The sequence below is a fragment of the Gobio gobio genome (genome assembly GCF_949357685.1).
Source record: "Gobio gobio genome assembly, chromosome: 24".
In the NCBI taxonomy this organism is placed as follows: domain Eukaryota; kingdom Metazoa; phylum Chordata; class Actinopteri; order Cypriniformes; family Gobionidae; genus Gobio; species Gobio gobio.
In genome coordinates, this window is record NC_137120.1 from 18992102 (window position 1) to 19136280 (window position 144179).

At 39.6% G+C, this 144179-nt stretch overlaps 3 protein-coding genes across 3 annotated transcripts; all 3 read right to left on the minus strand.

Annotated features, from left to right (window-relative positions):
• Positions 1 to 20357: 20357 nt before the first annotated feature.
• Positions 20358 to 111419, minus strand: kcnh1b (potassium voltage-gated channel, subfamily H (eag-related), member 1b; the record flags this gene model as incomplete). The annotated part of the gene is made up of 11 exons (XM_079808335.1): positions 20358 to 21200; positions 47657 to 47853; positions 66216 to 66468; positions 66786 to 66985; positions 83682 to 84111; positions 97721 to 98113; positions 99976 to 100094; positions 100330 to 100458; positions 100539 to 100645; positions 100820 to 100943; positions 111347 to 111419. The coding sequence occupies 11 exons, from the start codon at positions 111417 to 111419 to the stop codon at positions 20358 to 20360; spliced, it is 2868 nt and encodes a 955-aa protein (XP_079664461.1).
• Positions 111420 to 121385: 9966 nt separating this feature from the next.
• On the minus strand, positions 121386 to 126836 carry fetub (fetuin B). The gene is made up of 7 exons (XM_079807939.1): positions 126455 to 126836; positions 126121 to 126234; positions 125947 to 126034; positions 125702 to 125868; positions 125458 to 125571; positions 123680 to 123766; positions 121386 to 122368 (listed from the first exon to the last, which is right to left on the minus strand). The coding sequence occupies exons 1-7, from the start codon at positions 126650 to 126652 to the stop codon at positions 121697 to 121699; spliced, it is 1440 nt and encodes a 479-aa protein (XP_079664065.1). The 5' UTR covers positions 126653 to 126836; the 3' UTR covers positions 121386 to 121696.
• A 6694-nt stretch (positions 126837 to 133530) lies between these two features.
• On the minus strand, positions 133531 to 142770 carry ahsg1 (alpha-2-HS-glycoprotein 1). Its single transcript, XM_079808163.1, has 8 exons — positions 142749 to 142770; positions 139913 to 140161; positions 139675 to 139782; positions 139466 to 139550; positions 139081 to 139247; positions 137169 to 137282; positions 135620 to 135709; positions 133531 to 135532 (listed from the first exon to the last, which is right to left on the minus strand). The coding sequence occupies exons 2-8, from the start codon at positions 140114 to 140116 to the stop codon at positions 134954 to 134956; spliced, it is 1347 nt and encodes a 448-aa protein (XP_079664289.1). The 5' UTR covers positions 140117 to 140161; positions 142749 to 142770; the 3' UTR covers positions 133531 to 134953.
• Between the last annotated feature and the right edge of the window lie 1409 nt (positions 142771 to 144179).

Consider the following 144179-nt stretch of genomic DNA (forward strand, 5'->3'; position numbering starts at 1 on the left):
ACCAATCATATATATATATGGGGATGATTAGGAGGCCATGATGGACAGGGGCCAATGGGCAAATTTGGCCAGGATGCCGGGGTTACACCCCTACTCTTTATCGAAGGACATCCTGGGATTTTTAATGACCACAGAGAGTCAGGACCTCGGTTTAACGTCTCATCCGAAGGACGGTGCTTGTTACAGTATAGTGTCCCAATCACTATACTGGGGTGCACAGACCACAGGGTGAGCACCCCCTGCTGGCCTCACTAACACCTCTACCAGCAGCAACCTAGTTTTCCCAGTTGGTCTCCCATCCGGGTACTAACCAGGCTCAGCCCTGCTTAGCTTCAGTGGGAAACCAGTCTTGGGCTACAGGGTGATATACAAGCAAGCAATAGGCATAACCGCACCCTGGAGAGGATTGTGAAACAAAACCCATTCAAAAATGTGGGGGAGATTCACAAAGAGTGGACTGCAGCTGGAGTCAGTGCTTCAAGAACCACTATGCACAGACGTATGAAATACATGGGTTTCAGCTCTCGCATTCCTTGTGTCAAGCCACTCTTGAACAACAGACAGCATCAGAAGCGTCTCGCCTGGGCTAAAGACAAAAAGGACTGGACTGCTGCTGAGTGGTCCAAAGTTGTGTTCTCTGATGAAAGTAAATTTTGCATTTCCTTTGGAAATCAGGGTCCCAGAGTCTGGAGGAAGAGAGGAGAGGCACACAATCCACGTTGCTTGAGGTCCAGTGTAAAGTTTCCACAGTCAGTGATGGTTTGGGGTGCCATGTCATCTGCTGGTGTTGGTCCACTGTGTTTTCTGAGGTCCAAGGTCAACGCAGCCATATACCAGGAAGTTTTAGAGCACTTCATTCTTCCTGCTGTTGACCAACTTTATGGAGATGCAGATTTCATTTTCCAACAGGACTTGGCACCTGAACACAGTGCCAAAGCAACCAGTACCTGGTTTAAGGACCATGGTATCCCTGTTCTTAATTGGCCAGCAAACTTGCCTGACCTTAACCCCATAGAAAATCTATGGGGTATTGTGAAAAGGAAGATGCGAAATGCCAGACCCAACAATGCAGAAGAGCTCAAGGCCACTATCAGAGCAACCTGGGCTCTCATAACATCTGAGCAGTGCCACAGACTGATCAACTCCATGCACGCCGCATTGCTGCAGTAATTCAGGCAAAAGGAGCCCCAACTAAGTATTAAGTGCTGTACATGCTCATACTTTTCATGTTCATACTTTTCAGTTGGCTTAAGTAATATTCTAATTTTCTGAGATACTGAATTTGGGATTTTCCTTAGTTGTCAGATATAATCATCAAAATTAAAAGAAATAAACATTTGAAATATATCAGTCTGTGTGTAATGAATGAATAAAATATACACGTTTCACTTTTTGAATGGAATTAGTGAAATAAATCAACTTTTTGATGATATTCTAATTATATGACCAGCACCTGTATATATATACAATCACCTAAAGGATTATTAGGAACACCTGTTCAATTTCTCATTTATGCAATTATCTAATCAACCAATCACATGGCAGTTGCTTCAATGCATTTAGGGGTGTGGTCCTGGTCAAGACAATCTCCTGGGGCCTCATTTATAAATGTTGCGTACGCACAAAAGAAGGCGTACGCCGCTCTCTACGCAATAATTGGTATTTATAAAAAGCAAACTTGACGGGAAAATGTGCGGTCCATCACGCAAGCTCTGACCCAGGCGTACGCACAAAAACAGGTGAAATGAGAAATGGCGACACCGTCGGCAGATGGAAGAAACACCTGAAAGTGTGTGAAACTAGACCGTTGAGTAAAAGAAATGGCTATACTGCCTCTCATAAATAACATGAAGACTTCACAAGTAAGCAAGTTAACAATTAACAGCCTACACAGCCTAACAGCCTACAGCCTAACAGCCTAGCAGCCTACACTTACAATTAACAGCCTACACAAACACCCGTTTGATCGATCTGCAGTGTAAAACAAATGAAAATTACAACAGAAATGCAAATTAACACATATTTGCAAAAAGAAAAGTGAAATATGTTCTGCAATAATATTGCCATGTTATGCAATTCATCCTCATAAATAATATGGTAAACAGAACAAAATAATGTAGCCTACAAAACTGATATTCTCGTCAATATGTCCGTCTGGCGGAGCAGATATAGATGCAATTAGATAGACAGATAGATAATTAGGGAGATAGATAGATAGATAGATAGATAGATAGATAGATAGATAGATAGATAGATAGATAGATAGATAGATAGATAGATAGATAGATAGATAGATAGATAGATAGATAGATAGATAGATAGATAGATAGATAGATAGATAGATAGATAGATAGATAGATAGATAGATAGATAGATAGATTTATTAATTGTCCGCTGGGGAAAGTTGTTTTCATAGTAAAAATGTATTCATCAGCTACGGAATCATATTCTCATGCATATGCCTTTAGTTTGTTTTATTTTTGATAAAATAACGTATGACGTATGTCTCAACCATTCAGAAAACTGCAAGAAATTACATTTGCACTGAACTATTTCCCATTTCCACGTAGATAATAGGGATTGATAGGGATTCCCCAATAATTGCCGCCAGTCTCTCATCAAGAGGGGTCAGCTCCGGTGTCCCCTCTCCCCCACCCATGGCAGACACACTCTGGCGATGGAGCACTAGAGGCTTTTTTGTCTCGACTTTGATGTCCGACCATTTCTTTTTTATTTTGGCCACGGTCCGAGGTTGTGAGGCTACAGCATTTAGGCGTCTGCAACCTTTTGCCACTCAAGTGCCTTTTTGGCATTAGTAATGCCCACACTGTGCCCTCCAAACAAAATTGTTCTCCTCTTTTCCACCTCGCCAACGATAACTTCGACTTGAGTGAAGTTACGTTTTTTTTATTTCCTCTCTGTGTTTGCCATGATTTCGCAAATTATGAATATTAACTTGTGGGCGTTTCACAGACTATTTATGGGCAACTATGGGCGTGACATGAAGCCGCAAAAGCTGCGCTACATTTAGAATTGATTGTGATTTATTAACCCTTTAAGACCTAAGGGTATTTTTACAATTAATTTTCCGCCTGGTGTTATTTACTAAAAAAGCTTGTAAAACATCAACCCTGTTGTGCACAGACAATTGACACACCTCTTTTTTTTCAAGACAAGTTGCACTGTCATTATATTTGTGTTGCATTGATGTCACCTGAATGTAAAATAAGTTATGGGACCATAAAGACAAATGAAAACATAAAACGGAAATTTAATCACTCAAATATTTATTGAAAACACACACAAATAAATAAAAGCTAAGCATATTTCCTCTGGAAAACAGTTTGTTCAAGTCTTTGGAGTCCTGGAACTCAGGAATAAACATGATAACTTATACAGAACCAAAACTATTTACATTTTTCCAAAAAAAGTCCAGGCGCTTTTGGCCTCTTTGGATTTTGGATATTTACTGGTGCCAAGCCTCAAAACAGTTCCTATCAGGAACTTCTCCTCAAACTTTCTCCTCAAACTTTTTCCTCAAACTTTCTCCACAAAACTGCAGCGCGTCTCTCTCTCTCTCTCCTCAACACTAGCCGTGCGCCTCTCTCTCTCTTCACAATAACAAAGCTGTGGTTCATGCGTAATGACGCACACCAACGTGGATGACGGATCAGCCTGTCATTGGTCAAACCTTCATCCAAAATGGCAGCTAGCATCGCGCTAGCGGCAAAAATGACGGAAAATGTATAAATTATGGACATCAAGTGGATATATCTTGGATGTAAGCGTTTTGATTTATTGCTGAACAACTCCAAAAAGATGCACATGTTCCAGGCTGGATAGAAAACATTCTGTAAAGGCTACAAAGACACCAAAGACACCCCCGTGATGGCTAGCTCGTTAGCTTTCTGCTGGAAAAAACGGTAAGAAAATCGATAAAAGTTTCATGAAATAATATAGATATTTATCGGAGGTGCCGTGTGACGTCGTGGGCGATGCCGTCGGGCTCTGAGGGTTAAGGGAAAACTGCATAAGATGTGCGTGCGCACGGTTTTATAAATCCGAATATTTCTGTGCGTACGCATGTCCTATGTTTCATCCGTACGCCACTTCTGACGCAAATCCTAAGCAAAGTTTTATAAATGAGGCCCCTGAACTCCAAACTGAATGTCAGAATGGGAAAGAAAGGTGATTTAAGCAATTTTGAGCATGGCATGGTTGTTGGTGCTAGACGGGCCGGTCTGAGTATTTCACAATCTGCTCAGTTACTGGGATTTTCACGCACAATAATTTCTAGGGTTTACAAAGAATGGTGTGAAAAGGGAAAAACATCCAGTATGCGGCTGTCCTGTGGGCGAAAATGCCTTGTTGATAGAGGTCAGAGGAGAATGGGCCGACTGATTCAAGCTGATAGAAGAGCAACTTTGACTGAAATAACCACTCGTTACAACCGAGTTAGGCAGCAAAGCATTTGTGAAGCCACAACACGCACAACCTTGAGGCGGATGGGCTACAACAGCTGAAGACCCCACCGGGTACCACTCATCTCCACTACAAATAGGAAAAAGTGGCTACAATTTGCACAAGCTTACCAAATTTGGACAGTTGAAGACTGGAAAAAAATGTTGCCTGGTCTGATGAGTCTCGATTTCTGTTGAGACATTCAGATAGTAGAGTCAGAATTTGGCGTAAACAGAATGAGAACATGGATCCACCATGCCTTGTTACCGCTGTGCAGGCTGGTGGTGGTGGTGTAATGGTATGGGGGATGTTTTCTTGGCACACTTTAGGCCCCTTAGTGCCAATTGGGCATCGTTTAAATGCCACGGCCTACCTGAGCATTGTTTCTGGCCATGTCCATCCCTTTATGACCACCATGTACCCATCCTCTGATGGCTACTTCCAGCAGGATAATGCACCATGCCACAAAGCTCGAATCATTTCAAATTGGTATCTTGAACATGACAATGAGTTCACTGTACTAAAATGGCCCCCACAGTCACCAGATCTCAACCCAATAGAGCATCTTTGGGATGTGGTGGAATGAGAGCTTCGTGCCCTGGATCTGCATCCCACAAATCTCCATCAACTGCAAGACGCTATCCTATCAATATGGGCCAACATTTCTAAAGAATGCTTTCAGCACCTTGTTGAATCAATGCCACGTAGAATTAAGGCAGTTCTGAAGGCGAAAGGGGGTCAAACACAGTATTAGGATGGTGTTCCTAATAATCCTTTAGGTGAGTGTATATATATATATATATATATTGGGATATATATTGACACTTTTTCCCAATCGCCTCGCAAAACTGTCCAATCAACTTGAATTCATTTGGCAAGTAGCTGTGTACTAAGTGAGGTTATGTATGGGCTTTCTGGTCATTAACACAAAGTAAACCCCTTAAGGGTAGTTATTTTGTTATAATAACCAGCTCATTGTATATTACCACTCACAAAATTTCCACAGAGAAGAAGTGAATATGAAAGTCTCATTTGGCTGCAGGAATTGATTCATATTTTGGTTTGACATTAAGAGTGGTAACTGGCCTCTTCCTCTTTTTGAATCTTGTGTCATGATTATGGTTAAAGTCTTGCAAAATGTAGTGATTACTAACTTTCCAACGTTACCACATGTCATTGCCCCTCATGTTAGCTTGTACAGTATGTTCTGTTACTAATAATTATAATTTTAAAATAACTTTACATAATATATTGTAAGACTGGAGAAACTGTAAGAACTGTAGGAGACGGCGACTCTCTGAGAAAACAAAGGAAATTAACATCTAAACACACTCTTGTGCATTTAGCTTCCCCATCCAAGACGACATCACACTGAGTTAATTATCCAAGAATTGCCTTAATTTACATGTCTTTCCCTTCACTGCCTCTTAACCCATCTCTCCTATATAATTCACCCAAAATCTATATGGGTTAATGTGAACAAGTACTATACAGTGTTATACATGTTTGGTATCATTTGAAATGTCTCAGTGCGACTGGTACAAAGGTCTCATTCTCACAGAAGTAAAGCAAAAGGTAACAAAGGTTTTAAGAGTTTAAAGATATTTTGCTTATTGTGGTGGGTGTATCCCCTGTCAATTGGTCTTTACCTCCTGTCATCAATACAGGTCTATAGGACTTGATTAATGCTAATTCCCATTGTGAACTCATGTTTACATTTGAAAGAGTTTTCTGTCTTGGTCTGGTATTTAAGGAGATGTTGCAGAAGGGTCAGGGCGTGAACCTTTATAAAGGTCAGCCCGTAACGCAGTGTTATGTAATTTTCAGAAGTCAGGTATCCGTCTTTTACGCTTTACTTCAGAGCATTTGATGTTATGTATGGAATATCTTTGAATTGATTATGTAATTGGCATGACACATTTACCTGACTAAGAATAAATTGTTACACTGATTTATTCTGACTTACTCTGGAATTCTTAAATCTAGTAGATTACGTTAAATCCAGAACACCGCAAAACTATGCTCAGGTTAGTAGCGGGCTAGAGCACAGTTTTGGTGAAGCATAAGGGCACACTAGACTTATGTTTTAGACTTCCGACTAACACATTGTCATTAGATACGTGTACTTAGACTGTAGAGGCTAGTGGACCGAATGGGTCTTCCGTTTAGAACAACAAAAAGTTGTTAGACCAATCTAAATAGGGGGACCCTCAACTCCTGATTATTGTAATATTTTTCTAATTACGAGTATGTGGGAAACCACGTATGATTATGTAAAGTTACCATTAGAGGAAATTAAGTTGTTTACTCTGTTCTATGGTAATGGGCATGGCCTCTGATTAGATATAGTCTTGCATTAATTAAGTGGGTTCAGATCTAAGGGGACTGAAGAAAAAATAGTCTAAAATGATCAACATGGAGCACGGGCGTCTAGGATATCAGTTAATCACCTCTGTCTAGTGACCAAGACTGACTAATTTGTGATAAAGAGATCGGAATCCAGTCGGTGCAAGACTCAAAGTGTTATCGGAATCTGGATGAACGGGTATAATTTCAATAAAGAGTTAAAGAGATTAATCAAATGTGTAGTTAAACTATTATACAAATGACCAAATAACCAATTGGCATTCTAACCTAAATTCGAGGTTTCAGTTAACTTTACTTAATGTTTAATGTTTAATAACTTAATTGTAAAAATCTAGTAATATGTAATATTCACATACTATACATTGTTTACTCAGAAAAACCAAGTTAAGATTAATTGATTGATTTGAGTGCCATTTTGCCAAGAAAAATAGAGTTCCCTTTCAAGGGAACTCGCGCTGCGTCGAAACGCTGTGAGAACGTTCTGCATGATTGGGTCATGAAGCACGTGTGAAATCAGTCCAATGGCAAGACGGAACGTCATCCACGGGTGACGTCATAGACCCTGAAACTATAAAGCACCCACGAAGGCAAAGCAAGTGAAGAGCTTATAGAGGTGCTCACAAGACCGGTGGCCAGGGTACAGATTGACTAGCCAGTGGAAAGGCAGGAAGCGCATCAGAAAAGTAAACTAGATGAGCACTTTCTGCCCTCTCGTGCAGCGCAGCCTCTACGTCGGAGCCTGCCATTTTTCCAGACCTCCACAATGAGGTGTCGAGGTCCTGGAGAAAACTGGCTTCATAACGTGTTTTTATCCCTCAAACTTCTACCTACAGTAACATTGTAGGGCTAAAAGCACATGGTTATGGGGAGATGCCGAGGGAGACGCTTGCGAGCCATCTCTCTCCTTCATCGGCATCTTCCCTAAAGGCTCCGACATTACCCACCAAACCACTAAAAACAACTTCAGCTTTGGTGGGTAAAGCATACTCGGCGGCAGGTCAGGCTGCGGCGTGTCTGCACACTATGGCTTTAGTGCAGGCAAACCAGGGCATACCTGCTAAGGGATCTGGGCACTGCTGATCAGGTGGGGACTGACGTCATCTCTGAAGTGCGTCAGTCAGCTGATTAAGCTCTCCGGGCCACCAAGGAGACGGCTTGTTGTGTGGGTCGCTCTATGGCAGCCTTGGTGGCTACGGAGAGGCATTTATGGCTAAACCCCAACTAAATCAAAGAGAAGGACAAAAGTTTTCTGCTTGACGCCCCAGTTTCTCCTGTTGGCCTCTTTGGTGATGCAGTTTAAACTGTCACTGAGAGGTCCAGGTCCCAGGGGCTGCTGCACAACAGCAGCCCAAGCCGAGTGCTGGCTCCTCGCACAGGGTGCAGCAGAAGCAGAGCGTCACTTCCCATGCTCCCCCACAGAAAGAGTGGGAGGCGGGACGGCACTCGCAGGCTAAGTCTTCGAGGGGAAGGGCTGATCTGAGGACAGTCATCATCTCCAAGAAGGCTTCGTCAAAGACCGTGAGGGTAATCCCCTCCGAAGGGAAACGGTGTAACACTGCTCTGGCTGTTCAGAGTGTACCAGAGGCCAGCCTCGAGACGATAGAAAAGGGGTACGCGATTCGGTTCAGCAAACGCTCACCCCCATTCAAAGGGGTCCTAACCACAGTGGTAGGCACGAGCAGGCTCTGGTCATGTCAATGGAAGTAGAGACTTTGCTGCGAAAGGAGGCTATAGAGAGGGTTTCTCCTCCCAGCAGGGAGTGAGGGCTTTACAGCCGATACTTCATTGTGCCAAAGAAGGATGGAGGGTTGCACCCAATATTAGATCTGCGCCTTTTGAATCGCTCTGTAGGGAAGCTCATGTTCAAGATGCTTACACTCAGACAGATTGTGTCACAGATCAAGTCCGAGGACTGGTTTGTGACCATAGATCTCAAAGATGCATATTTTTAACGTATCCATCCTTACACATCACAGGAGGTTCCTGAGGTTTGTTTTCGGGGGAGAAGCTTATCAATATCCATTCAGTCTAGCTCTGTCACCCTGCGCATTCACAAAGTGTGTGGTTGCTGCTCTGGCACCGCTGCGTCTTCAGGGCATCCGCATTCTCAATTACATTGACGATTGGTTGATATTAGCTCAGTCAGAGCAGATGGCGGTTTAACATCGAGATGTTGTTCTCGCTCATATGAAGAATTTGGGGTTAAGACTAAACGCAAAGAAAAGTGTGCTTTCTCCAGTTTAGAGGACCACTTATATGGGCGTGATCTGGTGGTGATGCAGGCTCATCTATCGCCTGCACGCATTGCATCGATACTCTCTGCAGTCAAAGAACCGAAGCTAAACCGGTCACTCACTGTCAAGCAGTTCCAGAAACTGCTAGGTGATACCTTTTGGCCTGCTGAACATGAGACCGTTACAGTGGTGGCTCAGAACCAAGGGGTTTTCCTCGAGAGGGAATCCATTTTGCATGATCAAATTTACGCGGCGATGCCTTCGTGCTCTGGTCATGTGGAAAGATCCTCGGTTTCTGTCTCAAGGGCCAGTGTTGGGAGCTCAGAGTCGTCGCGTTACCCTAATGACGGATGCTTCCCTCACGGGCTGGGGAGCGGTCATGAGTGGCCGCTCGTCCCAAGATCTGTGGCAGGACCATCTCCTTTCATGGCATATAAATCGCTTGGAAATGATGGCGGTGTTTCAGGCTCTGAAACACTTCCTGCCAGACCTCAGGGGTCAGCATGTGATAGTCCGTTCACACGTCGGTGGTCATATATATAAATCATGAGGGGGGTCTGCGGTCGCGCCCCTTGTACAAGTTGGCACACCAGATCCTCCTATGGGCCCAAGGGAAACTACTGTCTGTCAGGGCAGTGTATATCCCGGGGGTCCTGAATCAGGAAGCAGACATACTGTCGAGGCAGGGGCCGAGGCCCGGGGAATGGAGACTCCACCCTGAGGTGGTGGAGCTCCTGTGGGAGAAGTTTGGAAAAGCAGAAGTAGATCTGTTTGCTTCAGCAGAGAATTCACACTGCCCTCAGTGGTTTTCTCTGACCCATCCAGCTCTTTGGCTGTTGGGGTGCATTCTACTAGGGGTATGGCTGCTTCTAAAGCTTTATTGTCGGGGGTTTCCCACCAAAATGTCTGTGATGCGGCGGGTTGGTCCTTGCCGCATACCTTTGTCAGGTTCTACGACTTTGACGTTGGTTCCACTCCTGGGGCTCAGGTGGTTCGTAGTAGTGTGCGCTGAGGTTTCACATATACGGTCACTTGTTCCTATGGCGGCGTGGGTATTTCACGGCGTTTCGATGCAGCGCGAGTTCACTTGAAAGAGAACGTCTCAGTTAAGTATTTAACCTTAGCTCCCTGAAGAGGGAACGAGACGCTGCGTCGCCTTGCCATACTCCCTATGTGCCCGGGATCGGCTTACTTCTGTTTTCTGTTTGCCTTCGCGGGTGCTTTATAGTTTCCGGGTCTATGACGTCACCCGCAGATGACGTTCCGTCTTGCCATTGGACTGATTTCACACGTGCTTCATGACGCAATCACGCAGAGCGTTCTCACAGCGTTTCGATGCAGCGTCTCGTTCCCTCTTCAGGGAACTAAGGTTACATACGTAACCAAGGCGTTTTTGAGGCAGGGCAATTCTCAATAGACTTTCCCCTCATTTCCTCCACTTCTGCAGTTATCATTCTCTAGTTGCATTCACTCATTTTCCAAAGTCATCTTGAATGTTGAATTGTACAACTGAAAATTTTGAGAGAACATCACATAAGCTGACTTCATAAATTGATTTTGATTTTCCTAAAATGTTTTTGTTTGAACTCACCATTATGGTGATCAGTGTTCCCTTTGGTTGGGCTCTTGGAACTTCAGTTATATTATTGTAATTCTCTGCCTATTGATGTTATTTAGTTTCAAAGGAAGGGCAGTAATAAATAGGTTGCTTTTGACCTTTTGACCTAAATTTGACCTAGCTTCTGACTGAATAATTAACTATAGTAAATAATTTAGTCAGAAATTAGGTCATCTTTTAAAAGCAACCTTTGTAATACTTCCCTTCATGTCATATAAAAATCGTTTACAATTGCTAACACTTACGTCATAAACATCTTGTGAAACTTTTAATTGGGTTGATATAGTACCTCTATATTTATATTTGACAATATCTTGCTTGACTGTGTTTAAGTCACACACAGACTTGAACATTCAGGATGCAAAACACAACAATGGTAACAACAATGGTAGCTTTACTAAGTCGAGAGTAAATCGAAAGTAAATTATCAAATACTCTAAGTTCTTTTTTAGTTACTAGAACTCTTGTGTAAGTGAGCTATACTAACTAAGCATTTGTCAGTACATCATACTATTCCTATTTCACTTTACTTGTTTTTTTTAAGGCAATTGGTTTGCATACTTTTTTTTAAGTCTAAGTAATTCGATTTGACATTGTGGAAACGGTTTTCCCTGCTGGTTGTGGCCTCTTTCAGCAGGATAGTGTGCCCTGTCACAAAGCAAAAATGGTTCAGGAATGGTTTGAGGAGCGCAACAATGAGTTTGAGGTGTTGACTTGGCCTCTTGGCAACTTACAGGACTTAAAGGATCTGCTTCTAACATCTTGGTGCCAGATACCACAGCACACCTTCCGGGTTCTAGTGGAGTCCATGCCGTGAGGACTGTTTTGGCAGCAAAAGGGGGACCAACTCAATATTACGTCATAATGTTATGCCTGATCGGTATACATGTCTTATATAGATTGGTATATTAAAAAAAATCATGTTTTTACCAGCATAGTGTCAAGATCTGACACAAATCTGGTGAAGATCCCAAGAACGTTGTAAGAAGAGCTATCAAATACGACCCTGACAAAATTTGTATCCTTGTACTCTGCGTGAACAAGACAGACAAAAGCAAAAATTTGTACTCTGCGTGAACAAGAAAGACAAAAGCAAAAACCATAAACATCTCAGTTCATAATTTGTCACAATACATAAAAAAGAAGGTGCATTGGAAAAATATATTATTTTACATCAAAATGTCAGATTATGGTAAATATGCTATCACTGTGCTCAGCATTCTAATAAATATAAAGAGACCACATTTCGACTATGGCTAAGAAAAAACAGACCCACTTTATAATTAGGCGGCCTTAACTACTATGCACAAACATTTTAATTAATAATTTGATACAATGGACTTATTGTGTGCACACACTGTTTTTACACTGAACTTACATTTTAAAAATAACCTGCATGTAATTACATCTGTAATTAATTTCTGTAGTTAAATTTATAATTACACTGTTGACACCTAACCCTACCCTTAAACTTACCCATAGCACCACACCTGTCCCTAACTTTACCCATATCCCACCTCAATATTAGCAAAAATGTTTTGCAATACAATATAAACACAATAAGTACATTGTACTTATGTTTGATGTAAGCACATAGTAGTTAAGGCCACCTAATATTAAGTGGGACAGAAAAAAAACAATTTATATATCGCTTTATAAAATACAGCAGCTTTACAGTGATAACAAAAAAATTATGGATTTCGGCTGTTGTTCAGCTGAAGTCAGTTCAGTGTTGAACTGAAGCAAACTCATCGGATGAGCCTGTCTTCCTGTATAATATTACAGTAATTGCTCATAAATATAATCTACTTACGTGGTTTTCATTTTTCAATATGCTAATAAGGCAAACACTGAACAAACTGTAAGGAAAAATATTAAATTGTGAATATTGACGACAGTAGTTAGTGAAATCCCTTGCTGTCTGGCTGGTATAATCTGTTGTTGGTAGACGTACATTCGTTGATTTATAGTCTTTTGAAATCCTTTCTAAACAACTGGAATATATGACTAGGCAGTAGTAAATGGTCTTTGTAGTCCATTTTCCAAACTGGAGAGATGCATGCAGAGGCTGTCAGGCTGTGAGTTTGCAGTCGTCACTCAGCAACACGAGGGAGATGCGAGGCTAAGCCTGGAATACAGAACCTAGTGACCTTGGGATGGGTTTCCCGAGGTAGAAACATGATGGAAAAACAAACAAGGAAACAAGTCTCTAATGCTGATGTCATTTATTGCGGTGTTCAAAGCTGAATTTTCAGGAACAGTGTCACGTTCCTTCATAATTCATTGTAATATGCTGATTTGCTGCTCAACATTTCTGATTATTATAAATGATGAAAATTAATATTTTTTGTTTTCAACACTGATAATCAGAAATGTTTCTTGAGCACCAAATCAGCATATTACAATGATTTCTGAAGGCTTATGTGACTGAAGACTGGAGTAATGATGCTGAAAATGTAGCTTTTATCACAGGTTTTTTAAAGTAATTGTTACTGTTTGGTGGTTGAGAAAGGCACACAATGAAGGAAATGGGGAGAATACAATGTCTTTGATTAACTTTCACATTTACACAAACAATAACCGACAAAGGACTGAACAGAACAGGGAGAATAAATACACATGGTAAATGAGGGAACTAAACAGGCACGGCTAGATGGAGATTAACTGATGAGAACGAATGCAGACATGACAGCAAATTAACTAAATAGAACATACACAACATAACGCACCCCTTGGAAAGGCGTGTCCTCACGCCGAATAAATGTCCAACTGAGGAGGGAGGGGGCTTTGGAGGAGGGCCTAAAGCTTGTGATGGACAAGGAGGAGTCGGAAAGAAACACCATGGTGGTGCAGACGGTGCTGAGCTGCTGACTCGCGGGATTGAGGCTGCAACGAGGACTCAAATGACCGGGGCAACGCTGGAGCGAGTGAGGACGACGGGGAGGTCGTAGGAAGGGAGGAGCCCGATGACACCGCAGGGTGTAGGTGCAGCCGTAATCCCAGAAGTCCGTGGTGGAAGCTGGGCATCGACCGCCGGAGGCAGACCTGGAGTGATGAGGGAGCCCAGTGGAGTTTCCTGGAAGATGGGGTGCGGAGGCGATGAGGGAGTCAAGTCAAGTCAACTTTATTTATATAGCGCTTTTTACAATGCAGATTGTTTCAAAGCACCTTCACAGTGTTAAGGCCTGTACACACCGGGACGAATATCACGCACGCTTATCGCCAGCGTTTTTCGTGACGTTTTTCGGCGCGTCTTGAGTGTTCACACCCAAGCAATTTTCACTGGCGATGCGCAGAGTGAACGTGCAAATAGAGTAGATAGCGCTCCCGGTACACAAGGTGGTGCTGCGGCACTTTATGCTTCTGACACTCGCTTGTCATACAGAAGAAGCAGAGAGACAGTATTTACGTGCTTGCCAAAATCCATAAGACATATTATGTTTATGGCCAAAACCATTCACACACTTTTTGCTAACTGGCAAGCAGCATTAGCTGTTCATCTTCTTCTTAGTCTACTTACTACTTCTTTGTCGTATCAATGCATGCTCGGCAAGACTGTTTTGTCCTTGAGAGCCACCAAGTCGTGTTTTACTGTCACTTCAGCAGCTCCAGGCACTAGAACAAAAGTGCCGATCTCATTGGTCAAACAGTTTTTAACGCGCCGCGTCAAAATATAAAAACAAACCTGAGTTTTAAAACATTTTAAATGACGCTTTTACGCCAGCCGTTTTGCGCGTTGGTGTGCACACTCACATTGGCGCCCTTTGTTTAGTCACGAGGCGTTAAAAATCGGCGATAAACGCGCGCAAAAATGTGTGAACAGGCCTTTAAACAGGAAAATAATGCAACAGAATTTGATTCGGCTGTACAGACGCTCATTTCAATTATCGTACAGTGACAATGTGGGCAGATCAGTTATTTAGTTGATGTATTTAATTTAGTTTAGTAATTCAATTTATTTGGATATTTAGTTGAAAATGTAGTTTCCCCAAATGACACTACAACTGAGCAAGCCAAGCCAAAGGCGACAGTGGCAAGGAACCAAAACTCCATCAGGTGGCATAATGGAGAAAAATAAAGCGGTGAGCGGTGAGAAGAGGCGATAGTATTGGGCAGACAGACTGAGGGGGAGACATGGGTCTGGAAAGCCGAGGCGGGGAGGATGAGCCACACAGAGTGAACGGCAGGGGCAGAGCCGAGGAGCTTGACTACACCAGTGGTGCCAATGGATCCAGGGGATTGGTCGTGACCAGCGATAGAGACGAGATCAGGAAGTCAGACAGGGATACAGGCAGAAGATTATTTCCGGACAGAACCTGCAAGGAAGATGAAGACTCAGGAATAGGGACTTGGAATTGGAATCGATCAAACCTCTAGGTCTGCTCCTGGCTCTGAGATGGACTGCTCAGCAAGCGTTGTCTCGGAGGCTTTGTTGGTATCCATTTCTGGTTCCGGGATGAACTCGGTGATTGCTTCGGGCTTGCTGGCTGTGAGTGTCGGAGCATCCAACAAAAATACCCCAACATATTTTCCGAAAAAGGACTGAACGGAACAGGGAGAATAAATACACATGGTAAATGAGGGAACTAAACAGGCACGGCTGGACGGAGATTAACTAACGAGAACTAATGCAGGCATGACAGCAAATGAACTAAACAGAACATACACGTGACAGGAATAAATTACATTTTACAATAGAAAATAACTATTTTGAACTGCAATATTTCACAATATTACTTTTTACTGTATTTTGATCAAGTAAATGCAGCTTTGGTGAGCAGAAGTTAGAAATTAGAAATTGATACTAGCTTGTTTAAAATTCTGACATCAAATGACCCTTTATGTAATGAACATTAATTGTGTTTTAGTTTTCCTATCAAGTAATTCAATTAAATGACCTGTTACTCAGTTTTAGTCGTATAGTAAGTGTGACACAGGTGATTAGCATAAGACATGAACTCTCACTTTAATCAAAGTCTCTGAGGATCAGACTGTCTCTCTGACCCTAATAAGATTAAGAGACCCATCAGAGAAAGTAGATGTCTTTAATTGCAAATGTCTGAAGGAGTCAGAGCAATCCTACAGGCTAAGATGAGCCACTGCTGCTTGTGCTGTGCTTGATGAGGATACATGTTACAGAAAATACACACTGCCATTAAAAAGTTAATGTTTGTTTCAAAATATATTAAAATATAAAACAGTTATTTAAAACAATACAATATTTTACAGTATTACTGTATTTTTTGTTCAAATAACAGCAGCATTGGAGAGTTCTTTTAAAAACATTAATCTTACTAACCCCAAACTTTTGAGCAGTTTAACTTTTTAAAGGTATTTTTATTTGACATTTATTCAAGATTGGCATGTTCTGTAATTTTTTCTGGAATATATACTGTATATATTCAAATAACAATATGAATGACCATATGTAACGCACAGTATAAAATGCTTTAATATAAACATTTGACACATTTTAATAAACAGTTTCTTTTCTTGTCCTTTTTTAAGATTCATTTATATCGATCAAAATAGGCAGGACATAATAAAAAAATAAAAATAAGTACAATTCCTGTAATTTATATTTCCTTTAAGATAATACAAATCAGATCTAACATCTGTGTCATGACCTGATAAAAGTGATTTCACATGAAATACTTAAAAAAAAGACATTAAAAATTAAAATTAAGACAATTAAAAAATAAGTGAAAACTCAGCAACAAATAAATTATGTTAACATTGTTCATTTTAAGTTTTAAAATATGCTACATTCATGTTATTCTCTCTCAGTATTTATCTGTATTTGCTGTAAGTCTTCTCTAGGGATGCTAAAGGGCTTATATCAGAGCAAAGGAAAAATTAACTCACTCAACTTTCTATTATATAAATGTATATATATATATATATATATATATATATATATATATATATATATATATATATATATATATATATATATATATATATATATATATATATATATATATATTATAGTCAAGTAAGTGGAAACACAATTTACTAAAAATGTAAATAAAAAGTTGAATAAGCAGCAATGAATGGACTGTACATACAACTTTTGCTGCAATACACATCTGAATAAAACTTAAGTAGGGGTTAATAATATGTTGCACAATTGTAATTTTCAATTCCAAAGTGGCTGTTCCACACATCCCATTTACTTCCATTGTGCTTTAATAATCAAGTATTTCCATTAATTTAGCTTTAATTTAGCTGAGATTTTAAAATGTAATCTTGCAAACAAAAAGAATAACATTTGTTTAAAGCTAAAGTAAATGTCAAACAACTATTATCACAAACTTTTGCAGTGACATTTTTCTGATTATCTGTAGACTTAAATCAGACCAAAAAAAAAAAAAAGAAAAGAAAGTACAATCAGTAAGTCCCTTCAAGTCTTTCAGTTTCACAGTGATTCATTCTGCATACAGGATATACAACGAATCAAACATTAAAGTTGTGCAGTGCAAATTTGGCAAAACGTTCAAGAGTTTAACACTTCAACGTTTTGGACAAGCTATGATATACCACTGTCCTACACTTTCTTGGAAATTAGATTTACAAAACAAAAAGGACTTAACACTTTTTAAAGGGGAATATTTTTTTTTTTGGTAAGAATGCTATAAAAAGCACATACAAAACGAACACTACTGTACCTTGTTTCATGCTTCATTTCTTTTGATATAACGCCAGACCATGGCATATTCCTCATTTATAAACTTAAACAGTTAGGCTATGTATTGCTTGTCCAACATCTAATTTGTTAGCTTCATGCATCTCTTAAAATGATACATAATACACTTTTTGATATTGTTACCAAGTTTAGCATAAAAAAATACCTTAACTATGTCTTTTAACTTTATGTCAAAGTTTATCTAAAATAAAAAGGCAGAATTATAAAGCAGTTAAAAATCAAAAACAAACAATGCAATGCACTTGTCATCCTCCAAGAATTCACAAACAGTGGAATTTTGGTTATTTTGCATTGCTATATTGCATGTTGTCACATTATTAAGAGCACAGCATTTTATCACATAAACAGGCTACATAGTAAAAAAACAAAACAAAAAAAAAAAACAGTAGAAAATTTTATATTCAGCATATAATAACCAGGTTTATGATTTTTTAAATGTGGCTTCAACAGTATGTGCAAGGTGGTACAACTTTAATTGTTTCAAAAGCAAAGGACCTATCCATAAAACAAGAGCTAAAAATCATTCATATTGTCACATTTAATTGAATGCAATAATTCTACTTGGAAATTCCGTTTTACACAGAAATTCATTCTGCTCTTGTTCATGAATGGGGCCCATTGTTTAAATCATTTTAATCAAATTTGTCTTTTGCTTGATTGACTGATAAATTATCTGACATTGAAATCTGACGTATGATTTGACAGATGAAGTTGTGCATTTCACAGATACAAATACTGTATATGTCGATTTGGATGACCATACATAAAAGTTGATTTTATATTCCATTATATGTAAGTTCCATATATTCATCCATATATGAATGTGTTTATTATTAAAGTTGAAGTGTGTAAATCTTGTTCCAACAAACAGAACTGCAAAAATAATGAGCCATAGTGGTGTTGCAATATATGAGAGCTGCCCACTAGGTTATTATGGCTCAAACAAAAGTAGGATGTATTTTAACTTTTTATTTTATTTTAAATACACTCTTCATCTTTAAAGGATTAGTTCACTTCAAAATAAAAATTTCCTGATAATTTACTCACCCCCATTTTTGAGGAAAACTTTCCAGGATTTTTCTCTCCACCATTGACTTCCATTGCAAAATGTTGAAGGTCCAAATCAATGCAGTTTCAAAGCGCTTTCGAAAGGCTTCAGAGGCTCTGCGCGATCCCAGACGAGGAATAGGGTCTTATCTAGCGATGTGCCAAAAACGTGCTGAAAACGTCACACTAGACGTAGGCGGAAGCACCCCCCCCCCACCCCCCGTGTTTACAAAGCGCTCGTGTGAAGACTAATACAAATGCCCTGTGGCAAAAAAAGGTAAAATATCGATGTCGGATGATTTTAAAGTTGAAGATGGAGTGTTTTTTGGTAAAGGCCGTTTGAATTAGTCCTCGCACATTCGATTTGATTTGGTTGAAATGGAAGTCAATGGTGGAAAGAAAAATCCTGGAATGTTTGAAAGAAACTGAAGAAAGAAAGACATGTGTATCTTGGATGAGATGTGGGTGAATAAAATATCAGGACATTTTCATTTTGAAGTAAACTAATCCTTTAAAGGTGAAGTATGTATTTCTGCAACACCAGTGTCATCAAGCGGAATTATAAAAATAAAGCATTTCTTCAAACAAATTTGCAAACGCCCCTTTCGCATGTCACGCCTCCTCCAACTCAGACATCACAAACATAGCTCTTACAGGTGCTCTCAAACTCTCAGCCTGCTACAGTAGCCACACCCAAACTCTAAGGCTGCTACTGTAGCCACACCCAAACTCTCAGGCTGCTACAGTAGCCACGCCTCAAACTCTCAGCCTGCTACAGTAGCCACACCCAAACTCTCAGCCTGCTACAGTAGCCACACCCAAACTCTAAGGCTGCTACAGTAGCCACACCCAAACTCTCAGCCTGCTACAGTAGCCACACCCAAACTCTCAGCCTGCTACAGTAGCCACACCCAAACTCTCAGGCTGCTACAGTAGCCACACCCAAACTCTCAGGCTGCTACAGTAGCCACACCCAAACTCTCAGCCTGCTACTGTAGCCACACCCAAACTCTAAGGCTGCTACTGTAGCCACACCCAAACTCTCAGGCTGCTACAGTAGCCACACCCAAACTCTCAGGCTGCTACAGTAGCCACGCCCCAAACTCTCAGCCTGCTACAGTAGCCACACCCAAACTCTCAGGCTGCTACAGTAGCCACGCCCCAAACTCTCAGCCTGCTACAGTAGCCACACCCAAACTCTCAGCCTGCTACAGTAGCCACACCCCAAACTCTCAGCCTGCTACAGTAGCCACACCCCAACTCTCAGGCTGCTACAGTAGCCACACCCAAACTCTCAGCCTGCTACAGTAGCCACGCCCCAAACTCTCAGCCTGCTACAGTAGCCACACCCCAACTCTCAGGCTGCTACAGTAGCCTCACCCAAACTCTCATGCTGCTACAGTAGCCACGCCCCAAACTCTCAGCCTGCTACAGTAGCCACACCCAAACTCTCAGGCTGCTACAGTAGCCTCACCCAAACTCTCATGCTGCTACAGTAGCCACTCCCCAAACTCTCAGCCTGCTACAGTAGCCACACCCCAACTCTCAGCCTGCTACAGTAGCCACGCCCTTATATCTCAGCCTGCCACAATAGCATACATCCAACTCTCCATCTGCTACAGTAGCCACGCCCCAAACTCACACTATCGGTTGAGCTGAAAGTGATTGACAGATCTGAGCGGATGGTCTCAATGCTTTGATGGTGACTGGGAGGCTCAATGTTTACACTTTTCGGGAAAACAATGAATGGCATACTAATAGTAGTCAATGAACAATAAACTGGGTTAAGAGAAAGTATTTTAACATAACAAATCTTACATATTTCACCTTTAAAGTAAAATACAAGTTGAGGTTAGTTTGGTTTTGACTAGAACAGAATCAAAATGTCTTCCATTCAGCCCATCGCATTAGACATTAAACACAGTTAGGAGAACATATCCTTTTCTGAATCTGGAGAGTGTGGCCTTGATATGTCAAACAAGTTAGAAGATCCTGAGGTCTTTCTGTCTTTGAGAAGTCGGAGCATCTCTGCGAGCTGTGCTTCCAGTGCGCTCATTCTGCTGCTTAGAGAATGGATATCCCCTCGCAGCTCCTGCTTCAGTTCCGTAAAGCAGGCCTGAAGACTTTGTTCCGGAATGGGGTGAAACACTCGTTTCCCCTCAGGCTGCATGGGGCTCCGATCCTGAGGGGTTCGAGCGCTACTGTCACCCATATTGTCGAGTCGCAGGTCACTCTTGGTGATGCCGCTGTCGCATGAGTCCGTCTTCTTGAGGGACAGTTCATTTTGTGACTTAGTCCTGTCTGGTAGCATCTCCATGGACTCGGCTTTGGACACAGGACACCAGGAGAGATCAGACTTGGCTGTTGCATCTTTAAACTTTCCCCAGCCTTTGCTTTTGGGTGGTTCTGCTGACTTATTTCTTGTGTAATTTCCATTAGGGGCCACAGGAGTGTTAAGTTTTGCTCGACATGATGATGATGATGAGGTGGGTGAAGATGTAACCGGAGTGGCTGGACTTTCAGTGAGCGTGATGACACTAGTTGGTGCCGTGATCTCGTGCACCATGATCTCCTCTCTGCCTTTCTCAACATCCTGTTCTCCTTGACTTGCTCGCTCCGCCGCCAGACGGGCCTCTCTCTGCTGGCGGAATCGCTGGAAGAGACGCCGCACCGGGTGATCTGGAGGTAGATTCAGAGGGGCTTCGTTCTTCCTTCGTAGCATCTCCTCTTCCTCCCGTTTTACGTCACTTATTTTACGGAAGACGATCTATATAATTCAAAAGAGAGTACATGTATACATAAGAATAAACATAGTTTATTATACAATTTATATGATTGCTTTATGTGAAGAATAGACCATAATTTAAGTCGTAACTCATAGAAAAGTCACATTGGATTATGGCATTCAAACTGACTCTTAACTAAGATGATGATGTCAAACATCATCTGATGACGATCAACATGAATGTGTTGATTGCAACATGAAGGGAAATAAAGGACAATTCACAAGTTCACACTTACCTGTACATATAACTAAATAGAGAAAAGGTAATGCATATTTGGTGTGCTGTCTGAAGGGAGGGCTCCAAGCTCAGAATTTGGCCCGAACCCAGAGAACTCCCCCCATCCCAGGTTGGGATAGGAATAGTTAGAAGTGAGGAGATGGGGTGGTGGAGGGATGCTGGAGAGTTTATTAACTGAATGTGCTCCTCCTGTGTCGATTAGTTTAATTTGAATGTGTACCTCCCGAACTTTGTTAATAAAACATAATTAAAAATTTGTAATGCATCATTGACCCAGAAATTTTCACAGCCCCTGGTCACTGTGTGCTTTCATTGTATCTATCTAGACTCTTGACCCTTGAGCATCTCGAACGATGAGGAGCGAGTCACATGGTTCATTTTGAAGTGTTTTCTAGAAGGGTTAGTCACTACTATTTTTAGCTTCATGATGCATCAAAATCAGGCATTACATGTCTAAAGTACCTAAATATGTACAACAAACAGCACAATAAAATGTTGCCAGATTCAAATCAATCTGATAAACTAGATGCAGCTTAATAAAATTTTTCCAACCTGGATTGAAAAAAATAAATAAAAATCAGTCACTGGTAAAACATCTACTATAGTTTAAAGGGGCTATATGCAACTTTCCCCCCAAAATAAACGTAACAATAGCCTTTTTATTTTACCATTTATGACTCAAACATCTCCTGATGAGCATACTGACACCTTGTCCGCTCACAGTGGGTGCACCTATAAGCCTGTATCCTATTTTTCCTATTTTCTGGCGGGTAGGTTTTTCCCGCGCTGTCTGCGGATGTGACGTCACCACCGTTGCGAGAGCGAGCAGAAAATAAGAGCAGTTCTGTTTTTTGGCCACAGGTGTCAGTCGCAAGTTTAAATTTCAGAAAAACGCATATAGCCCCTTTAATGAAAAATATGTGATTTTGTCATGTTTGTTTAGGTTTTGTTCATGTTGTCATGTGTTTGTCCATGTGCCATCTTCCCATTGTTTTGTTATCTTGTCGTCAGTTCTGTTTTTTCAATGGTTCATGTTTATCAGTTCCACCTAGTCATTGGTTGTTGTTGTAATGTGTTTCCCCTTGTCCTTGTTTTTAAGCCCTCATGTTTGCCATGCTTCATTGTGTATTGTTTGTGCATGTCAGGTCTATTGTCAAGTTCTCATGTCCATGTAATGGTAGTTTTGTTATTCTGTTTATCAATAAAACTGCACTTATGGGTTCATCACAGCTCGCCTTCAGTGGCAGTCTGTTGCAGATTTTTATGTTGCTTGCAACGTGGCTACGCGGTGATGTTTGAAATGGCGTGTTGACCTTATCACGATATGGTTGAATCTCACACAACTCAAGGTCACATAACATTTCACCCCAAAAACCAATAGAAAAAAGGCATCTTGACCTCCTTGGGTAAGATTGTGTTTGTTTAACAGGAATGTTGTTCCGAGACCAACAAAAGATGCTGATCCAAAGACATGTCTTACTTGGCAAAACCTCTTTCTTCAAACATGGAGGGTATCACATCTCAGTCTACATCCAAGACAAATTTATCTGGGTCTACAGTGTGCCTTCATCTTCTAAATGTGATCGTAATTTTCCAAGTTAACATGAAAATGGGAGAGGACTATAATATCCTGCCGGTATTCCATGCTGTGTTCATCCAAAATGGTGGAAAACAGCTTTCCATTCCCTGGGAGAATGATCTCTTGTGTTTTTACTTAATTATGAATGAACCTGGGGGCTGAATGAAAGCAAGATCCCTGTATTGCTTCTTTATAGTTCTTTATTTCATTGTATATATACTTTGAGTATTGCTACCTTGTTATAACTTAAATGTGATGTGATAAGATTCATGAGATGTCCTTGTATGACAGTAGTTCACAATTAATAGTATTTTTCAATGATTTTCTAATCTGATTATTGTTTGATTAGTCCTGCATGTAGTTGATTTTTACAATTAGGGCAGAAGACTATTAAGGTATTAAGCTTTGTTTGTCTTGTTTAGAAGAGATTAATCACTAAAAGTGTTGGACACTAAATGGTACTACATTTAAATGTAAAACAGATGAAAATGAAGCACAGGACGTTTAGAACTGGCAAAGTTTTTTTTTTTTTTTTTTTTTTTAAACCTAATTACAAGTAATTTGTTATGCATGTGGAAGCCATCCTAATGTGTTAATGATGTTGGTTCATTAATTCATTCCTGTCCATAGACTGACTCAGCAAGACTTTGTTTGCTTACCCGGTCACATGGATCTGCTTCCTGATGAAGCCATTTAGACGCATTGTAAAGTGCAAAAATAAATGGATTTTCTATCAGGTCAGACGGATGACTGTTAGATGTGCGGTGGGAGCAGCGCTGGACTGGGGGCGGACAGTATTCAGGGGTGTCATTTTTTTTTTCTGTCAAAGCTAAAGATAATGAGTTTTGGAGGTTAGAGAGGTTCATAGTTTATTGCCCAAGTCTCAAAACTGTCTGAAAACAACAATGGAAATGCTTTTTAGCCAGCTATGGATAATTAATCTAGTTTGAAATAACATGAAAAACATAACATACTTTCATTGCTGCACGTCCAAGACAAATATGTGTCACTATACAGATGGCAAAAGTGCCCTTTAGCATCTATATTAACCCATTGTTTCACTGAGAAACCTTTAAAGGTCCCATGGCATGAAATTTTCATTTTATGAGGTTTTTCAACATTAATATGAGTTCCCCTAGCCTGTATATTGTTCCCAAGTGGATAGAAATGTTGATCGGTGTAAAACCGAGTTCTGGCTGTCTTTCTCTGCCCTTGTGAAAATGACAGGCCAGACTAGCCAATCCTGAAGTCTCCTGGTTTGACGACCAAGCAGGAACGGTTACCTCCCTTTCCTCCGCCCAGAGAATCTGGCACGCCCATGCAAACGCTCGAGAGATCATGGGTTGTGAACGAGTGAACGCTGGCAGTTACTCAGTGTTTGGATGTACAAATGAAAACAGAAGTCTTTTTCAGTTCCTTCTGATCTGTGATCAGTGATTTCTGATGTGTAGCTAATTATTTATTATTCGTGCACACGCAGCGGCTTCTCTCTCTCCCGACAGAACGGTGTTTTCGTGTTTTCTATCTTGTGAGTCAGTGTTTGTGTACGTCCTCGTCGCGTCTATCTGTTCTAAAATGTGCATACAGTCGTTTCTGCTCAACATCAGCAGAGTAACATCTTTAGAGATAAACCTCACACACGCCGAAGCTCGGGCTGCACTGACCGGTCGGCCTTCAACAACACCGACCCCCAGTACTGCACCTGGCCCACAGCGGAGGCGCCTTACGCGGCGCGAGATTAAGCAGAAGGGGGGTAAGCGTGAGCATATCCGGGCTAGGCAGCCTAGCTCCACAATAAACTGGATTGCATTCGATTACTGCTGTTGTGTCTTTGTTTGCGCTGTGTACTCAATGCGCGTCACTGACGCTTTTCATATGATAGGAACATATCAAAAATAAGGCTATTATCAACACTTACTCGTAACTCGTTCATCTCGACAGCTGTAATGGTACTTTGCATGTGTTACAAAGTTGGTAATAATGATGAAGACGGACTCGGTGTGACTGGGACTCGTGTTTATTCAGAACTCTCAGATACAAACACAATAAACTTGCGCTGACTGACAGCGCTCTCATAACTCAGTAGTTACTATAAATAACTTTGTTTGCAATCGCTGAGCTCAGTCTCTGGTACATTAGTGATGTCCGGTTCGCGAACAATCTTTCTTTTGAACCGGTTCTTTTTAGTGAACCGAATCAGTTCACCAAATCAGACTGAATCGTTCTAAACGGTTCGCGTCTCCAGTCAGCGCTGATCCATAATTTACTAAAGTTACTAACTTTCTGACATGAGTGACAGTCCCTCCGACTAGAAATAGACTAATAACCTGAAGTATATGCTGTAACTACGACAGTTCACTGAACTGAGACTGACAGAACTTATGAGAAGTGAACTCCGGTCCATCCGTTTCTCTGGCAGCAGCTCGTGCCTGCTCGTGCGTCGTAGACCTCGTTAAACCACGCCCCCTCCGCTCAATTCAAATGCAAAGATGTCAGCCAATCACAACAGTGGGCGTTTTTACTGAAGTCTCACAGCAGACACGCCTCTTGAAACAGGGCATTCAGCCACAGGACAAACATCAGTATTGAAAAAATGCCTTTTATTTCTAAATTATGACATTTTATGATGTAAAAATCATACTAACAATATAAGTACACCTCAGGAAACATTATAAAATAATAGAAAAATGCCATGCCATGGGACCTTTAACATCAACCAATACCTGGCACGAAGCAAAGAAATATGTTTATGATCATAAAGCTATTTTCTTTCCCTGGCTAAAAATGTGTCCATGCTTGTGTTTATTTGTAGGGAAAAAATAAATAGTGTGTGCATTATATTCAAATTCACCTTTTTGTGTTCTGTGAAAGAAACTATGGAAGCTTGTTTCCGCATAAAAAATAAAAAGAATAATTGTGACTTTTTATCTCACAATTCTGACTTTTTTCCTCACAATTTTATATCAAGTTTATATCTCGCAATTCTGACATAATATCTCGCAATTCTGACATTATAACTCACAATTCTGACTTTACGTCTCGTAATTCTAACTTTATTACTCACAATTCTGACTTTATTACTCACAATTCTGACTTTATAACTGACAATTCTGCCTTTATATCTCGTAATTCTGACTTTATATCTTGCAAATTCTGACTTTATAACTCAAAATTCTGACTTTTTAACACAATTCTGACTTTATCTCGTAATTCTGACTATTACTCACAATTCTGACTTTATAACTGACAATTCTGACTTTATATCTTGTAATTCTGAATTTATTACTCACAGTTCTGACTTTATATCACACAATTCTGACTTTGTATCTCGCAATTCTGACTTAGTATCTCGTAATTCTGACTTTACATCACACAATTCTGACTTTATAACTCACAATTCTGACTTTATATCACAATTCTGACTTTATATCTTGTAATTCTGACTTATATCTCACAATTCTGACTTTATAACTCACAATTCTGACTTTATATCTTGCAATTCTGACTTAATATCTCGTAATTCTGACTTTATAACTCGCAATTATCTTTATATCACACAATTCTGTCTTTATATCACACAATTCTGACTTTATATCACACAATTCTGACTTTATAACTCACAATTCTGTCTTTATATCACACAATTCTGACTTTATATCTCGCTATTCTGACATCATATCACAATTCTGACTTTATATCTTGCAATTCTGACTATAACTCACAATTCTAACTTTATATCATGCAATTCTGACTTTATATCGTAATTCTGACTTTATAACTCACAATTCTGACTTTAAATCACACAATTCTGACTTTATATCTTGTAATTCTGACTTATATCTCACAATTCTGACTTTATAACTCACAATTCTGACTTTAAATCACACAATTCTGACTTTATATCTTGTAATTCTGACTTATATCTCACAATTCTGACTTTATAACTCACAATTCTGACTTTATATCTTGTAATTCTGACTTATATCACACAATTCTGACTTTATATCTTGTAATTCTGACTATAACTCGCAATTCTGTCTTTATATCACACAATTCTGACTTTATATCACGAAATTCTGACTTTATATCACACAATTCTGACTTTATAACTCACAATTCTGACTTTATTACTCACAATTCTGACTTTTATCACACAATTCTGACTTTATAACTTGTAATTCTGACTTATATCTCACATTTCTGACTTTATAACTGACAATTCTGACTTTATATCACACAATGCTGACTTTATATCATGCAATTCTGACTTTATTTCATATAATTCTGACGTTATATCTCGCAATTCTGACTTTATATCACAATTCTGACTTTATATCTTGCAATTCTGACTTTATATCTCACAATTCTGACTTTATATCACATTTCTGATTTTATAACTCACAATTCTGACTTTATATCACACAATTCTGACTTTATATCATGCAATTCTGACTTTATTTCATGTAATTTTGACGTTATATCTCGCAATTCTGACTTTATATCATGCAATTCTGACTTTATATCGTAATTCTGACTTTATGGGCCCTATCTTGCACCCAGCGCAATTGACTTTGTACACCGACGCATGTGTCATTCCTATTTTGCACCCGCGCAAAGCGCGCTTTTCCCTCCACAGAAGCACGTCGCTAAACTAGTGAATGAACTTGCGCTCCCTGGGCGGTTCAGCGCAAAAAAGGAGGCGTGTTCCGGCGCAAACAATCCCTGGTGCTATTTTGCTGTTCCATTAAACAATTGCGCCACTGACCAGAAAAAACCTAGTCTAAAGACCTGTTTGCCCAATAGTGGCAAGACATATATGTACATAAGGACATCTGACAAATTGTTTGTCCGTCAAGAACCAGGAAAAAAAATCGACTGAAAAACTGAAAAAACTGAAAGACTGAAAAAAAAAAAAGACTGTGAAATCACCTTTACCATAATGTACAACATTACAACTTCACTTCTCTGTCTTTCACTGCTCTTACAAGAACATCAGTCTCCTCGGCTGTGAACCGCTCCTGGCGTGCGCCTGGTAAATATGCCATAATAATAGCAATCCGTAATGGAACTTGCGCACCTGCTTTTAATGGGAATGTTGGATGACGCTCGGATTGGTTTATTCACGTTACGCCCAAACCACACCTATGAATAATGAAGCTACTTCAGACCAACCCATTTTAGATTTGCGCCGGGCGCAAGAGCCATTTATCCCGCCGGGAAAATAGCAACAGCGCCGAGACCCGCCCACAAAGTTACTTGCGCTTCGCGCTTTGACACTTGCGTTTCAGATCGTTAAAATAGGGCCCATTAACTCACAATTCTGACTTAAAATCACACAATTCTGACTTTATATCTTGTAATTCTGACTTATATCTCACAATTCTGACTTTATAACTCACAATTCTGACTTTATATCTTGTAATTCTACAATTTACAATCTTACAATTTTGGTATTAACTAACCAAATTCTAACGTTGAGCCAATGTCTCAAGCCAACATCATATTGACGTCAGATTCTAACATCATTAGATGTTGATCCTTTGTTGGTTTTAGGTTGTGGTATTAACTAACCAAAATCTAACGTTGAGCCAACGTCTCAAGCCAACATCATATTGATGTCAGATTCTAACATCATTAGACGTTGATATTTTATTAGTTTTAGGTTGTGAAACTCTAACATGAAACAGGAAACTCTAACATCATTAGACGCTGATATTTTGTTGCTTTAACACATTTGTCTCATATCAGTGTTGGTAGACCTCCCGAAACTACTAGTGTCGAGGAGCAGGCGTGTTACGGATACGTGGTGTTGTCAGAGGCGGCACGCAGTAGGCGGATGTTTGTATTGGTGCATTTCTACAGAGAGCTGAAACGACAAGAGTGCACATTTGGTAGCTAAATATAAAACAACATTTATTCATCACACAACTATTTACAACACAACCAAGGAGGCTTTGCTTGAGTTGTTTCTCCGGATTTTGTTGTTTTAAAAAAAAATGTTTAATAATTTTGTCTGTTTAGTATTGTCACTTTTTCCGTTCTACATGGAGCTCACGCATGGGCGTCAGTTTGGTTTGAAAAGTCCTGGGGACAGAGACGCATTCAGAAGTGCATTTTCAGAAGTGCTGGGTACATTTTTTTTTCTCTTTCGCGCAGGTCATGTTTTGAAAGACTATGTCCTGCAGCTTACTAATGTAAATAAATAAAAATGTCAGATGAGAGACATATTGCGGGTCTTATAGCCTATCTTACTCATGCTGACGAAAGCGCCCCGCGAATTCTTTAATATTTTTCATTTTTGCAATTTTTTTTACCACTTCATTATCAGAGTCCCACTGGAGCCCGTGTTTTTTTTATCCTCCCTATTACACATTAGTTACAGCCATTAAAATAGTTCAGTTTTGTTTTTAATGTCAAAGTAGATATATTTCGTTTTGTTTCTTTATTAAGTTAATTTAGAAAAATGTTTAAAGCATTTAATGTTTGTTAAACTAAAGTTTTTGCTTTTTAAAGTGACGACCAAGCGGCCAGCAGCCGACAGTGAGTTAACCCAACACTTTAGCCTCTGAAATCAACACTTGACTTGTCTTGCTTATTAAATCCATAAAAAACACTTAAAGCATCGTTTAAACGTTTAGCCTATTATCACCACCATCACAGTAAAAAGGCATTTTTGACAAGATGAGGCAGGCAGATCGCAACGGCGCGCGCAAACAAAACGGGCTACACAATCTAAACAAATAATTAAAAATACAAAACATGCTGGTTGTCTTACCTTAGGCTACACCTCTCCGCGAAATGAATATATATCCGATCTTCAATTCCCGTGCTATATGCACATTTAACGGAGTTCATGTCAACGAAATCAACCGATATGAGTATTTTATTCATCAGCTCTTTTCAACATCAAAGACCGCATTATGAGAACGAGCGACCTAAACACTGGTAAGAGCATTTAGTCTCATTAATTTTAATGAAGATGATTGTGCTTTTGAGCATCTAAAACTTAGCTTATTTTCAGTTTCACTTGTGGCAGTTTGCGTGTTGGCTTGCTTTACTCATTTGCGGCGATGCGTGTTGCATAGCGCCGTCCTATAGCCTAAAAAAGCCCGAAGCCCGGCCCGCGTCTGAGGTAGGCTATGACTGGAAAATTGGCCCGAAGCCCGGCCCTAGGGCGTAAAAAAGTCGGGGCCCGTCGGGCTCGGGCAGAAATAGGGCTCTACTTTGAGTAAGGCTGAAAGCGTCTTTCTTTTTAATACATTTCTTGAATGTCTCAATTACAGTAGGCCTAGCCTATAGATAATTATGATATTTGTGGCTGCACCGGGGTCCGTCATTACGCTAAATCATGAGCGGTCCATGGCACCTGCTACCCATGGCTGTTAAGAACTGTATAGGCTACATCAATCCATTACAACAATTTCGTGTTATGGGCACTGCCACTGATACAGGCAGCGGAAGAGCCTATTTTACGGAGCTTGCTTCTGCTTTTCAAACGTTTTTACAACAAAAGATGTCGTTAAAACGACATAAGATCTCGTTATTATGAGAAAAGATGTAGTTAAAACGACATAAGATATCGTTATTACGACACAATTGAGTGGAAAAAATAATATGTGTGTGTCAGCAATGCTTCACCGCAAAATTGAACTCGAGGTTTAAAAAAAAAAAAAAAAAAAGTGGTGGGTACAAAAGGACTCATGACGAAATCTGGTGGGTACGCGTCCCCCCGTCCCCCCCGAAATCGACGCCTATGAGCTCACGCATCCGTTGTTTTTTAATTTTTTATATAAGGACTAATTTTTTATATAAGGATTTTTTTCTACTTGCCCCGCCAATATTTTCACTGGCCCCACTACAAAAAAAATAATAAATAAAATAAAATAAGCCCAGTATTGTTTTTGTTGTTTTTGAGCCATGTAACCTTAATAAATAAGGTTATGACTCCAAAAACTACTAGCCTAACTAATGTATATTTTAAATTTTGTAATCAGTAATCAGTAATATTACAATCAGTAATAAAATAAGAACAAATAATCAAATTACGAGCAACAGCACAAATCAATACAGCAGAACACACATACAAATGATGTAGGCTAATATAGGTCTAATTTAGATTTTCAGGTACACAAATAGTAATCAAATGTAAAATATTACTGCATAGTCTGCATTAAATTATATATCACTGCATATAAATATAGATTAACCCTTATTTAAAGTTATTCCGTCAAGAGTCGTGAGTGGGTTTTTTTTCTGTTTTTTGTTATCTCTACGATATTTTCCACTTTCCATGTTATACAGCAGGGGGGCGCTATTACACATCTCCTGAACGAGTACAGCATCTCTTGATTAAAACAGGTGAAGAAGAAGAAGCAGCAACGACAACGATTACAGACTAGTTATATCACTGAATTCATAGAGTGAAATATCCTAAACCATTGCTTTTGGTTCCATCTAATAATTGCTCAGTCAGTTGTTTCTTCTCTTTTTTGTGTAAATATTCACAACAGACCTAAGAAAATGTTTAAAGATTTTTAGGTTTTAGATTTTGGATTTGCATGTTATCACTTGTGTTGCCAGAAGATAAAAACCTGGCAATCTGGATGAGCCCATAACCTTCCATCTAGCACCAGAGTAGAACCAGTGTGACATTTTAATTAGATATGACGAACCTGACAAAAACTATGACAAACGGTTCATAATGTGTTACGTATTATTAATTATTTGGACATTTAAATCCTTTTCTTTTTAAATCCACTGATGAATGAGATAATGGCCAGTTTCAATATGAATGTAATGCAACGTCTGTCCAACGATGGAGGTTGATATCAATCTGGTGTTGAGCTTTCGAACCCAATGTCAGATTGACGTCAACATCCAACGTTGGACGGACGTTGCATTTTGGTTGAAAATGAAAATCGAGTTAACTTCAGAACCCAACGTCAGATTGACGTCAGAACCCAACGTCAGATTGACGTCAACATCCAACATTGGACGGACGTTGCAATTTGGTTGACATCAATCTGATGTTGCGTTCTGACGTCAACTTGATTTTCATTTTCAACCAAAATGCAACGTCTGTCCGACGTTGGGATCCAACGTCAATCTGATGTCATATTGACGTCCGGTGCCTGCTGGGATAGAGTGAAAGGAGTTTAAAATGTCCAATGTCTGTTATTAGCATAGAGGTGACAGAAAACAACTGCATGTCTCAAAGATGAATTACTCCAACAATTCATAAAAATAAAAAAATCACTGTTCAGCTCTGAATTGACATCTACGGTTATTGATTTTTATACATGATAAAACAGTTAATTTCTAAATAACATGATTCATTGTTAAATGACAAACAATACTCTTTGTTGTAATAAAAGGTATTTGGATACTGTGCATAACATGCAAATATTCTGTTCACGATGCAATACACATAATCAATGAGCCAGAAGTATAAGTTATTACCTATCATCCACATGTAGCATCATTAGGTCATGTGACAATAATATAGCACACTACAAGTAATTTATTATGAAATAATGCCTGTTTCACTTAGCAAACTGTGTATACTGCCCAGAAATAAGCTAATATTCCTTTCTGAACAAAGATTCAAAATGATCACAAAATGATTGTGAGTTTCATGATTCATTAAAAATAGCTCAGAATCCTTTGTTCCTGAATCGGACTACACTGATTATGCTGAATATATTTTTTAGGCAGCAATTAAAGACAATGCTATAGAAATATGAAATATGAACAACAATCGTTCATTGCCATGTTACAGCGGAATAATGGTAAAGGAAATACTGCTGCAGACAGTCTCTTTGACCTTTATGTGATGAAGGTGAAGTAAATTGTCAGAAATATACTCATCAAGTGTCATTTATCATAAAATGACATGCTATAGAGTTTCCAAACCTTCCTAACAGCACGATCAATTCACAAGGTGAATATGCTTCTGTAATATAATATTTCACAAGCAGCCCGAACTGTTTTAACAACCTCATTCAGCACTTTTTGTGGGCAAACAAGAGACTAGATGCTTTCCCCAGGGTTGGATGTGACCTAAATCAACGTAATGAGGAGCAATGCATCACCTAAAAATTAAGACCCTGTTGTCCAGCTGTGCGGTATGATTTATATATACAGAAAATCACACTTGTAGCGCAGGCCCCGCTACAGATCACAAGATGACACAAGAGAGGCAGACAGGAAAAAAAATAGGACGATGTAAATAAAGAACGAGTCTGTGGGAAATAGAACTGAAATGCCAATGTAGACCGTGAAAAGACTGGCTGCTTAAAAAATGCAGAAATAAAGGGAAGGATAAAGGAGAAATGGGAAATCAGTACAACTGCAAGGAAGGGGAAATGCAAGAGAGATTTGTCTGATTTAAAAGCACACAGAAAGATTGTAGTGTGATAAGCAGCTACTGTGATCAATACCAGCATCCAGCACACAGATATCTGCTGTGCACCGCCTCCATCCAGAGGACGTTGAAGGATACAGATCTGTCCATTCCAGAACACAATCAATACCACTGACCGGTGACGGAGAGCTTCAAGCGTCCCAACATGTAACTGTCAGGATGCTCTGGTTTTAAAGGTTATAGTTCATCCTAATGGGAAATTCTGTCATTACATACTGACAACTGGAGATTTTTTTAAGACCATTCACACTGCCCCCCTCCCTATACAACTACAGTTTAGAGACTGTTTTCTAAGATGATCTGGCCCTACCAGATAGATCAAACAGACATATAGATAGACATTAGATAGATAGACATTAGATAGATAGATAGATAGATAGATAGATAGATAGATAGATAGATAGATAGATAGATAGATAGATAGATAGATAGATAGATAGATAGATAGATAGATAGATAGATAGATAGATAGATAGATAGATAGATAGATAGATAGATAGATAGATAGATAGATAGATAGATAGATAGATACCACATGTAATAACCTAGAATACTGTCTAACACTTGACGGCATTCTTCCATCTTAAAAATATATCTTAATTACGGCACATGCTTTCAATGCAAAATGCTGAACAGTTAGTTCATGCGTTCATGACCTCAAGGCTAGACTATTGTAATGCTCTACTAGGTGGTTGCCCTGCTCGCTTAATAAACAAAATCCAGCTGGTCCAAAATGCAGCAGCAAGAGTTTTTACTAGAAACAGGAAGTACGACCATATTAGCACGGTTCTGTCAACACTGCACTGCCTCCCTATTAAACATATTATACATTTTAAAATCTTGTTTATTACTTACAAAGCACTCAATGGTTTAGCTCCCCAGTACTTGAATGAGCTCTTAACCCATTATAGTCCTTCACGTCGATGGCCAGTTGATAATACCTAGAATATCAAAATCAACCTCAGATGGCAGATCCTTTTCCTATTTAGCACCTTAACTTTGGAACAGTCTTCCTAGCATTGTTCGGGAAGCAGACACACTCTGTCAGTTTAAATCTAGACTAAAAACACATCTCTTTAACCTGGCATACACATAGAATTATCAATTTCTATTATTCAAATCAGTTAAATGATTGTTAGGCTGCATTAACTAGGTCTGCCGGAACCGGGAACACTTCCCATAATAAAGAATGATATCTATGCTAATATTAGTCTCTCGTTTATCCCGCGGTTAACTGCAGTCTGCCGGATCCAGGCCGTATTCAGATCAGATGGTGGACCTGCGCCTAGACATTGTCACAACATCCAGTGGCACTGATTCTCAACAAACCCGCCTCCAGCATGATGACTCCAATCTAAAACCATGTAATTGTATAAATATTCTGAATGTTCCGATCTAATCTGACTTCTGACTTGAAATCATAATTATAGACTGTTTGTTCGTTGGCCAGAGGAGAACTGGCCCCCGACTGTGCCTGGTTTCTCCCAAGGTTTTTTTCTCCTTCCTGCCACCTGATGGAGTTTTGGTTCCTTGCCACCGTTGCCTCTGTTGCCTTTGGATTTTGCTTGTAAAATCCAACAGTGATTCTAACTAACACTTTTTAGTTAACTTTACTTAATATCTTAACTTAATTGTAAAAAAAAATAGAGTAATCTGTACTATTCACATACTATGCTTTATTTACTCAGAAAACCCACGTTAAGATTAATTGATTGGTTTGAGTGCCATTTTGTCAAGCAAAAAACAAAAAAAAACCTACAGATTATGGTGATCAGTGTTCCCTTTGGTTGGGCACTTGGAACATTCGTATTATTGTAATTATCTTCCTATTGATGCAGCGATGCAACAAGAAATAAGTTATTTGGTTTCAAAGGAAGATCAGTAATACATAGGTTGCCTTTAAAAAGTCGACCTAGCTTCTGACTGAATAATTAACTATAGTTAAAGATTTAGTCAGAAATTAAGACACCTTTTAAAAGCAACCTATGTAAATCCCTTCATGTCATATAATGATCGCTTACAATTGTATTGCTAATGCTTACGTCATAAACACCTTGTGAAACTGTTAATTGGGTTGATATAACCCACCTATATTTGTAACAATATCTTTCAGTTGATCATGCTTGAGTCACACACAGACTTCAACATTCAGCATGCAAAACACAACAATGGTAACAACAATGGTAGCTATACTAAGTCGAGATTAAATCTAAAGTAAATTATCAAGTACTCTCTACAGTTCTTTTTTAGTTACTAGAACTCTTGTGTAAGGGTGCTTTCACACCTGCCTCATTTAGTTCGGTTGAATCGTACTAGAGTTTGTTTTCCCCTTTGGTGCGGCTAGTTTGGTCAGGTGTGAAAGCAGCAATCGCACTCAGGTGCGCACCAAAATCAGACCAAACAAGCGTACCAAGACCTCCTTGAAGAGGTGGTCTCGGTACGCTTTCAAACGAACTCTGGAGCGGTTCGTTTGTGGTGAGAACGTGATCCGACCTCGAACAGACCCAACTGCAAAAAGTACTGATCATTTTTGGACTAAACCAGCTGACGTGCCTTATGTGATGAGGAAGTGTTTGTTGATAGTTTGCACTTTAGCATGGCAGCTTGCGGACAAACTTGAAGTAGTGAGGAGGTGCGGAGCCTCATAGAAATTTGGTCTGATGACCATATTAGGTCCCAACTTTTGAAAACTCAAAAGAACAGCGCGATCTTCGCTTGAAGTGACGAGTGATGCGCGCTCTCCATTTGCAGTGTATTAGAACGTTGTTTTCAAGCCGCGTTTCATTATAGATATGTATTGTTTGCATATTGTGGTGTATACAAACAATGTAATAGATTATGGCAGGGACAAAACCAGCCTGCGCAGTCGCAGTTTAGGAAATACACCATGGCCAATGAGTGATGTGGATGTTGTCATGTGACTGTATTTTGGTTTGTTTCAACTGGTTCTGGACCAAAGCAATCAGTGTGGTGTGAAAAGGAACCAAAAAAGCTGAAAAATGCTACAATGTATAATTATTTGCCCTTGATTCGGACCAAATTAACCGAACTAGAGATGTGAAAGCACTCTTAGTGAACCATACTAACTAAGCCTTTGTTAGCACAACATAATATTCCTATTTCACTTTACTTGTTTTTTTTAAGGCAATCAGTTTGCATGTTTATTTTAAGTCTAACAAATTAGATTTAACATTGTAGTTGGGGACATTAAATATTCAACTATATTACTGATCTGCCTGCATTGACACCATTGTATGAGAACTGAACTGAGCTGGACGATGACATCACTGTTTTCTCCAGAGCGGCTGTACAGCCAAAACAAATTTTGTTGCATTATTTTCCTGTTATCACTGTAAAACTGCTTTGAAACAATCTGTATTGTAAAAAGCGCTATGTAAATAAAGGTGACTTGACAAGCCTTAAATCATGCATCAATTAGTGCATTCTTCACAGAGAGAGAAGCAGGGAGGTACCGTAGGAGAGGGGATTGATGATGAAGATACTTCTGTATCAGGTTTCTATTTTCTGTTCTTCTAAGGTCAGTTTGACTTTGTGTCCCTCTAATTCAGCTCTTGGCTCTACATGGCCATTTTCTGACCGTTACAAAATGAAACAGCCGACTTTGATCATGGTTATCTAATCTTTGCCTCTGTCTCTCTATTCATCCTGCACTCACAGAGAGCAGGGCCACACTTAAGTTTTAAGGATTAGTAGAGTAAGCTGGATCTGATTAGGCTGTACCTGGATAATACAGAAGATACACAGAACAGCTTACACAACAATCTCACCTGAATAAAGAAGGCCATTACTCTGATGATAGCCATGCGATCACTGAGACATGCACACACAGGCAGAGATTGCTTATGTTTATTGAGGGGGCAATAGTGACGGTTCTGGTATAGACTGTGTAATTTTTGTTTAATATAATGCACGGACGCTGGGTTCAAATCCTGATCTAATATAGTTTTTATGATGAACCCATTGCGAATGGATGCTAAATTGTGAATGAACTTGACTGTCAGTGACCGCCCTTCATGCCTATGGAAAACAGCAGAATTGAAGCCCCCTAATGAAAAAAAAGTTTATTCAAGTGTGCTATTAGTATACTTCTTTTAAACTAAAAAATAAGAAAGTACACTTTCAGTCTACTTTTATTTACTATACCTGTTTATACTATATTATATGTACTTCCCGCTATCCATGTTTTCACTGTTATACAGTGGGGACGCTATTACGCATCTTCTAGTACAGAATCTCCGGATCAAAACAGGTGAAGAAGAAGCAGAAACAAGTGATAATGTAATGTAACGCGATCATCAAACATTAAAAAGCATATGAATCAAAACTGCCAAATGTTACAGAATGAAATGTTGAACCCATGAAGAAGAACGACTGTGAAGCTTTGAGGGTGTTAATGGACTTGATCTTCTCCATCTGTGCTTTGATCATCGTTCTGAGTCCGATCCGGACAAAGTCTTTAGCCACGTTTACATGCACACTTTTTTGTCATTCCGATTAAAATCATTCCGATTGAAAGATTCAGTGGACTGTTTACATGAGACGTTATCTAAACCGATCTGGTGTTTACATGTGCTGACTTTCAGTCGGAATCATTTTGTGACATGCGCACACAGTTTGTCTGCCGCCTCAGATTCGTAACGTTAGTATCGTGGATCAATAGTTCTGTGTTGGTAATTTTTATATTTATTTATTTTTCTGTGGGCGGACATGCAGTAGTTTAACCTAATTTATGTCCTATACAATGGCTATTTCAACAACTGTGAATGATGAATGCGGAATCAAAATGAATTCAATTAATCTTTTTTGAAAAACACAAAATTAAAAATAAAATGCACTCAAATTATTAATAAAAACATAGGATGTATGGTGAAACATGAATAAAAGCTTTCAAGACATGCTCAGCATCATTAGTAGTACTACATAGATATTTCAGATGATTAAGGAAAGATACCATAATCACAAAGGTATAAATTTTAACAAAAGTAATTTAAGTAGACTGTGGGTATTGATACTTAACCAATTTGAAGAAGTTGTTGAACTTTTTTATTTTTAGCTAACTAACCAGAAACAGAGAAATGTCGACACCTCCTCTCCAGCAGCTTGAATGTTCCCCGTTGAAATGGCAACTCTCAAAGGCCACCAGGACTTATACAGTTTTATAAAAGCTATTTATTATTTGTTGTAAAGTGTAAGAATCACCTCAGAAAAATGTATTCTTCTGTCAGGGGCAGTTGAAGCCTAGGACAAACGCTGTCAAGATGAGATGGTGTAGCCAGGCTATGTCTGTGTCATTATTCCAACATCACGTTCATAACATGTTACGAAATAAAAAGTTTAATACCTCAGAAAAATGTACTTTCCTCTCTTGTCAACATTAGCCTGGTGTGAGCGCAGCGCGCGCTCTTCAGCTGTGGAGGCGTGTGCGCTGTATATCACGTCACAAAAAGACGTGCACTCAAAGTAATCGGATCAGATCGTTTCAATGGTGGAATTTTCCGTTTGATCGGTTCATGAAAAGTTCTATCCCACCCCTCTCAAACCGTTTACAATTTCATTCGGTGTGGCCATTTTTATTCCGATTGAGGTGTTTATATGGAGCATTTTCATTCGGATTGGACTTTTTTTTTTTTTTTTTTGACAAAAACACGATTTCCTCAAGCTTTTTGAATAAAAGCTTGTTGTTGTTTTTTTAATGAAACTTACCCACATTCAAGTGTTGCTAAAAATGGATGCATGAAGCCACTATAGAATAAAATGTTTTTAAAATGGAAAGTTAAAATACAGTTAAAGGTATATTTCAAGTTAATACCTAGATAGGAACATTTAAAGTGTAAAAATAACATAAATAGTAAACAATAAGTATGATGTTATGTTCACTTAATGAGAGCTTACAAGTATACTTGCGATATAAAACTACTAGTTTACTGAGTAAACATCAAAATGTTCTTTCATAAACTAAAAAAATGTACTACAAGTATTAAAATAGTAAAGTACTGGTATACTTATAAGTTCACTTGTATTAGAGATGAAGTACAAATTAAAAAATGTAGTTGTGCACTTAAAGTTTACGGTAACACTTTACAATAAGGTTCATTAGTTAACATTAGTTAACTGCATTAGTTATCATGAACTAATAATGAACTGCACTTATTTATTTATCTTTGTTAATGTTAATTTCAACATTTACTAATACTTTATTAAAATCTTGTTAACATTAGTTAATGCACTGTGAACTAACATGAACAAACCATGAACAGCTGTATTTTTATTAACTAACGTTAACAAAGATGAACAAATACAGTAACAAATGCGCTGCTCATGGTTAGTTCATGTTAGTTAATATACTAGTTAATGGCACTGATAAGGAAAAAAGCGAGTCGATTGCGAGGGGGTTAACTAATGTTAAATAATGAAAACTTATTGTAAAGTGTTACCAAGTTTACTTATAGTACACTTAAATGTATACTTTTATATTTTAAAACGTGGGCCAATTTAGTCCAAGCAGTATTGAAATAGTACACTTAGAAGTTTACTACTAGTACATTGATATTTGTATACTTACTATACTATACTATACTTATTAGTATACTTACTACATAATATAACTACAGAAAAGTCAAGTTTTAATAGGAAAAATATAGAAACTCTTTGGTCATTTTTTTTTCAGCGAGATGCTAATGGTCTTATCAGATTCAATGATCTATGGTAAGCTATGCTAAAAGTGCTACCGCCAGACCCGGATTCGAATGGATTCGAAAATGGTAAAACTCATCTGTTTAACTCTAGAGGGAGTTGGAAAATGAGCCTATTTTCAAAAAATAAAAGAAAAAATTATTTTAATGTGACAAATTAATTTAATCAGTTGTGGACACCGCAAGGTTAAACTGCGCCTTATCTGTGTTTGGAAGGACATTTTGTGAATCAGAAGCTGTAGTCCTTCAGAGAAATGCGCAGCACCTGCGACAGAGTTTGGCCAATCAGCATTTTACATCATGAAGTGTCATTTTTAAGTTCGGGAGTTTATCATTGTGCAACATTGTTTGACACTGAACTTTCTGCTCGCTGAAGAGACTACTCCTCTGCGGCGGGTCATATCTGTGTATTGCGTGTTCCAGTCACATAGCTGCCGGGAAGCCGGTATAACACACTCTCACACATTTATTTTTTGCCATTTTGGGAGAAGTAAAATTTACATAAGTGGCTTCAACAACCAGACACATACACAATGCTTCCAGTTTTGTTTGTGACGCAAAAAAATGCTCTCTCTTTTGGAGGGCATTTACACCGTCTTCTCATAATCTGATCAAAGAAAATGCATGAAGTGACCGGGTATGCATGAACGGAGTTTGCACATGCATCACAGTCATTGTGATGCATGTGGAATGTTCAATTTTTGTCCCCTGAAAGCAAAGGGCAAACGCTCAAGTGGACATAACTTGTGTGTGCGTGATGTGGTCATGCTTAATGGTTTATGCTTTCATTGAATTGCAGTTTAATTCTCACACTTTAGTAATTCTAGTAATAGTGCCTAACTTAAAGGGATCTCCTGGTGTTAAGACTTGTATGGCTTAATATAACATAAATTATGTCTATTTACTGAAATATGTAGTAGAAAACCCATGAAAGATCTACGTTATTTAAAAAATCCATTATATATTTGGACAATGGACAGCGCCATTTTGTTTGCGATCTAGGTCGATGAAGTAATGGTTGCACTTGGCAATCAACTGGTGCTACCCGTAGCTATTTTTTACCACAACACAACACGAAAAATGTTTCAGAGTTAAACAAAACCAATCAATTGCTTTGTAATTGCATTTAAAACACACACAACATATTTTGGTCATGGTCGACTAGATCTTTGCTGCTGCAGAGCAAGTCTGGACTTGCTACTGCTATTAGATACACAGACACACATAAATAGGGTCCCGACAGGTGGAGCTGGGGAGGTGGAGGGGTTCAGATAACCAGCCTACAGCAAACACTATAACTGACTATTTGAATGTTGAGCAAGCAATCTCAATCAGCATGTGCCATGTGGTAATGATGTGAATGTTAGCCATCTGCATGTAAAGGACCTCTAGAGTTTCATAACTGATCTATATATAGCCATAATTACCCTGCCAACAAAGAAAGAACGTCGGTAACACTTTATAATAACTGCACGCTGAATCATTAGTTAAGCATTAGTCAATTCGTCATTTATAAAGCATTAATAGACATTAGAAAGCAGTTAATAATTACAGCTGTAAATGCTTTAAGAGTAAATGTATACATCTTATTATTTAGACATATAGAAATAGTTACCTACTGTCTTCATGATTCATATTCATGTATTCATGATTAATTCAGGTAGTTATAAAACATTTAGTAGTTGTCAGTTAACTATTTTTGTGAGCTCAACTAAAGTGTGGACTATGTATGCCTCGTAAAGCTTTTACAAAGGAGATTTAAAGGCTCAGTTCTCTTCTAAACAGAAAAGAGGAAACAAACACAACACAGAGTGATACACAGAGATGCAAAAAATGAAACTGTACACTTGATATAACATGAAAAATAAACCTCTTCACCTTAATTGTGTTGCTTATTTTTTATTTATATTCAATTGCTTTCTTATTTTGTTCATTTTGATATTTAGTTCCTTTTTTAGTTATGATATTGCAGAGGTTATGTTATATCAAGTGTACAGTTGTACAGTTTAAATTTTTGCATCTTGAAATAACTCACAAAAATCGTTAACTGACAACTACTAAATGTTTTATAACTACTTGAATTAATCATGAATTACAGTGGGAATACATGTTAATAAAACATTTATTATCACACTGAGTAACTATTACTATATGTCTAAATAATAAGATGTACAAATGTACATTTAAATAGTTTATTAATAATTTACTTACACCTTCTAAATTATCTTATGAACCACTGACAACTCTTAAATAACTAGTTTGTAAATAATGTAATACTTAATTTAGAAATTATAAATTTGTCATTAATAAAGTATGAAAATACAATTATTAAACACATTATAGATATGCTTATAAATCAAGAATAAAGCATTTATAGCTGTATTTATAAACTGCTTACTGATGTCTATTAAGGTAGGGAGAATGCTTTATAAATGATAAATTAACTATTTACTAATGCTTAATGAATGATTCATGGTGTGAGTAATTGTAAAGTGTTACCAGAAAGTCATACAGGTTTGGAATGGCATGAGGATGAGTAAATGATAACAGAATTTGGTAACACTTTCTATGAAGCCAATGTAGCCCTATAATGAATTATAGCCCATTATACTTATACTTAACTATTCTATAAATATATTTATAAAGACTCATTAAGACCTATACTGCATTATAAGAACAGTTAAAGTTACATTTATATTATTTTTATAATTACTTATTAGTCATGCATTTGCTTTTTCAATGTGCATGCTCATAATCCATTATACGTTGATTTATAAATGATAGTTCCAGAGTTGTTTGCTGTACGAATTGACTCTTCGCAAAAACCCGCCCCCCTTCGTTACTGTTGCTATGTCCGACAAGCCATGCCGCTCTCACACCACACATCATGTTCTCATGCAGTGAAAAATACATTGTGGAGCAAAGAGGAAACTGATAATCTGCAGAGAGACAAGACAGAGCAGGTTATTTTAGGTATGAAACTGAGCGTCAGCTTTCTAATTTTGTAATTTTTTAAGAAATTCAAACAATAAAAACAATTTGTGACTCTTTAAAGGGTAACTAAACCCCTGCTCAGAGCTTAACTCCACCCACTGGCAATTTTTGAAAAATGCTAGAAAAGTGGCCAGAGCCCAACGGAGACAGAGGGGATGAACCGAGGGAGGAACTGAGCGGAGGGCGTGCACCTGAGACCCGCAGTGATGGATTGATTGACAGCTGTCTGACTCGCGAGTCGCAAAGATGGAGAATGACTGGAGTGACGACAGCTTTGCAACAGAGCGGTCATTTCTCCTACCTTCACCTGAAGTGGAGGAGGGTGAATTGTCTGTAGACACAGACCCAGAGCCTTATCAATACGAGCCGCTGGCTCAAACTGCGTTAACTCCCGATGCCGACAATGCTAGTGAAACAGCAGCGCAAGAGAACTGACCTAATCTATGAACAAATCCTTACACTGAATGCCACTAAAAATAGATCAGATATCTGATATACAGATGATTTTCATTCAAAGGAACTGAATAAATAAGCAGTGCAGGACCAATAAGTTCAGACCTAAAAGCCTATTATAAACAGATTTTCTCAAATAAGTTAGACTATATACGCCAGCACGTTACGGTATTGTTGTTCGTTACCGCGTCCGCGGCAACCACTTGCGTGTCAAAAAGTGCGGGTTTGAAAGTGCGTCTCAAAATTATCTGTACACATGACGGGCGGCAATAATATCGCAAGAAAAGCCTGACGTGTACTGACAACTGCATTATTTAGCCGTATTTTCTTCAATAAAATGTTAAAGCAAGTGTCAAGTCAGTTTCATTCATAATGTTTCTACTTCATGTAACATGACAGTTCATACTGGAGTTCTCATCATGTGATTGGGGGAAACATTTCTGAGGGCGTGGTGAGCTTGTGCCAGGGGCGCGGATAGTGATCCGTTGGAAGTGCCATCCTACGTCACGATGTACCACAACGTCCAATAGGAAAATTCAACTGCAGTAGCCACCGTTCAACCGTAAGAGGGCAGCACTTTGGCGGTTTTACACCATATTTTATAGAATTAAAACACTTTATACTCAAGTGTCAAAACATTTACTGGAATCAATGAACAGCATTAATAAAGCCCCAGTATTACAGATCATTAACTAAAAAAAGTTGGTTTAGGGTTTAGTTACCCTTTAATGTGTCATGACCAAGCGGCAACCTCCCGCATTTTCTCTTGAAGCCAATAAGGAAGTGACTTAAACTGCAATTCATCGACTGGCCACTAGGCCACAGGCCCCAGAAGGGAGCAGAATCTCTATGTTAAAATGACCAACTTTACAGCAGAAAAAAACAGCCTGGTACAAATTGTGGTTTTGGTCTATACGGCTAATTTTGCCCTTAATGACAACTGTGAGGGGGGTGAATTTTTTTATAACTCATTTGTTTACATTATATAAAGCCTTAAAGTCCTGCATAATTAAGGGCGTGGCCACTTTGAGTGACAGGTGTATAGTAATTTATCTGCTGTCTGTTAGTCATCGCGTCACCTCAGCTCTACCCACGTTCCGCCTCTTTGCCCATTTTCTATTATCCGGGAGTGACGCGCGGCCAGCTCGTCCCTACTTTGCGCTTCAAAACTGCTCTTCAGAATCCTATGGGTGACGTCACGGACACTACATCCATATTTTTTTTACAGTCTATGGTCGTGACAGATCGCTGCATCCCCTCAGTTCGCAGTACATGACCCGATCCTTTCTTCTTTTTACTAGCTAGCACAAAATAAACATGAATGAACATCAGAAGGTATCTTGTTTCAACTGCGGAAAGACGTCAATACACATCATTTTTTAAGTTCAAGTCCACCAACATTAATCTACTACCCTGTCTAGTTTGTTTGTCGGACAAAAATGGCAGATTCGGCAATATGATTGGTCAGATCGCCTATCAATCGAATTCCGTGCGAAGGGACAGTTAGTTATCAATTATGTCTTTAATGTCTAATGTTTGCATTAGAGGTCATGATTGGTAATTTTTATTTGCTAAAATCTGTATCTCCTCAGCCATATGCATGGTATTTCTTATAGCATTTTGAAATTATACTTTAAAAATGTTGTTGCAATGGTTTGCTAATATGTAACATTAAAAAATATACTTTTTTTCAACTGTTTGTATTAATGATTTATGTGTTTTTTTCCTCATTATTTTATTACAGGAATAATTGTTCATTAGTTACATTTACAAATAAACAACTTAAAATGTATAATGAGCACATCTTCATGATTTCTTAACATTTCCTTTATTGCATGTTTTCATTTTACTTAATGCCATCAATGATGCATTTATAGAGGTATATTCTGTATTATAACTCACAATAAGTATTTATAAGAACACAACATGGCTATTAATAATATATTCACTTATTTGACATAAATAAATCTAAATTATTAAAAAGTTAATAAAGTTAATTGTAAATGTAACTATACTATAATAACAGTATAGCAATGCAGGTTGCATCTTTATAAATACATTCATGAAACCATGACTAATTAATACGTATAAATAAATAAATACTTATAAATCACTTATAAAAATGAGTTGAATAGATTGAGCATGCGCATTAAAAGAGCAAATGCAATAAGTTATAAGTAATTATAAAAATAGTATAAATATAACTAACTGTTCTTATAATGCAGTATAGGTCTTAATGAGTCTTTAAAATATATTTATAGAACAGTGATACTTTCTTATGAATAAAATGGAGCTATAATTCATTATAAACATGGACTTCATAACCAGAATTTTAATTTCTGTGTGAACTATCCCTTTAAAAATAACACATTTGAAAATATGAATGAGAAAACACTGTCAGAGAGCGGTGCATTCAGCATTCAGAGGCGCTGACTGTCCCTACAGCCACACGAGTGATGGAGTGCTATAGGGATTGTGCCTGTGAGTGGCTATAGATCTTCCAGCTCAGTTGGCTTCATAATCATTTCACTGTAAAAAGTGCTTACACAGAAAAACGAGACATGAATTTAAACGAAGCCGTGTGCAGTCCCGCTCCAGCCCCGCCTCCACATGGACGCAATATAGCTGACAAACTCTGAGACAAAAGCAGCGTTCACCCCCACCAGCTATGATTTTAATAAAAAGCTGTCAGAGCAGAGTAATTGAAGGACTCCTCAACACCAAAAGGAAGAGGAAAGAAAGAGGAAAACAATCACTAAATGAATGAAACATAGCAAAGCTGCAGGAGTTTGATCGTTCAAATGAGATACATTAAAATAAAGAGGTCAGATAATTTTATCATCATTATCACTAAATTAGTAAATTATCGTCTACTGTAGCCTAATGGGATAGTAAAGTGTCCACTATGAATACTACACTCTAAAAAATCTTGGGTTATTTTTTCTACCCAAATCCTGGGTTGAGCCTTTTGGGTGATTTTTTGGGGGTTATTTTTTCAGTATTTGGGTAGTTTCTGTGTAACCTAGCAACTGGGTCAGACATAACAACCCAGTGTTTGGATAGATTTGTGTTACCCAGATCCTGGTTCAAATGTAAAAACCCAGTGTTTGAGTAGTTTTTGTGTAACCCAGTATCCATATTTAAAACTTTATAAAGTAAAATATCTAGCTTGGAAAAAAGCGTAACTGGTGTGCAATGTCGTCAGACGTAGCGTATGCATTTTTAACTACGAGAGGCACTACACTTTTTCCGTAAGTTGAATAAGGAAGGTGATCTGGTGGAAGCTAGATAATTTAATTTATATAGTTTTAAATATGGATTATTTTTCTTACACAAATGCATCGCTTCACTTCAGAAGGCCTTTATTAACCCCCCGGAGCCATGTGGAACAGTTACAAGATGGATAGATGCACTTTTGGACTTCATAAACGAAACAACAATTCACTGCCGTTATAAAGCTTGGAAGAGCCAGGACTTTTTTTATACAACTCCGATTTTATTTGTCTGAAAGAAGAATGTCATATACACCTAGGATGACTTGAGGGTGAGTAAATCATGGGCTAATTTTCATTTTTGGGTGAACTAACCCTTTAAAGTTCTGAATAATGAAGGGCGTGGTCACTTGAGTGACAGGTGGATTGGCCCTGCTGGTTTCAGCAACCAGGCACCTCAGCTCCACCCATGTCCCGCCTTGTTTCCCATTTTCGGTTACCCGGGAATTATCCGATGGCCGGCTCTGCCGTCTTTGGACTTTAAAAATGCTCTTCAGAAACCTACGGGTGACGTCACGGACACTACGTCCATTGTTTTATACAGTCTATGGTCTTTTTACTTCATTTTAAACAGGCACAGAGGAGAATTAACTCTGTTGTGTGCCAGTGAGTTTGATGCCAGTTAATGAACCATTCAGTGTGTTAAATAAAGCTGACATCCAAAATGAGGAAACAGTGCTTTAAAAAGAGAATTCTCTTCAAACTCAATTGGAACTTTGGGGTTTAAGCTTTTTTATTTTTAATGTAAAGTGGTCATGGCACTCACCCTTTTCCTCAGGTTGTAGGTTAGCACCAGATTCCGTGAGAAGTGGCCAGCGAAGGCTGTGTAGAATTCCAGAACCTTCTGTAAGGCATCACGCTTGATGATGTGAAGATCGCAGTAGGTCAGTGCACGAACGTTTGCACAAGCCTGAGCTAAATTCACCTCTTTCCAGAACACATCCCCGAACACATCTCCCTTTCCTGAGAGAAAAAAAGAGAGAGTGGGACATTGAAGAATGAATTCCATTAGGCTTTCTAATACTTTCAGGGGAATGTCCCGGATTCGTGTATATAGGTGCAAATTTTCATGGATCACAGGAAACTCAATATGCACTTCAGGATATAGCTGGTCATGTTGAGAATGTCATTTCAGGGGAATATCAAATACATTCATGCATATAAATAAGACTGACAGTTCCTGTAATGTGACCCAGAGAGGGCAAATGTTTAACACTGGCACAAATGGCTTTGACAGTAAGAAAAACAGTAAAGGTATGGTCACATTTACCATTGTTCTGTGAATTTTCGCAGGCAAAAACCATGCAGATTTTGCAATGGGTTATCATGTGAATATGCACTATTGAACAACAGAAAGCTGCTTGGTTTGTGAATTGTGCTTTATACATCCCGTGAAATTTCACCTGAAATGTCGCTAGCGTGACTGCAGATTAACATTGTGTTTAAAAATTATTGTTGGTTTAACTTTTAAAAAAGTAAGTTACCTGGTTGCCTTAAAATATTAAGTTCATTGAAAATAAATTGACATTAGTTTGGTTTAGTCAAGAGAAACTCAAAATGCATGCCACCTGTGCTGGCAAAATGAGTCGCAATGAGCTAATTTTCACAAATGAGTTATTGTTATTTTCACATTTTCTATTCTCTTCAAAATGATGTATGATTTGTTTGAATCAGACAAAAAAAATGACATGACTGAGCTACACCTGTTTGAAGTCGATAGAGTCAGCAAAGTTAATTTTGAGAAAAAAATTGAAGGTTCCAAAACAAAATCACCTTAAAAAAACTCCTTAAAGAAACTCGTTCATGCTTTTATTACCAGTAGGGTGGACTATTGTAATGGTCTCCTCACCGGCCTTCCCAAAAAGACCATTAGACAGCTGCAGCTCATACAGAACGCTGCTGCCAGGATCCTGACCAGAACCAGAAAATATGACCATATCACACCAGTCCTCAGATCTTTACACTGGCTTCCAGTTACATTTAGGATCGATTTTAAAGTGCTATTATTTGTATATAAATCACTCAATGACCTAGGACCTCAATACATTGCAGATATGCTGATTAAATACAAACCCAACAGATCACTCAGATCATCAGGATCAAGTCAATTAGAAATACCAAGGGTTCACTCAAAGCAAGGAGAGTCTGCTTTTAGCTATTATGCCAGCCGTAGCTGGAACCAGCTTCCTGAACAGATCAGATGTGCTCCAACAGTAGCCACTTTCAAATCCAGACTCAAAACACATCTGTTTAGCTGTGCATTTACTGAATATGCACTGTGCCACTGTACGTGCTTTGTCCGAACTGCTTGCATTTTAATTTATATGCTTAAATTTAACCCTGTTATTATTTTTATTTTTAATTATACTCTTTATTTTTAGCTTTCAATATTTTCTTTATTTTTTATTTCTTTTAATTCCTATTATAACTGTAATATTTTTATTTCTTTTCTGTGTAAAGCACTTTGAATTGCCACTGTGTATGAAATGTGCTATACAAATAAACTTGCCTTGCCTTGCCTTAAAATCCCTGGTAATGTCAACAAATTTGACACACACCAAGTCAACACCAAATATCTATAGGAAAATGTATATATTCAACTTTTTTTCTTATGATACCACAATTGTTTGATTAATATTAATGAAACACACAGCCTATATATTAACAGACATGGGGACTTGTGACTTGGTGACTAAAGGATTAGTTCACTTCAAAATGAAAATGTCCTGATATTTTACTCACCCCAATCTCATCCAAGATGTTCATGTCATTCTTTTTTCAGTCGAAAAAAAGTTATTTGAGGAAAACATTCCAGGAATTTTCCTCCACACCATTGACTTCCATGGCAACCAAATCAATGCAGTTTAAAAGGGCTTCAAAGGACTTCAGAGGCTCTGCGCGATCCCAGACGAGGAATAGGGTCTTATCTAGCCAAACAATTGGTCATTTAAAATAATACAAAAAACTCTAGTGTGACCTTTTCGACGTGATTATGCAATCCTTGGAACGTTGCAGAGCAGCGCAAGATGAGCAGTTTAGGTAAAAAAGTATATTCATTTTTAATATTTTTGTGAAAATTACAGATCGTTTTGTTAGATAAGACCCTATTCCTCGTGGGATCAAGCAGAGCCTTTGAAACTGCATTGATTTGGACCTTCAACATTTTGGTTGCCATGGAAGTCAATGGTGTGGAGAAAAATCCCAGAATGTTTTCCTCAAAAAACGTAATTTCTTTCCGATTGAAGAAAGAAAGACATGAAAATCTTGGATGAGATGGGGGTGAGTAAAATATAAGGACATTTTTATTTTTAAGTGAACTAATCCTTTAAGACCCACTGCTCCGCTCTAATGTAATATAATGTCACACATCAGATGTTTTTCCCCAACAGTTAACCAAACGTTCACATAAGACATTACAGATAATGTTTGCGTGAATACTCACCAAGACAGACATTTTGAAATACTGTAATTCTATGTATGTGTGTATATCTGGATCGTGCACCGTGAGAGGCGTCTTTGTGCGCGCTTCAGATCTGTCAGTCAGCGCGAGTGAGATCGTTTTCATGGACAATAGAAAGATACTCCTCTCCGAAATTGTACAAATAAAGATACTTTTAGATGTTTAATTGCTATTTGGAGCATTGGGATCGCTAGACGAGGGCTTAATGAACAAATTTTTGTGAAAACCTCAAAATCGAATTTTTTTATGCTTTGCCTGTAGCTTGAAATTATCCGTGTGCATTCCGGGTCACATATTATGTTATCTGAACCACATTAATTACCTAAGTGGATTTTGCAAAATTATTTTTTTTTGATAAAAAAATCTTGAAAAATTTTTTTTTTACAGTGTACCCTTGTAGCGCCCACCAGTGCCACACTTTGTCAGGTATAATTTATTATTTATTAAGACTTTATTTATTTTGTGAAACATAAAATTGTGAGAAATGTCTTTTTAGTAGTCAATGGGCTACAATGCTTTCTTCAAAATATATTTTCCTGTGTTACGCAGTTTTGGAACAACAATAGACTGCTCGATATCTGTTGCTCAAATTTCTTTTTTTTTCTTTTTTTAAAATATCCTATTCCAAGAAACCGATACATTTTTGAATAGGCTTCCACTGTCATTTCATATAATTCACATTCTTTAACTCTTTAAAAAATATTCACACTGCTAGAAGCAGATCTCATCCCCACAGACGACTGCTTTGTTTCTAAGCCTGCAATGACAGATTTACACCTCCAGTAAAATGACACACTCTGCTAGAGACCTGCTGTCCCGCACGGGCTGCAGTGCAAATATTTATCTCAGCATTATACTTGACCCCCACTGGACAGATGTTTTTCTGCTGTGCAGGTTCATATGTCGCTTTAAGCTTATTAGTGGCATTTGATAAGGCAAGCGATGATATTACTATATTTCTCAAGCTTGACCTTAATTAATCTTCCTAACGCATTTAAAAACTGACACCACACCTTTTGGATTCCTGGGTCAGTTTCGATCCAGTGGAATGTGAGCTTTTAAAAACAGCCATAACTTAAACCATACTGTATCTGATCAATAACTAGAGTTAAGGCACTAAAATGTCAGACACACTTTATATTAAGTGTCTATAACTACTATGTACTTACCTAAAAAAAATAATTGTTAGTTCAATGTATTATTGTGTTGATGTATTGCAAAACACTTGTGCTGCAATTGAGGTGTGATTCGGGTAAGGTTAGGGACAGGTTTGGTGATCTGTATTATTTATTGTACTGACACTGTTGCATGAGAACTGTACTGAGCTGGACAATGACATTTTTTATAACTGCTTTATAGATGAAATGAACAAATTTAATAATTGTTGATCTTTTCAATGGAACTGAATCAACACTGAACTGACTTCAGATGAACAACAACCAAAATGCATAATTTTCTTGTTATCACAGTAAATCTGCTTTGAAACAATCTGTATTGTATAAAGAGCTATAAGACGGTGGTTATTTGCACCAAGTGAAAATATATTTTCTTAGTGATAGATGCTATTTACACTGAGTTTAAATAGCAATATATTCTATTTACACTAAGTGTAAGTAGCAGCAAATAGTGGCAGATACTATTTGTACCTCAGTTTTGTTGTACACTAAACAGTATGCAATAATAACATGTATAGTGTAAATTATTATATTTGTTAAAATTATTAAATGAATGCAGCCTTATTGGGACAATAAAGCCCTATCTCAACCTACCCCTAACTGATAAACACACCTTAGACACTTTATTTCCCCTTTAAAATTTTTATTTTTATTTATTTATTTTTTTAATTAATGCCTTTCCGATGTGATGGAAAAAGGGATTAGAGCGAGTTTGGCAAAAGGCGGATTTGAACCTCAGGTCAATTTGCGTCAAAACTTTCTGCCGCACACTTTACCTCTACACTATTGTTGTAAACCAGTGTCTTCCGTCCTTTTGTCTGGCCCAACCAGACGTCAGGAGGGCGCAGTTAGTGCAAATAGCATTTGCCAACAAGGTGGGCTATTTGCACTTAGTGTATAGAGACACTCCGTATAAAATAAAAGGGATTTGACTTGGGTAGGTTTAAGGGTTGATTAAGGGGTGAGGAAAGGGTCAAGAGTGTAATTATAGATGGAATTACAGAAATTAATTACAGCTGTAATTATATACAGTGATTTAAAAAAAATGTATATATATATATATATATATATATATATATATATATATATATATATATATATATATATATATATATATATATATATATATATATATATAGAAGTACCATGTAAAAAAATTTTTTTACATGTAGTACACAATAAGAACACAATAAATGTAGGATGTTACCATGTAATTACCATGTTATTACTAAATTATCCTTTTTATTAATTAAATAAACTATTTGGTCTTTGAACCTTTGCTGTATACCCTTTTGGGCTGTAGTTTATTTGGTACGTCATCTTTTTTTGCCTTTTTTCTTTTTCTATTTAACAAATCTAACCAATATATATACAAATCTGCATGATATCATGTGGAAAGCTTCAGTTAATAATTTTGTCAAAATTGACCTGGAACACAATAGGTGTCACAATGTACAATGTCTTCTTTTTTATGTGCCTGTTGTGGGTCAAAACTGACCCAAACGCAATAGGAGGGTTAAATATACTCCTAACCTTAAGTACTAACCTTCTTGCATGGATTGAATGATTCCTCAGTTCATATCTTGTTGAGAAGAGGTGTGTTATGATATTCACTCTCTGCTTGATAACAAATGGACAAATCATTTATATATTTTGTCTGTAATAGTAGTGATGGTAATTACAAAAAACAAACTCATTACTGATTTCACCGATCCTTTCAGACTACACTTATACAGACTAGACATGATTTTAATTGAAACTCATGAAGCAGAATCCAAAAGAGACATTCACCTGAGAACTTTTAGAGATAGTGAGACCAATTCGTCCATCTGACAGAGCAGCCCTGGCACAAGTAATGCTACTGTAGCATTGGTCTACTGGTCATGGGTTTGATTCCCAGGGAAAGCAAGAACTGACAAAATGTAAAATGTGTACCTTGAATGTTGCAATGTAACTCGCTTTGGATAAAAGCGTCTTCCAAATGCATAAATGTAATAAATGTACTGTATAAAGTAATACACTAATAAAGAGTTTAGAAAGAAGGGAAAATAATTGTTATATTCAAAGATTAAGTTTAAAAGTGCATATATTACAACTTAAAATGTGGTAATCAAGAAAAAATGCACACATTACACTTGTTTTCTATTTGTGGAGTTGAAAATGTTCATCTCATCTAAAAAGGACTTCACAGATATCCAGATTTTGAGATATGATTAAAAACAATGAAAGTGAAAGTGAAGTGAAGTGAAGCCTGCCAAGTATGGTGACCCATACTTGGAATTGTGTGGGCAGCCATATTGCTGCGGCGCCCGGGGAGCAGTTGGGGGTTCGGTGTCTTCCTCAAGGGTCTCACCTCAGTCATGGTATTGAGGGTGGAGGAGAGCGCTGGTTATTAACTGCCTAATGGCCATCTGGAATTGGATCTTATTCAGGTGTATACTGGAAGTGATTGATTTTCATGACGTTTGGTTCCGTAAACGCTTCTTAAACTTCTGTCGACATGGACAGAACACTGTGTTATAAAAAACTGTGACAGCAGAATTATTCACCTTATAATGTCATAGTCGTGTAAACACGCTCTTTTATCAGGATTTCATCTGAATCTGTTTAAGCAAAACTCATCACATGTATGATCTTTGCCCATTACTCTGATTTCGTTCTGCATGTTAACACCTTTAACAGCATTCTGACAGCCTTGTGCACATGTAATGGAAAAACATGCCATTGAAAATCTCATGAAAAACCCTTCTTGCAATGTCTAGTTTTTAGAATGAGCGTTTTCATTCTAATTGGTATGCATGTAAACACACTCATTGACTGAATCAACTCAGTGAATGCAAGTCTTTACTTTCCTAATGTCCAGCTCGAAATGTACAGACTACAATCGTATTATGTTGTATAATAGCTTGTGATATCTTTGTAAATGATGACTGGTGATTCATATCAAGACACGCATTCACAGAGCTTTGTTATAATACATTTTACTTTAACACATTTAAATATACACTGATCAGGCATTACATGATTGATTCATTGATTCACGTGGGGAGCGAAGGCTGGCCCGTGTGGTCCGATCAAACAGACGAGCTACTGTAGGTCAAATTGCTCAAGAAGTTAATGCTGGTTCTGATAGAAAGGTGATAGAAATTTGAAGAATTCATCTTTCAAGATTCTGGCAGTAAGTTTTGGGAGTTCATTTTTTGTCCATCTCCTATCCCGAAGTCCGTTTTGCAGAGATTTTGCTGAAAATTATCTTCCAAAACGTATTGCCAGATTCTGGAAGATGAATTCCTCAAACAGTGGTACGAGAGGATTTGGTGCTGGTCCTTCAAGAGTCACTCTCAACCTATCTGTCTATAAAGCCTATAAAAAACAAAAAAAGTATTCTATTTTCACAACACTTCTTCATGTGTTTTACAACAGTTCACTTTGTGATTCTTATTAAGTGGGGGTCATTTTTTAGGATTCTTTACCTAACTTAAGTCTCTAAGATCCTGACACCTTGCCCATCTGGAAACTCCAGGTAGGTTGCAGTTCTGAAAAATGGTGGCGCTGGATTCTAAAGGGTTCCTGATGGTTTCACACTTAATTTTTCACCTTAATTCTTAATTATTTTGCCTTTTGTCTTTTATTTGTCACCTGGTTTTGTCTGACCCGATGAGCATTTCACTGTCCAATGATCCTGCCTTAAAGGGATAGTTCACCCAAAAATGAAAATTTGATGTTTATCTGCTTACCCCCAAGGCATCCAAGATGTAGGTGTCTTCGTTTCTTCAGTAGAACACAAATTATGATTTTTAACTCCAACCGTTGCTGTGTGCCAGTTGTATAATGCATGTCAATGGGGTCTAATTATATTAGAGTAAAAAAAAACATGGACAGACAACTTCAAATTAAACTCTGCGGCTCGTGACGACACATTGATGTCTTAAGACACGAAACGATCGGTTTCTGAGAGAAACCGAATGGTATTTATGCAATTATATCACCTCATATCAGACGAATGTCTTCAGCTCTCCAGACTGCCATCACTTCCCGTGAGTGAGGTCAAAATTCCGGCCGGGTCATAGATATATACATAGATAACTCATTAGTGCCTGCGTGGATCGCTCGAATGAGGAATCTACGCATACATATATATGACCCGGCCGAAATTTTGACCTCACTCACGGGAAGTGATGGCAGTCTGGAGAGCTGAAGACATTCGTCTGATATGAGGTGAATTAATTGCATAAATACCGTTCGGTTTCTCTCAGAAACCGATCGTTTCGTGTCTTAAGACATCAATGTGTCATCACGAGCCGCGGGGTTTAATTTGAAACTGTTTTGTCTGTCCATGTTTTTTTGACTCTAATATAATTAGACCCCATTGACAAGCATTATATGAGTGACACACAGCAAAGGTTGGAGTTAAAAATCTTAATTTGTGTTCTACTGAAGAAACGAAGACACCTACATCTTGGATGCCTTAGGGATAAGCAGAAAAACATCAAATTTTCGATTTTGGGTGAACTATCCCTTCAACTGCAAATTTTAGTATTGCATTAGTATTGTATGCTTCTAATGGGTATTTAATAATTTTTTGTTAAATCTCTTTTTTGGCTCATTTTATCTTGTAAAAGAAAACGTGCCTAATAAATCTGCACACCTGAATATGGGTGTTTATAAGTTGTTTTTCATTTCCAGCCTTCATGAATAATTACATATCACTTATAAATGATTAAATGAATAGTAGTATTAAGATATAATATTAAAGGGGTGGTAAAACACATTCTTTTGAAGGCTTGACTGTGTTTGTGGGGTGCACTGTAACATGTGTTCATGCTTCGTTTAAAAAAAAATTGCCTTATTTTTCATATATTTGACCTTTATTCTACACTGCTCTGTCCCTCCTTGTAAAACGGTCTGATGCTTTCCGGGTTGTATGAAGCCAGTCCCTCAAAAATACGCAGTGGGTTCAGATTGGTTAGCTGGCCCAGTGTGTTGTGATTCGCTAACCGCCTAGTGCACGTTTGTCGGAAACGTCACGCCCCTTACCGGAGGCTGTGCTTTGGACAGAAACAACGGCGTCAATAAAACCATATGAGCCCGAATCAGACCCAGAACATTTGAGTGAAGATGATCGAGCAGAACCTGTTCATTCCTCAAGAGTAAAGACTGCGGATCTATAATGATCGCTACTGAATGGCACTTTAACTTTTGTATTTTTAGAACGATTATAGCCAAATATCTGACGCAAGAACTAACCCAAAACGAACACTAAGCACTGGCTTTAACTAGTAAGTTAGCCAAATCAAACACAGAACCATGTTTAGCAAGCCTGTAGATAAACAATACATAAAAGCTCTAATCAAAGAATCATTTACACTAATGCCAGGTTCGCTGTTGAGATTTTAACGTTAGTGTTTGTAACGTTAGGTGTTCGTCGGATAACGTTAAGTATGAATAAGCATTTAACAGACTGGTTTGCAGAACAGCGTTGTCATCTGTTTACTTCCTTGCTACAACCTATTACAGGAAAACACATCGATGAAAAATAAATCAGACTTACAGGTTGTGGCCTGTAAACAGCTTCTGTTTGTAAATCCAGCTTTCAAGACAAGCCGTTGTGCATATCCTGTATTGAACTCGCGAAGTTTGTGGAAGTTTGTGTTGTCCTCCGTGAAATGTGCAGCGCGCTTCGTGCATCCACGCACCGGCAGTGTTTTTTTCACGCAGCTGACGTTGTGCAAATCTGGCATTGAAATCGCGAAGACGGTGGATGTTTTCCTCTGTTAGATGTGCTGCAGGGAGCCCTGCTCGCGCCTGATTCCCCGCTGACTCAAACACACGTGCATATAACATGCTGTATCGTCCCCTTGGAATTATAAGGTTCTATCTGACGTTTTTGTCAAAATTGAGTTATTCACATATTCTTATTCTGTGACAACTTATTTACATTATGTGATGTTTTTTTTTAAAGTTGTGTACATTTTGGGACTTTTTATTGAAAAACAAAAAGGTTCTATCTACAAAGTCGAACTCTGACTTGGCTCTATAAGGTTCTATCTGCGTGAGCCAATCAGCACTTCGAATGCACAGAAGAGGACCAATCAGGATCAACTTTATAGGTTGTGTCGCCGGCTTTTTCCTTGACAGGAAAGATCGCAGACACACAATATCTGAGGATTATGGCACACAATGCAAAGTTTTTAAGAAACCTCAAGATCGACAATTTTATTGACGATCTTGTCAAGGACAGCAGCCCGAATTCCAGGCATCACATATAGTCAGTGAATCATTTTTCAATGATTATTAAACTTTATGAATTAATTTGCTGAAGCATGTCTGTTTTCTTGCAGTTTTTAAAGTCTTAAAATGTCTTAATTTTTACAATATTAAGCCTTAAAGGTCAAATAGTAAAAAGTTTAATTGATGGGGTCTTAATTACAACAATAAACGTTAGCATGTTATTTCAGCCATACTGATGTCTAGAGAGAAAGACATTTTACCTGGCCCACTTTAGGTGGAATAAAATCCTGCTCAGATGTATTACAGTAGCTGCTTTCTGTCTAAACAAAAGAAAGATGAACAATTTCTGCAATAATGTGTTTAATTACCCACCAAATTGGTACCAAAAATGTACATCTGCACTGGACAAAATATTTAGACCTGCCTAGCTTAATTTGAAATGTCCTAAATACATGGAAGTGCTAAAAATATGAAATAAATGTCATAAGAAAGGATAAAATTTTACATTCCAACACATGTTGAGACATTGTTACAACATTATTTTTTATATTTAATGTTCAAATAATGGTTTGGCAGATAGAACCTTATAATTCTAAGCGAAAAGTGTTTTTTTAGAATTAGAAGGTTCTATCTGCATTTGACCCATTCCAAAAATCCCCATTTACAATTTTGAGAGGATTTTGATATTGTATATTTAGAATACATTTAGGGTCCCTGTTATTTTCATGTTTGAAAGAAACTTGTTCCCCATATACATTTTCCTATATGTAATGCAAAAACTTTGAAGCTCAATATCTTAAAACTGCTCAGAACGCAGATAGAACCTTATAATTCCAAGGGGACGGTATGTTAAACGCTCTGCAACGCACCCCCGTCCCAAGGAAGGCTGAACAGAGCAAGTACCCCAGACCTGCAATCCGGATGAAAATAACAGCGTTTCCTTGGCATCGCGGCAACAACACTCCAGCCTTACTATACCACAACAGCGCTGCGATACAAAATGGCCTCACCCCCCCTTATTTAATATTCTCGGAGGAGGGGTTTATGTAAATATTGAGCCTGGTGATGTCACCAACCCTGGAGGAATGTCTGTAGTCGCCTGCTGGCCGTTTGCTGTAGTTCTTAGAAACTGATTTCTTTAAAAGCAAATATCTCCCTTTGCTTTAAACTTTGAACGTTGTAACTTTGCAGATGTTGTTTATGCTCAAGCAGCAACATTACACGTTAGCTAAAGTTAGAATAGTGTAATCATGGTTTACCACCCCTTTAAGAATAGTATTAAGATGAATGTGGTTTGGAATTAGTAAAATATGCCTGTGGCAAGCAGCGAGGCAGAGGGAACATGAGAACGGGGCGAGCGCCAGCTCCGGTCTCGTGTCTCATGGAGGAGATTGGACACATAAAAGGAGGCGCAACGACAGTGAAGAACGAAAGAGGACCAGGCCTGGACTTTTTGTTGTGTTTTGTTTATGTTTGTGTGTGTGCGCGCGGCAGTCGTCAATGAGGGATTGCCTGCGTGTTTACTTTCAGTTTGTGTTTATCTTGGATTAAAGTCTTTTAAAAGTTTGCCGGTTCCCACCTCCTTCTTTATCAACAAATCCCATTACAGTACCTAATGAAAATCAACGTGCCAAATAATTCTGCATGCAGAGTACACTGAGTTTCGGTTAATTTATGTGACATGCTGCAGTTCAGGGGGACAGAGACGGCAGAAAGGGCGTCCTGGAAAGTCGATGATGAACACAGACAGTTTCAAGAAAGATGGACATTGCAATAATTTTTGTTTCTCAACTATGAACTTCAATAAATGCAAGAACAGGTTCAGGCTTAAGGCCCATTTATACTTCTGCGTCGAGTGTACGCCGTAGTGTACGCCGTAGGCTACGCGCGTAGCCGACGCCGTCGTGAGCATTTATACTTCTGCGCTGTTGTCTGCGTCAATGTGCAATTCCACATGCAGACACTAGAAGGCAGTGTCCTCGGGCATGTTGGTGTAATCAAGACAACAGCCGAAGAAGAAGCAGCTTGATGTGTAGAATCTGTACATTCATGTCGGAATATCAGCAGCAGTGAGAGAGCGGCTTTTCTTGCAGCTTGAGTTGTTGTATCTAATACAAATTAAGCATCTCTTGTTGATTAGTAAAGTTAAATAAGGCGATCTGGCGCTGGAATGCATTTGTGAAACCATGCGGAGCTCGTGGCCGCTGTTTTCAGCAGCGGTGGCTCAGCAAGCGATTGTTGTTGCGGAGACTTCATTCACGAAATATACCCTAATGTGTCCCTGTTCTTGATATACAATTACTGATTAACATCTTTGGTTTTAATGAGAAAATAAATAAACTATATTCAGCGGATCTATGTATTTATTTACTACCATAAAGAATCGCTGGACTGCAAAATAGTGTGTTATAGCAGACATAAGGAACTATCATCCAATTTCTGGACACACACACACTCCTATCGCAGATTTTTTTATTTATTTATTGACCTGAGGGAAGGGTTCTGGCAGACCAATCACAGCGCTTGCGGTCCGCGTAGAATTGACGCGTTGTTACATTTTTGGAGAGGTGCGCGTCAGGCTACGGCGTAGGGTACGGCGTATCCAACGCGTCTATGCGTAGGGTACGCCGTACCCTCTGCGTGCACTCGACGCAGAAGTATAAATTGGCCTTTAGTGATGCCCATCTTGAAGCTGTACTAAGGGTTTCAACTGTGACCTCGATCAGGGCAAACGTGGCTCAGTTGTGTGAGCAGAAGCGCTGCCAGGTGTCTGGCAAGAAATAAAAAAATATATATATATACGGTATATATATGTGCTGCTGTTTACATTTTTTCTTAAGTATGACAAAAAATACGTTATAGTAATATAATTTAAGTAAATGAGAGCTAATATCACAGCAAATATAGTACATTTCCAGAAATATTGTCCTTTCTTGTTGTGCTTGAACGTTAAAATGGCCCTCCTATGAGATGTCAATCACAGCAATGGCCCCCGAGCCAATTTTAGTTTGAGACCCCTGATTTACACAAATAAAAGTTTACAGTTTTAACGAAAAATTTCATTTTCGGCCAATAATTTTCAGCGGCCAAAACTTTGTTGCATACTAAATTTAAATATATAAGCATTTTAATCTATATATTTTAGCGTGTCAACAATCAGTTCCGTTTTTGAAGAGTGTGCATGTGAGTAAAATGCACAAGGGAACTCCAGAGTATGACAAACCCGCAATGAATCAAACATCAAATAAAACCAAAACGACAAGGAACAAAAAGAGTGAAGTAGACATTAGATGTTCATTACAGCAGGAGATTAATCAGCAGATGTTATTACTCCACCTTCACGTGACATCATTAACGACAGTCCTATATTGTTGAACCAATGTGGTTCAAACAACTGAGGTGCTATTGTTACTATAGTTTTAGGAAACAGTTTTGACTAGTTGGTTAGTTTCTCCAACAGTGCATTGCACTATGGTAGTCCCAGATCGGATCTTGTTGCATGCATGTAAACAGCAAAACATTGGTTGGATAAGTTTTTTTTGCCAGTAATCTGGACTACTCTTAAAGTGCCCCTATTATGCTTTTTTTTAAGTTTTCTTAATTTAGTTTTGGAGGTCTCCAACAACAGGTTTACATGCATCAAAGGTAAAAAAAACTGTTTCATTTTCTCATAATATACATTGCACATCACCACAATGTTCAATGATTCTCAAACGACTCGATGGATGAATGGATGGATGAATCTTTTCCACAAGCCTACTCTGCTTTGATTGGTCAGACGGCCCAGTGTGTTGTGATTGGTCTACCGCATACAGCGCATATTTTGGAAGCTAAATGCTTCCGGAGGCTTCCTAAAGCTTAGTGATAGTACTGTAAAGACAGTGACGATGACGTCGATTTTACACAAATCCCAGCGCGAGTCGGAATTGATGATGAAACATTGAACAAATAGTTATTCAACCCGAACCTTGAGCAGGACGTTTCTGTGATGCTACTCAGTTTTAGGTACAACTTGATTCCTCACCATCAGCATTAAACAGAGGTGGAAAGTAACAAATTACATTTACTCGCGTTACTGTAGTTGAGTAGTTTTTCTTTGTACTTCTACTTTTTTAAGTAGATTTAAAAATCTGTAATTTTACTTTTACTTAAATATGTTTTGTTTGAAGTATTGTACTTCGATAAATTTTAAACCACATCCGTTACTGAGTAAAAATAAATAATACAAATGGGGGAAAACCGCGATCCGGAAACTGCATTGAATTGAAGGTGGGAGAACAAACACGCAAAAATCACAAAAAGATGGAGACGGACGGACAAGACAGACGTCAGATCCAGCTGAAAGCGAAACGCCGTTGTGAACCCCTGGATAGTATGGAAACTTTGGATATAGACAAAAAATAGCCGGGTGTTGTCCTGGAGGATATAAAATTAGCAAAAAAAAATTGATGCAAAGGAGGAAACACATGTTCAGGAACACCATCCCTCTGTGCAGATAAAGGTAGCCTACGTTTATAACTTAAGGCTGAATGATTTCTGTGATGCAGAGGGAATCCCGGAATCTAGACATGACATTTTAATTTACAGTATAATGCAGATGTCACGTAAAACACGCAAACTGATGGATGAATGAATACGTTGAAAGTAGAGCTGTACAATAAATCAAATCGCGACATGGTCTGTGAATATTAAAGCTCAAAACACTGCTATTTAAATATATGATCTGCTTGTTCTGCCTCTGGGTGAATGAGCAGCGCCGTTTCGTCTACTAGCCTGCATACTCAGGTACGCGATGCTTGTGGTGTTTAATGTCCCACAAACCATATTTGGACATGAAATTAACATTTCCAGAGCTGATCTGAGACCCCCTAATGAGTATTTTCATAATTTTATTTGATTAAAAACCATTGTCAAATACACTCTGAAACAGGTCAAATTAAACGTTTGGTTTAGATGAAATTGTGACCGAAATATATCACTATTGTAGGCCTACAATAGAATACTTGTCAAAATAATAATATTAATAACAATAATAATAATACATAATTTAAACATTATTTAAGAATATATTTTTAAATCCATGGTTTAATTTAGTAAAACTGTTTTGCAGCGCTTTGCCAAAAAAACTAAAGGATAAAAGTTTGTTACATTTTATTTGATTACCACCGTTTTGGTAGGCTAATGTATTTGTATTAAATCATAAAAAAGAAAATTTCACAGGACTCTATTATTCTTAAAGTTGTTAATCTAATTCATAATAATTTATTTAATTTAGTTCGTTAGACATGTTTTATTGATTTTTTTTTCCATTTTTTCCATTAATTTAACATTTTAACTGGTGATAATAATAACCATAATTTAAAAATACTGTTTATTTATTAAATAATTAAAACCGCGATGCTGTGAAACTGATGTTTTCATATCGTGAAAACCTCATTCTATTACAACCCTACTGTCACAGGGTGTTTTGGTGTTGGTTCATGTTCATTGTTCCCTGTTCATGTTTTAAGGTTATCATGTTCTTATGTTTTACTGTCATGTTTCTAGTTTGTTTTGTCATGTGTTGCATTGTCATGTGATTCCCATGCCCTCATGTGATCTTGTGTCTTGTCCTGTCATTGGTTCATTGTCTCATTGTCGCATCACTGTTCACAGGTGTCACTTGTCTTGTCATTAGTCTGTGTGTATTTAAGCCCTCATGTTTGCCATGTGTCTTTGTCAAGTATTGAATGTTGTAACCTGCTGTCGGTGAGTTCTATTAGTTAAAGCTCCTTTTAGTTTGTTTTTGCCAAGTCCTCGTTTTATGTTTTGTTATGAATAAAGTACTGCACATGGGTCCTTCAACTTGCCTCCAGTGGAATCCCTCGTTACAGAATACTTGACCGCCATTATGGACCCCGCAGTTGTTTTGCTGCGTTTACGCCAGGGGAATCGTCCCCTGGAAAATTATGTTCAGGAGTTCTGTGGACTTTCATGCCAAGTAGATTTTAATGATCAGGCACTCAAGGACATTTTTTATTTTGGACTGAATGAGCACATAGCTTATTTAATGCCTGAGAGCACTTTGCCGTGGACTCTGGCCCAGTATATAGATCAGGCTCTTTTGTTGGGCGGCTCGGCCTTTACTGTGGGGACAGTGGATGAGGAGCTCCACTGTCCCACAGTACTCTCCACACCAGTGAGCCAAGCCCACGTCCAGGCTCCAGCCCACGGCCCTGTCCAGGCTCCAGCCCACGAGCCCGCTGTCCCGCCCAAGAAAATTTGGGGGGGGGCAAGGGGTACATGGAGGCCATGAAGGCCACGCCTCTGTGGCCCCCTAAACCGCCGTTACCGCCATGGCCGGATGAACTGCCGTTACCGCCATGGCCTGGTGAACTGCCGTTACCGCCATGGCCTGGTGAACTGTCGTTGCCGCCATGGCCACCCACGCCTGAGGGTCCAGGTCCTCCCACGCCTGAGGGTCCAGGTCCTCCCACGCCTGAGGGTCCAGGTCCTCCCACGCCTGAGGGTCCAGGTCCTCCCACGCCACAGGGTCCAGGTCCGCCCACGCCACAGGGTCCAGGTCCGCCCACGCTCCCAGGCCCGTCCAGGTCATGTCTGGGTCCGGTGCCCCTGCACGGGCCTGGCCCACCATCCCTCCCCCAAGACCGCCCCCCAAGACGTTTTGTTGAGACTCTCTGTTAGGCCATTGGTGTTGTGGTATTGTTTGGGCATCAGGGGCCGCCCATAGAGGGGGGGATCTGTCACAGGGTGTTTTGGTGTTGGTTCATGTTCATTGTTCCCTGTTCATGTTTTAAGGTTATCATGTTCTTATGTTTTACTGTCATGTTTCTAGTTTGTTTTGTCATGTGTTGCATTGTCATGTGATTCCCATGCCCTCATGTGATCTTGTGTCTTGTCCTGTCATTGGTTCATTGTCTCATTGTCTCAGGTGTCACTTGTCTTGTCATTAGTCTGTGTGTATTTAAGCCCTCATGTTTGCCATGTGTCTTTGTCAAGTATTGAATGTTGTAACCTGCTGTCGGGGAGTTCTATTAGTTAAAGCTCCTTTTAGTTTGTTTTTGCCAAGTCCTCGTTTTATGTTTTGTTATGAATAAAGTACTGCACATGGGTCCTTCAACTTGCCTCCAGTGGAATCCCTCGTTACACCTACACGAGAGAGTCCCCCACCCCGCTGTTAAAAAAAGTAACTCAGTAACTTTTACTCTGAGTACATTTTAAATGAATTACTTTTACTTGAGTACATTTTTAGATTGGTACTTTTACTTGTACTTAAGTAAAATTTCATTGAAGTAATAGTACTTTTACTTGAGTAGAATATTTTGTTACTGTTTCCACCTCTGGCATTAACAAGTGTGTGTGCCAATTAACAAACCCGTATGTGTGTGTGTGTGCGTGTACGGGAACTGTATCAATTACAGCGCATATGTTAGCCGAGCACTAACGTGAATCACTGATGTAACATTAAAAACAAAACAAATCTTGCTCCATCCTTTATCTTTACTCAAAGTAGTAAGAAAGATAGACAATCTGCATTAATAGACACAGTAATAGCAGATTTACAGTAATAATTCAGTAAGACCGTAATAACGTGAGTTAGCTGGTTAGCCAGATACTTGCACAATAAACACATTGTAGAGCACAGCGACTTCTCGAAATGATGCTATCCAGTATCCGCTGCAGTGTTTGAGGGGATTCAAGTTTTCCCTGGTGTCTGCACGTGCAATAAGCTAATGTTTCGTCTTGACGTCACATCAAAACCGCTTGGGATTCGTTTAAAAAACAATTTTTTTAATTGACTTAGAGTCGAGTATTACTTTAGAACTTTATATATGGTGCACTTTCAGATTTAAAACTTTGCAGGATGATTTCATTCATTTAGAACTATGTTACACACTACATGAAAGGTAATAAAAAAAATCCCTAATAGGGGCTCTTTAAAGGTTCTAATTCCAATATATCTGATATCAAGAACCCATTTACATACAGTATATTAAGATCTGTAAAGTGTTAAGCTTAAACAGGGTCCAATCTACAAATGGTGAATATTACTTAACATCACTGAAAAGACCTAAATACATTAATTTATACCATATATATATATATATATATATATATATATATATATATATATATATATATATATATATATATATATATATATATATATATATATATAGGTTAAATCAGGTAAAAATAGCTTTTTAAGCTACAATTGCAGATTACCACTTTTTACAGGATAGAAATGTTGAAATGACTTGTATTTGCATGTCAAATGACCTGTCTCATATTCACAGTCTGTTTGATTTAGTTAGGAAGTTTATGAAAAGCCAAATGCTCTAAATGAGCAATGTAACAGTGTTACTCAACTAAACCACACAACACTGACCACAAGTTGCATGAAGCAATTAGAAAAACACAGAATTAATCCGTTTACTTTGGTAGAGAAATATACTCACCCAAAATAGCAACGACTTCATCGTCCTGGATGACCTCCAAAGACCCTGACACCACAAAGCAGAGGCTGTCCACGCTTTCGCCCGCGTGGTAGATGAGGTCGCCCGGGGCACAGTGGATGGTTTGAAACTCCATGGCAAGGGCTCTCAAACAGCCGTCGCTGGCCAGACGGAAAGCCGGATGTTCTTTGAACACCTTCCTGTTGAGATGAACGCAGATGTCTGCTCGCATGTCTTTGGGGCAAATTTGCAACACCTGCAGAAAGATTTTAAAATTAATGAAAACAATCAAATGCACATATTTTGCTTTGTGATCCCACACATGAACATTAGCGTTGTGCTAGAACTGGTTGTCCAAGCCTTTCACAAATAATTCATGAGATTTTGAGAAGCTGTTCAAAGCCTTACATAACACGTAAGTTAGACTGTGATCTTAAACATTAGAGGGACATTATTCACACATGCTACGGATGTTATGGCAAAGGCAGAACAAATGACTTTTAAAATGAATGATGAAAATAAGCTCCCTGGATAAAGATTGAGATCTGTGAGACTCTGTGCCAAGTAGCCTACCTTATCAGTGTCAATTCCTCTGGACATGGACCATGTGGAGACGATATAGTCCATGACCCTCTCACTGAGGCCCTTGGGAACCTGGTAGAGCTTCAGAAAGTCTCTCACGCTGTTTAACATCTCGTGGTAGCGGTTGGTGTTGGCATACATTTGCTGGAAGATGGTGGTTACATTACCAAAGATGGTGGCATAAAGGAGAGCTAAAAGAAAGAGACACAGGGTTAATCTGACTCTGAAGTAAAAGCAGTACTGAACAAAGAGAAAGCTACAAATAAAGTGGTAGGTACTCTTCAGTTTGCGTAGCTTGTCAGATTCAAACCATTCAATTGGAGTTTAGGTCTGTCTTTCAAAATCTATTGAGTACAGTTGGTTCTCTGATTTTTTAAATTACCACACAAAATCTGGTCCCACTAAGCATCTTTAACCATGTAATAACATTTAAATGTATCATTTGATATAATGAATATAATGAATGTATTGTGTACATGCATGTTTTTAAATTGTACTTATATTTAAAACATAACTGCATGCAATTACAGCTGTCATGTTCTGTTTAGTCTGGTTTAGTTTCTAGTCTTAACTTTCTTTGTCACTGTTTTGCTTTAGTTCTAGTCACTCATTAGTTACCATAGTCTCTGTTTAGTGTCACACCTGTTCTCTGTTCTGTTATTTAGACTCTCTTGTGTATTTTAGCCTTCGGTTTTCCTCTGTTGTGTTAATCGTTATGTGGTTTATGTCGCATTGCTTTCTCTGGTCATCAACACATTCTAGGGGTTTGGAGATGCACTTATTTCATAATGTGATTTCCCCCCAACTTTCCATTCTTTTACTTCAATGAAAGGTTAGGGAATTTTTTTTTTTTTTTTTTTTTTTTTTAATATATGAAAGATCAAAAGGATAAACAATATAGATTTTTTTTTTAACCTTCCGAGACACCTAATTTTGCACTAAAACTACCCAGATAGTAATATAGGAAGTGTCCAAAGCACCAAGACTATAAACAAAGACAGGGTACCTTGTGAAATTTAAGTTCACTTTAGCAATCCTTTTAAAAAGAATACTTATTGTGAAAATAATAAACTTGCAAACTGAAGTGTGCTCACTTGTACCCATTAATGGAGAAAATCTCAACTCTGCCACTTCATTTAGGTTGTATATTTGTCTATGTATGCAGTAGACATCAAGCCTACATGTCCTGTCAAGGACATACAGCAGGGTTGTAGTCTCAGAAACCAGACACTTGCTTGCTCTGCAACCAACTGAACCTCTGACATTAAGGATCTCAACTGCAACAGCCTAAAAGCTGCTGATGTCTTCTTCGGGTCCATTAGGCTACAATATTGATCACAGTCCTGATTGAAGCTGCTCTAAAACGTTTCACCAGGTGAAGCTGAAATGCTCAACCTCAGCATGTACAATTTCTCCAATGGAGCAATGCAGATGTGCTGGCAAAGATATTCAGAAAAGCTCTAAATTTTGAGTAAATCATCCAGGTAGAATCAGAGGGATACAATACTATAATTAGTGTTATTCAGAAAAAAAAAAAAAAAAAAAAAACACCTGTACACAACCTGTACAGTATTAAATGGCCATGACATGTAATTCTTGAATATCGTCACTGCAGACAAACGCAAATTTTGAAACCTCTCGTCTCGCTCCATCAGCAATATGGCTACTTTACAGCTCTACTTTATTGGATCAGTTACATTTCAGGCAATTGGCTTCCAGGTCAGCGCTTTTTTACCGTCCCGTCACCCTCTGTTGCCTTTCGAGGCCTCCCAGCTCACCAGAGGTGATATTAATCAATCCCAGCTCTGCATGTGCAGAATGTTAACGATGATACGGATCTGGTGAAGTGAAAAATCCCACTGGGATTTAAGGCAGCGGATAGCTGATTTATTACTAGTGAATGGATCTATACTGTGCAACGGTAGAAATGTGTCAAATGGTACAGATTTTGCAGTACTGTTTACACAGAGGTATATTTGCATTGCTATCAGCGGGAAAGACTGCTTTACCATTACATGTGAGATCGGCATGGAGGAACATAAAGGGCCCTATCATACACCAGGCGAAATGCGACGGCAGGCGCAAGTTTCAGCCTGACGCAGTTATCATTTTCATGTCCAGCGCCACGTTATTTAAAGTAAATGTATCTGTTCGTCCATGGGCGTGCTGGTCTGAAAACAAGGTATGTTCAGGTGCATTGTTGGCACGTTGAAGAACTGAAAACGACTGTGTCATTGACTGCACAGTATTTATTTAGTTATTTAAAGGACGTATTAGTAATATGAGCCTATAGGGAGGTGCACAAAACGCATACACTCTGATTATTACACACACAGGGATGCGCAGCAGCACACAAGCATTTTTAAATATTAAAAATAAAAGGATTGCCATGCAATGTCAAATCTTGCTGCTATAACCTGCTAATGTTGTTTGGATTCATATCCTATTACAATAACAAAATAATATTTGATTTGTATTAGTGCCGTCTGTGGCGAACAGCGAGGCCGAGGGACCGTGAGGGCGGGACGAGGCGGCGCTCATCAGGGAGGATGAGCGCCAGCTGCGCGCCGCAGCGATCTCGGCCCTCGCGGAGGATTGAGGGACTATAAAGGAGGAGCGACGACAGTGAGGGACGAGAGAGGACCAGGCCTGGATTTTATGTTGTATTTTATGTATGTTTTGTTATGTGTTGCTGCAGTCGACCGTGAGGGGCTGCAGCTTATTATTTTCATTTTGTGTTTATTTGTATGTAGGCGACAGTCGTCCGCGAGGGACTGTCGCCGCCATTTTAGTTTGTGTTTGTTTAATTAAAAGTTATTTTGAATGTCCGCCGGTTCCCGCCTCCTTCTTCCCGTACAAACAATGTTTACTACACCGTCAAATTGATTAATCGCGATTAATAGTATCCAAAATAAAAGTTTGTTTTACATAATATATGTACTGTGTATAATTATTATGTATATAAAAATACACACTCATTCGTGTATATATTTAAGAAATATTTGCATGTATATACTGTATATTTATAATCTATATTATATATAAATCTAAATATTTTATATATAAACATAAATATTTCTTAAATATATAATAAATAAACATCTGTGTATTTATATATACATATTATACACAGAACACACATATATTATGTAAACATGATCTTTTATTTTGGATGTGATTAATCGTAATTAATCAATTTGACAGCACTCATTTGTATACAATATATAATATGCCAAAGTGCAATATTAAAATATGTAAATTCAGTAGTAGTTTGCATGTAAAATGGACCTTCCTGAGAAATCTCCTCCAAATTCACAAATGCTTCATAAACTACACATTTGCAATAGTTAAATCATGTGTATGTAATATGTATGTAATGACTTCCTATAATTCACAAAAAGAGCCCGCAGAAGGAATTGCGCACTGTGTGGACACTGATCACTCATCAGGTGGACTGCAGAGAGGAAGGCCTGTCAGTGGGACAAAAGGAAGTGTTCATCACAGCCAGAGAGTGTAAAGCACACACTCTAAAAGAGAACACACTAATACACCTGTGATGACAGCAGGTTGTGACGGAGCTCAACTCCACGCTTCGTAAAAGCCTGAATAAATGTTGTATAAATCAGTGATGGACAGTATTTTTACTTCGTTACGTAGCCTACATTTTATTTTGGGAAACTTTTACTTCTCTACATTTCAAACCATAATGTCTTACTTTTTAATCCACTGCATTTCATAAAACATTTTGTTCCTCATGTCTGATCCGTGAACGAACTGATTCTTTCCAATGAACTTGTTGAACTGGTAAACAAATCGCACTGGGGTGCACTCCCCAAACGCATCCTGAGTCGACTATGGTTGCAAGTTCCATTGAATTGTGTTGGTAAGACAGATTAATTTGCGTAACAGACTGTTCAGATTGCAGTTGTTTTTAAGTCAACAACTTTTTTTTCCCGGCCAAAATGAGCCAAGAATCAATACAGATATGACACGGAGAACTGATGACAGGGGTAAACAGATTTTATTAACTGAACCAGGATGTGAGCAGATGAGGTGAGTAACAGAAGAGTATATCCAACGGAATGGTAATGTCAATGGTGATATGTCTGGTTGCAGGTGACAAGTAGAGCAGGATGATGGAGCGATGGAGACAAGGAGCCAGGAGACAGGACGAGGAGACACTCAGGAGACTGGGAGAACAGGTAGGCAATCACAGGTGAATCCGTAGAAGCAAGCATAAGCATCCCGCATAAGCGTGAGCGTGTGCAAACGAGACCGGTGGTCGACCTCTACCCCGAGGTGTCGGTCTGTCTGGACGAGAAGAGTGGAAGATCTCAAGTAGGTTTGGGTCTAGGATGTCGTGTCTGGGTACCCATGATCACTCCTCTGGGCCGTACCCCTCCCAGTCGACGAGATATTGGAGCTGACCACCACGACGCCGGGAGTCCAAGATCTCCTGGACTTGGTATGCTGCGCCGTCTTCTAGGAAAAGCGGAGGAGGGGGCTCCGGGGTAATGCCAGGCTCTGAGGAAACAGAAACAGAGGGGTGATGTGGTTTCAGAAGTGACACATGGAATGTGGGGTGAATCCGGTACTGAGGTGGGAGTAGGAGTTTATACGTGACAGGGTTGATCTGCTGCTGGATGGTGAAGGGGCCAACGAATCTGGGACTCAACTTCTTGCACTGTAGACGCAGTCTGATGACCCGGGTTGACAGCCAGACCTTCTGCCCAACCTGGAATGTGGGAGCCTCCGAGCGGCGAAGGTCGGCTATCATCCTGCGTCTGCGAAGGGCCTGCTGAAGTTGATGATGAGCCAAGTCCCAGACCCTCTCACTCTCCCGGAACCAGTAATCAACTGCAGGGACATCGGAGGGTTCCCCTGACCACGGGAAGAGGGGAGGTTGATAGCCGAGTACGCACTGAAACGGGGTGAGGCCGGTGGTAGGCTGGCGGAGTGAGTTCTGTGCGTACTCGGCCCATCCTAGAAACTGGTTCCAGGAGTCCTGGTGGCCGTGACAGAAGGTACGGAGGAAACGGCCAATCTCCTGGATCTTACGTTCTGTCTGCCCGTTCGTTTGCGGATGGTATTCAGACGAGAGGCTGACGGTCACACCTAGGAGGGAGAAAAAGGCTTTCCATACCTTGGATATGAACTGGGGACCCCTGTCCGATACTATGTCTTCGGGGATACCATAGTAGCGGAAGATGTGATTGAACATTAACTCAGCAGTTTCCAGAGCAGTGGGTAATCCTCGTAGTGGGAGGAGGTGGCAGGACTTGGAGAAACGGTCTACCACGAGGACGCAGGTACAATTATCAGAGACTAGGAGATCCGTGATAAAATCCACTCCTAGGTGTGACCAAGGGCGGTTGGGAACGGGCAGAGGATGACGTTTTCCAGCAGGTAGATGACGTGGACTCTTGGACATGGCACATTCCCTACATCCCTGCACGTACCTTCTGACATCTGATGACATTTGGGGCCACCAGAAGCGTTGACGTAGCAGTGAGAGGGTTTCATTGACCCCGGGGTGAATCACGTTGGTGGAGGCATTGGCTGAGGGCAGGGTTTCCTCAGACCAGGAGATGGGACTGACGAATAACTGGGTAGGGATGATGGGCTCAGTCTCCTCTGACTTCTCTTCGGGGCTGTGAATGCGGGAAAGGGCGTCCGCCTTGATGTTCTTGGCGCCAGGTCGATAGGAGATGTTGAAGTGAAACCGTGTGAAAAATAGAGCCCATCTAGCTTGGCGTGGGTTAAGACGTTTTGCCTCTCGGAGATAACCCAGGTTCTTGTGGTCGGTGAGTACAAGGAAGGGGTGTTTAGCGCCCTCTAGCAAGTGCCTCCACTCCTCCAGTGCGAGTTTAATGGCAAGGAGTTTACGGTTCCCGATGTCATAGTTCACCTCCGCCGGGTTGAGCTTGCCGGAGAAGAAGGCACATGGATGGAGATGACTGGGGTTCCCCTGTTGCTGAGAAAGGACCACTCCCACTCCGGTGGTGGAGGCGTCCACTTCCACGACGAAGGGCAGTTCAGGATCAGGGTGGACGAGGAGGGGAGCAGTTGTGAAGGCGGTCTTGAGGGTCTGGAAGGCTTCAGTGGCAGATGGGGTCCAGGACAGAGACATGGGCTTGTTACGTAGGAGACTGGTGAGTGGACTGGTGATGGAACTGTAAAGATGGATAAAACGATGATAGAAGTTGGCAAAGCCGAGGAATCTCTGGAGTTCTTTGACTGTGGAGGGGGTTGGCCAGGACCGGATGGCTTCCACCTTCCCCTCGTCCATCCGGATGCCACTGCGGTCGATGTTGTAGCCGAGAAACTGCACTGAGGGCTGATGGAACGAACATTTCTCGGCTTTGAGGTAGAGCTGGAAGCTCCTCAGGCATTGGAGGACCTCCGCAACGTGGTGACGATGTTCGGCCAGCCACCGGGAGTAGATCAGGATGTCGTCGATGTAGACCAGTACAAACTTGTGGAGACACTCCAGGAGCACCTCATGAATAAAATCCTGGAATACAGAGGGGGCGTTGGCGAGTCCATAGGGCATTACTAGGTATTTGTAGTGGCCGGTGGACGTGACAAAGGCGGTCTTCCACTCGTCCCCCTCACGTATTTGGATGAGGTTGTACGCGCTGCGGAGGTCCAACTTCGTGAACACAGTGGCACCACGGAGATGTTCCAGGGCAGCTTGGACGAGAGGAAGGGGGTACCTGAACTTGACGGTGATGTTGTTAAGTGCTCAGTAGTCTAAGCAGTGCCGCAAGCCTCCTACCGTCTTTACCATGAAGAAAAAGCTCGAAGCAGCAAGGGAAGTAGATGGATGGATGTAACCTTGCTCCAGCGCTTCCTTGATGTAGTCCTCCATGGCCTTCTCCTCCGGGAGTGAGAGGGGATAGATCTTTCCTTTGGGCATTGGTTCACCGGGCAGCAGATCGATGGCACAGTCCCATGGCCGATGGGGAGGCAGCTTGGAAGCCCGTTGGGGACAGAAGACGTCGCTGAAGGGGGCGTAGCAGGATGGAACATCCACCGAATGTCTCTCTACTGGACTCTCGATGGACGTGGCGTAGACTGGGAGATCTTGGGGACGAGGAGTGGGACGTACCGGTGGAGATGGGAAGCAGTCCGGGAAACAGCTGTCACCCCACTTCAGGACCTCTCCTGTCTTCCAGGAGAGGACTGGGTTATGCTGCTCTAACCATGGGCGCCCTAAGATGATGTCAGCGGTGGATTCCTCCAGAACCAGCAGATGTAGATGCTCCATATGGAGGATTCCCACTTGAACTCCGATAGGGCCCACAAAGCGACTAACTTGTCTCCGACTGAGGGGTTTCCCGGTTATCGATTGGATCTGGTAGATGGTTGGAATAGCAGACGTGCGGAGCTTGAGCTGGCGGCAGAGGGTGCCCGAGATGAAGTTCCCGGCTGACCCAGAGTCGAGGAGGGCAGTAACTGGAAGGGAGATACCCGCAGCAGTAAGGTTTACAGTAGTGGTGAGTGGTTTCATCTTATTAAGGGAAGGAATGATTGCACTCACCATAGGACGTGGAGGACGGACTGGGCATTCGGAGATGTAATGCCCAGGAAGACCACAGTACAAACAGAGAGTCTGGGTCAGCTGCCTCTGCCGCTCAGCTGCTGTCAGACGGGAATTTTCCAGTTGCATAGCTTCGTGGGCTGGTTCTGGAGGGCTGACACCATCTGGTCGGCGGAGGAAAGGAGAGAATGACGGCTGGCCCTGGTGTTCTTCGATACACGACATTTACCAGATAGCTGCGAAGTGATGAATGCCACCTTGGCGCGATCATGTGGGTACAGGTGCGGCTGCATCTCCAGGACCAGCGAACATTGTAGCAGGAATCCGTTGCAATCCTCCGCCGAACCAGAGAAGAGCGCCGGTCTGGCCATGGGACTGCCGCACTTGGGGGGCAAAGAAGCAGTGGTGTTGTTTCCACTTTTGATAGATACTGACTACTGCACACCGGGAACACCCCACAAGAGCTTCAGTTTTGAAGATGCTCTGACCCAGTTGTCTAGCCATTACAATTTGGCCCTTGTCAAACTCGCTCAAATCCTTACCCATGCCCATTTTTCCTGCTTCTAACACATCAACTTTGAGGACAAAATGTTCACTTGCTGCCTAATATATCCCACCCACTAACAGGTGCCGTGAAGAAGAAATAATCAGTATTATTCACGTCATCTGTCATAATGTTATGCCTGATCGTGTATGAGCTGTTTCTTTAACTATGAACCTCTAGCCAAGAAGACAAATGACATACTGTTTTATTACATACTGTATTTTTCTTCACCAAGTGGAAATGAAAACCAGTCATGAGGTAAAGCCACAGCTGTCTGGAGGATAAAATGTGAGTTAAATCAGTCTGCTTGACTGTAAAAATGAACTGAAAGTTTTTTGGTTAAACAGAGAGAAATTCAAAGGTCTGCTTCCTCCTTATGATTTAACTAGTCATTGTTATATGTTTTCATAATGCAGCTATTGAAAAAAACAGAATACTCAATGCAGTTATATCGCCTCAGATTGTTTATTTCAACAACACATGATCAATAACCTTGCCATCACATTTATTGCACCAGTAAAAGTAAAGGTTTGCCTAAATTAAAATACTAAATATGTACTTAAGTACAGTAACAAAGTAAACTACTACGAAGAGAAGGCTACTTCAGTACTGTTCACTACCGCATGGTTACAGTTAGTGTTTCTACAGTAAATAAGTAAATATTGGAGTGTGTGTATTGAAAAGCCTTCTAACTGCATTGTTCATGACATGTTTCTCCTGTTTTTCACATCAGTGCTAAGTTTCATTGGGTTTTAGACTAGTTTAAATCACTATGTCCTGGTTTCACAGACAAGGCTTAAGGCTTTTAGTCCCAGACTAAAATGAATGTTTGAGCTGTTTAACTGAAAACAACTTGCACTGACAAATCTTAAAATATGTCCGTGCCAACACCAGTAACGTTTTTTATAAGGCACGTATATAAAAGCTACTTAAATGTCCTAATTGAGCTAAAGTCTAATCCTGGTTTAATATAAGCCCTGTCTGTGAAACCAGGTCTAAGACGTGGGTTTTGTAACAGAGAATTCTGCAATGGCTCACATGAGAAAATTGGGTGTCGTTCCCCTCGGTATGCTGCACTTAATCTAAAGAGATGGGTCTTATGATTTTTAGTCAAAGTCAAATGGTTTGGAAAATCAATTCAACAATGATTTTTTTCTCATAACTGAAAGGCTTGCTTCCCTACTATATAATAGTATAATATAACTAATAAACAGTAGTACATACAGTATTCAAAAAACAGTAGGCGAAAAGTCCCCGATGACCTACTACTTCTGGTAAGATTCTGGTGTGCATACAATGGACACTTTACTATCCCATGAGGCCACAGGAGAGGATTTGTGAATGGCAGTGAAGCTGATGCTGATCACATAATAATGACAACATGGCGAATGTAGTTGTCATAGACTGTGGTATCACAGGAAGATCAAGGAAGCCAAAGATGATTGAAAGGTAACCAAGGATTTATTAAATGAGATAATTAAACAGACACAGCTGAACTAAATTAACTCATAATGATCCAAACACAAGGAGTGGTAGGAAACTGAACACAGGAACAAAATCAAACACAACACACTTAACATGTGACATTACCCCCCCCCCCCCCTCCCCCCCTCCCAGAAGGTGCAACCTCGCGCCACAAAGAGTCCAACTGGGGAGGTGGGGCGGGCACCCTGGCGTCCTGGAGGTGATAGGTAGATGAGCAAGGATGATGCGGGCAGTTTAGGATGACTCCAGGGTGGTGCTGGTATTCCAGGGAGCCATGGCGGTTCAGGGAGCCACACGGCTCAGGGGACCACATAGGCACAGGTGGCACAGGTGACCACATAGGCACAGACAGTTCTGGAGGCTGCCTCCGTGGATGGGTAGCAGACCACCTCTCTGGACTGCGGAAAGGAGACAGAGCCCTTTCTGGACTGGGGACAGGAGACGGAGCCCTCTCTGGACTCTGGTCACGGGCTGGAGACCTCTCTGTACTCTGGTAACGGGCTGGAGCAATCACTGAACTCTGGTCAGGGGCTGGAAGTGGCTCAGACCAAAAGTCTATCAGCCAGTGGTTCTCCACTGGACTCTGCACGGGACAGGGACAGGAGAAGTCAACGGACTCTGGACGTGGGCAGGAGACGTCAACGGACTCTGGACCTGGACAGGAGATGTCGCTGGTTCAGGTATGGCGACGGCCATCTTGGTTGAAGATGCTGAGGTGAACGCAGGATCCGCCACCTTCGCTCCGAGGTCAGCACTGTTTGATATCAGCTTCCGGGCTCGGGGAAACACGAGTGGCCAGGAGGGAATGGAACCCTTGAAGAGGCATGTGGAGGGTGCTGGCTTTGGGTGAGTTGGAGTGCCTACATGTTTTTGGCAAGGGACTGGATGATAGTCCACCTCACCAGGTGGAACAACTCAACAAACTCCTCCACATATGTCTCCAAAGGTCGTCCATCTTATTGGATATCTAGCAGTCTCTGAGTTGTCTCCAAAACCATTTTTTGAGGTCTGGTATTCTTTCATGGACTGGGTATCACAAGAAAATCAAGGAAGCCAAAGATGATTGAAAGGTAACCAAGAATGTATTCTCAATTCAGAAACATACACTAACAGGTGAGACAGTGTGCTACACACAGACAATACCAGACAAATGAGAACTGAAAAGACTGCAACTTAAATAGTGAACACAAACTAGATAATTAAACAGACACAGCTGAACTAAATTAACTCATAATGAAGGTGACCGTGGAAACAAGGAGTGGCAGAAAACTGAACAAAGGACCAAAATCAAACACAAGCAAAACAGACTGAACATGTGACAGTATAAGTCCAAATGTAATTTATTAAGTCATGCTATATAGTATGTGAAGTAAATTTAAATTCAAAGTCAGTATCTACTCACACTGTACACAATTTCGGATGCAGCGTGTGTTTATGTCCTAACCAGTTGCAGCTACGAAGAGTGACATTTTGTTGCTTTTTTTGTTTTATTTTTGTAATGTAGCACTGGGTAGCTCAGCCCACAATTAATTATTAGTGTTCTTGCTCCATATAGATGTGCAATATTAAACATTGAATATGTTCTGATATGGTTAATATGGTTTTGATTGTTGGGCACCAAACAGTCTTTTTATTTTAGAGTGGACAGACAAATTTGTTTCTGAAAGTCACTAAAAAAATCAACAAACTGCAACTTTTACATCCTCTCAAGCATTTTGACAATGATTTGATTGCATATTTGAACAAACCAAACACTGTTAATGGCATCCCACCCACTCTCAGGGGCGCTCCGCTAATGAAATAATCATCACTTTAATGGTCTCTGTGTTATCACTGAAGTGTAACAAGCTTATAATGAGCCTCCAGGGTGAGATGAGAAAATAAGTAACAAACAGAGTAGAGAAGAGTAGCTGACAGGCCCTATGAGAGCTCTCTTTCTCTCTCACACAGTGAGCAAAACTACTGTGTCAAATACTGACAATTAAATGATTCTGCCAAAGATCAAGAAACATCTACTTTAAGAACATATGGTTTCTTAGAAATCTTTACTCTTTTTTTACTCTAAACTCTTTAAAAATGTCAGATGGTACAATCATTAAAGTAAAAGTCATTAACACAGTAACATGTATAAGGTCTTGAATGTAAGTTTACACATTATAATCATTTAAATTATTTTCATGAATTTAATTCTTATTGAGCTTGGTCTATTTTTATGGTTTTCTTCATGTTGGTTGTACTTTGATTTTACAGACAAGTTTTATATTCTTAATATTAAGCAAAAAAAAAAAGAGAGAGAGACTAATAGAAAATTAGGTAACACTTTAGCTTAGGGTCCAATTCTCACTATTAACTAGTTGCTTATTTGCATGCATATTACTAGGATATTGGCTGTTAAACCCTTTAAGACCTAAGGGTATTTTTACAATACATTTTCCGCCTGGTTTTATTTACTAAAAAAGCTTGTAAAACATCAACCCTGTTGTGCACAGACAATTGACACACCTCTTTTTTTTCAAGACAAGTTGCACTATCAGTATATTTGTGTTGCATTGATGTCACCTGAATGTAAAATAAGTTATGGGACCATAAAGACAAATGAAAACATAAAACGGAAACTGAATCACTCAAATATTTATTGAAAACACACACACAAATAAATAAAAGCTAAGCATATTTCCTCTGGAAAACAGTTTGTTCAAGTCTTTGGAGTCCTGGAACTCAGGAATAAACATGAGAACTTATACAGAACCAAAACTATTTACATTTTTCCAAAAAAAGTCCAGGCGTTTTTGGCCTCTTTGGATTTTGGATATTCACTGGTGCCAAGCCTCAAAACAGTTCCTATCAGGAACTTCTCCTCAAACTTTCTCCTCAAACTTTTTCCTCAAACTTTCTCCACAAAACTACTCAAAACTGCAGCGCGTCTCTCTCTCTCTCCACAATAACAGAGCTGTGGTTCATGCGTAATGACGCACACCAACGTGGATGACGGATCAGTCTGTCATTGGTCAAACCCTCATCCAAAATGGCAGCTAGCATCGAGCTAGCAGCAAAAATGACGGAAAATGTATAAATTATGGACATCAAGTGGATAAATCTTGGATGTAAGCGTTTTGATTTATTGCTGAACAACTCCAAAAAGATGCACATGTTCCAGGCTGGATAGAAAACCTTCTGTAAAGGCTACAAAGACACCAAAGACACCCCCGTGATGGCTAGCTCGTTAGCTTTCTGCTGGAAAAAACGGTAAGAAAATCGATAAAAGTTTCATGAAATAATATAAATATTTATCGGAGGTGCCGTGTGACGTCGTGGGCGATGCCGTCGGGCTCTGAGGGTTAATTAGTATAAAGCACATATTCTACATCCCTTAATCCTACCAATACCTAAATCTAACCTTACTAACTACCTTACTAACTATTAATAAGCAAAAGTTATAGTTAATAGTTAATAGTGAGAATTGGACCCTAAACTAAAGTGAGACCAATTGTAGCAATGAATTAAACACAGCAATTTAGTGCTCATATATTTATGAATAAGGTCAAATTTATATTATATGAGTAAATAATACAGCAGACCTCTAAGATGCACACACAGGTATTACCATGGTTTTTAAAAGTGGAATATTTTGGAGTATCATTTATGAACAAATTGTTCTTGAATGTGGTAATTGTTATTTACACAGTTTATATTAATATTCAGAAATCTGAGATTAGAAATATTTAATTCTGATAAAGTTAATTAACAGAAATTATTTATTGAATTGATCAAAGGTTACAATGAAGACTTTTACATTACAAAAGATTTCTATTTCAAATTAAATGCTGTTTAATGCAAAGTGAATCTTTGGTGAGACTTGAAAAATTAAAAAATCTTACCAGCCACAATCTTTTAGTGCAGTGCATATAAAAAATTACCATGGTAAACCTTTTGTTGCCCGGTACACATTGTACCATTTTGAGCTTAGTTTCAGAAATTTAACATAATCATCTCACAGTGTGTTTTCCGCTACAACCTCCCTACAACAATGTCAACTGACTAGCCAATAAAAATGCAACATGAAATGGCATATTGATTAATGCAACCTGGTCATAAAACTCAAAACTACCTACCTCAAAGCTCCTTTTGCAAAATTGGCATGCAAAGCATGGCCTCTTTTCCCTAGCCATGATCGCATCCATATTCTCCTCAATCGCTTCCTCTTTTTTTTCAGTGCACATAAAAACCACAATAGCCAAAGTGTGATTCATCTTGCTCTATTTGTTTACCACTAGCGCATGCTGATGACATTTATTCTACTAACGATTCAATAGGTGTCATCATCGTACTCATACATATCAGTCTACATGTCATACCCAAGTTTATTAGATCCATGTCATACAGTGTGATTTGTGATGATCTTATAGGATTGCCAAAATTGCACTGTCTGTAGCAGGCATTAGTCTTGGTTTGTATTCAGACACACTCTTGCAGTGGCCCTAATTGTCCTGCTCCCATTTCCAGACCAACTGTTTCAGCATTCATACTCAGGAACACTGAGTGCACACTCATTTATGTACATTTCCTCTTTAAAGGTTTTATGTACATTAACTCTTTAAAGGCTATATGTACATTTCCTCTTTTAATTCTCATTACTGTAATCTGAAATGCTTTATTTTCTTTAGGCGGATTCTCATTTCTCCACGTGTGTGTGTTGAGAGAGTGTCACGCTGACTGAATGTGTCCCTGCTGTGTTTCCTGTGCATCAGCAGGATCACACTGGGATCTTCTGTCTTTCTGTCAGTCTCCCCCCACTTTTATGACACTCCACATCACCGTCACCCTCAGGCGACCAGCAGCATCACTCACGCCTTGAACGGAACAAACCCACAGAGACTCTACACAACCATGCTACGATGCTACGCTAACTGTGCACACTAGCACAGACACCCACACACACACACACACACACGCACACACACACACACACACACACACACACACACACACACACACACACACACACACACGCTGAGATGAAAGCAGGGTGATCATGTCGCAGACAACAATTTGGGAAGGCGATCAGTCACCAAAGAAACATTTAGGTTTTATGCTGGTAAAATCCAGTTACAAATTTGCACCTACATTCAGAATACACTCATAAAAATACCAACAAGATAGAGTTTAGCTGTATTATGGTGTAGTCATATTAACATGTCAACACTTAACTGAATTGAGCTGAATAACGACTACTGGGTAACACTTTATTTCGATGGTCTACTTTAGACATTCTATTGACTAAGTAAATTTGCAACCATCTATACATGTCATGTTATATAAGATACTTTGTTTTTGTTGTTCTTATGGTGACTTTTTAACATTCTGACAAGGGTCTACAGATGAAAAATAGCCCTTTTGGCTAATTCTGGCACAATTACAGGCATATTTATTGATGTGCACTGCCCCTGTAAACAAATAGACTAAACTAACACTTTACAAAAAGGTTTCATTAGTTAACATTAGTTATATGTATTAACAAGAACTAACAATGAGCAATATATTTGTTACTGTATCTGTTCATCTTTGTCAACATTGCATGCCAACTAACTCAATAATTTGCAACTACATGTCAACTAACTCTTAATAATTTGCCACTACATGTCAACAAACTCAATAATTTGCAACTACATGTCAAATAACTCCCAGTAATGTGCAACTATACAGGTCAACTAACTCAATAATTTGCAACTACATGTCAACTAACCCTCAATCATTTGCAACTACATGTCAACTAACTCTCAATAATTTGCCACTACATGTCAACCAACTCAGTCATTTGCAACTACATGTCAACTAATTCAACAATTTGCAGCTACATGTCAACTAACGCTCAATAATTTGCAACTACATGTCAACTAACTCAATACTTTGCAACTATAGATGTCAACTAACTCAACAATTTGCCACTACATGTCAACTAACTCAATAATTTGCAACTACATGTCAACTTACTCTCAATAATTTGCCACTACATCTCAACTAGCTCAATAATTTGCAACTGCAACTAACTCCCAATAATACATGTCATGTAAAATAACTCAATAATTTGCACCTACATGTCAACTTACTCTCAGTAATTTGCCACTACATCTCAACTAGCTCAATCATTTGCAACTACATGTCAACTACATGTCATGTAAATTAACTCAATAATTTGCAACCACGTGTCAACTAACCCTAAATCCTTTGTAACTACATGTCAACTAACTCCCAATCAATTGCAACTATGCATGTCAACTTACTCTCAACAATTTGCAACTACATGTCAACTAACTCTCATTAGAGTATTATAAGACTGTTAGTATATGTATTAGGGTTTGTGCTAGTAGAATAAGTTGACATAAGACGTAACTATTTTGTTTTTGCAAATTGAGGGCTAATTTATATGAATTCATAGGATCTCGTTTGTACGTTTTTGTACTTGGGTGCCACTTTTTTCATTTGTACTATACATTTCTGTACAAATAACATAATACAAATTCATTAAAATCCCCATCTTGTAAAATAGTTTCCTAATGAGATTTTTGGAGAGTTCAAGTTGGTCTCGAAAATTAGCCGCATTGACCAAGAGAAAGCATATAGGTTTGAAAATGATTTCTGTGCACTATTGAAAATGGACCCATTAATCTCAAATTTCACTGAAATGTTGCTAATGTGACAACACTTTTATCATACATAATTAATTAACAAATAGCAAGAACTATGTGTAATTGTGAGCAGCTCCAAAAAGTACATGTAGTTAAGTAGAAGGACTCTGTAATAATGTATCTAAGTAAATGAAAACATTAACAAAATAAAATAAAGTGTGACCTTGTATTTACTGTGGTAATCAACAACATTCCATAGATGTGGCCAAAAATTGGTTTAAAACCAAGGGGAGCATCTTCGAATTCTGCCAGTGCAGAAAAGTAGGGCCTTACCAGTATTAAGCATTAATGTAATTCATCATAGTGTTCTGCGTGCCGGAGTCTGGACAGAGTAATCTAGATCAGCACAGGGCTCTATATAGATCTGATGTTCCACTGAGAGTCTGTCAACGGCAGAGAAAGTGCCTGCAGTCCAAACTTTTACAACAAACACGGTGACACCAAACATCTTTACAGGGTTTTTTATATTAAATAAAACTAATAGCCTGCAGATTGGAGTTTTTCTGACTGTTTTTGTTTGAGGAAATTGATCCCTACAATAATGGACCTGTCAATCTTTTTTTATTCCAGAAAGTGCAATTTATATGCAACTTGAATTTCTTGTAGTGGTCGAGAAATGTTTTACTCACAGCCAATCATCATCATGGCCACGGCGAAGATCTTCTCTCCATCTGTGGTGGGGGCGATGTTCCCGAAGCCAATACTGGTCAGGCTGGTCATGGTGAAATACAATGAGGTGATGTAGAGCGAATCTTTGCTGGGACCCCCTTCCCACCTCCCTGTGCCACTGGTGTTGAAGCGATATGGTGTGCCGACGGATTCTCCCAGAAGATACAGCCAGCTGTCCGTACGGATCATGTTGGCTTCTTCATCTATGACCTCATAGTCACCGATGCTGTACCAGATGCAGGCCAGCCAGTGGGCAGCCAGGCCGAACACACAAACCAGCAACACCAGCACCGCCGCACCGTATTCAATGTAATGGTCCAGCTTACGGGCCACACGCCCGAGTCGCAACAAACGCACCACCTTCAGAGAACTGAAGAGGCTGCTGATGCCCTGAAAGAAATAATGAATTAGTGAATATTTTAGTTAGTGTTCATTTAGAAGATGATTTTACCCATAAAGACTTACAAAACAGTACAATTACTACAGGTCCAGTCCTGAAAGGGTCGTAAAGTAAACCATGGATGGTGACCCAGTGAATGGTTCTAAAATCTTTTTCTCTCATGGAATATTAACCAACTAAAAGCCTTTTCGCACCAAGATGAAGGTTCGGTCCAAAAATGTATGAATACGTTCAGATCGACATGAAGAGACTATTTTGATATGCTACATTGAATAGCAGAGGAAGTACTCGGAACATGATCGCTTGTCTCTGTACTCTTGTATTTGGTGTTGACTGAAAAACTCCATTATAGCCACGTTTCCACCGCAGGAACTTTCCCCCGGAACTAGGAACTTTGGGCTGGTACTCTGTGTGTTTTGACCACAGGAACCAGGGTCTAAATGGAGTTCCGGGTAAATATTTCCCCCTCCAAACGGCCCTGCTCCCGGGGTAGTACTTTTTAAAAGTTTGGGAACTTTCGGGGTGGGACTTGGGCGCTGAACATGCTGATTGGTTGAACTCACGCCGCATTTTATTTCAACCGGCAGTTTTAAAAGTCTTTTGTGAGGTTCACTCGTTCTACGTTCAGTAAATATCAGTCTTGCTCTTTCTGTCTGATGGCGCGCGTTCGTCTCAGCCATCTCACGGTCAATGTCCGTAATAGCTGATAATAACATACGTTGTCTTATTTTAAATCCAGCTTTACGAGCTTTCAGAATACGCTTTAGTGTCAGTGCTCGTCTCTTTTCCGCCAATTTGTAAATTACCTCTTTATTAAACCAATACATAACTACCAAAAGCAGTGCTGCTTGCATCTCCTCGTTATTGTTGCAGACAGTATCGCGCAAAAATTATTACTGTCCGTCGCTGACTGGGAGGAGCAGCCGCGCGCAGTCCTACATCACCGGACTAATTTGCCTAATCTTCCCGGTACTTTAGACCGCAGTGGAAACGCAGACAGTAGCAGATCTGGGGGGGGGGGGGGGGGGGGGTCCTGTAAAAAAGTTCCTGGTACAAATTGTTCCGGGTACTTTCTTTGGAAAGACGGCTTATGATTACAAAAATCTGATCGGCTGTTTGAAAAAAAGTAAATACTGTTTGACATCCTGTCTTCTCTATGACAAGCAGAAATGTAAAATTGAGCACCACCTTGTGTACTGCCATATGTTTGCTTTCCCATAAGCGCCACCTACTATCAGAGAGTGAATTTGCATTTTTATTCAGCCTGTCTACCATTTTTTTCCCCGTATTGGTCTGAACTAATTTGCATGCGCACCACGTAATTTTCACAATGCCAGTGTTTGGAAGGTTACTTTGGAAATGTAAAAGGTTACAGATTACAAGTTACCCTATTTAAAATGTAATGAGTAGTGTACCTATTTTAATTATTTTACTAAAGTAATGTAACTGATTACATTTGCGTTAATTCTGGCAGGTCACGTCAGTCAAGCTCGCATCAGCTGACTCTCAGCCTATCACAGCATCTATATATACAAAGATCAGCCATAACATTATGGCATAAGGCATAACAACACAATCCTAATATTATGTTGGTCCACCTTTTGCTGCCCAAACAGCCCTGACCCATGAAGGCATGGGCTCCTCTAGACCCCTGAAGGTGTGCTGTGGCATCTGGCATCAAAATGTTAGCAGCAGATCCTTTAAGTCCTGTAATTTAGGTGGGGCCTCCATGGATCGGAATTGTTTGCATCCCACAGATGCTCGATTTAATTGAGATCTGGGGAATTGGAAGGCCAAGTCATCACCTCAAACTCGTTGTTGTGCTCCTCAAACCATTCCTGAACCATTTTTGTTATGTGGCAGGGCGCATTATCCTGCTGAAAGAGGCCACAGCCACCAGGGAATACCATTTCCATGAAAGGGCGTACGTGGTCTGCAACAATGCTTAGGGAGGTGGTACGTGTCAAAGTAACATCCACATGGATGGCAGGACCCAAGGTTTCTCAGCAGAACATTTCCCAAACCTTCTTCCATTGCTCTATGGTGGAGTTCTGATGCTCACGTGCCCACTGTTGGTGCTTTCGGCGGTGGACAGGGGTCAACATGGGCACCCTGACTGGTCTGCATCTATGCAGCCCCATACGCAACAAACTGTGATGCACTGTGTATTGTGACACCTTTCTATCAGAACCAGCATTAATTTCTTGAGCAATTTGAGCTAGAGTAGCTTGTCTGTTTGATTGGACCACATGGGCCTTCGCTCCCCACGTGCATCAATGAGCCTTGGCCACCCATGACCCTGTCGCCGGTTCACCACTGTTCCTTCCTTGGACCACTTTTGATAGATACTGACCTCTGCAGACAACAACAAAACAATGTAGTATACATACCAGACCAGTATGTGGCGCTGTAATTCTGCCACAGAGATACACTAAAAACAGAAAAGAAGACTTGGAGCATGCGCATGCGGTGTCTGACTAGGGTCGAAACGTGGGGTGATGACTTCATCATTTCACAAAATATACGGATTGGCTGTACACACGAAAACTCAAGGGTGTCGGTTTCAGATTTATCCACTCTGGGACCTGGTTTCAAAAAATAGAAGTTTCAGGGTCTCAAAAAAACAGATCCGTCTGGATGAAACTCAGTTTATACAGCTAAACGCATCTCTGTGTGTACAGGCTCTTGGAGATGCTCTGACCCAGTCGTCTAGCCATCATAATTTGGCCCTTGTCAAACTCGCTAAAATCCTTACGCTTGCCCATTTTTCCTGCTTCTGACACATCAACTTTGATGACAAAATTTTCACTTGCTGCCTAATATATCCCACCCACTAACAGGTGCCATGATGAAGAGATAATCAGTGTTATTCACTTCACCTGTCATAATGTTATGTCTGATCCGTGTATAAGGTCCTTCAGTATTATCAGCAGCTCATCATGTTGCTCAGTAGCCAAATACCCCCCTCCATCCCCAGCTCCTCCTCTCGTCCGGTCTGGATTTGGCCTTCTGATTCCCCTTTGAATCAGACTAATTTCTCAAATTATGTGTACATTATTATTGAACATTAATGATATCTGCAATACATTTATGTTGGTTCTGTTCTGTTTACCCTAGGGGGGTTATCGCTGATCTCCCTGCTTTTATCCATGCTAGGCTAGGCTGCCCAGAGCAGAACCATCCCGCCAATCCGAACTGTATGCTAATTGTCAATCATCTTTGACGATAGTGGTCCTGAGAGAAATTATGTTTTTCTTCTTACTGATATAAATGGTATGAAATTGTAAAAATCTGCATAATATTCATTTGACCACTATGTGTGTGTGAACGGAAAACATAATGCCATTTAAGGCCTAATATTGATTTCTCACTGGCAACCCAAACAGACTTAAAATATTTACCTAAATACCTAAACTATTGTTTAGACTCAATAACCAATTGTTGTGTAGTTACTGTATATAGCTCTATTTTGCAAGTCAAAACGGGATAAACTAATAGAGAGATTTGTCCACTAGGTGGCGCTTAAGGTTAACATTCATCATAGGAGATTCTTCCTCAGGTTCGACATTGAAACCTTCGATGTTGATAGCATTTTAATAGTTGGCAAACATGTTTTGCGTTGAACTGTTATGTTTGCGCCCTTTTCTAATTCCTGGATTAAATCATTTTTAAATTTACAGCACTGGAATGCATTTTTTTCAACTCAGACAGGTTGTAGCCTAAAGCTTTCAGGTTCTATGGATTGATGTAATTGGCAGACGTGGTGCACTGCAATTTCAAACAAGAGAACTCAAAAGCATCAGAATAGCATTGCTTCACTAAACGGCCTCTAAGTGGCAAGAGACATCGATGGATTTAACCCCCCTTTGTAATCATCAACATTTTCATAAGTAAGTGTAATTTAATTACACATTTGTTTCTCAGTAACTATAACAGATTACAGTTACATTAATTTTGTAAATTATGTAACTCCATTACATGTTACTAGTTTCTCCCCAACACTGCACAATACCAACCAATACCAACTGAAAAATAGAACAGAAATTAACAATAGAACAAATACCCAGCTAACAAGGATATGTTCTGAAAACAGTTTGCTAATGTTCCCATTAAGTTATGAAATTGCTATTTCTGAATGTTTTCTGAACGTTCAAAACGTCCAGTTGTGAAAATGTTTTTTTCTTGGTTATGCGAACATTAATCATTTTATTATTCTTAAAACAGTATTAAAGACCAGATAACTTTGAATTAATTATATTAAGTGAAGTGAAGTGAAGTGACGTGAGGTCAAGTATGGTGACCCATACTAGGAATTTGTGCTCTGCATTTGAACCATCTAAGTGCACACACACAGTAGTGAACACACACAGAGCAGTGGGCAGCCATATTGCCCCCACCAACACTTCCTGCCAGACCTGAGACTTGAACCTGCAATCTTCGGGTTACAAGGCCGACTCTCTAACCATTAGGCCACGACTGGCCCTAATGTTACTGGAAGAACATTTGTTCATAACTTTGACAGAACCTTGCCAGAACGCAAGCCAAAGTTTTGAGAATGTTCCCTCCCAGCAAGCAATTTTGCATTTTAAAGATGTCTAATAGCCGTCCAAACACAGACATCTAACCATAGCCCAAGAATAGAATCTAGAACATGAAAATGTCAAAGAAATGAAACCAAACACCTTGTAATCACTGTTGAATTTGCTTACTTGATGGAATATCATACATCTCACAAGTTATTTTGGCAGAAACGGCATGTTACCAAATTCAAGGTTATTTTGGCTAGTAGTGGGTTATGCATAGCCGTATTATATCGTGTCTATAGTTAACAGAGACGGTGAAATTACGGCTATTGCTTGCTGGGCTGTTAGTTGGGTAAATATTTCCTAGCAGCAAATATTGTTCTAAACAACAGAAACAGGGCAAACACTTGGGCACTGCCGACCCCACTAACTAATGGTTTTCCATTTAAAGAGTGGTCAGAGAGTTTAAAGGGTTAGTTCACCCAAAAATGAAAATTCTGTCATCAATTACTTACCCTCATGTCGTTCGACAGCCGTCAGACCTCCGTTCATCTTCGGAACAGAAATGAAGATATTTTAGTTGAAATCTGACGGCTCTGAAAGGCCTCCATTGGCACAATGGCACGTTACACTCTCAAGACCCTTAAAAGGTACTAAAGACGTCGTTACAAAGTCCATCTCACTACAGTGGTTCTAAAATAACTTTATGAATCGGCGACAATAGTTTTTGTGCGCAAAAAAACCCTGAATAACGACTTACATAGTGATGACGATTTCAAAACATGGCCTCATGAAGCTTCGAAGCGTTATGAATCAGCGAGTTGAATCAGCGGTTTGAATCGCCAAATTTCAGCAGTTTGGCGGTTTGACACGCGATCCGAATCATCATTCGGCTCACTGATTCATAACGCTTCGAAGCTTCATGATGCCTTGTTTTGAAATCGTTATCACATTTCTGTTCCGAAGATGAACGGAGGTCTGACGGGTGTCGAACGACATGAGGGTAAGTAATTAATGACAGAATTTTCATTTTTGGGTGAACTAACCTTTTAAGTATCCTTGCAGTTGCTGTACACTCCTTTTATAATTAGCAAGCCAAAATTAGTATGTGATTGGCTCAAATCCAAATTGCGGAACAGTTAAGCGCGTCAATAGCGAGCAATACAAATAACAAATAGCTAAAATTTTACTTTTTACTAAAAGTACTGGTTGTAATTTCTGTTTTTGTACCTTATATAATTCCTTACTGTTAATGCATTTATATCTTGTTTTTCTGCTATTGACAGCTTAAATGTTATTGTGACAACTCTAGAAAGAGTTGAAAAAGCCCCATTTCCCTGCAGAAGCAGCACTACCCTGGCTGGGCTTTAACTGTATTCTGCCTGCAGCATCACCAGAGAAATGAAGGATAACTGGTGTTGACGTGCCCAGCACAGGCGTCCTCTGCTGCTGTGGGAACGAGGACTGTGTATGAGTGTTATAATCTCCTGCTCTGACACTCCTGCTCCCTAAAGGCTCTGCTACAGCGGCCTGACAGCTATGCAAAGCCCCAGAAAAAATACAGCTTTGAGTGTGCACTTCCTACCGAGGGATTAAATGAACGAGTCTATGCCAAAACCAAGACTGAGGACGGCACCTGACAGGTTGTGTGCGGTACTGTGCTAAAAGTCAACATGAAACTGAAAGTGACCCAAATTACTTTCTTAATACCAGTTTCTGATAAATCCATCCACATCATATTAAAGAAAAAATATCAAAAAGTCAAGTCAAGTCACCTTCATTTATATAGCGCTTTTCACAACACAGATTGCTTCAAAGCAGCTTTACAGTGATAATTGGTAATTCATTTTGAATTAGATGAAAAGCTAAAGTAAGTTTTTGATAGATTCATTTTTGTTGTAAAAACTGATTAGTTATTTAATTCGGCGCCATGTAAACAACACCATCCTCAACTAAAACAGAAAACCCCTAATGCCGGACCCCATCCGCACCGCAACAGCACCGCAACAGCACCTGGTGGCCGGAGAACGAAACCATGAAATAGGTTTGAAATAGTAAAAGCAATCGCTCATTTGCTCGTCTGTCATTGGCCCAAAAAGTAGTCCCGCTCCAGGCTAACACCATTGTATTAAACCAGTGGTTCCCAAACTGGTGTACTTGTACCCCTCTGCCACGGGCTGGGGGGCCACGTACAAATTGCATGCAGTGTCAGGGGTTTGGGCGGGCTTGCACCTGCATTGGCACATCAACTGCCTCAAGTTGCTAGCAGTACATCTTGCACTGAGCCGCCTCAAAAAGCCGCTACAGGGCAAAGATGTATTGGTCCGTACGGACAAAACTGCGACCGTTGCGTACATTAACTGGCATGGTGATCTACGCTCCCATTGCATGTCACCCACCAACTCCTCCTCTGGAATCAGAAGCATCTGAGGTCGCTTTGGGCCATTTATGTCCCCGGTGTGCTCAACCGCGTGGCCGACGAACTCTCACGAGCTGCGCTCCCGAGAGAGTGGCGACTCCACCCCCAGGTGGTCCAGCTGATCTGGAGACAGTTCGGAGAGGCTCAGGTCGACCTGTTTGCCTCTCCAGAAATGTCTCACTGCCAGTTGTTTTACTCCCTGACCGAGGGAACACCCGGCCTCGGGGTCTTCACAAATATGCGTTTCCCCCAGTGAGACTACTTGCACAGACCCTGTGCAAAGTCAGGGTGGACGAGAAGCATGTCTTGCTAGTTGCGCCCTACTGGCCCAACCAGACCTGAATCCCAGACTCAGCTCATCACGACAGCCCCTCCCTGGCAGATTCCTCTAAGGAAGGATTTTCTTTCTCAGAGAGAGGGCACCCAGTGGTACCTGAGTCCAGACCGCTGGAAACATCTGGACGGGACACAGAGGTTCTAGGTGACTTACCCCAAGAGGTACTTAACACCATCACTTTGGCTTGAGTACCGTCTACGAGACACGCTTAAGCATTGAAGTGGAACCTGTTTGTCGAGGTAAGAGAGTTCAGGAGGCTCACACAGGGCACTGGAAGGGGACAGCGCTCATGGCGTTTTGGTAGGGATTCCTATTCGTCAGTCTTCCCGACATGGCGTTGGAATTGACCGGCTGAATGGGAATGTCTCGGTATGTCTCCATATGTAAATATGGAACCCTCGTTCCCTGAAGGAGGGAATGGAGACGCCACGACTGCTGTACCCTGCTGGGGTGCCAGGTCACAGACTCGGCTCCTCTGCGAAAAACTGAATAATGCAACGCACCAGCTGCTCATTTATACCTGCGCTGCGAGACAGAGCAGCTGCTGCAATCATTGCATGTCAATGTGCATTGGCTCATTTAGTTACACTCAAAGTAGATTGGTCTCTCTGGCGAGAATCCTATTCTTCGGTCTTCCCGACGTGGCATCTCCATTCCCTCCTTCAGGGAACGAGGGTTACATACATAACCAAGACAATTCCACTACTAAAGATATTTAAATTGAGATTACACGTTAATTTTATTTAATTAATTAGCTTACTCAAATATTTCAAGTTCAGAGTAATTAAAATGTATGAGTACAAAATAAAAATCGAATTTCTTAACTTGAACTTTTTGATGTTACTGATTTCCTCAGATTTTTTTCAATTTTGCCAATTTCTTCGGTATTACAATACAGTCTGATTCCTGGAACAAAATGTTCATTCACTCATTCACTAATTGACAGCAAACTTGTATTCAGGTATGGATCTATGTGAAATGCCCTTTTAGTTTTTTACATTTTCAAATCAGACAATATAAAAACAAGTCCAGCCTTTTCTTCTCATTGAAAAATGAGTGAAATGGGTTGCAAAGCACATTTCATGATGACTTTAAGATCTGTATTTAAGCTGCTGGTTTGATATTTAATACCTAAAATCCAGTCTGTCACTCGCTGTGCCTCCTACAAAACTGGACTTATTTATAGACTACTACTACACTTTTCTGTTATAAAAAAAGAAGAAGCATGCAATGTGAAGCCGTTAAAAAATGTTTGGGGCGCTTAGACCTTTTACAATATACAGCTGTCAAGAAAAGAGCGTCCAGTTCCAACATACTGCTATCATTAAACTGATGTTTGTACAGAGCCACACACAAAGTGAACACAATCCATATTAACCATTTGTGCTCCTGAAGGAATCCTGAATCCCTCACTTATGAGGAGCCGGGATTATTAGAGTCTCTTTCTATTCTAGTATTCAAAGAATGTAAATGTCCACAGTTCAATTCAATCATTAATTATTGAACTGTGTGGCTCTTTCCACTGCAGTCTTCAGGAAACACAAATGCTATTGCTGTGGGCTTCAGAGACGCTGAATCAAAGTACATGAGCCACTAATGAGCATGACTTCTACATGACATTGCGTTTGAGTGGGGATAATAAGTCTAGTAGCTGCTGATTTTGGCCTACAGACTCAATGTTCTGATGCAAATGGCCTTATATATTGACAATGTCATTTGTGTTCTTGGCAAGAGGTTCATATAGTTAAAGAAACAGCTCATACACCGATCAGACATAACATTAGGAATCTGTGTGAAGTGAATACCACTGAGTGTCTCTTCATCATGGCACCTGTTAGTGGGTGGGATATATTAGGCAGCAAGTGAGCATTTTGTCCTCAAAGTTGATGTGTTAGAAGCAGGAAAAATGGCAAGCGTAAGGATTTGAACGAGTCTGACAAGGGCCAAAATTTGTGAGGGCTGGACGACTGGGTCAGAGCATCTCCAAAACTGCAGCTCTTTTGGGGTGTTCCCGGTCTGCAGTGGTAAAAAAGCTCAGAGGAAGGAACAGTGGTGAATCGGCGACAAGGTCATGGGCGGCTGAGGCTCATTGATACATGTAGGGAACAAAAGCTGGTCCATGTGGTCCGATCAAACAGACAAGCTACTGTAGCTCAAATTGCTAAAAAAAGTTAATGCTGGTTCTGATAGATAGGTGTCAGAACACACAGTGCATCAGAGTTTTTTGTGTATTGGCGGCATTGCCCGCAGACCAGTCAGGGTGCCAATGCTGTCCCCTGTCCACCGCCAAAAGCACCAACAGTGAGCATGTGAGCATCAGAACTGGACCACGGAGCAATGTAAGAAGGTGGTCTGCTCTGATGAATCACGTTTTCTTTTACATCACGTGGATGGCCGGGTGCACGTGCGTCGCTTACCTGGGGAACACATGGCACCAGGATGCACTATGGGAAGAAGGAAAGCCGACGGAGGCACTGTGATGCTTGGGCAATGTTCTGCTGGGAAACCTTGGGTCCTGTCATCCATGTGGATGTTTTGGCAGAAAAAGGGGACCAACACAATGTTAGGAAGCTGGTCATATTGTTATGCCTGATCGGTGTAGGTGCCATTAACTGTGAATATGCAGATCCATAGGGAGATTGAAAACACCTTAAAACTTAAAAAAGCTTCTCAATTATAAACCCATGTTTGATGCACTAATCATTGACAACAAAGTTTCACGCCGTCTGCAGTGCAGCATAAGCTGCAAGTAAAGCTATGCTTGAATGAGCTGGGCGCCGCACAACAACGGGAATGATGGCTGCTGGGATCCACTAGCCATTAATGATAATGGCTTCTGAGGGGCATGAAGTTATGAACCACTGACACTGGGTTTTACAGGGTGCAAAGCCTTTGTCTCCTGTGGAGGTTTCTTTTGTGGTAAACCGCAGCGATTCTATGCATGATGTAGCATTATCACTCACAGAAAAAAATCACTGCCAGCTTCATTCACAGAGGTCCCGAGGGAAATACCTGACATGCTAGGATGAAATCAATCCTGAAAACGCCGCTTCAGTGCGGCAAAGCCATCAAGACTGACTGCGTGGCAATAATGCAATTTCAGCAGAAAGATTGAGACTGACAAGGGCTCATGCTTTCAGACACCACTTCAATATTCCTGTAGTTTTTGAAATAGCACTTACAAAACTATACACTATCAGAGAAAAAAAAAATGTCACTGGATACTTACTATTCTAAGGTGCTAATATGTCAAGTTAAGTCAAATTTATTTGTATGGTGCTTTTCCAAATACACATTGTTTCAGAGCAGCATTATAGAAAGTCTTGCCTTTGTACTTTACTATAAAACAAATTTTAGGGCTTGGCGATAAGACAATATATAGAAATGATTTTCCAGATTTAGATATAACTTTATTTATAGTGTTTATAGTCTAGCACACGTGTCACTCAGCTTGTATTACATATTCAACAGTGTAATTATATTGTATTACAGTGTAATTATTTTATTGTATTACACTCTCTAAAAATTATTGCATTACTTATTACTGTCACGGGTGGCTGAATTGAAGTGCATGTGATACGAGTAGAAGTTAGAAGTTAGTAGAAGTTAGGAGAATCGCAGGAAATAAACTAGAACTCAACCACATTAACAGACGACAACAGACAAATGAATAAGGGAAACTCAAGGCTTAAATAGCAAAAGTAATCAAAAGAGAAACAGAACAGGTGCGTAGAATTAGGAACTATATGGAAACTAATTCACAAACAGGGAAACTAACTAAGAACTCAGGCATACGAGAAAAGAGCAAAAGAAAAACAAAACTAAAACAGAAGTAAACATTACAATTTATAATTACTTTCTAAATCCCATATCAGCCTCAACCAGTGGAACAATACAAGGATAAAAATGAAACTGCTCTTTTAATTCTTTCAAATAAACAATATAAAATTGCATAAATTATTCTTGAACTAACCAAAGTATTTAAAGGGAGAAGGTTACATTAAAAACGACTGTATTATATAGAATTGTTTTTATAGTGTTTCTACTTTTTCAAGGGGAAAGTAATTAATTAATTAATTAATTAATTAATTGCTTAGTAATGCATTACACCCGACACTGGTCAAACTCTTCCCCTGGAGGGTCAGTGTCCTGCAGATTTTAGCTCCAATCAGCTCAAAAACACCTGTCTGGAAGTTTGCAGTGATCCTGAAGGCCTTGATTAGTTGGTTCAGGAGTGTTTAAAAAGGGTTGGAGCTAAATTCTGCACATATAACTGCACCGCAGGGACTTGAGCAAACATCTGAGCAATTAAGAGATTTAAGTACCGGTCACACTACACTTTTCATTCCATTGACTTGCATTCAAACACATTTGAATCCATGATACCGTAAACGCAAGCTCATGTGAAGAGGAGGCTTGGCCACGGACCCTATGGTCATCCCTGTGCCCCCCTCCGGAACCAGGGAGACGGACTTGAAAATAGCATTTGCTATTAATATTATAATTTTCTCACTCAGACCACTGCCGCCGGCTGCTACTTCTGCTACTGATTGCTTTTAGAGGGAAAAGCTACCCAACACTGCTGGTCTAGGATCTGTAATCCTCGTAATCCTCTGTAAGAATTCGTAATAATAGCATATTATTAGCGAAAAAGAGTTGGCAAAAGATTGTGTGTTTATCTGTATTTGCACTCGTCAAATGATTCAATTTCCAACGTGTTTTCACTTCGGTGAGAAATGTAGCCAATCACAGACATGTAATTTGATTTCTACAAAGCAAATGGCCAATCACAGGTGTTGAAGTTAAAATCCACTCACCGCTGGAGTGTTTATCCAGTGCTGAGTTCTGCACACGCACAAATCCTCTCTAAGTGTAGACATCATGTGAATAAGAGATTCATTGTGTTATCAGCTTCACTGATTAATATAACTGAACTTTGTGAGATTGCGTTCATTAATGAGTGACAGCTTTTAGTGATAATAAAGAGAGTGCACTTTATAAAAAATAATTATTAGGCCTATAATATATTCAGAATATCCTGTCCAACCTTTAATTTAAACTAATAACTGTTTGCTTCACTCGTGTTTTCCCCTATTAACGCCAGTCATGCAGCTCTTTTGCCACTCAGTCCGGCTGAAGGGGCATGTTCCGGCGGGAAAGTGACGGCGATGTATACCCTCTATAGAAAATGTATATGTCATGGCTTGACCTCAGCTGAAATAACAATGAAAACTTTATACATTGAAGTGAGGTAGATTGTATATTTTTCATTTTGGATTTATTATTTGTTTTATGTTGAATTTAAGTTTTTCAAAAAGTCGGTATAAGTCTAGAATGCCAGAGGATTTAAATATTGGTTAATTTTGTACTATTACTGGAGTAAGCAATTCTCTAAAAGTATTAATGAAAATATGATTGGTTGCCACACGTGAAAAGTCTAAAAAATAGTCTGAAATGTCTTGGTTAGATAGTAAATGGTTAGTTTTGTTAGGTGAGTGTAAAAAAAAATCTCAAAATGCATCAATGACGATATGATCGGTTATCTTAAGTGAAAAATGGTCAAAGAGTAGGATGTGAGTTTCCAAATTTAATTCACAGTCATTTCAACAACAATGTTGAGAAATATATGAAATGTTTTTAATTTCAGTTAGTAAAGTCTCTGATTTACTATTTTTTTATGTCTTTCCTTACTGTGGTTGAACATAACTTATATTGTGGTAAAGATTTTGGTTCCATCGCCCATCTCTGAGAAGTTTAAACAGGGAGCTTCTAGAAAGTCAACACATAATGCTTTGGTCTCCCAGTGAGTAAAGCCGCAGAACCGGATTTCACCAAGTGCAACATGTTCCTGGAACAATATTCCAATCAACCAATCAGATTTGAGGGATAAGTTTACAGTTTATGTCAAGTTTAGGATTCCAAACAGGGTTAGGTGCTTCTACATCAGTGTTATTCACATATCATTTCCCTCCGATTTTAGGGATAAGATATGGGTAGGTTAAGTTTAGGGGTAGGAATAGGAAAAGGGTTAGGAGGACCAGGATGTTAAATTTTTGGGCCATGATGTTGTTCCAGGATCAACAAATTATGTTGAATAATCTGTTTAACTCAGCAAAATCAGAATGTGCAAGTAAGCCAGAGGTAAGGAATAAAAACTCAATATTGGCAGTAACAGGGGCCATATGTACTTTTTAGGGGTAGATAAAGTACAAAGTTGTCCCTTCAAGGGTACTGCCCCAGTGACAACCTGTTGTATCCCTAAAGGTATTTTTTTCTGACATTTCTGAACAATCGGTGGAGAATTCCAGAAGAAAACTCACCTCGTCAACATTCTCAAAGGCATTAATGACGTCGTAAGGAAGACAGGAGAGGAGGTCAATGACGAACCAGGTCTTCACGTAGTTCATGCGGATGAGCTTTGGGTCTGAGATCACCTCTCCAGCGGGTCCAACAAAGGTGGTGTGGAAGTTGAGCACAATGTCCACCAGGAAAATCACATCCACAATGCTGTCTACTACCAGCCACGTGACGTTGTTTTGCTTGGTCTTGAAGGACACGTTGTAGGGAACCATAATGGCCGTGTAGAAGGTGAGGATGAGAATCACCCAGTCCCAGGTAGTTTTGAAGGTGCAGTAATGCAGGATAATGTGAGGAGGTGTTTTCGGAGCCTCTTGCTTGTACTGCGGGAGGATGTCTGAGCCTAGCTGCAATACCTGATAGAGAATTAGAAGAGGACAGAGTAACTATCTGGAAAAAAGTTATGAACATTATGGGAGACAGCAAGAGAACATTTCCTCTGGCTACAAATGGCATACTGATGTATTTGAGCATAAACTCGAGAGATTGACAGAAACTTTGATTGAGAGGGACATGACTGTTTCCGCACATTTGTGACAGTGACAGCATGAATCTGGGAATGGAGATTTGCACACACTTGCTTCTATCTAAAGGAACATAAGCCCAGTGCAGACAAGAAGACAGAAGAAGCTCATCACCCTTTCAAGTCTGCAACAAAAAAGCCCCAGATCATAGACAGCTCAGTGTGTGGGTGCATCTCAATCAGCTCCCTAGTTTAGTAGTCAGGGTACTGATCTGGGAGTTGACTATTTCAAGAGCTGTTTTAATCACAAACTCCTTCCAGGGCCCCAAAATGTTAGCTCCCTAAAAAGCCCCACAAAGCACAGTGAAAACCAGGGAGCATCGATGCTCACTATGTTCCATTAACGGAAGTTCTGAAGTGTGAAACATAAATCACGTGAGCCATTTCACTACACATAACAACACACGATAGATGATTTTTAAAATACAAACCATTATTTAATTATATTTCAGAATAAACATATATCACTACACAGGTAATGAACATAATCTTGCTAACATTTAATATTGCATGTATACTTAACAAGAAAAGTATTTATAATAATAATTAATAACATTAACAGATAATGTCAGAAATATATCAGTTCTGCTGTTGTTTATAAATGCCAGTAGTGATATTGTACAATGAGGATGTTGTCATGTCACCATCAGTGTCCCAATGTCCTTTCCAGTGCCCAAATTCACGTTTGACGTACATGTAACGCAACCAATCACAGTTTGCTTTGTTCCGCGCCATGTCTGGGGCGTGAAAATGTGAAGTCAATGTCTCTGCATTAACAGACCGGAGTGCATCTACCAATTATTAATTCAAGAACATTGTGCAAGTTTACTACAACAATGGAGCCGCAAACTTCTGTTTCCAGAAAAGTGAAGAGAACCACAATGAACAAAAGTTAGTAAAAAAAGCCAGTACTACTTAGAAGTGAGCTCTCCAACTACTATTTCACTGCCTCTTTTCCCATCATGGTGTATATTTAAAATAGCCTTAGCAACACAACTGCCATTTTATTGTTAAAAAAAGTCTAAAATGTATTTTCAACCACAATAAATCCAACCACAGAATGAATGAAGATTTGAAACTTTGAAGCTTCCTTCTGTGTGTGTGAGTGAGAACAGAGTTTTGAGAACACACGTGCTGTTGGCGATGAGAATGATTTTGTAATCTACACTATGATTTCAACACACTGAAAAGAACGTGAAACAAGAAACTGCGGGAGGAAATTCACTAATGCTGTCATTAGCCCATTCCACTCCTTAGTTCCCTATATCTAACTGTGAACACTGACTCAATACAATAATGTGGTTTGCAAGAATCTCTTAACACCCTCACAGAAGCGCTTGTCAATGCGGGAGTCTATTGTTGTTGCCGTCACCAGTAGTTTGATGTCGTTGTTCTGTCCTTTCAGGCTTATTTACGAGCTGAGCGCGAAAAAAGAATCTCCATGCATACAGTGCACATGCACTATGCTGAAGAAAGAGTGCCGATGCAGGAACTGAGGGGGACGTTCATATGCAGTGTGTCACGTGAGCAGCAACCGCACATGTTGGAGATTTATCTCAAGACAGCAGAGGGGCTTTTGGGATTGCAGCACACACTCGTGGCCAAGAGTGCTCAGGTATAAATGGATGGAGTGTTCTTTTGATGAAAGTGCTTGAACACACACACACACACACAACAGTGATCACAAACACGTACCTCGGCCAGACGGGAGTGCTTGTGGACGTTCTCGCCCTTGTGGACAGTCGGCGCCAGCTGCTGTAAAACACCACGGCTGCTGGTCAATGCCCGTGTCAGGCGAGCAAACTTTCCCCAGCCTTAATTCATATAAAAAGGGGAAATGGTTAGAGAAAAATACATGTGTAATGTCAGGAGTGTTTATAAATCAGTATTTTAAAATGGGAAGTTTAATTCCTGCATGGTAGTCTATTGTTCCAGCTGTGAAAACAACATCCTTAATAAATCTGTTAATATCTAAAGTCAAACACCCAACCAGGTGCAATTTATGCCTGATGAAACGCTTTGGGTGATGGGAAATGTGTCAAAACAAACCTTTCGATGAGTCATCTTCAATAGGCTGCTTGAATGCAGTGATATCGCTGAAGGTGCAGAGAAAAAGTACAACTTTGTCCTGTTCATTTCGGATGGGAGCAATTTTGATGAAGAACCACACTGGCATCCCTGCAATATCAGCAGTTTTTTAATGTCTTGATAAATATAAACATAAACTCTTTTCAAATGATTTCAAATAGCCAACTCACGGTTCTTCTTGTACATGAGTATTTCAAAGGAGTTCATCTCATAGTTCTCAAAGGTCTGACGGACTTTCTCACAGGTTTCTTTGTCAGTGAGTTCACCATACATGAAGCTGAGAGAAGAACAAAGAGGCATATATAACCAAGAATCTCTATAAACTACTGAGCCATAAAATCCATTAAGGTTGCGGTGAGTCTCCATTACATGGTTATGGGTTGTCATTTGTTGTCATATGGGTTGACACTTAGACGCAGTTTAATTATAAAGAAGAAAAACAGGGACGAACCTGCATGTGCTGCTCTTCTGCATGACTTCAGCACGATGGTAACCAGACAGCTTGCAGAATCCATCATTGCTGTAGACGATAGGCCAATCCACAATTTGGGCATTCCCCAAAACAAAATTGGTGTCTGCCAGAAAGGAATGATACATTATTTTTATAGTATGATTACATTACGTTGGGTCAGCAATGATATAGGGTTCTCAAGGTCAAGACTTAATTCTAATATAAGTAATAAAACACTAGCTCCCACATTCACCTTAAAGGAGTAGTTCACTTCAGAATTAAAATTTCCTGACAATTTACTCACCCCCACGTAATCCAAGATGTTCATGTCTTTCTTTCTTCAGTTGAAAAGAAATTAAGTTTTTTTTTGAGGAAAACATTCCAGGATATTTTTCTCCCCATAATGGACTTCAATGGGGTCAAACGGGTTGTTCCAAATTGCAATTTCAACGCAGCTTCAAAGAGCTCTACACAATCCCAGACGAGGAATAAGGGTCTTATCTAGCCAAATGATTTATCGTTTAAAAAAAAAAAAAATAATTAATATACTTTTTAACCACAACTGTTTGTATTACGCTGCTCTGCGATGCATCACATTTTACGTAATCATGTTGGAAAGGTCACACGTGACGAAGGCGGAAGTACCGTGGTAGGGCGAAAAGCTCCAACTTCAAAATCACTGGCATTGTCAAAACATCATTGTTTTACCTTTTTCTGTGAAGGGCATTTCACATAGTCTGTGCACGTTTGCTTTGTAAACACTTGATCTGTACTTTCGCCTACGTCACGTGTGACCTTTCCAACGCGATTACATAATACGGGGCGCATTGCAGAGCAGAGCAAGACAAACATTTGTGGTTAAAAAGTTTTTTTGTTTTTTTTTAAATGACCAATGGTTTGGCCAGATAAGACCTTTATTCCTCGGCTGGGATCGTGTATAGTTCTTTGAAGCTGCATTGAAACTGCAATGTGGGCCTTCAACCCGTTGAACCCCGTTGAAGTCCACTATATGGAGAAAAATCCAGGAATGTTTCCCTCAAAAACCTTAATTTCTTTTCGACTGAAGAAAGACAGACATTAACATCTTGGATGACATGGGGGTGAGTAAATTATCAGGAAATTTTAATTCTGAAGTGAACTAATCCTTTAAGGTGCGGTCACATTAGTGAAATTTCACAGGGCAAAAAAGATCCTTCGTCCATTAGCAATGTTTGAAGCACGGCTCACAGAGAAGTCACTTTCAAACCATGCAGTTTTCTGTTCGTCAACATGGCGAATTCACGTGACCAGCTTCAACACAATGTGAAATCTGTGTAGGGAAATCTTTCGCAAAAATTTGCTGAACAATGGTAAATGTGACCGCAACTTTACTCAAAATAAACAATTCCCATGGGTGAATGCTAAAAACATATTTAACACATAGAAAACCATTGTGTTTGATGATCATCTTTATTAATCTCAGGAGCTGTAAATTATTTTACCAGGTTTGGCTAATTACCTCTGGTTACCTTAGCCCCTTACCACAAGTATGTGCACATTCCCAAACCCTTCAGCTAGCAACTATTCTGAGCTGTGACATAATATAAATCCATTTAACATATCCAACATCTACTATATTATAAAGACATATTTCTACAGCTATTAAAACACAGCTACTTTTGAATGGCCAGTATGAACTTGTACATTGTAAATCCGACAAAGTTGGCAAAACTAAAAAAAAATGTAGGTAACACTGCAAAAAATTATTTTCTTATTTAGTATTTTTGTCTTGTTTCCAGTCCAAATATCAAAAAATTCTTAAATCAAGATGCATTTACTAGATAGGTACAATGACATAAGATATTTTTTCTTGTTTTCTGGAAAATAAAATCAAAATGAAGTGAGTATTTGCTTAAAACAAGCAAAAATATCTTAGAAAAACCGATATCTGTCCCAAACAGAAATAATTTTTCTTACAACATTAGCAGATAATTCGCTTCATTTTGATTTTTTTATTCCCAGAAAACATGAAATAACATCTTATGTCATTTCACTTATCTATTAAAAAGTAATCTAGTGGAATTTTTTGATATTTGGTGAATTTCAGTAAATCAGTTACATACATTTATTTAAGTTAAGAAATTGAAAGTTTAAGTGAGCAAAACTGGCAGATATATAGTTTTAACTCATACATTTTAGTAAACTAATTCATACATTTAACTTAAAATGATCATGCAATCTCAATTTAGCTAGTGCAATAAATACTTACTTGCTAATTGGTAACATGATGCTTTGATAGCATTAGCATTAGCATAGCACTTGCTGAATAAGTACGGCAATATAGAACATTTAACATATATCTGTTCTCAAACTAAGCTCATGCTCCACTCGTCACATGATGGAAACCCTATAAAAAACCATAACATTACAGAAACTCTTCTAAACTAGCATAATAAAACATTAAACACTACTAACTCTTACACTTAACATTAATCTTGCACAAAAAATCATTATATGTGACCCTGAACCACAAAACCAGTCATAAGTTGCACGGGTATATTTGTAAAACAATACATTGTATGGGTCAAAATTATAGATTTTTCTTTTATGCCAAAAATCATTAGGATATTAAGTAAAAATCATGTTTCATTAAGATATTTTGTAAATTTCCTACTATATACCACACAAGTATTATTATTAGTAATATGTATTGCTAAGGACTTCATTTGGACAACTTTAAAGGCGATTTTCTCAATATTTAGACTTTTTTTCACCCTCAGATTCCAGCATGAGCTTAGTTTGAGAACAGATATATGTTAAATGTTCTATATTGCCGTACTTATTCAGCAAGTGCTATGCTAATGCTAATTTTTAAATAGTTGTACCTCGGCCAAATATTGTCCTATCCTAACAAGCCATACATCAATGGAAAGCTTATTTATTCAAGATGATGTATAAATCTTCATTAAAAATGTACCCTTATGACTGGTTTTGTGGTCCAGGGTCACATATAACACTTAATTTTAGCATTTACTCTCCCTTTTGAGTGTCATGGCAAAGCATGCTGGGAAATACAAATCCCAGCCAAGTTTCGGTTAAATTTAAGTTTGTCTAAACAAGTTCATAAAACGTCTCGGTTACGTATGTAACCCTCGTTCCCTGAAGGAGGGAACGGAGACGTACGTCGGAACTGACCGACGAATTGGGATCTGTCTTCAGAGACCAGTCTACTTCGAGTGTATTAGAAACGAGCCAATTGTATTGGCATGCGGTTCACGCACCGCCCCGCACCGCGGGTATAAACACGGAAGTCGAGTACCGCATATTGCTTTTCCAACTGAGGAGCCGAAAAAGTGACTCGCCCCTTCAGCGGAAGCACAGCACCTGGCGACGGGACGTACGTCTCCATTCCCTCATTCAGGGAATGAGGGTTACATACGTAACCGAGACGTTCCCTTTCAGTCGGTCACGTTCGACGTACGTCGGAACTGACCGACGAATTGGGATCCCTACCAACACGCCAGAGATGCTGGCCCTTCCAGGGCCCTGCCTGAACTCACTGGACCACTCCTATGTTGGAGTGGGAGTCAGGGCTCCCGGCAGGGAAGGCCAGTCACTGCTGTTCCTGCAAGACCCACTCTGCGTGACTACTGGATAACGCTGGGAAGCGTGCCAGTCTCAGGGAGATGGAACGCTGCGGAGCCACGTCCTCCAAGGGAGGAGAGGTGGAATACTCATAAGGACTAACCTATCAGGGTAGTGCAACATATGGCAGTCTCTGGGGTGGATCCAACCTGGTCCCAGGGGGGAAAGAACACACCCAGAGACGACAGAGCGGGGCTCTGTCAAGGGAAAGACACGGGGCTAGCCGAGTAGGGTAGCAGGTACCGTGGAATACACATATGGGGTCGCCGTGAGGGGACCAACACATATGGAACCCAGCCTACACACACGTTCCACAAGCATACGGGTGCAGGCCTGGCGTCAGACGGCCGCAACGTCTGACACCGAAGGGGTGACGGAGGAGCTTGACAGGGTTCACCATTCTGGGGAACACAACTGGAGAAGATAAACGCACGAATCCGGCCATAGGCGGGAGTGGCGTAGCAAGCCGACACAGGAACGGGCATTTCACATCTACCGGCCGTTGGAGGCGAGTACACGGGAAGAAACCAGCTCCACAAGGAGGCTATAGAATCTAGCGAACGTGTTAGGTGTCGCCCAGCCCGCAGCTCTACAGATGTCTGTCAGCGAGGCGCCTTGAGCCAGCGCCCAGGAGTAGGCAACACTCCTTGTGGAGTGCGCTCGCAACCCGAACGGGCAAGGCACGTCTTGCGATTGGTACGCTAAAGACGATAGCATCCACTATCCAGTGGGCTAACCTCTGCTTGGAGACAGCCTTTCCCTTCTGCTGGCCTCCATAACAGACGAAGAGCTGCTCTGAGGTCCTAAAGCTTTGTGTCCGGTCAACGTAAGCGCGAAGAGCGCGGACGGGACATAACAAAGCCAGGGCTGGGTCTGCCTCCTCCGAGGGCAGCGCTTGCAGGTTCACCACCTGGTCCCGAAAGGGAGTGGTAGGAACCTTGGGCACGTATCCGGGCCAGGGTCTCAGGATGACGTGAGAGTTACCGGGCCCGAATTCTAGGCACGATTCGTTGACCGAAGCGCATGCAGGTCCCCCACCCTCTTGATTGAGGCCAATGCAGTCAGGAGTACCGTCTTCATAGACAGGATTTTTAACTCAACGGACTGCAAAGGCTCAAAAGGAGGGCCCTGAAGTGCTCTGAGCACCAGGGCTAAGTCCCAAGAGGGTAGCGAGATAGAACGAGGAGGATTTAGTCTCCTCGCACCTCTGAGGAACCTGACGATTAAGTCGTGCTTCCCTAAGGATTTACCTTCAACTACATCGTAATACGCCGCTATTGCTGCAACGTACACTTTCAGGGTGGAGGGAGACAGCCTTCGCTCCAACCCATCTTGTAGGAAAGAAAGCACAACATTAATCGAACACTTCCGGGGGTCTTCTGGCGAGAAGAACACCACTCAACGAACAGGTTCCACTTCAGGGCATAGAGGCGCCTCGTAGAGGGGGCTCTAGCTGAAGTGATGGTGTCTACCACTGCCTGTGGCAGGCCACCTAGAACCTCCGCGTCCCGTCCAGGGACCAGACATGGAGTTTCCAGAGGTCTGGACGCAGGTGCCATAGAGTGCCCCCTCCCTGAGAAAGAAGGTCCTTCCTCAGGGGAATCGGCCAGGGTGGGGCTGTCGCGAGGAGTGTAAGTTCGGGGAACCAGGTCCGGTTGGGCCAGTAGGGCGCAACTAGCAAGACCTGCTCCTCGTCCTCCCTGACCTTGCACAGAGTCTGTGCTAGAAGGCTCACTGGGGGAAACGCATATTTGCGTAGGTCCCGGGGCCAGCTGTGCGCCAGTGCATCTGTGCCGAGGGTACCCCCGTTCAGGGAATAGTACCACTGGCAATGGGACGAGTCCGGAGTGGCAAACAGGTCTACCTGTGCGGCTCCGAAAAGGTCCCATATCAGCTGGACGCTCCGGGGGTGGAGTCGCCACTCTCCCGGAAGTGGACACTGACGAGAGAGCTTGTCGGCTGTCTGGTTCAGCACACCTGGGATGTGAATGGCACGAAGCGACCTCAGATGCTTCTGACTCCACAGGAGGAGGTGGCGGGCGAGTTGGAGCATGCGACGGGAGCGCAGACCACCCTGACGGTTGATGTACGCAACGGCCGGAGTGCTGTCCGTGCGGACCAGTACGTGTTTGTGCTAAAGCAGCTTCTTGAAGCGACTTAACGCAAGACATACTGCCAGTAACTCCAGGCAATTGATATGCCAATGCAGCTGGGGCCCCGTCCACAGACCCGAGACTGCATGCCCGTTGTACGTGGCCCCCCAACCCGTGGCTGAGGCATCTGTGAATACCACAACATGCCTGGACACCTGTCTTAAGGGCACTCCGGCCCGTAAGAACGAGGGGTCGGACCAAGGGTTGAAGGTTTGGCGACAGTACGGGGTAACTGGGACCCGATACTGGCCGCTCTGCCACGCCCACCTCGGGACTCGGTCGTGTAGCCAGCGCTGAAGCGGTCTCATATGAAGCAATCCGAGGGGCGTTACCGCGGCTGCAGATGCCATATGCCCCAGGAGCCTCTGAAAGAATTTCACCTGCTCTTGAATGTATTCAAGCAGTTCAACACTGACTGGACTCGTTTCTCTGTGAGGCGCGCAGTCCGATTGACCGAATCCAGCTCCATGCCGAGATAAGAGATCCTCTGCGTGGGACAGAGTTTGCTCTTCTCTCGGTTGACCCGAAGGCCCAACAGGCTGAGGTGACGGAGCACCAGGTCCCTGTGTTCGCACAACTGCTCCCGAGACTGGGCGAGTATAAGCCAGTCGTCGAGATAGTTGAGAATGCAAACGCCGCGTTCTCGGAGTGGAACAATGGCTGCCTCCACGACATTCGTAAAGACGCGGGGCGACAGGGACAGCCCGAAGGGCAAGACTTTGTACTGATATGCCTTCCCCTCGAACGCAAAGCATAAGAACGGTCTGTGTCGAGGGAGAATAGAAACATGAAAGTACGCGTCCTTCAGGTCGATCGCTGCAAACCAATCTTGGGGACGGATGCATTCGAAAATGCATTTCTGCGTTAGCATTCTGAACGGAAGCTTGTGCAGGGCCCGATTCAGAACACGCAGGTCCAAGATTGGCCGTAACCCACCGCCTTTCTTGGATACAATGAAGTAGGGGCTGTAGAACCCCGACTTCATATCGGCTGGAGGAACCGGCTCGACCGCGTCCTTTGCCAGTAGGACATCAATCTCTGACCGCAAGACATGGGCATCACTGCTCCGCACGGAGGTGAAGAGGATGCCCTTGTGCTTGGGAGGCCGGTACGCGAACTGAGTCGCGTAGCCGAGTCTGATAGTACGGATGAGCCAGCGAGACGGTCTGGGGGCTCTCTTAGCCAGGCCCCCAGAAGCCGTGCAAGCGGGACCAATGGCACCACAGACGTACCCGGGGTGGGGCAGCGAGGTGGAACGCTCAGACCCAACCCGGACGGCCCGGAGGCGACCCGGAGTGGTGTCTGATCGTTCCAGGGTGGGGCAGTGTGTGGGAGAGAAGGCCCGGGGGCGTCCTCTAGCCTCACACCGCCCCCTGGCGAAGAAGAGAGGGGAAGCCAGGAGTGGCAAGGCCCGGGGGCGTTGCACACAGCCGGCTTGAGCCTCTCTGGGCCCAGGGACAAAGGAAACTGCTCTGAGAACGTGGGTACCGCTGGACTCCGGAGAGCCAGTGGCAGGACCGAAACCGAAAAATATATTCTCCCCCCGGTCCTCCTCCGGGGGAGGGAGGGGTGCGGACACCGACTCCCTGAGCAGTTCCCCTCTTGCTGGGCTGCCCGTTTCAGGGCCGCTTGTCCTTGTGCTTGCCAGCGGACTTTGCGGGACCCTGGACGGGTTGGGCGCCTCCCTTGCGCCCGGCCACCAGCTGCCTGGGTGGAGGCTGCTGCTTGGCTTAGCAGGGGCGGAGGCGGACACAGGGAGACACCCTCGGCGACAAGCAGATGGAGGTGCTGCGGACGACGACTGGGTGGAGGCAGCAGCTGGTCGTCGTGGCAGGAAGTTTTTTTTTTTATTATTATTATTATTTTTTACCTCCATCTGCTTCTGGGCCACCAAGAACTGCTGGGCACAGTTCTCGATGACGTCGCCGAAGAGGCCAGCCTGACAGACAGGGGCGTTGAGGAACCGAACTTTGTCGGGCTCACGCATATCTGCCAGGTTAGCCCCAGCTTTCTGGACCACTAGTGTGGACATCGCCTGACCCAGGGAGCGTGCAGTGACTTCCGTCACCCGGAGGGCGAGGTCCATCACAACACGCAGTTCCTGCATAACCCCTGGGTCGGGACTACCCTCGTGCATGCAGGACAGAGGGCAGTGAGAGAGGGAAAAAACATATTTTGGCACCAAATAGTTCCACACTGCTAAGTTTTTCCAATGCACATCCGGGCAGCCACCCCAGAAAGCATGGCTGTCAACTCTGAATCTGATTCAGCATGAGCACACTATTATTGTGGGAAACTCAGCATCATCATTTCCAGTGCATAACAGCCCTCTCTCCGATGCAGCAATTGACATCTGTCCTCCGCCAGAGCCCCAAATGAAACGCTAGGTCCCCCCTTTTTTCAAAAAAGGACCAGCAATCCCATCCGTAAGCTACCAGCAGGCATGTGAGACAATGAGCGTGGCCGTCCGACTTGACGGCACACGGCGCGCTGAACACTCAAGCCTCCAAGAAAGAGGCACGGTGAACAACGCGCCGACGTGGTCATGTTCTCATAAGGGAACATGAACCACCCACAAACAAAGTCTCAGCATGCTTGTGATGCGATAGAGGAGTGGGGGCCCACGGGGAATGTACCCGGCGGGGAAGCCCCACTATAATCCTCAGGCCACCAAGACTTATTAGCCAAAGTAGACCTTTTCCGGTGCACCAGAAAAGGAACTAGATCGGGGAATAAGCAATGGGACTCAACCCCGTTTGAGGTATCACAGTCTCGACCGCGCACCAGAGGACCGAGTGACGCGCTGGGTTGCCGTGGCAACCCCCGCTGTCAGCCGGCGCCAGACGGCACACGGCGCGCTGAACGCTCGAGCCCGAACAACGCGCCGACGTGACCACGTTCTCCTGGGAGAACGCGGATCACCCACGAACGCAATCTCACATGTTTATATGCGAGAGAGATCGTGGCCGTCAAATGAGGACAGGAAACAACCGCATCCAGAAACACACGGTTTGAATGACATCTTGAAAAAGACGCAGGGTCAAACCGTGTTGCTCTTTTTAGAAGGAAATGCTCTTTTAGAAGTGCTGAAGCGCTCAGGGAGATGACCGCGGCTCACAGCAGTCCGATTGCAAGCCTGCGTGTGAGCACTCAAGAACGGAAACGCCCAGCCAACCAACACAGGAACAAGTGTATGTTGCAGCGGCCTCTCGCTGACTCGCGCCGTCACACCAGCACCCAGGTAAGAGAGCGATCCTCCTCGAGACTCGTTTAAACACTCTTCGCAGAAACAGCTTGATACAGCAAACCGTTCGGCTCCGAAGTTAAAAGCAATATGCGGTACTCCACTTCCGTGTTTATACCCGCGGTGCGGGGCGGTGCGTGGACCGCATGCCAATACAATTGGCTCGTTTCTAATACACTCGAAGTAGACTGGTCTCTGAAGACAGATCCCAATTGTACGTCGAACGTGACCGACTGAAAGGGAACTCAAAACAATGAAACAATTCAGACTATATAACATGCATCAATTTTGTGAGCTTAATTTAATGAATTAGTTCAATCAAATTAACTTTTATGAGTATTTTTAGAACTTTATTTTTCTTTTAAGTTTATCCTACTCAAACCAATTAATATATGCTTCTTTAAAATAACAATTTAAACACTGAGATTACAATGCATAAATAACAAAAAATGTTGATGCCCGAACTGCATCGTCAAATACAGTGTGAAACAAAAGAATCCAGTGCTAGAATGTTACAGTGAGTTGTTTACCAACAGACAGCCAATCATAAATTACCTCATTAAATATTCATGAGCTTTCTACAGTCAGAGTGTAGAACGTAAAGCGAGATCAAACAGGATTACTTTAAAACAGAGTAAAAAATGTATGTTTTTTTGCCCTATAATGTGATTTCAACAGCAAGTGATTGTTGAAGTAGCTTTTTCTGGTCTATATTAATACAGATTTTGCCTATTTACTAGAGTGTTAATGCCTCCCACAAATTCCCTTGATTACATAACAATAGTAAAAGGACATCACCAGAACAATATACAGAGAATGAATTTAAGGATAAGATAAATCACTTTTACTGATCTACATCTACAAACTACAGATGTCATAGCAAACGACAATGAACAGAAACAGCACCACAGTGGGATGGATGGGACTGAATCACATTTAAACATCAGCTATACCTGTCTGTCTATGAGAAAATGTCCAAACTGAAAAGTTGAAAGGAAAAAGTTACAGCAAGAACAAACATCTTTGTAATAAACTTTTTGAATGGATTTGGATTTTTGTCCTGTTCCCAAATTAATCAATTCTAAATCCCTAATTAAAAATGCCTTCCAATATATGCAGTGTAAGTAGTACATAATTATATATAATATGCAATATATACTGTGTGTGTGTGTGTGTGTGTGTGTATATATATATATATATATATATATATATATATATATATATATATATATATATATATATATATATATATATGTATAAATACACACACATATGTAAACATACACAAGCACAGAAGTCTAAAACAACAGATAATTTAATGTGTGAAATACAAAATAAAATGTATCAGAGAAATCATTGTAGTACAACAGTATAAACTGATTTATGAAACCCAAAGAGCTGAATGGTTGTACTACAAGGTACAGTTAAAGCACATGGAGTGAGTTGATTGTAATGTTGCGGAATAAATTATTTAACAAATAGGAAATTGTGAAAGACTTCTCTCACCGTTGGAGCGGCGGACTATATTCTCCAGAAAAGTGTTCTGAGGGGCCACCAGTCCTCTGCGTCCCCCGGCCATCCCTACTCCTCATTCGATCTGAGATCAGTGTGTGGATGAGGCTGGCTCCTGCCTGAAAGCAGCCTACATGATTATGGCCAGAGTAAAGAGCCCGCTTCAGGATATAAAGCACAGGCTGCTTGTGCCCCCCCTACTGTTGAAGAGCCAACCAGAGTCTCCTATAGACAACATCTGTGTATTAAAGAGATCCAGCATGTGTTGAGTCGGAGAATCAGTGATCGACAGAGACATCTGTTGGTATGAGGGAGAACGACAGAATAAGCAAAACCTGAGGTGAGGTCATACAATCATCTAAACACCTAATGTACTGCAACCCTATTGTGTTTGTTCTGATTTTCTTTTTCTGCCCTACAATTTTTGGGTAAAACATAGATACGTGCACCACTGCTCAGGTGCACAAACACATATCCATCTGGCAATGTTTTACATTATGGGCCCTATCATCACAATGCAAAGCCAAACGAGATGCAAGTGTTTTTTGCTAGTTTCAGCCCGACGCATATATAATTTTCACGTCCTGCACCACGTTGTTTAAATAGCAAATGCACCCATCTGTTCGCCCATGGGCGTGCTGGTCTGAAAACGAGGTTTGTTCAGGTGCATTGTTGGTGCATTGCTATTTTGGAAACTGAAAACGACTGCGCCATTGACCAACTGAAACCTGGCCTAAAGTCAATAGTGCAGTATTTTTAGTGTTATTTAAAGGGCATGTTAGTAATATGGGCCTGTAGGCGGGTGCACAACGCGCGCACACTCTGTTTATTATTGCTACTTGAAGAGTGGCTGGGGGCTAATCTACCTGTGGAACTACAACTATGCCTTCTTGTAGATAAATCAGTGGTACCCAACAAAAAATGCATTTACCCTTATTAAGATTGGTTGTATCACAGCTGCCAGGATGTTTTTACTCAACTGGAAATGCCCCAAAATCCCAGACCTGAAAGATTGGATTGATGGGATGATTGAAATTGATTCATATGAGAGCATGTCGGGGAGACTGCATAGTGAGGGAGAAAGGAAAAAAATCATGGTATCAATTTTGGCAAGTTTATAAAAACTGATGCTGAAGAAGGAAATGCAATGCACTCAATAAATAGAGCCCACAATCTTTGCAACTGTAAAGTATGTGCTAGAATCTAAATTCTATAGTCAAGTAACCAAACTCCACTTTGGTTGTTAGACCAATTTGCACTAAATGCCCTATATCTGCTGAACTCGAAGTCCAAACATAACAAAACTTTGCACACATTGACAATGGGACATTCTGAGGATGTATGCAAAATGTGTCCAATTCTGTCCATGGGGTAAAACTAAATTCCTGTCATAATCATTGTATAGCCATGAGTATATGGCACTTGTGTCAAGTTTAATTTGTGTATTTATTTATTTTTTTGCTTCTTGTAGTTAGTTTTTTGTTTTTTGTTTTACCACAGGTATTTAATTTGCTGCAAATTCTAAATTAAAAATGTTTCCAGTACACCAGACTTAAACGTTGTGAGCTATTTTTTGTACAATGCTTTACTTAGCTTCATTGTAACACAATTTTAAGCAAATAGGAACAGGAAAATATATTTTACCTACAGTATATGACTGATAAATCTGAAAAATACTAATAAATATGTTTAAATATGATTACACATTAAACACACAATCTTGTGAATGTTTAGGCCCATATGTGAAACAATAGCGTGTAATTATGATTTTTTTTTATTTATTATTATTTAATTATTTTCCCAGCTGCAGACACTGTAAAATTATACTCATATATACTTATTTTACTTCTATAGTAGAACAAAGAAAATGACCACAAATGGCCCAAGTTGTGAGGATACACTGATAATACCATTTGTTCGAAATTAGGAAGTTTGATAAACTTTGAAAACCTTTTTTTTGAGTCTATGCTGCCATCTACAGTAAAAGGGGTGTTATGCTTTAAAATAAAGAATTTCTAGCGTATACTGCCATCTAGAGCAAAAGCAGCATTACTATGCACCTGTGTGATCCTGCCAGCCATTAAACAACACCACACATAATACAAAAACACTAATCTCTAGATAAAGGGTCTAATATTTACAGTACTCCAGTGCTGTCAATGGCTGGTGAATGTTGGACAGCAGTGGCACACTGTATATTCGACCATTTATCTTTGTGTTTGTATTGTGTGTGGTGTTAATTAAGGTTTGTTTCATGCTGTTCTTTTCATTTTGGTCTATTGCATTGTTTGAAAGTTTTTAATGCTACTTTAACTTAATAGCAATTCATCAGAATAAACATAAATACTCATAAATACTCACAATTAATTAATTCCATGTATTTCTTATGTAACAGTATAATATCTGTAATACAGTCCTGGTTCAAGTGAGTAGGTTTTAATTTAATAGGATTAGTGTTAAAAAAAAAAACCTCCATCCATCCATCCTTCCATTGATTCTCCAGACCGCTTACACGAAGGCTACAGGGATGATGGAGCCTATCCCAGCATCTCAGACCATGGGCAGGGAAACACCCTGGATGGATTGCTCAAAGAAAATAAAAAATTCTCAAACAGTAATGGAAAGTACTTATTCTATCATTGTAACCCCTTTTAAAAACAAAAGTATCAGATGTATGTAAGGTCACCCACGTATAGTTTATCGACCACTGAAAATATAAAATTTAACAATTTGGTTAGTTCAACATGGAATGGCCCCATAGTCCCATGTTTTTAAAGTTCTTAAAGCAAGGAACATGACAAAAGAAAGAAGAAGAAAAAAAAAGGAACGAAAAGTTGATAAAGTTTTGCGTGTCCAATCCTGCTACTTGAGGGCCACTATCCTGCAGAATTTAGCTCCAATCCTAATTAAACACACCTAATCCAGGTAAGGTATTCAGAATCACTAGAAACGTTAAGGCAAGTGTAAAGGATCAACTGTCTCACAAATATCATTGTACAAAAACAAGGGAATGGAAAACTCTTTAGAAAAAGTGCAGCAACTGGAGTGCTGCCTGGAGTACACCTGGAAATTCAAGGATTTTTGTCAAAAGGATCCTGAGTGGCACCCTATGAAAAGTATCCTGCACTGCGACCTGATGAACTGTGCCTCTGTCGAGGTAGGGGTGAGCAGGGCTCAACTTATCATGGGGTTAGTTATAACACACATGGTTTAAAAGTTTCCACACATGCCAGCATGGCGAAACTTATTATTTACGTATTTACTAGTTGCCATATCAACACTATATACACAAGAAGATCTTTGGAAGATATCACTGAACATTTATTTAACCGTAGCAAAAGTAAATTTCAGTTTTTTATCTCTGTTTTTGTGTTTATTTAAAATGAAACAAATCTGATATTATTGTAAACTTATATCTGTTATTTAAGAGTTGAGATTGATCTTTAATGCTGATCTAACCAGCAGAAGACACGAGCCGGGTTTAAATCCCAGTTAAGCAGGTGGGGCATGTGTCACACTGCGTTACAATGAGCCCCTATTAGATTGTTCACCCAAAAATGAAAATTAGCCCATGATTTACTCACCTTCAAGTCATCCTAGGTGTACATGACATTCTTCTTTCAAACGAATAAAATCGGAGTTATATTAAATAAAAAGTATTGTATTGCATAAAAATCTTCAGCCAAGTCATTTTGACAAGATGAAGATGGGCCCAGTGATGAATGTATTCAGCAATCCAACAAGTGCAGATATGAAATAAATGGAGGATCAGGAACAATGACCCCATTTTACCAGACAACAGCATGGTTTCTAGAGCAGGTTGACCATTGGTTTGACATCTTGCCTTCTCACCACCCAATGGTACTGAGCTGGCACAAGATGAAGTACCAAAAGCCCATCAAGTTCCTCTAGGACATGATACAACTCCTCCGTGGGATGATAACTGGACGAATGAGTAGCTGGAAGCCTGTGCAAACAGGAATTGTTATAGCAACATCTACAATCCTATTAATCAAACAAAACATGCAACTAGCACGTTTACCCAACCTATTCAGCTGCATAAGACAGAGTAATCCAGTCCCAGCTTCAGCAAAGTTTCACCAGGCACTCAGATTAGTTAGGCAGTTTCTTCCAACAGTGAAATCAGAGAGCCAACAGGAGGATGTCAACAGCCTTTTAGAAGACTTCCTGGACATAAAGGAGACTTTTGCCATTCAGAGTGGCCTCAGAATAAGGTATCTGATGAAGTGCAGAGCTGCTCCTGACCTAACAAACACTGAGACTTTTGTTCTCTACAATCTTACAGGCTACAATGTAAAATCAGAAATTGCAACATTTGTAATGAATGCAAAAGTGTGATTAAACAATGTCCTGAAGGAGAGAACAGTCATTTGAAGCTGAAGGAATTCAAGCAAGGTGTGCTTTGTCGGCTGTTGCAAGAGGTTTTTGATGTAGTCCGAGGAATAAATTGAGGGGCTGTTCAGAACCAGGACCAGTGCCTCCTTCATGGAGCTCCCAAATGTCATGGATTGCTGGAGAGAGAGACAAGGCTTTTGGACAGCAAGTTTTCTTCATGTTATAATATACAAAAAAACAACAACAAAACAGATACATCAGACTGAGGTCGAGCATCGCAGCAAAGCACATCAGGGCTGAAAAATAATAAGTCCTTTCCAATGATGGGCCTCCTGCTGTAAAATCCAGCATTGTTGGTCACCAATATGGGATACTGGTGTGCTGGTGGAAATATGCTATTTTCACTGAGTGTAAATAGAATCTAGTTGCTATTTGCACTTGGTGTAAATGGCATCTATCGCCATTTGCACTTAGTGTAAATAGCATCTATTGGCCACTGCCTAAATTATTTTACTTTTAGAAATTACTGAAAGTGCATGCTGTCACTATATTGTCTACGACAGTGGTTTCCAAACTGGGGGTACGCAAACAAAATGCTGAGTTTTGCTGTTTATTTAATTCTTCCCCACCTCAAAATAACATTAAAACCGAGCATGTATTTCTAACAGACACAATGCCGTAAATACATGACATACAATCAAAATCTATTGACAGAAATGCAATATAATATACATAACTATGTTTTCAGTGGTGATGATGTACTGTAATGTTTTTATTACCTTAGAATTACCTTCTATATCTCACTACAGAGGTTCTACAATAATTTTATGAAGCGACGAGAATAGTTTTTGTGCGAAAAACAAAAACAAAAAACACTTTATTCAACAGGTGCTTGTCTTCCGTCTAGGCCTCTGATGTGAACTCACCAAGCACCACGACGCATGCGCGAGAATATGACATAGAGCCAGCGTTTGGGCATCCAGGAAATACACACTTTAGCCCCAAGACCTAAAGCACGATCATTGTAGAATTCAACACATTAGATACGGCGCGTCTTCCTCTACTTGTAAACAAAGCTCCTCGCTTCCGGGTCATGTGTCAGAACGGCGGCTCTATTCTCGCGTATGCGTCGTGGTGCTTCGTGAGTTCACGTCTGAGACCTAGACGGAAGACAAGCACCTGTTGAATAAAGTCGTTATTTATTTTATTTTTTTGCACACAAAAACTATTCTCGTCGCTTCATAAAATTATTGTAGAACCACTGTAGTGAGATGGACTTTGTCATTAGTACCTTTTATGGGTCTTGTGAGCGCAAATTACATTGCTGCCAATGGAGGCCATTCTGAGCCATCGGATTTCAACAAAAATATCTTAATTTGTGTTGATGAAGATGAAGAAAGGTCTCACGGGTGTCGAACGACATGAGGGTAAGTAATTAATGACAATGACATTTTTGGGTGAACTAACCCTTTAAGTGGAAGAGAGAGGGTACACAAATGGATGGTAAATGCCTCATGGGGTACTCTAATCAAAAAAGTTCTACTTTACTGTGTGATTTTTACATTTATTCCCTTTACTAAGTTTACAACTTTCTTGGGGTCAATAGCTGTCAGTTGGATTTGACACGTCCTTAAACACTTTAAACTTTATGCCACTTTGAACTTTAACACTTTGAAGCCTTGATGCAACAGAGAATGCATTGTGCTTCTGTATCAAAAAAGTCCTTCAGTTGCCCAATATCCATAAGAAACTGCTCCAGATCAAAGATGTTTTTATGCAGCTTTCTGATCTGCCAAGGTATATAACATTTACATTTTCTCACATTTATTAGTATAGCACTTTTCACAGTAGGCTACATATTGTTTCAAATCAGCTTAACAGAAAATGCATGTTTCTATAATTAAAGGGGATGTCTAATGCTATTTTATGCATTCTGACTTATTTACACTGTTAAAGAGTTGGATTCTCATGCTAAACATGGCCAAAAAAACAAACAAACAAAAAACAAGTTGGACGTATGATGGAGTATTTCTGTGCCAAATACAACAAAAATACAATGTAAATGTAAATGTACAAGCCTTCAGGATTCAAACAAGTTTCGGAAAGTTTTTTTTTGTTTTTGAGTATGGTTCTGTATGACGTGTGTGTGTGTGTGTGTGTGTGTGTGTGTGTGTGTGTGTGTGTGTGTGTGTGTGTGTGTGTGTGTGTGTGTGTGTGTGTGTGTGTGTGTGTGTGTGTGTGTGTGTGTGTGTGTGTGTGTGTGTGTGTGTGTGTGTGTGTGTGTGTGTGTGTGTGTTTGTGTGTGTGTGTGTGTGTGTGTGTGTGTGTGTGTGTGTGTGTGGGCATGTTTTTGTGAAATATCAGGACACAAATGTGTATAATGACATGGGTATGACACAGGTATTACAAAAAGAGGGTGAAATATGAGGACGTTACCCATGTCCTCACTTTTCAAAATGCTTATAAATCACACAGAACAAGTTTTTTTTCACAGAAAGTGAACTGCACAGTCTCCTGTGAGGGTTAGGTTTAGGGGCAGGGGCAGTGTAAGGGGATAGAAAATACGGTTTGTACGGTATAAAAACCATTACGCCTATGGAATGTCCTCACATTTCACAAAAACAAACATGTGTGTGTGTACTTGTCTACCTATCTAACAGGGGACCTTGGTGTCGTTACACACCCACCAAGTGTAATAAACCCACCGAGCAAGAGGGGACATTTTTCTGGTCCCCTGTTGGTCATGCTTTAAATCATGTTAAAATCAAGTAAATAACTTTAAAAAAAAAACACTCTGATGATATTTTTTTAACTTTTGACCAAGTGGGGACCTACGTGTGTGTGTGTGTGTGTGTGTGTATGTGTGTTTAAGGTCATACTCAGCAGCTCCCCTGTAGGCTGGAGCAGGAACTGTAAGGGCCCTTAAACACACGTCGTTCACACTCCTCTATAGTTTGAATGGCCTGCTGTCCCAGAGGCTCTGAGACTCTAGAGCTGCTGTTTATAACTGTCTGCTTACTAAAGGAAACATTTTCTTTAACCATTAGGCCAATTATAGACATTTCTTTACAATAAGGTTCATTAGTTAACATTATTTAACTACATTATGAACTGCATTAAAAAGCATTTATTTATCTTTGTTAATGTTAATTTCAAGATTTACTAATACTTTATTAAAATCTTGATAGCATTAGTTAATGCACTATGATGTAACATTAACATATCATAAACAGCTGGATTTATATTAACTAACGTTAACAAAGATGAACAAAAACAGCAACAAATGTATTGCTCGTGGTTAGTTCATGTTAGTTAACATTGTTAGTTAATGAAACCTTATTGTAAAGTGCTACCAAAATGTATTAAATTATCTTCATCATTTCACTGTAAAGCTAAAGCAGACAATTACTATATTGACAAAATATTCAAATGTTTTTATTAAATATAAGATCAGTATGTAAGCTACCAGAAATTATTTATTATACATCATTCCACATCCGGATAATATTTGACCAATTTAGAGGCACATGTGTATCCAACCTAAATGCAATTTGGTAACTTGCATGAAAATGTTCATCCGTCTCAATTAAATTTTGTGAACTGAATGACTTTTAACATTGACACTTTAGTTGTTGAACCAACCAAAGATTTTCAATGGAACAATCAACACACTGAGTTTTGACCTCCAAAATCTTATTACAATGTATATTTTATGGCAAGAACTGATGTTTTATGTTTTAAATCAAGCTTAAATCATTCTTTAAGGAAACAGTTGCAGGTCACACTTTATACAGTGAACAGGGATTTCCTTAAATTGTTCATCCCTGTTGGATGGTAAAACACGACGCCTGTTTGATTGCTTTACCATTTCTTGCCATCACAAACACACTGTAGAGATTTTGGAGGACAGATCTCAATTTTATGGTGACTTGCATGAAAATGTTCATCCGTCTCAATTAAATTATGTGAACTGAAGGACTTTTACCATTGACACTTTAGTTGTTGAACCAACTGAAGATTTTCAATCAATAATCAACACACAACCTACAAAATCATTATATAGTGTCTTTTTTAAGGCAAGTATTGGTGTTTATTGTTATTGTGAACATTGCGGTTACATTCAGAGATAGTCAGAATGCAATATATGGTTAAGTGTAAAGGCAAGCAGACAGGCGTCACACTGTACTATCTAACGGAACCAGTGTCCTTTTGGGTATGAAATCACTAAAACATGCACATGCTGCCACAGCTTCCATTTAGCATGAACACCTTGAGTGGAAATGGATATGGAATGGTGAATAAAAAATTGTAAATTAAGTAAGTTTGTTCAATTAAAAAATAATTAACATCACTGAAGCAACCTAAATAGGTACCCTGTTGGATGGTAAAACACGACGCCTGTTTGATTGCTTTGCCATTTCTTGCCATCACAAACACACTGTAGAGATTTTGGAGGTCAGAACTACATTTTATGGTGACTTGCATGAAAATGTTCATCCGTCTCAATTAAATTATGTGAACTGAATGACTTTTAACATTGACACTTTAGTTGTTGAACCAACCAAAGATTTTCAATGGAACAATCAACACACAACTGAGTTTTGATATAAAATCTTATTATAGTGTATTTTTATGGCAAGTATTGGTGTTTTATGTTTTAAATCAAGCAGAAATCACTCTTTAAGGAAACAATTGCAGGTCACACTTTATACAGTGAACAGTGATTTCCTTAAATTGAGTCCCCTGTTGGATGGTAAAACACGACACCTGTTTGATTGCTTTGCCATTTCTTGCCATCACAAACACACTGTAGTGAAGGCCAGAACTAAATTTTAATGATAACTGTGTGTGTGTGTGTGTGTGTGTGTGTGTGTGTGTGTGTGTGTGTGTGTGTGTGTGTGTGTGTGTGTGTGTGTGTGTGTGTGTGTGTGTGTGTGTGTGTGTGTGTGTGTGTGTGTGTGTGTGTGTGTGTGTGTGTGTGTGTGTGTGTGTGTGTGTGTGTGTGTGTGTGTGTGTGTGTGTGTGTGTCTGTGTGTGTTTGTGCTCGTGACTCTTTAGCCCCGCCCACTGCACGCCTCGGCTGTTTTCGGAAAGAATCGGTACAGGGAATCTGTCCAGGAACAAATGAGTAATGCACTTAAGTAGAGTGTAACAACCAAATCCTTCAGAAGTAATTACTAATTATTTGGATCAGTATTCTAAAGTGAAGATCATGGTAACCCAATAATTACTCAAGTGTTACCAAATCTGTCAGAAGCCATTACTATCCAAAAACGTACAAAAACCTTGAAAGCTTATGATAACTATATTACTAGAAAAGCTACTGCTTTTCACTTTATAACACTGATCCAAATAATTAGTAATTCCTGCTTCTGAAGGATTTGGTAATACTTGAGTCATTACTAATGGGTTACTATGACCTTCACTGTAGAATTAATTATACATTATGCATTATTCATGTTAATTATAAATCTGTATGTAGTTCTTAGTAGTTTAAAAAAATAGTAGTTGTTGATTAACTAAAGCACTATTCGTTAGTCAGAGTTTCTTGTTGGTTAATAGAGTGTTAACATTGTGTTATTAATTTGTTCCTGTGTAGTTATTCCTTAATGACGGAACAGTGTTCTAAAGTGTTACCGAACATTTCTAAAACATTTAAATAAATAAAAAAGTCTTACTGATACCAATTCATTTAATATGAGGAAAATAAAGGTAAATGCAAAAAGGTTTATGAAATTAACCTGCTAAAAAGCTTAATAAAAGGGATTTGAGATGTGATTGAACTTGTGAAAAAAGGCTTAGGACTTGATTTTCACTGATCTTAGATTTGCTCAGTGTTGCCATACCTTTATTAATATGACTGTTGTACATTTGAAAAGAAAGCTAATCACACAAACAACAATGACTGCCAAACATGCTTTATTGCACAAAGCATAATAGTACCTCTTGCAGTATTTATTACACTGTACATTAAATATTCAAAGGTCTCTACACATTGGGTTTAAAGAGCGGATCCTCACTGAAGACCTCCTTGAGGATTCCGTTTTCAATGTTGGACTGTGCAGGGCACTCAGGAGACATGGTGCTTGGGAAGGGCTGGATGATGGGTTCCCTCTGTCCTGGTATCTGGGGGTCAGGGTGGAACGGGAGGGTGGAGGCCTGCTCCGGTCCTGCAGCAGGCTTATCAGGGAAGGATGGAAGGGTCATGGGTTTATCCACAGGAGGAAGGACATTGACCATCCCTTCAGGGCGGCTCACTGTGGTTTGATGCTCATGTTCGTGGTGGTGGTGATGGTGCTCGTGCTCATGGAGGTGTCTGTGTTTGTGCTCGTGGTCCAGAACCAGCTCATGGTCGTGTTCATGGGTCTCCTCCTTTTTGTGACCGTACTGGTGGTGATGGTGCTCCCACTCGCCCGGAGCGTGCTCATGGGCCTTGGCGTGATGGGCGTGAACATGGTCATGATCATGAGAGTGGGTGTGTCCATGGCCCTTGCCGTGTTCATGAGTGTGTCCTGAGGTGTGTTCATGGTCGTGTTTGTGAGCGTGGGGTTTGGTGTGGTCATGCTCATGGTCGTGTCCAGTTGACGAGCCTGTTGTGCTGCTGTGGCTGTGGTCCAGTTCCCCTCCGATCAAGTGTTTTTTCTTCTCCTCTTCAGCTGCCTAAAAACAACAGTAAATTAAAATCTGAATACAATCTAACTATGCCATTACGTTTTACTGAGTAACTTGGCTGATTTTAAACCAGCTTTGTATGTCGCTAGAATGTGTAATTGAACAATGTGCACTCTTTCTCTGTTTTATCGTATTATTCATAAGCAATAGGCAGTCGGATGACATGTTTTAATTTTGACAGCTCCAGGGCTTTTGTTGAAAACTACAGATTGCTGCCCACTCAAAGACAGTTGGATCGAGTCCAGTTAAGGGTGGACGATCTTCCCAAAATTTCATACCACATTCTTATAACAAACAATCACAATCCCAGATCTGAATCACGATCTTCCCAATTTTGAGATGTACTATCGAGAATATCCAGACTGGAACAAGCCTATGGACTTGCACAATTTAAAACACAGTATTGCATTAAACAATCAGTTTAAATAGTCATTAAACCCTGAGTTAAACTTTAAAACACTGCATAGTCTTCACTGTATGAATTAAATAAACATTGATTCTCATTAAATCTACTAAATTGATTCAGTCAGAAGCAGTGAGTGATTTTGTCTTTTATTAATGGCATTAATGGCACAGACAGCAACAGGTATTTGCATTAGGCTTTAAGATTGAATGGATGGATCTAATATAATGACACGCATTCGATTGGTTTCCGAACTGTTTATTCACTTAAGACATAATTGACTGTCTCTATGTAAATACTCGGCAAGATGGACATATTGACATTTTTGTGTATATTTGACTGTTTAGGCACGCAGCACACACTCAAAAAGAGCGTGGGGATCCGTCTCTTTCACAGTTTTAAGGGTTAGTTCACCCAAACATTAAAATTATGTCATTAATTACTCACCCTCATGTCATTCCAAACCCGTAAGACCTTCGTTCATCTTTAGAAAACAAATTAAGATATTTTTGACGAAATCCGAGAGCTCTCTGACCCCTCCATAGACAGCAATTTAATTAACACTTTCAAGGCCCAGAAAGGTAGTAAAGACATTGTTAAAATAGTCAATTTGACTCCAGGTCTTATGGGTTTGGAATGACATGAGGGTGAGAAATGAATGACAATGACACTGCTAAAAAAGTTGCCCCGTGTATCATCACCATCACATATATACATATATATATATATATATATATATATATATATATATATATATATATATATATATATAGACTTTCCACTGCATAGACAGCCAAGTTTTATTGAAAGCCCATCTTGCAGGTGGTGAATTGCCGAGAAGTGGTTTGTTTTGATCACAAACACACTCAAATGTTGTTGAAAATAGGAAGTCTTACCTCTGGTTCAAAGATTTCACATTGAACACTGAGGTGCTCCTCACCGGTGACTGTGACAGTGTGAGAGGCCTTGCAGAATCCTTTGTGCTAAACAGTGAAAAATCAAGAACATATGTGATACATTTTTTCTTGTAAATGGCAAAGACAAACACAGCATACACTGTAAACCCGAATAAGTTGGCAAAGCTTTAAAAAATTGAGGTAATCAGTTACATCAAAATGTTTAAGTTAAGAAATGCAATGTTAAAGTAAACAGAACTCTTCTAAATAGCATAGAAAACAATAAACACTTCACTTTAAACCCTAAAGCTCAAAATAATTCATTGGTTTGAGTAGAGCCAATTCAAATTAAACAAATTAGTTTCATGAGTATTGATTTTTTTTGTGTGTGTTCTCAAAACTGACACATTTTAAGTAATCTGAATTGTTTCATTATTTTGAGTTTTTGAACTTTTTGTTTCTTTTAATTTAGACAAATTTAATTTAACTGAAACTGAGCTGGGATTTCTATTTCCCAGCATGCTTTGCCATGACACTCAAAAACAATGGACAGTAAATGCCCAAATTAAGTGTTATATAATTTGTGCAAGATTAATGTTAAGTAGGAGATTTAGTAGTGCTTAATGTTTTGTTATGCAAGTTTAGAAGAGTTTCTGTTGTGTTTTTTTTTTGTGTTTTTTTGTAGGGTTTCCATCATGGTGATGAGTGGAGCATGAGCTTAGTTTGAGAACAGATATGTTAAGTGTAATATATTGCTCTCCTCAATCAGCAAGTGCTATGCTAATGGTACCAAAGCATTATGTAACCAATTAGCAAGGTGGCATTTACTGAATTAGCTAGTTAAAGCTATTAATGTTTACACTACTAAAAATGTGAGTTTACATTATATTTTAAGATAAATGTATGAAGTAGCTTACTCACATATTTCAAATTCAGAGCAATTAAAATGAATGATTACAAAATAAAAACCTGTAAGTTATTGTCACAGTTGGTTCATGTTTCGTTTTCACGTTTATGTTTTCCCATAACCTTGCTTCCTGGTCTTGTCATGCGGTTCTTTTTCATGTGATTCCCATGCCCTCATGTGTTGTGTCATGTCATTGGCTAATTGTCTCATCATTGTTCACAGGTGCCCCTTGTCTTGTCATTAGTCTGTGTGTGTTTAAGCCCTCATGTTTGCCTTGTGTCTTTGTTTAGTATTGTAAGTGTAACACTGCTGTGGGTGAGTTCTGTGTCATGTCAAGTTGAAGTCTATTGTGTTCCTGCTCACGTTTGGTTATAATAAAGGCTGCATTTGGGTTCACCACTACAACTTGCCTTCAGTGGACTTCCGTTACAGTTATCTTACTTAAATTTAACATTTCTCAACTGATTGCCTCAGTTTTTGTTTTAGTTTTGCCAACTTATTCTCTTGTACTAAATCTCCCACTTAACATTAATCTTGCACAAGAACCATTATATAACACTTAATTTTAGCATTACGAGTATCATGGCAAAGCATTCTGGGAAATAGAAATCCCAGCTCAGTATTGGTTAAATTTAAGTTTGTCTAAATTAAAAGAAACAAGTTCATAAAACTCAAAATAATGAAACAATTCAGATTACTTAATGTGTCAGTTTGTAAAGTTCTAAATACTCATAAAAGTTAATTTGATTTAACTAATTTGCTCAATTTAAGTTTACCTACTCAAACCAATTGATTATTTTTATCATTAGGGTTTACAGTGTGTGATGACTGTATTTCTATGTATCTCCTACAGAAAAGTCCGGTCACTTACCGCAAACGCACATGCCATGATCTCACATTTGGAGATATCGGCTATATCGGTTTTGTTAGAGCAGCCCGTCTCTTGGATGGTGAATTCCACAGTGTAGAATCTTCCAAAGTGAAGCTATAAAGACAAATCATATTGTATCATATACAAATATCATATCCACATACAATTTGATGAAGCTTTCTGTACCAAAAAAAGTGTTCTTCCTCATTCTTTCTCATGCTTAGCTACTTGCTCACTTGCTTACCGAAGCAGAAACTCTTGTAATGTTCAGAGGAACAAAGTAGTTGGCCAGCGCACTCTCTTTATTGTATTTCTCCATGCCCATCTTCACTGTCTTCAAGGCTTCTTCATGATCTTGAGGGAGCTGGACAGGGCAATCTGGGCACCGTTCCCTGATTTTGGAGGCGGGAACTGCCATGGGAGAGTCGTGTTATTGTATTTACCTTCTGTCAGCATTTAATGATAAATCCAGCTGTAACTAGTTATTACCTGGTCTCACAGTACAACTATATTTGTACAGACGGGCAACTCTGTGAACTCTGTTCATGTACATAACTGATTTGCACTGTCCATAGACCTGTCGGTTGAAAAGGCTATTAAAATGCTGAACAAAGATCATTAACAAGTTATTTTAGTTTTATATGGATTAAAGCAAAACCATACTGGGTACTCCTCTGGGCTTCGGATTTCACAATTTCTCCAGTTTTTCTTGCTGAGGACATGACACTTGGTCTCCAAAACATCAAATGTGAGATAGAAGACAATGCCTGTTTCACCCTAAAAGGAAAAAAAAAAAAACAGAATACATTTGTAAAAAATGTGTTCTATAGGTAAAATGTGAAGCCATTGCTTCCCTTTGGATACACATTGACAACTGGACAATAGGATCCCTAAAAAAGTATTTAAGACTAAATGACTTTTATATTATTACTCTTTTAACTGTTGACTTATAATGTAAACGCATCCATATGAACACAAGAACCTGAAATTGACTCACATGCTTCATGTAATGGACATTGCTGAGACGATCAAGGCTGAAAACGTATCCCTCAGTGCGGTCCAGATTGATTTTGTTCATAGCTTCAGCGGCTGCACCGCTTGCTACAGCATCTTTGCAGGATCCGGGGGACAAAACGTCCACAGGGGCCCCGTGGACACACAGGAAGGCCATCATCAATACCACACACTGCTTCATGGTGGAGCTGTGGTCGTTCTCCCAGACACAGCAACAAAACTAGATGGCCCATGGAAGCCTATTTATATGTCATTTAAACGCCACAAACCCATCTCTCTTCTCCTGATTGGCTACTGACGCATGCTTGAGTTTCAATCAGCATCACAGGCCCCTTACACTCACTCTTATCAGTTGGCCCCACAATGACTGTGATCAAATGGATGATTGATTTAAGAGAGGGCAGGTTGCAACATGCTGTTGATCTGTATGGCTTACTGTTGGATGACGAGTTCAAATACCTCCAACTGTGGTTGTACCCTAAACTACTAATTTTGTAACACTTCACGTTGCAACATGAGACCAGTGATTTAATCACTGAAAATATTGGAGGGTCATTCTCAGGAAACAGTGTCCTTGCAATGTGCGTTCCCTTGATTTACTACTGATTTCATTGGGTACTAAACTTCAGTCGACTCTATTTAGTATGTAATTAAAAAAAAAATGTTTTAAATAAAACATTTGGTCACACTTTAGGTCACACTTTACAATGTACTTATTGTGTTGATGTTATACTGATTGGTGGATAAGGGTAAGGTTAGGACAGATTTGGGTGGGTTTAAGGTGTAAGGGAAGGTCAACAGTGTAATTTTAGATGTAATTGCAGAAATTAATTACAGCTGTAATTATATACAGGTCTTTTTTTTAAATATAAGTACAATGTAATGCATGTACACAATAAGTACTTTGTATCAAATATACATAGTAGTTAAAGGGGGGGTGAAATACTGTTTCATGCATACTGAGATTTTTACACTGTTAAAGACTTGGATTCCCATACTAAACATGGGCAAAGTTTAAAAAAAAAAACTTGGACGTTTGATGGAGTATTTCTGTTTTTTTCGAGTATGGGTATATGTGACGTCAGATGGGGTGGAATGTCCTTGTACGGGCCGTACGGGCTCTTCTCCCGGTAGGGCGTGCACGCGACTAGAGCGAGAGAGCAAATGCACGCCCATTATATCGCTGTGCTCGGCTTTAGGGAAGCTGGTTGCGCTGCAGTCATAGGACGTCACGAAATCAACAATGTCCACAAAGATGTGTGTTTTTGGTTTTCTGGGAAACCCAAGACAACCCTGTACAGCTTCCCAAAGAACCCAGCGTTAATGGGATCCCTGCATTTCGGCGACAATCGTTTTATAAACAAGGCCCAGTTCAACTCAGGATTTGTAGCTCGTGACGCTGAAAGATGGAGCGGTTCCAGGGATTAAGGTTGGAAGCAGGCGGTGAGTAAAACTGCTTCAAATGTCTTTGTGTTGTTAGCTATTGACTCGTTCATTCAAATGCGCTACTATTCCATTGTTTTTCTATGTAAACACGCACTAGTCTGACTTGCAAAACCGTTCGGTTTGCTACTGCTAACATTAAATCGCAAACAATAGTCCATAAATCAAATTATGTCCTCATAAACCATGAGTAAACATAAACAAATGTTGTAAAACTCGCGCGTGACAAGCCGCTATAAGCAGGTACCATTATAAGTTATACATTTTACAGTACATACCATTGAGACGTCCTGCTGTAGTCGTTGCTGCTTCTCCTGTTCAATTTCAGCCTCTAGATCTGATTCTGGATCATATATGTATGGCTAAATCCGATTGATCGCCATGGTTTATTTAGGATAACGTTTTTTCCACGTTTAAGGATGTCACAGCTTTCTCAGCTCTCAACGCAATCGCTGCGCACGCTCGTGATTCTTTCGCTCCGCCCACACGATACGCCTCCAGCCGCTCGTTTTTTTCCGGAAAGACTCGGTACAGCCTACCTTTCTTTTATAAATATAATAAAACTAAAGACTTTTCGGAGATATGAAGGATGCAGTACTACTCTACAGGCACTAAAGATTGACATGAGATTGACTGAAACTTAGTGTTTCACGCCCCCCCCACCCCCCTTACTTAAGAAAATAAGTTTAAATCCCAGTTACACAGGTGGGCCCTGTTGTCACACAGCATTACAATGTGCCCCTATTAGAAATATGCTATTCTATTCTAAACTTTTATGAATTCTATTGAGAACCCATGAGGAAAAAGATGAAAAAGACTGAGAGTCAATGTTCAGAAATGATTAACTATTATTATGTGTTGAACTATGCTGTATAGCTGTGTTTTGCAGTGTTTGTTGTCAAATTCAAAGATTAGTTTATTTTTTACTATTACAAAATGCCATTATTTTATATGAAAAAGTTGATAAATGTATTTTATTGCCAAAATATTTTAGCTTGTCTTGTATATTTTTTTATTAGATCAGGTAGCTGTTGTTACAATGTGCCCCTCGCGTTACAATGGGGCATGTTGTCATTTCACTTGTGTTATTTTGGAGTAAATTAAGAAAAAAGTAAGAAACAAAACCATATAATTGTACTAGACATATGAAATTAATGTGGGGGAAAATAAATACTCAAAAATAAGAAAGTCAATAATTGTTAGGTTTTGCCTCGCTCTCCCCTACTACTAAAATTATACTGTCTGTGTAGTTTTTAATTCCATTTTCTGAGAAATTGCAGAATTTGTCTTTGCTGTTTGTTTTCTGAGAATGAACCCTGAAACCTTGTCTTCTGATAATTTTTTCCCCAGATAAACAAATCTTCTTCTAACACAACATGCCATTAAACTATCCAGAGAAGTGAGGCATTGACATATTTCATTGTTATGTAGACCGTCCATTATTTTGTTTTGTTTTTTAAATACCTATCTTCGTCATGTATATTGATTCCCAAGATTTGCATGTTTCTCTAAACTCTTCCATGTAAACATAAGATTATGTCACACTGTGATCTGTGGACTTTGATATTACAGTTGCAAGGTCAAAATTGTGTTGTTGAAGAGATGTTTTGGACATAACATTATGTTTGATTCAAAGGGGTCATGATATAATATATGATAAAGTCCATTTGTACTATTAAGAAGGTTTAAAGGGAAGAGGGTTGAGGGAAGAGGGGGAGGGGTCATGATTTATATAAAAAATCACATCAAATGTCATCAGATATGTTGGCCTCTTGACCATGATTTGGAGTGTATTGGGTTGAATATAGTGCTCTCATCTGAAATGTCTTTTGTGCTCATTGTTGTATATCGTCCGCCCTCCAATAATGATTTCTATGTCACTTTTAACAAGCTACTTCAAGCATGTGATTTTAAAACTGAGGTAATACTGCTTGGTGATCTAAACTGTAACTGGCTAAATAAGACTAGTAGGAAATCTCTTAAGCAGATCACAGACAGTCTGGATTTTACCCAATTGTTGGAAGGACCTACTAGAATAACTACATCATCTCAGACACAGATAGATTTAATATTCAGTAACAAGCCTGAACGAATTGTAAAAACATTTAATGTTATTACTGGACTGTCTGACCATAATCTGACATTACTGACAAGACAACTTACAAAAAAGCGCTTTCATCATTCTAATAAACCTGTGGAGCAATTTAGGATCCCAAAGAATGAAATGGATAATTTTCAAAGGGCAGTACAGCAGACCAAATGGACAAATATATTTACTGGGACCAACATAGAAGAAGTCAGCAAGATGTTTGCCATTAAGCTACAAAGTCTAGTTAAGGAGTTCACTAGAAAGGTAAAAGGTAAAAATAAAAAAAATGCTCTTCCTTGGCTCAGTACGGATATATTTAATCTGATGAAAGAAAGAGACTCTGCTTTAAAAAGATCATTAAAAACCAAGTTAAATAGTGATAGGATTAGGTTCACTTCATTACGTAATCAAGTAATCAAAGTGATTAGAAAAGCAAAAGCCAATTTTTTTATAACAATTATTAATGAGGGAAAGGGTAACACAAAGTTGATCTGGGAACAGATTAAGAATTTGATGGGAATTAGCCACAGACTTAGAAACCAGCTAGAGTTGAACCTGAAAGGTAAATTAATACAAGATCCAGCACAAATAGCTGTTGCTTTTAATGAATATTTTATCAATTCTGTGGATGAAATCGCACAGAATTTTCCTCTAACAACTGTAGATATTGCTAAAATAGATGAAACTAAGCCTTCTTTTTGTATTCAACCGATTTCTGAAATTAAAACTCAGGCAATTATTAATTCTCTTAAAAACTCAACAGCAAAAGATATTTATGGAATGGATTCTAAAATGCTTAAATCCCTGAATGAACATCTAGCCTACCCTATCACACAAATTATTAACCAGTCAGTATTAGAGGGGATATTTCCAACTATTTGGAAGACTGCAATTGTAACTCCCATATTTAAGTCAAATGACCCTCTGAACATATCTAATTACCGTCCAATTAGTATTCTACCTGTGGTCTCCAAGGTTGTTGAAAAATTTGTATCAGAGCAGCTTGTCTCTTTCCTTAATAATAGTCCATTTACTCTTCACCCGATGCAGTTTGGTTTCAGGGCCCATCACTCTGCAGAAACAGCTAACTGTTTCTTTTTAGAGACTGTACGAGCAATGGTTGACAAGGGAGGTGTCGTTGGCGCTGTGTTCTTAGACCTTCGTAAAGCTTCTGACACAGTCAAACATCAGGTCCTTCTTGCTAAACTCTCTACTTTTAATTTCTCTCTTTCTGCAATTAAATGGATCAAGTCATATTTAACTGGTAGAACTCAATATGTTTCTGTGAATAACAATCGTTCATCAGTTCTTAATTTATTCACAGGCGTACCACAAGGATCTATACTTGGCCCGCTTTTGTTTAGTCTATATATTAATGATCTGCCATCAGTTTGCCCTGATATTAATACACTAATGCAGGGGTTTTCAAACCTGTCCTGGAGGACCCCCAGCACTACACATTTTGTATGTCTCCCTCATCTAATACACCTAATTCAACTCATGAGCTTATTATTAGAGACTGCAAGACCTGAAGTGGGTGTGTCAAATATGGGAGACATACAAAATGTGCAGGGCTGGGGGTCCTCAAGGACAGGTTTGAAAACCCCTGCACTAATGTATGCGGATGACACTGTCATTTATGTGCATGCCAAAACAAAACATCTGGCTGCTGCCAAACTGACCATAGCTATGGATCAGATCACCAATTGGCTAAATCGTTCGTGTCTCCAATTAAATGTAGATAAAACTGTGGGAATGTTTTTCACAAAGAGGCAATGTAACCTTGTGTCAAAAATAACAATTTCGGGTCAAAACATTAGTATCGTGCCACAATTTAAGTATTTGGGCGTAATTATTGACTCTAATCTTTCTTTTAAAGCACATATTAAGAAAGTGTGCAATAGGGTCAAGTTTATCTTAGCTAATTTTAGATATATTAGAAATGCACTATAAATTACTACAGTATACAGTATAAATTACTTTTAATGCTGCCAAATTATTTATGGATGCCATGATTATGTCACATCTAACATATTGTCTGACAAGCTGGGGACAAATTAACAAATTATCACTAAAACCATTAGCAATTCTTTATAAAAAAAACTCTTAAAGTCTTGGACCAGAAGCCTAACAGTTCACATCATTGTATTATTCTTAATAACCACAAACTGCTAAGCTGGGAAGATGTAATCAAATATAAAAACATCTGTCTGGTCTATAAAATCTTGCATAATACTGCTCCTGCTCCCTTAAATTCACTCATAATCCAACGTAATAATAGCAGTCAGAGTACCAGAAGCACTACACGAGGGGACCTTCTTATCCCATTCAGGAAAAGCACATTTGGTCAATTATCATTTTCTGTCACAGCAATACGAAACTGGAACTCATTGCCCATTAAAATAAAAGACATACATACGTATTCCTCCTTTACTACACACCTTAAAAACTGGCTGTCCGACAATTATAACTGCACACATTAATCTGACAGATGGGATGTGTTTGTGATGTGACATGGTCATGTTGCTGCCATTAGACTTTTGTTGCCTGCCTCAATGTTAGGTCTTGTGTCTCAATGTGGCTTTTGCATGATTATTTTGTACGCATATTTGAACTGTTTTAATGCATGAACTGCTTTTATGTCTTTGCAATTGGTGCTTGTTTGATTGTGCTTGCATTGTTTGTTTGTCTTTGCAATTGGTGCTTGTTTGTTTGTTTGTTTGTGCTTGCCTCAAGTGTGTGTGTGTCACACATTTGTACGTCTTACACCCTCTTGCTTAGCCCTGTTGTAAATATAATTGTAATTTATTTTACTTGATGTATGCCTATTAACAACTGGCCGGGGACTACAGCTGGAAATTAGCCGTAGAGGCTAAAGCTGCTCTTTTTATAAAAAAAGGTCTGTCCACGTCATTATAAACTAATAAACTAAACTAAAAACTAAACTAAACTAAACTAAACTAAACTAAAAATGAACAGGTTTTTGCTGCGGTGCCTTTAAGAAACACCTTCATACAAGCTGCTCTGATCACTTACTATACAGTATATTGTTTAATGTAACATACGTTTTAAACTGAACTGTCTTTCAATAACAGCCTCTTTGAAATGTCTGCATTACATTGTCCCACATGGAAATAACCTATATGAACATATATGTTTTAATATAGGTTTTGATATAGGTTTTTCATATATGTGACATATATAAAATTGACCGTTTTCCTATATTATATGTACATATATGCACATATATATATATATATATATATATATATATATATATATATATATATATATATATATATATATATATATATATATATATATATATATATATATATATATACACACACATATATGTACATATATGTGTACATATATACGTGCATACTATATAGGTAGCATATATGTACCTATATAGGTATATGTATGCACGTATGTATGTACACATATATGTATATGTTTACCTACATATTAGTCAAATTATTAAAATCCATAGCTGCTAGGCAACATAAATAAAAGTCCAAAATGTAGAAAATTACATTATTTATTTACTTACGAACAATCAAATTTTACAAGAACAAAAATATAGTACAAGAACAAAAATAAGACAAAAAACTGGAACTTAGGGAACTTTTTTATTAATTAATGTATAAGTTTCTAATAACAAACAAGGTAAAAGTATTTCATAAATACTGTCCCGCAAACCATTACATGACCAAATTCAAGAGGGACATTGACATAAACTGCTCATTTTGTGGAAGCCACCCAGAGACCGTTAAGCACCTTTTCTGGATCTGTTCTTACTCCACAACGTTGTAATAAAAAGTAGATTTATTATTGAACAGCTTCACAAGAACTTCACTTTACAATGGGAAAATATTGTATTTTGTTTTTTTAGAAGGCAAAGAAAAGAGAATGTGTATTTCATTATAAACTTGTTAATTATTTTGGCAAAATTTTACTTGCACAAATGTAAATATAGTAACCAAAAACCTGCTTTTAAATTTTTTTATAATGATATATATCTACCCCCTGGCATACTGTTTATTTTCTTGTTCTGTGTACAGTTTGTATACTTGAACTTTTGCACATTTAAATAAAAAAAAGGAGACCTATGTGGCCTGTATATGCACATATATGCACCTACATTTTGCCTATATGTGGCATATACGCATATATGCAGCATATATATTATCATATATGTGCATATATGCTGTATATATGCAGTATATATGTGCATATAAACTGCATATAGGTTTCATATATGCGCATATATCCTCATATAGGTTCTTTCCATGTGGGGCGAGTGTCGATCCACACTGAAATGTGCTGCACAAACTGTTAAGATCAGACCAAGATCTTTTAAAATTAAACTTTTAAACTTTAACTACTTGTGTCCAACGTTATGGTTCAGAAGTATATGCTAAGAGTAAGGGATCACACAGCCAGGTTAACTGTTAGTTATTCTGGTGTTAAGGAGTAATGGCATGCTGCTTTGGCATGTGTAGATGCATTTATCACCTCAGCAAATGGTCTTTTTGAACTAAGAAGAAAAGTTACAGTATGTTTTCTTAGTCGTCAAGCTATCCTATATTTGAAAGATCAAGGAAAATTGGATTGCTAATGTTATGAACACTTTAACTTAGAGGGTGAAGATGTTGGTTGAGTTTTCAAATCTTATGTTTTGTTTGTTAGATTGTTCTTGGCAACTTCTTTTTAATGCATCATAATTTATCATTTACAGTTATACATGATTTGATTTTCTTGTCACAGCTGTTTTGTAGTATTGTAATACCATGTTTTCAGACTTTTATCACTCAACCATGCAAAGAGTATTTATTGGACTGAATGTACAGACATTTACACTCTTATGTTGGTCAGTTTTTATTATGTTTGAACATTTTCCCATTGCATAACATCTGGATGTTCCTCAGCAGATTTTACTGTTAGTTACTGAGGAGGAGGAGAAGGGGGGGGTACAAGGTCTGGAGGGCCCCTGCAGAGACGTGGTGGAGGGAAGGGGCAGATTGGATAAACAGAGGGGGGTATTTTTACAAAGCCATGGCATGGGAATTCATGCCGCCCCTCAGATGCTGATTCTGGAAACCCTGAAGGGCCTTTTGGACAGTGGTGTGCATGTTCTGAATGGCCCCTTTGGTCAGGTGTTTTGTCTTTGCGGTCATGGCCTGCATGTTCTGGACGGCCCCTTTGATCAGGTGTTTTGTCTTTGCGGTCATGGCCTGCATGTTCTGGACGGCCCCTTTGGTCAGGTGTTTTGTCTTTGTGGTCATGCCCTGCATGTTCTGGACGGCCCCTTTGGTCGGGTGTTTTGTCCTTGTGGCCATGCCCTGCATGTTCTGGGCGGCCCCTTTGGTCAGGTGTTTTGTCCTTGTGGCCATGCCCTGCATGTTCCGGGCGATGGGGGTGATCATGCCCTGGTTGATGTCCTGGACGGCGGTGGGGTGGGATCCCATGGAATTTACAGTCTCTCTTTGACTGACCGGGGTGCTGCATTGAATGAGTTAAGTTCTGGAAACAATTAGAGCACAATAATTACATGGATTGAGAGGAGAAAATCTTACTGTTCCAGTTTAAGTGTGTTATCGAGATGGATACCTGAGCTTCGTAAATTTTACATTCTACTTCTATGTTCTGATCTCCAACTGCCAGATTTCCAACCTTAGAGGACTTACAGAACCCGTACCGCTAGAGAAAGCAAAAGAGAAAGAGAGATGTTCAGAACTACTGATCTTGAAGGAACTGAAGGACTGTATGAAGCTGCCGACTCTCAAGGTAACACTACAGCGGAATATGGTGAAAAAATTAACTAGCAGATATCACCATATTTTCCCCAGGGTGATGCCAAAGGAAGCGGGGAAAAAGTAGGATTCTGGCTCCTCCTTTGTCCTCGCTCCCTTCGGCATCACTCTGGTCTTCCGAGTCCCTGGTTCACCCTAAGCCAGAAGCTCTGCCTAGGCCTTCCAGACCAGCAGTGTTTACGCCTGTTGACAATATTTTCTGATGGAGCCCTTTGGAGCCAAAGGAATGGAGGGCTGAGGCCCAAAAGTCTGCAGCGAAACGGAGCTCGAGGGATGATGGACCACAGTGGAACCAAGGGAGCGTGGAGCCAAGGTGGAGCCGAATGTCTGACAGACTGAGGTGGAGTCATGGGCTCTGAGGCCCAAGGTGCAGCAGGGGAATCTGCCTCATAGGGCAGAGTTGGGGATCGGGAAGCCCGAGGTGGAGCTAGAGAACTAAACAGAAGCTGTGGAGACAGCCGAACTAGGGAACTGGATGGAGCCAGCAGAGGAAACAGAACTGGCTGGCAAGAAAGAGCTAGGAGGCTGGGCAGGATCATCTGTGGAGGAAGGACTAGATCCATAAGGCAGCCCTACGGGACAGGCAGAGGAGGGAAAAGTTCAAGGGTGGGGACTTGGATCCTTGGACCACAAATCGATGAGCCAGGGCTCCGCTGCTGGCCCTAGAGTGGACTGGACAGCTAGCCATGACTCTGGGATGGACCTGGCGGTGGGCTCTGGCTTCGGAATGGACAGTGTGGCTGGATCTGGTTCCGTAGCAGGAATGGGCTCTAGCGTGGGGTCCATGGCAGGGTGGAGTGTGCCTTGGGCCACTTGTTGATGCTGGTATTATAGAACACAAAGAGGGTCAGGATAGTGAGTGAGGGAACAAATGGCTGGTATGTCCATCACTAATTTCTTTACTTTGTAGTTTGGTTCTTCTGTAACGACTTGGTTAACATGCACAATGGAGATGGGAAATCTTCAACAGTAAGTCTTTATTTATAATCAGAAATATAAAACAGAACAGGTGCAGAATGGGGAAAACACATACAGCAAATTAGACAGATGTGTAAATAATAATGTAGCTAGAGAATCAAACAAGGACAAAATCAGTAACTAAGTAACTACAAAATAATAGTCCATGGAATCAAACATAACCTTAACAGTCTACAGACACAAAAAGCATAATGAAATAAACATTTAAATGTGTATTTTGAATGTTTTCTTTCCACTAGTCTGACATAAGGGAGCAAAGTAGCCCAAAACCTCAAAATTGGCCAGTGCCTGAAAAAAACAATGGTCTTGTCTGTAGTGTCTCACCTTAATTATAGCAATTAAAGAATGATAAAGTAATGAACACTTACAGCCTGATCCCCACATAAAGCCTTGCATGCTTCTGGATTCTGGGATGCTTCCTTTGTACAGTTTGTCTCCATAATGGCAAATTCAGCAAAGAAGCTTTGACCTGAAAACATCCACTAAGAAAACAGACAAAAATTCTGTTAACATGCATGCAGTTGCAAACCACTTGCAAGCAAAGAACATTTTAAAAAAGTGATGTTGAATGCCCAAACTTGGACGTTTTGCCCTACATTGTACACAAAAACGCATATTTTGAAAAAGTTCATGTTTATTTTTGAAAACATATGTTTCTAACTAGATAAGAACGTTTGGGGTGTGAGTGTGAATACGAGTATACTGGGAAACACGAATCACGATAAAAGAGATCAAACTCTTGTAGAAGCAAGATAAAATGACTGGGATGCTTTAGCAAATGTGTTTTTATCTCACACTTGCTTTTCTTAACACTATCGGATAGCTTTAGTGTAGTGGTACGTTATTTTCAAACGTGACAGAGCATTGCTCTGTTGCAGGACAGTTGATGTGATTTTGCGGGACAATGCAGGACATACATTTACTATTTTTACACTATGTAAATATTGATTTACATTAGTTAGCCTATTTGACATTGTGTTGGATGATAACATTTTAAACCTCCAAATAATTTTTGCTAATTGTAACCGGCTCTGTAACTTGCACAAAATTTGTCCAGGTTCGAGTGAAACAATGTAATTTTTCATTCAACAACATAGTTATCATTTTCACAGCCAGCGCCACGTTGTTTAAATAGCAAATGCACTCGTGCACATCACAAATGAGGTGTGTTCAGGCACATTGTTGGCGCATTGCTATTTTAAGGCGACTGAAATCGACTGCACCATTGACCAACTAAACCCTGGAGTCAATATCAGTATTTTTTGTGTTATTTAAAGCTACACTGTGTGATATTTTCCCCCATCTAGCGGTGAAAAGGTATATGACCATCCAGTGAATATTAGTTTCTGTTCCTCTCAATTCCGATTTCATTTTAACTCCTACGGGGGACGATTTAGTCCAAGATTAACATGACTTCCAGTTCGACCTCGTCCACATTCGACATGGTGCCATCGAGTGTTAAAACGCGAAAGGCGAAGCTTGAATTTACGGGTATGACCCTCTTTGGCTAATGTACTTTCAAGATGGAGGGGCAACATGGCGACCGGCATTCGAACCCCTTACCCGTATGTATTTTCAATGGCATATTATAAACTTACGAGAATACTTTATTACTTGAAAGAAGTAAATATACATTAATGAGCACATATATTTTTGAAAGAACTAAGTGTTTTTAGCTAAGAATAAACTAAAAAAGTTACACAGTGTAGCTTTAAAGAGCGCGTTAGTAATATGAGCCTATAGGCGGGTGCACAACACACATACACTCTGCTTATTACACACACAGCTTATTTGTTATTTGTGCCATGCGCTTCAAACTTTGCACTTAGATGGTTAAAATAGGGCCCTTAATGTGCGATTAATACATTTGTTGTTTCATTTTTTATTTTGGCTTCCAACGATTATGAAAACACTATGCCACAATCCATTCCTTTTTTTAAAGCGGTGGACTGTCGCCCTTCCTACTTAACATCCAAATCAGTAAAATCATGTAATGTGACTGTTGTTATATACAGTCTCCTGCCGGTCGTGCTCGATCCTAAAAAAAAAGTTAAAGTTAAAGTTAAATTGCATTTAACATCTTCATCTGTGATGATTTTTATTTTTATGTATCTGTGTTGAGTGGAATGCGTGATTTCCCCCCCCAAACTAGTTCAATGGAAATCCCACCTTGTAGCTAATTGACAGTGAGGTTTAATGGTCTAATGTGCCGCTACGCGCATTTCCACTCATGTACTTGTGTAGAATATTCAAACTTCACCCAAGTTTGAAAGACGTCACCTGTGTGCTGATCCTTCCCACTTCCATCAGTTTAAAGTAAGACGCATGACTGGATTCTTTGTGGAATTTCTGCAGGGCAGTTTGCACACTTTCCAGACCCTTCGGCTCATGCAAAGGCAGTAGACTGGGGCAGTCAGGGCATTTTGTCACAAGTAATTCATGTGAAGCTGAAACAAAATACAAATATACAATCACTAAGTGAAATGTAACTTATTTTGACTTTGCATTATTATTTTACAGGAGTTGGATTACCTAATTTCTCTGCTTTTTGACAAAGTGAACTTAAACATTACTATGGGTTCTTTGAAAGGCTAGAGTTTTGACCTGTGGTACTAAGTAAAATGTCTGAAGAAGAAAAATCATTCTATTGATTTGTTTACAGCACCTGGTTCAGTGTCACAGATGTAGCGCTTCACGGCTGCTTTTCTCTCAACACTGGAGACAGTCACATTACATTTTGCTGTCACTTTCTTTAAAGAGAACATTAAAAGGCTGTTAAATGTATGTACAACTCACAAAAGTCACTCTATTCAGAGCAATAAATGGCAGTATATCTGAAATTAGAGCCTGTAGCATCTGTGATGTTCAGCTCACCGTCTCTGATTCCATTCTAGGTCTACACTCATCTAAAGGTTTGGGATTGACAATGTGGCATTCGGTTTCCTCTAAGGTAATTCCCAAGATGACCTCACAAGGATCAATCTGCACAGAAACAAGACAGTTTGCACATCATAAAAGTTTTTTTTTTTTTTAATGTTGTTCGTTGTTTACACTAAAAGCAATCATACACTCTTTTGAAACTCTGTAAACATCCACAGTCATAAAAACATACCTTCTTCTCTGCACTGCGACTGTCCAGTGAGACAAATTTGAATTTGTATCCATGGCGGTGATGTTCATTAATGAACCGCTCAGCTGCTAACGCAGCAGTTTTGTCCTGATCTTCTTGGCACTTGTATTCTACATCACTGTTTGCCGGGAGGCTGGCTGCGTGTAGAGCCGAGACCAAAGCTGCTAATATCACCAGCTCTCTCATACTGCACTCTTCAACAAAAAAAAAAAGTGCCTCTCTTGTCCAGACCTTTATAATATACACCGTAGGGGGAAAAGCAAACAATTTAGAGTCAGAGATGCTTGCCAATGTAAATGATGCCAAAATAAATATAAAAGAGGGACGTGAGAGAGGGTAGTTAACTCAGGCTAACTATTAGCTGAAATCACCATAACTTTGAGGTTTTGTTAGAATTAAAGTTCACTGAAATACATTTGCTAGTAAATCTCACAAAGAAATGGCAAGTAGCACATCTAATTATACAACAGTATTTTCTTGTAAAACATACTCTAATAATCTTTGTTTTATTTACAACTTCGAAAAATCATGTATGGTGTAGCTTGTGTTTCTGAATTATGATTAATGGGTCATTCTGCAGGTACAGATGCTGTCACTCCAATATATGGTTTAACATATATATTATAATTTTTTTTGTTTGTTTGTGTGGGGGGGAGGGGGGTTCATACACTGTACCTATTTAATTACATGGTGTGGTTAATCAAAATAACTTGCACATCAATATTTGCTAAGAAAAGTTCCCAAAAGGCAAAATAAAAAGTGTCTTTATAAAGTTTAATTTATTTCCATTTTATTCAACATTTGCCTATCAGTGGTCTGTTGTCCATGGTAATATATTTTGCAATCAAGCAATGACTTTGGACTCATTAGGGTGGTACGTGAAGCTTTTTGATGGTTGCATAATCCCTTAATACAGAATATTTGTATAAGGCACAAATATTGTTGGGGGGGGTCATGTGTTTGTCATGTTTTAATTTAAAAAAAAGGGTGTTTAATGAATAGATAAGTAACATAATGTACTATAAATGTGGTCACAATTACATTTATATTACAATTACATTATTACATTTATTACATTTATATTACATGGTTCTTCATGAAACCATACAATGCATTATAAGGTGTGTTACAAGGCATAATTACTGAATTAAAACCCTTTTATAATGCATTACATAAAAAGATTTCAAGTAAAGTGTTACTAAATTCTCTTCTGAGTAATGTGCATACATGTTCTACAGTAAACAATCAGGTGAGTGGTTGTTTGAACTGTAAGGCGAGATATTTCCTGCAGGTGCCATAGGCAACCACTAAAAGTTGTACTTTTTTTCCCCCAGAAAAACAATTATATCTCGGTAGTTTGCAATTTTAAACATACATTTTTGTAAACTGTTTTTAAAACATTATGTAAATGTGATTTGGCTGTATACATATAATTGTACTTATGGGAAAATTACTGAAATCAATTTTAGCATTTTTTTTTTTTTTAATACCATCTGGAAATCAAATTCATTATGAAATCTGTCAATGGTTTTACTGGTTCCCAATTATGTTAACTTATAAAATATTTTTTAAATATGATTTACCTATGAATCTAGAAAGAATTATTAAACAAATGTTCCAGGTTCAATACAAGCTTTACATCTGTAGCATAAAATGTATTACCACATACATACAATGTACATAAAACCATACAGTTGTTTAAAATAATTATTATGTAAGTGCATACTTATATGGGGCAACAACAAAAAAACAAGGATATTAATTGTAGGGGTGTTAAAAGTGAGTGGTCAGCACTGACAGATTAATCATTATCAATTCTTTATCCAAACTGAGTAGAGCAAAGGTAAAGTTCACCTCCAAACAGCCAATGAAAACAGCCAATTGTAATACCATCTTGAAATCAAATTCATTTTGAAATCTGTCAATGGTATTACTGGTTCCCGATCCTTTTAACTTGCAAAATAATTCTGAAATATGATTTACCTATGAATCTAGAAAGATTAATTAAACAAATGTTCCAGGTTCAATAAAAGCTTTACATCTGTAGCATAAAATGTATTACCACAGTAAATATATATAATGTACATAAAACCATACAATGGTTTAAAATACTTGTTCTGTATAAGTGCATACTTATATGCGGCAAAAACAAAAACAAAACAAGGAGAGTAATTGTGGGGGTGTTAAAAGTGTGTGGTCAGCACTGACAGATTAAAAAATATCAATTCTTTATCCAAACTGAGTAGAGTAAAGGTAAAGTTCACGTCCAAACAGCCAATGAAAAGTGCGGCCCTTGCATAATTTGGAAAGCAACTATTTGCTAAACTCTGGTAAACAGAAGCTGCTGGTACTTTGCCCATGTGGGGGTGGGCTGCCTTATTAGCCTCATTTTTATCTGGCCATTATGCAATCACCATTTAAATGGTTCATACACATATACCATAAATACTCTCATTTCACACTGTGAAACATTAAAACATATACATTATGACCATGTCATCTTACTACAATGAGTGCGGTTTTACAGAGCATCATTGACTGACAGCCAAAACCTTGACCTATAAATGTCACCATTGGTTGCAGGCAATAATGATTGCAGGATCTAAGTGCAGCAGCTTTAACTTTAATTTCAAGAAGTAACTAAAAGCATCACAAAACACTCAGTAATAACAGGAACATGAACGGAACAACCAACATAGTAATGACATGAATGATATACAGTCTTTATTTACAAGCAGTTCAGTGCGGAGTTTCCAACAGGTAAGTAAGTCATTAATAGAAGATCATAACACTTAGCTGGATTAATAACAGCTCTTACGCTTGGCAGGTGCTGGTTGGTGTGGTGTGGTTGGTGTTGGTGTGTGTATGTGTTTGTGTGTGTGTGTGTGTGTGTGTGTGTGTGTGTGTGTGTGTGTGTGTGTGTGTGTGTGTGTGTGTGTGTGTGTGTGTGTGTGTGTGTGTGTGTGTGTGTGTGTGTGTGTGTGTGTGTGTGTTTTTGTGATTTATGAGGACACAAATTTGTATGAAACGGGTATTACACTGGTATTACGAAGTAAACATGAAAAATTGTAATTTCATAGTTGCAAGAAAAAGTGTGAACCGCTTGCAGAATCTGTGAAAATGTGAATAATTTTAACTAAATAAAAGAGATCATACAAAAATGCATGTTATTTTTTATTTAGTACTGTCCTAAATAAGATATTTTACATAAAAAATGTTTACATATAGTCCACAAGACAAAATTATTCAAATGACCCCGTTCAAAAGTTTATGAACCATTGATTCTTAAAGGGTTAGTTCACCCAAAAATGAAAATTCTGTCATTAATTACTCACCCTCATGTGTAAGACCTACGTAAGACCTCCGTTCATATTCGGAACACAAATTAAGATATTTTTGTTGAAAGCTGATGGCTGAGAAAGGCTTCAGATAGGCCTCCATTGGCATTCAGTACATTCACACTTCCAAGATCCATAAAAGGCACTTAAAACGTCGTTACAAAGTCCATCTAACCACAGTGACTCTACAATAATTGTACGATACGACGACAATAGTTTTTGTGCGCAAAAACAAAATCAAAATAACACCTTTATCCAACTTGTTCTTGTCTTCCGTGTGTGCCTCCACGACGCATGCGCGAGAATTGTTTGCAATATAAAGAAGTCGTTAAGATGCAGGAAATTTTAAGCATAAACATTTTTGGGTCATTCTTACTATTCGGTGCCATTTCAGCTTGGTAACTTTCTATTAAAAAATTTAAACATTTCTATGATTTTATCATTTTATCTGAAGAATGGCTTGTTAAACTACAGTAAAAATATATTGGTCCAGCTCAGGATATTATTGTTTAATAATTTTGAACAAATTCTTCACACATGCAAAGGTCAAATGTCCACCCTGTTACCGGACATTCTCATCTCAATTAATACGTGTTTTAAATGCACAATGGCGGAAGATGGCGACAACCGGCGGGACAGGTGCGTCAGGAGCTCTCCTTGCGCTTTTAGTTTTTGGAGTTATTTTAAACTTGACAGATTCGGGTCCGTTTCTAAACATAAAGCGACATTCCCACAATATAACAGTGTACCGAGAAACGACGTTGATAAAGCACTTCGGACATGGAAAGCATATTTTAATGCAAGCGTTTGTAAACACGGCGGCCGGCCGTGATCAATACAAGCAAAGTAATGCAATCCGGGGCAAACGCCAAAGTGACAGTGGGCTCATCATCATACTTTATCTGTTGCTG

Coding starts and splice junctions, on each gene's coding strand:
- fetub (XM_079807939.1), bottom strand. CDS start 126,652: ATGAAGCAGTGTGTGGTATTGATGATGGCCTTCCTGTGTGTCCACGGG. Junction 126,235..126,454: donor ATGTCCATTACATGAAGCAT/GTGAGTCAATTT, acceptor TTTTCCTTTTAG/GGTGAAACAGGCATTGTCTT. Junction 123,767..125,457: donor TCATGGCATGTGCGTTTGCG/GTAAGTGACCGG, acceptor TTCACTGTTTAG/CACAAAGGATTCTGCAAGGC.
- ahsg1 (XM_079808163.1), bottom strand. CDS start 140,116: ATGAGAGAGCTGGTGATATTAGCAGCTTTGGTCTCGGCTCTACACGCA. Junction 135,710..137,168: donor CTTTATGTGGGGATCAGGCT/GTAAGTGTTCAT, acceptor TGCTTTCTCTAG/CGGTACGGGTTCTGTAAGTC. Junction 135,533..135,619: donor GTAAAATTTACGAAGCTCAG/GTATCCATCTCG, acceptor AATTGTTTCCAG/AACTTAACTCATTCAATGCA.